The sequence below is a fragment of the Pyrus communis genome, chromosome 3 (genome assembly GCF_041283825.1).
Source record: "Pyrus communis isolate YQ-2024b chromosome 3, ASM4128382v1, whole genome shotgun sequence".
NCBI lineage: Eukaryota > Viridiplantae > Streptophyta > Magnoliopsida > Rosales > Rosaceae > Pyrus > Pyrus communis.
Genome location: NC_142567.1, coordinates 19,985,997 through 20,108,929, shown reverse-complemented (window position 1 = coordinate 20,108,929; position 122,933 = coordinate 19,985,997). Strand labels below are relative to the sequence as shown.

Here is a 122,933-nt window from a genome sequence, read left to right as displayed (position 1 = left end):
AAATTAGTATATTGCATTATGTGTTTCTTGCAAGAACCTCTCATTATGAACTAATTGTTCAAAAAATTAAATTGAACCTGTAGTTTCAAATTTAGTGCCTTTGAAACTCGAAGTTTTCATTCAAAACATATCATATGAAACCTATAGTTTTCATGCATAAATTAAACTAATACATGTCTATATAACCTGTATGTTCTACGATATATGTCTATGGCTTACCATATGACTAATCATGTTTTTTTTCCCTCCGTTTTAGGGACATGTCGAACTTGAACAAGCTCGATTTATCCGCTCTAGAAGTCTCTGGAAGAAACTATCTAAAGTGGGTTAAAGACGTGAAGCTCCATCTAACTACAAAAGGCATATGAGCCATCATCAAGGCACCTATCGCCGACAAACTTGTTGACGAAGCTCAGAAGGCTACTGTAATGATCTTCATTTGAAGATACATCCATGATGCACTGCAGACTTAGTACCTCGATGAGGAGGACCCATGCACCCTCTAGCTTGCTTTGGCCGACCGTTTTGATCACCAGAAAGACATATACTTGCTTGAAGCAAGACATGACTGGCAACATCTTCGCTTCTAGGACTTTAAGTCCATGAATGAATACAACTCTGAAGTTTGTAGAATGTTCACTGTTGAAATTCTGTAAAGTGGAACTAATTGAATTAGATCTCCTGGAGAAGACCTATTTGACCTTCCATGCCATCAATATTGTCCTGCAGCAACAATATAGGGCTCATAAATTCACCAAGTTTTTGTATTTGATCTCTGTTTTACCTCTCACTGAAAAGCAGAACTAGCTTTTGATGAAAAATCATCAAGCTCAACCCATTGGCTCGAACGCTGCGCCTGAAGCGTATGCGACCCATTCTAGCAGCCATAAACGACGAAAGCATCATCGTGGCTGTGGTAATGGGCGACAAGCCCAACCACGGACCTAAGGTCAACATAGTGCCACACTTAAGGGAGGAAATGCGACCCAACAACGTCCACCACTCGCCCTTAAGGCCCCAAACTTTAAGAATAAAGGCAAAGCTTCTGTTCAACCTGCTTCTATTGAATTGGACATGTGCTATCGCTATGGATCAAGGGACACGTGTATGCCGAGCTTCCCATGAGGCTATTGCCAAGTATTATTCCTGTTGTGAGTCTAACTTTGCACATGTGGATCATCTGGAAGATGCAATTACATCAATGGAGATATTAGATTTTTAGGAGGCGTCAGCGCCTATGGATGAATAAATTAGCCATGTTTTTAGGGTGTTTAACCCTAGTGGCCGAACCCACTAGGAGTGGCCAGCCTCTACCCCCTATTTTCTGGGTTTATGGTTTAATTTTGAACAATTTTTCTAAGTATTTAGAATAATTTGTTTGGTTTTGTTTTGTTTTGAATTATGGATTATTATTTGAATGGATATTATTTTCTTGTTTGAATTATGGATTATTATTTGAATGGATATTATTTTCTTGAATTGCTTAATTGAATGAATGAATTGATATTTATGCATGTGACCAATTCAATCAATTTATTTCTAGGTATGTCTAGTGGGGAAGTTAGTTGGTCTGGCAGATAGTGGTTGCATGAACGACACTATTTTACTAACTTAATACCCAAAAAAGCTCATTTGACAACTCTCTCAGGCCCGTCCAACTTGATTGAAGGATACGGAAAAACACGTATCATGTTGTCTAATGGTACAATTTTGATCATTAAGGAGGCACTCTATTCTCCACGTTCCGGAAGAACGTTGCTGAGTTTTAGAGATATTCGAGATAATCAATATCATCTTGAAACCAATGAAGATAATGGTTCTAAATTTCTTTGTATCACTTTGTACGAATATGACCAGAAACATATTCACGAGAAGTTGGAACGTCTGCTGAGTGGGTTGTACATCTCAACAATTCGCGGCATAGAAGCCCATAGCGTGCCCGACCCTATGCCTGAGTTCTAGAACACTTTGTTACTTTGGCATGACCGTTTGGGACATCCTGGACGTGACATGATGCGCCGTATCCTCAAATCTTCACACGAGCATAAGTTACATCCCTATGTCAGAGTTCCACCATCCAAAGCGTGTTCTTTAGGGAAGTTGAATACTTAACCCTCACATACAAAGATCATTCATGACTTCCCTAAGTTTCTTCAGAGGATTCAAGGGGACATTTGTGGACCTATCCAACCAATCTGCATACTATTTAAATACTTTATAGTGTTGGTTGATGCATTAACACGATGGTCACATGTTTGCTTGTTATCCACATGCAACGTCACGTTTGCTAAACTCTTAGCTCAAATCATTAGGCTAAGGGCTCACAACCCTGATTATCTGATTGAGTCGATTCAACTGAATAACGCTGGAGAGTTTACGTCACAGACTTTTGACGATTATTGCATGTCAGTAGGGATTGATGTGGAACATCCTGTACCCTATGTTCATACCTAAAACGGCCTGGCAGAAGTTTTCATAAAGTGCATTTAATTGATAACTCAGAGTTTGGTTATGAGAACCAAACTGCTGGTATCTGCCTGGGCTATGCAATATTGCACGCAGCTATGTTGGTCCACCTGAGGCCTACCGCAACTTAACCACATTCACCGTTACAGTTGGTCACTGGATATGAGCCTGACTTCTCTTATTTACGGGTGTTCGGGTGCGCCATTTATGTGTCAATAACACCGCCGCTATGTACCAAAATGGGTCCTCAGAGAAAAATGAGAATCTATGTCGGTTATGATTCGCCATCAATTGTTCGCTACGCCATCAATTGTTCGCTACTTAGAACCCTTGACATGAGATCTCTTTACCGCATGTTTTGCAGATTGTCACTTTGATGAGATAGTTTTCCCGTCGTTAGGGGGAGATAAAGCATGCTAACGTTCTCCTAGAACACTGCGAATTGTCGTGGTATGCTCCCACTATGTCTCATTTAGATCCCCGCACTGCCCAGTTTGAAACTAAGGTGCAAAGAATTATAGATCTTCAGAGCATTGCTCAAAGCATGCCAGATGCTTTTAATGATCTAGCAAAGGTGACAAGATCACATATACCCGCTGCAAACACACTTGCAAGGATAGATGTACCCCACGTACATTAACAACCTACTTGGGAAGGTTGGACAATCCTCGAAGGTGGGGAGGCTGCACATTCCACGCGGTAAGGTACATTAACGGCTAGCCAATCATTTGCTCCAACCCTGAAGCGTGGTAGACCCATTGGTTCAAAGGATTCACAACCCCGAAAGAGGAAAATGACACCAACTAGTGACCCTAGTTTGAATCCGACCATCGCTCACTCATCCGTTCCAACACATAAGGTTATTCTAGATTACGGTGATGCTTCAGACGAAACATGCCGGCATCTCGAGAATCATGAAATTTCGATCCACTACACAGTATTGGATGAGGTTTGGAATAGGAATGAGATGATTGTTGATGATGCATTTGCATACTTAGTAGTTACTGACATTATGCTTAGCGATGACATTGAACCACGTTCCGTCAATGAATGTCGACGTAGAACCGATTGGTCAAACTAGAAACAAGCAATTCAGGTTGAACTCGATTCGCTCACGAAGCATAAGGTATTTGGACCTATCATTCCTACACCACTACGCGTGAAGCCTATTGGCTACAAGTGGGTTTTCATAGGGAAGCGTAATGAAAAGAATGAAATAATGCGATACAAAGCACGCCTCGTAGCACAAGGCTTCTCTTAGCGCCCTGGGATTGATTACAAAGAGACATATTCCCCGTAATGGACATTATAACTTTTCGCTACCTAATCAGTTTGGTAGTTTCCGAAAAACTGAATATGCAGCTTATGGAGGTGGTAACCGCGTATCTCTATTGGGATCTAGATACAGAAATATACATGAAAGTTCCAAAAGGACTTCCATTGACTAGTTCAAATAGTTCTAGACCACGGAACACTCTCTCAATTAGGTTGAGGAGGTCATTATAGGGATTGAAACAATCCGGGCGGATGTGGTATAACCATTTGAGTGAATATTTGACAAGTCAGGGTTATGTGAACAATGAATTATGCTTATGTGTGTTCATAAAGAAGTCACATTCCGGATTTGCAATCGTTGCAGTTTATGTTGATGACATGAACCTCATTGGGACTCCTGCAGAGCTTGAGGAAATTGCTGCACACTTGAAATCGGAATTTGAGATGAAGGATCTTAGGAAAACTCGATACTGTCTCGGCCTGAAGATCGAGCATTGTTTGGATGAAATCCTAGTACATTAATCGAACTACACCCAAAAGGTGTTGAGACGTTTTAATGAGGATAAAGCGAAACCTTCGAGTACACCCATAATGTACTCTTTTTCCTACGATTAGGAGCATTTTTCCCACTGGGTTTTTGCTACCTAACGAGGTTTTAATGAGGCACCCATCCTGGGATGATCATACTCCATTGAGTTCACAACCTTTGTCCTGTTTGACGTTTGTTTTAAGACATTATGCATACTTCTCACTTTTCTCCTTAGTCTATAGGTTTTCCCTATGCCTTGAGTTTTACCATAGCGAGGTTTTGTGAGTTTTACTACAAATGCATACTTCAATTAAATTTGAGACTCGCAATCACCCATTGTGCCGATGACTTCATCAACTATTCTACCTTATCTGATGCGATGGTTTGTTGAGTATTTACACACTCAAGGGGGAGTGTTGCAGTCATATTTAGAATAGGAATGTGATCGTGTAAATCCTAGTAGATATGTGAATGTATCTTATATTCATATTAGGAGTTGATTACCTATTAAATGTTGTAATCCTAAAGGGAATGTTTTTACCAATCCTACTACTATAAATAAAGGTACAATGGGGGTGAATCCAACACACCTTACAATTAAATCAATCTCTCTTCTCTCTAAATGTAGCCGGCCCCCGCTCTCTCTCTAAATCCTAGATTGTTCAATCAAATAGGCCTACAACAAATATCAAATTTTGTCGTTAATTATTTTTCTTTTTTGTTTGTTAATCATTGACATTTATGATTTATTACAACTATTCTTCTAATTTTCCTTTCAAGAGAGGAATAGATTAGCCATTCATTTTCATCATTTTTAAGAAAACAAAATAAATTAATGCTTAAGGAATGTGATTGTAGATAGATGAATTTGACAAGTTTATATGTATATATATCTCTCAATAATGCATGCAATTGAATCTTTGCAAACTAGAAAATGGTATGCGATTTTTCTTCAATACCTACAAGTATTAAGTGTCGTTGCATGATTGATCTAATAGTAATTGGTCATCAATTTTAAGTCATTAGATCACATTCAATGGTTAATTGTGCAATGACACTAAATGCTTGTTTGTAGGGAAGAAAAATCGGTTGCAAAGTGGTAATAAGTTAATTGGTTATGATAGAGGGGTGACTGTATAAGGTTTGAATAAGTTAACAAAAGGGCAAAAGGAAAGACAGCAAGAGATACGACTGAAGATTTGCTGAAAGGCAAGTGGGAATTTTGAGAATCATGTATAATTGCTTTTAGGCTTGTAGGAATCAAATAAAGTTGAGAATCCTCCCACGTAATAATTAGTCTCATTTGATAAATACATCTTTCAAACAAGGGAAATAGATGATTGATTAGTATGTAGCTTATAATAGGATTGTGCAAGATTAATGCTTACTGTTATTGTTTATTTGGTAGCAAAAGTAATGGAAATTTCACTTCTTTTTCCAGTTTTTTATGAAAACAAAGAAATTAACACTACTTGCTTCCTTTGTGTAGTATTTAAATTTTAATTTATTACATCATATTTTTCCACCTTGTTAGTGCCTTGGCCTTGACTTGTCAGGAAAAATTGGACAGATCCAATTTAGTCCAAGAAGCCAACTCTATCAGGCTTGTCTTGAACGATATAGGTTGTGATTCTGAAGAAGTGAGTTCGGCAAACAAAACAGTTCAAGGAAAAATTGTTTTGTATTTGCTTTTTCAGCAATTAGCAACAACAATTCAACTAAATTACTTATTATAGAGATAGCAAAGTCTTGGGGGCAAGTTGTTCATAGTTTTACCAAGAACAAACGCGAAAGACAATTGTCCATGACCATTTGATGTAGTGACAATCAATCTTCTTGATTGAATGATGTTGTGAATTTCAAATATTTCAGACAATAATTGTTAGGGTAAAAATATCAAAATAGAACAATCTCAGCTTTTGCCAAGAACAAATGCTCAACAAGTATACCAAGTCAATTTTGAAATGGCTACCAAACTGAGGATAGGGCCAAAACCAAATTATGGAAAGTATTTGGGTGGTGTCCCTTCATCTCAGATCCAATGTGAATACAAATGCATGGTCCCCTTTTGTCTTTAAACCAATTGTTAGGGTCACAGTTTAATCTCTTAACCATCCCAATGATTGTTTGCCTTCCCAAAGCAACAAAAAAGAGCCCTTTCGTGGGGCAGATGACCTATTTGGATTCTCTAGATTGAACTTAAATTATGTAGAGTATACAGTTAATATTAGACTCTCCTTCTTCTTGACCAGTTTACAAAGAAATCATAGTCATCCAAATTATTTTGTGAAAATTATGGAAAATCAATACGCACAATATTTATGTGCCGATTTATCCATTTCCAAAATTTCTTTCAAGATCAAGCCTTTATGGCCCTTGAAGAAAATTTTCATTTCTTTCAAGATCAAGCCTCTATGGCCTTTGAAGAAAATTTCCATTTCATTCAAGATCAAGCCTCTACGGCGCTTGAAGAAAATTTTCATTTATTTAAGAAATACACCTCAACAGCCCTTGAATAAATGTTTCGTCCAAGAAATACGCCTCAACGGCCCTTGACAAAATTCATCATCTCAATTCAAGAAATATGCCTCTACAGCCCTTGAAGAAGCAAACTAATTCAAGATCAAGTCTCGGCGACCCTTGAGTTAGAACATTCACATTGCAGAACTTCAAAACACGTTTCGTACATGTGACAAGCACATGCCTACAACAAACCTTGAAGTGGGGGCATTTGTAGACATGTAAATTTTGTTGCATACAAATGATGCATCACAAAGCTCCACATGACATATGACCCTCACAAATAAACAAGTCATCACAGACATGTGGCACAAATCAAGCAAAGGCAGTAAGTACAAAACCTTCCCAAAAGTCGGGAAAAGGGAGAAAATCCCTCTTAAAATCGGCAAGGGGTCCAAGTTGCTCCCAAAACCAGAAAGAAAGCTAAAGCATCTTTATAAAACAAGCAAAAATTAAAGATTGCTCACAAAATAGGTAACAAGCCCTAGATTTTGGCCAAGCAAGGGAAAGTGGTTGAAATTAAGACACAAAAGATGCCAAAATTCTCCCATGGACGAATCAAGACACAAATCAAAGCCAAATCCATCCAAAGGCAAGCTTTAAGAAGTCTATAAATACAAGGTCCTTAGACAAGCATAAAGGTCAACAATTTCCACATTGAAGGGCCGAAATTCTCACAAAGGGAGAACATTTGCCAAAGCTTTCTTAGAAGAACGTACAACCAAAAGCCGAAGCTTTCTTTCAACCAAAGCTAAAACATTCCCTTGAAGAATCAAAAAGTACTTGTGCCGATTCCTTCAAGACTTTGTTGCAAGCTTAAAGCTTGTAACGACGTTCGATTCAAGACTAAGTCGCCAAAACCCTTGAATCAAAAAAATCCCTCATCAACATCACATTTGCCACAGGTTATACACAAACCTAGAGGTGAAGACTATCCACGCATTGTTTCAAGCTCAAAACTTGAAGCAATCGTTCAATCATTCATCAGAGATCAAGTCATCACGACCTTTGGATCAACAACCGACGCATCTACATTAAATTTGAAGACTGAATTAAGGGAAAATTGTAAACATTGTAACCTACAAATTCATCAATACAAATCTACTTTGTACACTTGTTCTCGTTTCATTCGTTACAGAATTTTCGTGTTTACACCCATTCCAGATCGAATTCACAAAAATTTGCATGTTCATAACAAATTAATAAATATTGAGCATTTTCTATCAAACCCACAAAACCAAATCCACCAACACAACTCCATGAATCTTCAATACCCTAAACAAAAATTAAAATGCAAAACGAAGATTGAAACCCATAATCTAAAATAACAAAACCCATAAACAAATAAAGATTTCCAAAACACATTTTGAGCCCTCTCTTCCCCATCCTTCTCTTGTTCGACTTCCCATCTCTGCAAATCTAAAAAACCTAATTGAACAAACAAGTAATTAGTTGCAAAAATGGAGACAATGATAAAGTTAGAGAGAGAATGAGATGAGAGAGAGAGAGAAAGACAAACTGGATGGCATGGAAATATGGCTGCTGAAGCTTCATTGGCTGAAAAGAATGGAACTTTCTAGTCAAAACGCAAAATTTGGTACAAAAATCATATCTTTAAGGATGGAACACTGATGCAAAGGAGAAACCCTCACTTCAAATCTTCGATCTCGACTTCCCTCTTTTCAAAATCGGAGCTCAGAGATCTAAGCTCAACCTAGAAACTTATAGCTCACAATGCTCTCTCGGCATGTCTCTCTTCCAAATGATGAAATAAGCTGAGGATTTTTAGTATTTATATGTGGACATTTTAGTAATTTCGATTTTGTGCATGGCCGGTTTGTCCAATTTATGTCCCAAGATTAAGAAATTGTCCCATTTTGGGGTATTTCCCTGAAAAATTTGCCAAGACAATAAAACTAAAAAAGGTTCATAAGCGATACTGCCTTCTCGGCCTTGATTTCAAAAAATACGACGGCTCTATGACCAGGGGTGAAGCCAGAAGCTAATACCAAAAGGGCACCCATATGTTTTAAGGGTGTGATATCCACACCCATATGTTTAACAAGAGGTGCGTGAAAAGTAAAAAAATGTGTGTGGATAGCACACCCCATGTTTTCTTGTTTTTGTCTTAGTCATTTTGTTCAATTTAGGTAACACTCAAGTACTAAATTTTAGAGTATAGACTCTCTAGTTTTTCTTTTTTGCTAGTAAATTCTATTATACAAAAATAATATTCCTTAGTTGTTAACATAAAAGCATAAAATGTAAAATAAGAGTTATCCACTATTACAATTTTTGAATTGGGTAAAACTAAAGTTATTATGAACAAAACTTAATGGCACGAGAGAATTTATCAATAAACAAGAAAAATATCGTGAGAATGTAATAAACCATACCATCACATACATCAAAAGACATATTACTATTATTTTATTAGAATTTCAAGAATATTATGTTTGTAAACAAATTAAAACTACAAGATTAATAATCGTATTTTGAAAGCTTGTGCAGATTCTCAATGGGTCAAACTGATAATATTTTGAGTAATGTTAGAGAGACTAAATTTATTAACAAAATTTTCTAAACTAAATGATATGGAAGTTGATCATTAAATTATAAATTAAGCATTGATAAATGCGCTCATTCTTATTAGTAACACATCATTTAGTTTGCGAATTTTGTATACAAATTTAGTCCATTTTCACTATTAGTGAAAGTGGGCTGCCGTGTGTAATGTTATTTTGTTGGTAGCCACATCACACATGGCCCACATATTTTAATTTCTCATATCAAAACACCACAAGGCACAAGCTACCCACATCGTTTCATCAAAAGAAGATGGGTAACATAACAAGTTAACGAACTCGTTTGGTTCTTCTTCTTCCTCACTAGGGTTTCAACCCTTTTTCAAGTCAGTCGAGCCAGAAAACTAGAAAATCATTTAGATGAAATCCGTGAGTAGGAGAAGCTTTCCATGAAAGTATAATATAGACAATATTGAGCATTATCGAAACCAGTAAAACTACTAAATCATGCTCGACTAGTTTAGAACATCCAATAAAAAATAACCCATATTAATATCAATTTGTACCTACAGAAAATTCATGACAGTTGAGTTTGATCTTTGATCTTCTATTTTCTGAGTTCCTTACAGTTTTGCTCTCAATAGGACATGCGTATGAATGAACCAATTAGCTCAAGAAGAAAGGCAAAAGGCATTTGTATTTGTGCTAGTAACTACCATTCATATTATAAGTCAATTACAACTCTTCACTTTCCTAAGAGGTTTTAATCACCTCTTAATACAAAATTGAGTTCAAGACGTCTCCATAAAATAAATATATTAAGTCCAATAATATATGTCCAGTTACTTATTTATCAAATACATATACTCCAAACATAGTTTGGTGTCACTCACATTAAGAGTAAAACTCTTGCATTCACTCACACGAGTGTGATCAAACTATTCATATATGTTATACAAGTAAAGGTGATCACTGACTGATATTATAACAACACGACTCCTGCAACTAACTATAATGATTCACTAGTTCGAACTCTAGAGCTGGTTTCAAGCTATATGCATTTGTATTCTAGAATCAAAAATCAATCTTGTCACATCCTGACCCGGGCACATCTCAATTCGGAGTCCTAGTGGACAATCCAGGTCGGAATGTGTCAAATCTTATCATTATAAAGTTGTAAACTAGAGAACCTAAGTTGGAGGCTAGTTAGTACAATTATACCTCCCACATGTTTTTTGGTCCCATGAAGTTATACAAAATATTTTGTATCATAGCTTTGAAAAAATTAACATGATTAGTGAAACAACTCATCAGAAGTTACCTGTTTTGTTTACAAGATAATAATATGGGACTGAATCAAAATAGCAACTGAATATTCAGAACATAAACTTGATTCACATAAAACCACGATATCTTTCTCTCGTACTCAAGGCAGATCAACAGAAGGTTGTAGTCCCATTCCCGGAACATACCTTTTAAAATCAAACAAAATCATTTTAAATACTCCCATTGATAAAACAAAGGTCATGCAATCTACAATAAAAGAATTTGTGAGCCCAACAAAAATTTACCAACTTTCTGGCTTCATCTCCATGTGAGACAACTATAGAGAAATTATTCATGCAACTGAAATTCATACATAATAGACTTAACTAATTATATTAGGTTTGCATACCCAAAACGTAAAACACAATGGTACATATATAAAGCTTTACACTTTTAAGCAGATAAAATATATACAAACTTGTAATCCCTTCATTATACTCATTCATCAATAACATATAAAGCACAGTAAAATACAAACAAAATACTATAAATTTTATCTCTACTACTACAACTTAATGAGTATGCAGCCCACAACTTATTTATTGATGAGTCAAGTTACTTCGTTAGAACACATTTTCTCAATCATCAAGTCAACCAAGTGTACCAACTGGTCAAGCTACTAGTCAGAATGATTTACAAGCTCCCCAACAACAAGAAATTTGAACTAACAAGAAGTAATTTCATACCAAATTCGTGATGGTCAACCTGTTGTTCAACCTATGCTCACAGGGAAACCAGAAAGCCCACAAGGCCTAAAAAAATTAATGAGTGTGAAGTCCACAACATATATTAGATCTAATACTTGGGCAGACAATCACTATTTATGATAACATAGACTTATGTAATCACATATGTTACTAACAAAACTCAATGCAAACACAAAATTCGAGATTCATGGTATTTGGAGATCAAGATAGATGAATTATCAACAAACATTAGTCATAACATATAGTTTAGCAGAAAATTCTATCTTCGTGTGTCTAATGTATGAAACCACAAAAGGAATACATTTGTGACCAAATAGTATATGCCACGGTTTGATATTGTCTTGAAAATCAATAATTACCATAATCAAAATTGATGGCCAAACAAAATTATTGGTTTAAGCAAGATTAAACCAATACTTCTTTTCAACCAAAGTTTAATCAATGTCACCTAAACTTCATTAGACTATGTTGGAGAATTGGTACCATTAGATGTGCACAAATTAGTGAAAATAATATTTCAAAACATAACCACTAATTTGAAGTCACTGAAAAAAAAATAGTAGTACCACCTTAGTTGTAAATTCACTTAAGATTCAATTCTTATATGTCATGAAAATTTTCAAATATGAAGTAGACATATAAATATGCTATTTCACTCAACTTCATAATTTTTTAGATTTTACAAGTGGTTCAAAATAAATTCCAAATGGGATGTGCAGAATTCTACAAAATTTTTGCAGTAGAGACATGTGATTAAAAGATGGACATCAACCCTGTGGCTTCAAACTATACCAGTTAGATCTCAGCCCTAGTCGAGTGTACCCATCAAGCCCTCCAACTTCGGAAAAATAAAAAGATAAGAATTTTAATTTTTCTTACCTTGGTGCACCACGAAGAAGAAGATAACGACGATGAATGACTATTCTCAAAGGAAGCAAAGAAGAAAACTAGGGGAGTGGTACAATTTCCTCTGGTTTTTCTCTCTTTCTTGTTAGGATAAGATTGCTCGCCAAATTTATTAGTCCTCTACTTAAGGTAGACTAAAGTAGATTTTGGTGGAAATTGGTTTTCCTTTTCTAGAAGATTTTAACTCCAAGTCAAAGTGGAGAATCTACAATAAATCAGGAAACAACTATTTGCTTGCCTACTCAGTTTGGGAGTTTCTACACATCCTACCCTTTTCTACGTGTAGCCCAACATGTGTGGGAGAATTCGATACATGGACTATTCCCATGCATAGTCCAAAATTTATGGAGGCTTGAGCAGTAGACTATGATACCACTAAGCTCCCTTGTTCGTGATAAGGAAGAAAAGTCAAATGCATTAAAGATATGATTAATTTGGCGATAGTGTCACTTTGTAGAAATGATGACACTGTTTCTAGAAATAGTTTTCACTATCTAAAAATGTTAACCATAATTTCTATAAATAATTTAACTGTTTCTAGAAGTATTGATCACTATTCTAGAAATAGACTATGATACCACTAAGCTCCCTTGTTCGTGATAAGGAAGAAAAGTCAAATGCATTAAAGATATGATTAATTTGGCGATAGTGTCACTTTGTAGAAATGATGACACTGTTTCTAGAAATAGTTTTCACTATCTAAAAATGTTAACCATAATTTCTATAAATAATTTAACTGTTTCTAGAAGTATTGATCACTATTCTAGAAATAGTGATACTGTTTCAAAAAATAGTGATCACTATTTCTAGAAACGGTGTACCTCTTTTTGAAATAGTGATACCGTTTCAAAAAATAGTGACACCGTTTCTAGAAGTAGTGGCACCAATTCTAAAAATAGTGGCACCGATTCTAGAAATATTGTCATTGTTTCTAGATATAATGGCACCGATTCTAGAAATAGTGTTGTCATTTCTAGAATCAGTGTCACCCATTTTCCACAAAAAAAAAAAAAGAAAAAAAAAAGACTAATATAATAAGAAAAAGGCTTAAGTTTTCATTAGTTTTTCTAAAAATTTATTAATTTTAAGAAACAATATTTCCTATTAATAAAATTTTATTAAGTGTTTTTATTAAAATTTTATTGATAATTGTTGGAGAATTTAGTATTATTATTGCACTAAATTTATTAATTGAATGGAAATTAGAAGTGTGCCTTTTGGTAGAAAGATGTGTCTATCCAAATTCAAATGAAAAGTTGCAACTGTTAACTCTTCATGAATAGTTACTTGCTTTCTAAAGAGGTATCTTCAATATCTAAATAGGGTAGTCCTCTTTAGTAATACATAACTTTTACATTCATATTTTAATACACATAGTGCACTAATGTTAGAGAGTTTTGTAATGTTCCATTGAGTCCATAGAAGAGAGTATCCAACACAATTGTGGTTTGTTGAAGCCTTGTGTTTCAGAGTGCTACTATTACAAGGATGTGGTCGTTGTATCCTGGGATACAAGCGCCAAGCAACCATGAGCACTACTATAGTGGGGCGTAAACTTGTCTTAAGAACAGAATGTCTAGCATTTGGCTCAACCATATTTCCAAGTTTTTCTAATCCATTACGTCATGTTCATTTAACATTGGTTACTCATGTGCATGCATTATTTTGATATATAATTGCATGAATTATTTCGTAATTTTGTATGTGATTTAATATAGCAATTATACCCTATTTTTCCAACAATCTTAAGACAAGTTTACATGGTTTGTTGCTATATTTTATGATTGAATAAAAACATGAAAATCGATATGTTTAAATTGATTAAAAGGGGACGTTTGCGTCCTCCAAATTTTGCTTAAATTGATTCATTTTTCAAGTTATTAAGATTTGCTTAAACTGCTTAAATCTATATGCTTAAATTGATTCTCGTCAAAGACAAATTTGAACCATATTATTACTAGCTCATTGTGAGACTAAGCATACCCCTCCCCTAATATAGATAATATCGTTTGTTTTTTCAATTATTTTTTTCTTTTTATTATTATATTAAATTTTTGTCTTTTTCATTAATATTCAATCTATTTTTATTAAATTATTTTATTAGGTGATTTTTAGTTAAAAAAAAGTTTGGGAAACCTTTTCTTTAAGGGTGTGCTATCCATACATCCCTTGTTAATTTTTGTCCCTTAATCTTCTTCAATCCATCTGATCCGATGACCGAAAATTAGATAGGTGTGTGAGAAGTAAAAAAAGGATGTGTGGATATCACACCCCTTTCTTTAAATCTTTTTTTTTATTTGTTAAGAATATGAAGGGATAAGGCAACAAGTTATAATCCCAAAATTGCCCTATTCCATTGTATTTTCAAATAAAATAGAAATTCACAAAAAAACCCCACTCCCGTGACTAACTTTTTTTCAAATATATTATTATTTTTTCAAATAAAAAATCAAAAGAGCTAATTGTGTGGCAGGAGGCTAGTTTGTTAAGAAAGAGTCAAAGATTGTGAAAAACAAAGAAAACAAAAAAAACGTCAAAGAAACTGCCTAAAGCGTTGCCCTCTCTATCGGCGTTGAGTACACACCGTATGTGGCGACAATGTCCACCACTTCATGCTGCACTAACACTTGCACAAGCAGTTAAATCTTGAAATAAAACGAACCTTAAAATTACTCTCTTTACGTTCTTCGTTTTCTGCTTCTCTTTCGTCTTTGTTGAATTTTAATTTTGATAGGCTATTGATTATGTGCATGGGATTTAGCAGTTGTTTGGTTTGAGGTTTGCTTCGATCGGCTTCGGGATATTTTGGATCTAAATTGATAAGATATTTGTAGTAAATTGCAAATAATTGATAACAAACTAAGAACAATCATGTACAATCATGTAGTTAAATTATGATTTTTCTTCTGCTACTTCATAGAAGAGAGTAGAATTGTGAGGACAAGAGAATTTTAGGGCTTCAGCGGAATAGAAAGAACTGCTGAAAGAGCTGTCTCTCACAAGGACATTCCTTAATGTCGTTTTTGTTTCAAAAGATTCTAGTTCCGCTTCAAATATCTGTTTATTAAAATTTAGAACTGTGTTTTGGGGGACACCTTTTGGTTCTGATCAATCCTTTGATCACATTATGCAGTCCCCTCGATGATCTTGATAATGATGGATGATACATTTTGTCTGGACATATTGCTGTTGAAATGCATCTTATAAAAATCATACAAATTCTTTTAGCGATAGTTGAGATGTAAACTATACTGTGACACGCCACAACTCATTCCTACTAGGCGTAATCGACATTTCTTCGCACTGTCCCGGGTTTGGACCCCTTACAGACGTACTTGTGCTCCTGCCCTGGCTATCTTAGGTTCGTGCCACTTTCGTACGAGTCCATATGGTTTGGCCCATTTCTCAATTTTCCGAGATATTTTTGGTCATTGTTCCAGGTTTGGACCCTTTACAGACGTACTTGTGCTCCTACCCTGGTTATCTTAGGTTTGTGCCACTTTCGTACGGGTCCATATGGTTTGCCCTTTCTCAATTTTCCAAGATATTTTTCGGCACTGTCCCAGGTTTGGACCCTTTACAGATGTACTTGTGCTCCTGCCCTGGCTATCTTAGGTTCATGCCACTTTCGTACTGGTCCATATGGTTTGGCCCATTTCTCAATTTTCCGAGATATTTTTGGGATCAATGTAACTCTAGTTACAAGGAAAGCATACTGTGTAGCCTGATTTGTTCTGATTTGTTCTATACTTTTATTTTAATATTTGATGTTGTTGCAGCTTCCAGTCCCAATCCCCAAAATAATTCATATAGGGAGACCAAAAATAACAGCAATGCTGCCTACTTTGGTCCTCCTGGGAAGGGAATCCTTGCTGCAGACGAATCAACGGGCACAATTGGCAAGCGTCTGTTAAGTATAAATGTCGAGAATAATGACAACAACAGGCGAGCCCTCCGTGAGCTCCTCTTTTGCGCCCCGGTGCACTCCAGTATCTCAGCGGTGTGATCCTTTTTTAGGAAACCCTTTGCCAGAAAACAGCCGGCGGTAAATCCTTTGTTGATATCCTCAAAGACGGTGGGGTCCTTCCTGGAATTAAAGTTGACAAGGGCACTGTTGAGCTTGCTGGAACTAATGGTGAGACCACAACTCAGGGTCTTGACGGTCTTGCCCAGCGCTGCCAGCAGTACTATGAAGCTGGTGCCCGATTTGCAAGGTGGCGTGCTGTACTCAAGATTGGCCCGAACGAGCCAACCCAGCTTGCTATAAATGAGAATGCCAATGGCTTGGCACGCTATGCTGTCATTTGCCAGGAGAATGGCTTGGTACCAATTGTTGAGCCAGAGATATTGGTTGACGGATCTCATGACATTGAGCGATGCACAGATGTGACTGAGCGTGCCGTTGCAGCGTGCTATAAAGCACTGAACGATCACCATGTCCTTCTCGAGGGGACTTTTTTGAAGCCAAACATGGTTACCCCTGGTTCAGATGCCAAGAAGGTTTCACCTGAGGTCGTGGCTTATCATACAGTAAGGGCATTGCAGCGAACAATGCCTCCAGCTGTTCCTCCTGTGGTGTTTCTTTCGGGTGGGCAGAGTGAGGAGGAAGCTACCCTCCATTTGAATGCTATGAACAAGCTCAATACCAAGAAACCCTGGTCACTTTCATTCTCTTTTGGGCGGGCTCTGTAGCAGAGTACCCTAAAGGCGTGGGCTTGCTAGGTGCAAAGCGAATTCAGAAGCAACTTTAGGTACCTACAAAGGGGATGCTGCATTGGGAGACGGTGCTTCAGAGAGCCTTCACGTGAAGGATTACAAGTATCGAGATTTTGCAGGTCAATTTCTATTTCCTCATGTATTGCTGTTAGGAAGTTATTCGAGAGATGAGTGTTTCATTTTTTGTTCTTTTGGAATTTTACTGATTAAAATTCAGTGGCATGTTTCGTCACGACTTGATCATTGCCCTTTAGCTTTTTTAACTAAGGTCATATTTTTCACTTCCTAGATTTTGAGTATAATTATTCTTTTATGTCATTGCCTGTCATGTTCCCTTTTACAACAAAGGGTTGGCCAGAAAACATATTCAGGTATCAGGAATTATGCTGGTTTGAGTACTGCTGCAAATACCGTGGATTAATTAGGTTCATGTTAAAGCAGATTGTACCTTACAGTAAATCATGAAGGTTGTAATACTTGTACCTCAACTTATAGTTCCTTTACAAAAGAAGTAGCTAGTGGAAGTGGGAATTGAATAGCCTTCCTTGTACAAATATATCATGTATTTCCTTAACAGTTTGCCTACTGAAGATTCACTCCTACATCTGGTTGTTTCAAATACAATTGATTTAATGATTTCTAATTTATGTGGCAAACTTTTCACATCCAAATCCTTTCATTCAAATTTCTCCTTCCAAATGGAGCCTACGAATCTTTACGGGACAGACAGATGAAGAGAAATGGGAACAACAACCAAAATTTGCTTTTGGTTTCTTTTTTACAGCTACAAAGTAAAGGAAAAAAAAAAGACCAATACATAGGGACTTAACTTTCTTACTTCAGTGATCCAAAACGATCACTACTACTAGAGTAAGCAAAGAGAAGAGGATATTACCAGAACTGGTGATGGATCCACCCTTTGAAATCACTTTGTTTTCTGCAAATTAAAATCATTAGAAACACCACATTAATTATACTAGTTTTTAAATGGTTGATGAATCTAATTAATATATATCTCCAATTCACACTTTATGAAGCTAGGCACTTACTGCACTCTTTTGGGTGGCATACGCACCTCAACCCAGCACCACAATTTCCATTAGGCTTTTGACACTCGTCGCAGATATTAGGAACGTGGTCAGGGATGTCGAAAAACATCCTTGTCTTCAACCCGTATCCTTCATTGTTTCCATGTGAAGGTGTTTCATACACCCTGCTGTAACATGAGCAATTCAGATCTCTTGGATGAAAACCCATGTCTAGCTTCGTGAGATCATGAACTAGTAAGCAAGAGGACAATGTAAGCCCATCAAGTTTGGGTTCTTGAATCTTTGAAGAAGCTCCACATGCATGCAGGCAGGTGACATTTTGAAAATGTGCTGATGGAGCAAGGTTTTTGTTTGAGCAGTTGTAGAGTAAAAGTGAGTTGGACTGTCTGGGAGAACGAAAACTTGGGGATCGAAGTTTAGGATGGGCATATTGTAGTGGAGATGAACAAGAAGGGTCGGAGATGATCAGACTTTTACATCTGTAGTTAGTGTAGGAAATTGGGAACAGGTTAATAGAGGTTCTATCACTATGGTATAGTTTTTGAGATTTGCAAACAAAAATGCGGTTTAGCGGAGAAAAGGCAGTTGAATTTGGTTTCGAAAAGGGTGTTTGAGCGTTGAGTTTGTCACAAATGATTGTTGAAGTTGTTAACCAGAAATGGAGAACTAGAAGGGCAGGATGCAGGAGGCAGATTTTCTTGAATGTCTGCATATCCAAATGCACTGCACTGTTAGGTTGTTTTCAACTTTTCAATAGAGTTATAAGGAAGCAAAGAAGATGAAGATAACAGAGAATCTACTTTGCAATCTTTTGAGGAATATTACTTTGTGATTTCAAATTTTCTTGTGGACTTTTGGGAGGAATGTGTATTTAGTTTTGCAATTGCAATCCCACTTTTCCGTGGCCCAATGGAATGTGACACTTCTCCATCCCTTAGATTCTGCTGCCTGATTTCCTCCTTTTCCACCCACTACTGTTGCCGACGTTATGCTTTTTGATGGATCATCAGATCTCTCTATGTTTGGTCGCTGTTTTGTTTAACGTTAAAACATGACTTTTTACTGAATACTGTAATTAATCACACACGTTTGATCATGGGAAATTATAAGTTACGATTTGTAGATGGTTATACGTATTTGAAGTTTACCTTAAGATTTTGTAATAAAATGGCACTCTGATGAGTTCTGAGTAGGGTTTTTCTTTTGGCCATTATTTTCCTCAATATCTTTCCAATTTTTGAATCTTTAATTCTCTGTTTCTCGCAGACAAGTTGTTTACATGGGACCCTGAAGCATTGCTAGTAATACCCTTTCTTGAGCCACGACAACTAAAGCCAGCAAAGTCAAAAGTACATATACCATCTTTTGCTTTTTGATAGACTAAATTTTAAGTTCAACAAGTACATATATGTTTGTGCTTATCTCTTTTCTTAAGATGCTTTTATCTTTTTTTTACATGAAATGTCATGTGAGAAGAAAGATAAACATATACATTCGATTTTAGATCAGTTTATCTTTTTTTTAGAACGACATCAAGTGTAAAAATTAACAAAATCCCTTCGGTTAAGCTACATGTCCTTTCATGAATCCTCAAGAGAGGCAAAATGACCGTAACGTAGTTTCACACAAGTTGAAATTACATTAAAAATCATTGACATTGCCATAATTAAACAGAACCCATAATTTTAATAGAAAAAAAAAAAAAACTAAAAACTACACACACACACAAGCAGAAGCAGCATACTTCATCATATTCAGTTCTATTGGGTACATAGTTTTGCAATTTTTAAGTTACTTCTGATCATTCAGGGTAGCTGGTGGTTCCTCCGCCGGTGCCTTGGGTGGTGGCTTGACAAGAGTAGCCGGGAAATCAAGCAGCACAATCTTTTCTAGAACTGTTGAAAATGTTGCTGAAAATTCTTGATGTTTAGGGTGGCCAACAAACACAGTATAATCTTCCTTCTTATCGAATGTCGTCAAGAAGGCATGGGTAAACCCTTGCCTAAGCATCTCTGGGCTTTCCAAGTCCTGTCCCCTAAGAGAAAGAATAAAGCACACCGGCGAGGATCGAACATATGTTCGCGATCAGTAACATTGTTTTGTTAAGTGACTTTTAATGATCTTATTTTACAGTTATAGAGCATCATATAATTTATTGTTTTGATTTTAAATGGGGTGCCCATGGGTAAAAAACTGTTTTGCTTTTAGTTTATGTGTAGGAATGTCCACTTAAATGACAGTCTGACAACATAAACGTTTCAAATATTAAATATTTAACAAGAAAAGTAGAGAATTAATTACCAGTCAAATGACTTAACAGCATCAATCTCAGCAACCATTTTCTCCAGATCTTTCAAAATGTCCTCCACCACCACATCTTCCTTGAACTTAACAATCACCAAATGCTTGAACTCCCCCATAATGTTTTTTGCTAGTTCTACTGCGCATGAAGCTGAAAAATGAGTCCCCAAAGTCCACAATTTATAATACCCTACATAACGATTGTTTGTGTGTCAACCTCAACAGTCCTACTCCTGCCTGTCCACTGTCACACCCAATGACCCTGTTTGGAGGATATCAATCAGTCTTCAATCTTGGGACAACAATATCTCTTGCTCAATATTTCTATGGGGCTATAGTCCCACTAGTCAGCAACCTAGTCGCTTAACCGCACACTCAGATTTTGTCCAGTTCTATTGTCATAACTTTGCTTTTGCGCATGAACACGATGATTGTGTTCCTTTATGCCCATATTGTTTGAAATTACAGTACTCTTGTGGGACTGGATATGTTGAGGGAGGATGATTCTCTACCCTCCTAATCTCTTTACCTTTCCATTCTCATTTGAACGGTCACGGTTAAGTCACGTCAACATCTTATATTGATTTTTTTTATAGAGATAATAAGAAAAGAAAAAATAATGTGTGAGAGGAGAAGATTGAAGGGGATAGAAATAGGAGGGTAGAGAATCCTCAATGAGGACTATTATTGCTTTGCAGAACTGCTGTGACTATTCTAAAACGTCTATTAAATATCATTTTTTCGTCCTTGTAAGGTATATTTTTATATAACATATATATATATATATATATGTGTGTGTGTGTGTATTTCCTAGTTCTATAATTCATTTGGTCTTACTGCTGGACTTTTCTCCATGTCCTAGCCATATGCTCCAGGGTGTATTATTGGAACCTAATATGCATGGATGATATGTCACATGCTCATCTTTAAGGAATCTTACAAAGGTGATATAAAGTGTATTTGTCAATCCAATGTATGATTAATTCTTATATCGGGATACAATTTTCGGGAAATTGAAAGGGAGTTTTCTCTGCATTCAAATCATGTGCAATTGTGTGGGTTAGATCAAAAAATGCAAGCTAATAAAGTCGTTCGGCTCATTGCAAGTGGCGGACAAACACGTCAGCGCTAAGTCCCAGCAACTGACATTTTGTTGCGTGGCATGTGGCGCGCGCATCGGTGAGACTCGCCTTCATCCCAAGCTCAATTTATGGAGAGAATCTTGGCCAACACGAATTTTTCTCCTCAAGTATCATTTTAGCCCGAGTTTTAAAAATGAAAACTAACGAAAAATTAAAAAAAAATTAGTTTTAATGAAAAATGACAAATAAATATGTAGTGAATAGTATCAGAAAAAAGTAAAAATATGATTTTTCCTTAAAAATGAACAGTAACGAAAATGTTTCATTCAAACTCTCTAAGGCTCTAGTGTAGTACATATAATTTACCCGTTTAAGAGCATTTGACGAATAATAAATTCTATAATGTTACTTTGACGTTGTTAAAACATTTATCTTGAAACTTGTCTTAAGAACATAATATCGAACATTTGTCTTCACCCATTTCAATTTTTTCTAACCCTTTTTTTTTTTCGGTCGACAGATTTTTCTGCCCCTTAATCATTTGCATTGGCATTGTCTATGATCGTTCATATGCATTATATCTGTGTAATTAATTGGATGACTATTTATGAACTTTTGTTGTGATTAATGCAGCAGTTGGGCCTACCTTATTTTTCCAACACACATTTCATTTACATTCCGGCAAAATAATGCTGTTTTCTTTAATGGATGGATGCATAGGGCCACTGGGGACGGTTACACATTTTTTTTTTTGACATAAATCTACATGTAGATTAGCATGTAGATTACATGCTAACTGAAGCCATCAGCTGGTCTTCCATAAAAAAAATAAAAAATAAAAAATAAAAAACATCCCACGTTCCCTACTCAGCATCCACTCTTTTAACATGTGGTGGCGTACAAATCAAATATTAAGACTTGATCTCGTAATTATTGAGTCCACACTACACTCCCCAAGCATAAGGTATTGCATAATTACTTCATTAATTTGTGTTACCCCATGTAACGCTTTCAAATTCATTACTTCAGTGGCACAACTAAGAATTGTCAGGACGGCCAGCAGGCAATTATTCGGGCGGCTGTCAGGGTGAGGGTGGGGGTTGTTAGGATGGAAGGGGGAGTTTATAAAAATAAATGCAGACAACCAAATCTTTTTAGATAATAAACAATATTAATGTCGTTCATAATTTATCAATACAAACGAAGTTACAATTGTTGTCGGCGAGATTTCTCGTCATAAAAATGTAGCATGATAGCTTCATTATCAATAAAAGAAAAAACATTTGTTTCAATGTGTTGACCCTAAAAATTACAAAGCCTACGTGGCGTGCAGGCCGAGTAACTAATAAGCTAACTACGTCCTTCGGTTGAATGCGGGGTGTGCCAACTCGTCGGCCGAGGAGTAAAATTTGTTGATGTTGCATTGAGTGCGCTGCTGACTTCTTGATCTTGCGATTGCGGCCGAGGAAGGAACAAATCTCGGCCCTTGGATTCTCGAGCTTGAAGACAAGACTGCTAGTTTTGCAAAGTTCAATATCAAATTCGGCTCTTAGGGTGCCGAATGTAGTAACCTGGTAACACCTCACTTTGCCGAGAAGGCTAATGAGATGACCTCTGCCAATAAGGATTCAAAAATCCTTCTCGACCGAGACTTAGATAGATAACCAGTCGACCTCGATGCAGTGCTGTTTATCCAAACTGAAGGTGCTTCGGGAACGGCTGATTCTACGGCAACAGTGCTGTTTATCCAAACTGAAGATGTTCGCCAGTTGCCTTCACAGTGCTGTTTATCCAAACTGAAGATGTTCGCCAGTTGCCTTCACAGTGCTGTTTATCCAAACTGAAGATGTGTCGGCGGAAAAAAGAAAATAAAAAATCTCAAGATGTTTGAGAGGTTTTGCGCAGGGCAGTTGTGTGTTGAATTGGAGGTCTCTCCTCAGTCGTTCATGCTTCTGCATTTATAGAACATATTTACCTTGGCCTGGCCTGATGATTACGTAGAGTTCCTTTGCAACTCAAACTAGTGAAGCTGATCCGTGCCATAGGCTAAGGCCTATCCTTATATTCGAAACTTATCACGTCACCACAAGTTTATCTCCATGCAATCACCTCACCAATCAAATCCATCATGTATACTTCCCCTGACAAAGACCACATGCATGCATGATCATTCCTTCACCAACTTAAACTCTAAAATGTAATTATAACTGATGAAATATCATCACCAAATCCCAAGATGAAGCCACGTGCCACAACCTGTTTGCATGTAATTCCATCATTTCACTCCTTATTCTCATCTTTATTTTCCTTATTCCCTTATCTAACAACTATTCCACGTCTGCATGCAAATTGTTGTTTTGGTTAGATGAGAAAATAAAAAGAATATTCTTTCATTCCTTATCTCTTCAACAACCGTCTAATCACACCCTCATTCAACACCTGAATGCACGGCATAATCTTCAAATGATCAGGATAATTCCAACTATTTAATTACCATGGTTTATTGTAACCATAATAATGTAAAGCAATTGAAAATCACATTAATATTCACATCCAACAGCTTAGGACCCTGTTCATTTAATGACCTCGATTACTCAGACCGATGGTGCAAAATTGGGTCCAAACATTGCCCTCCAGTTTCCTTGGGCTTCAGCTTGTAAGCCGAACGGTTAAGGAAATTGATTGTCCTTCCTTGATATCCTCAAATTTCTCGGTCTGAGTATGAAAGGCCGAAAAATATCGCCGAACCAAGCACCACATTATTCTTTCTGGGAACTCCATCTGACGAAATCACATCACATCACATGCGCAGAGACACTTTTCTTTTCAAATGAAAACAAATTCCAGCATGTGAATAGGGAGAATGCCATGCATTCCAATAAAGCACATGGTATCTCATGTTTTGGATGATGGCAAGCTCCACCGTCTGAACTGGAGTAATGCTAATGCACATGCATATGTCGATCACATTTTCATTCTTTTCTGACTTATTTTCACTTGTGATTGGGCAAACAAGTCAGCATGCTCCCACATTTCTCTTCCTTCAGTGCAAACCTCACCGAATGTAATACGGTTTGGCCTATTTAAAGGTTTCATGGCAGCACTTATAAACGTGAGAGACGAAACAAAACTCCAGATTTAACCGAGCTCGGTCAAACAATTCTGCAATTCCATTTTCATGGCTATCAACCAACACTGTCAAGAAGCCTCGAACGATTACCATTTTTATAGCAGATCAATAACTGACGCCATCTCTGCCTCACAGCAAAACCATTTTTGCCGGGAACCCAAAAACTCAATCTTAACCAGTGTCAAACTGAACATGGTGTCGGTCGAATACTTCGTAAGATAGCAAAATCGCCGAATTACTTCCTGAAATCACCAAGCACATCTCTTTTCTTTTCTGCCATCTTTCACCGAGCAACAGGGGAAATACTTCTTTTTCTTCAGTATTGCACCGAATAAGGTAAATCCCGACTTCTTATTTGGGGCCATTCGGTGAGAGTGAGACCAAACCTCCACCAAACTAACAAATTGATTCGGCGAGAAGCAAAGTGTATGCAACACCATGGGCCGAATCCAAGCTCCGCATTAGTTTTAACATTGCCGACCTCCATGAGAACAAACTCCACCGAACACAAAATAATTCAGCAAACAACACCCACGACTTCCAATTACTTGAATGTCAACTTTGTTGGGCGAACCGAAACTTGGCAATAAACTCTGCAGACCAACGGCTGTAAACAAATATGTGCTAGCCGAAGTGGAATCCAATTATCTCGCCCCTTCTATAAAAGTAAGTCGTCGAATCGTCGACCCAACTTGACCAACCACCGTGCTTGACCACCTTAACTCGCCTAGTCTCCGAGTCACACCCCAGTCCAAGTGCATCGATTACACCGCGACAAAACTTGTCCTTGGCGCACCCAAGCTCATGTAAGTGGAGATGTAAACCAAATAATTTCTCATGGAAAAACTGAACTCCCATGGTCGAGCGATGGGAAGGAAGAATGACCGAAGATGGGCAAGTGTAGAGCATACTGTAAATATTCTTTTTAACCGCCGAGGATACCCACCTTATACAAATTGATTTGGCGTGGGTTTTGACCGAAAGTAGTCTACCGAAGACCACCAATAATAATTAAATGAACACAATTCAGAAAATGTGAGAATCGGCCGAGCCATGTGGCCGAAAAAATGTATTCAGCATTAAAATTCCATTCCTTCGACCACAATTGTCGAGCACACCATCAGTTGGATTGCCACACCACTTATTGCCCCCCTTATTTTCTTATGCATCGGCCTAAAAGGCTGAATGGTTAAGAAAATAATTTATTCTTTTTTTTTTTTTTTTTTTTTTTTTTTTTTTTTTTTTAAGCAAAAGAAAATGAAAACAACCTAATCATAATCAAAAGGAGGCCAACGATACTTTATTCCAAGCCAAGATCTTTTTATATCAAAACTTTCATTTTGCTCTAGGCCAAATAAAGAATGATCTCCAAATATTTTTGACTCGGTGAAATATTTGTTATCATCGGCCGCCGAATGTGTTTGACCATTATTATGCCCCCCCCAGGCATAATTACTTGGTTAATTTCGGCTTTTAATTCAAATAACTTGGCCGAATAGGATTTCTCCATATCGGCTTTATCGCCAATAATCATATCAATTGGCGTAGTTTCGGCTTCTAAGATCATGTCTTCAATTACCATATCAATTGATGTGGTTCTTCCGTTTGAAGCCGTGTATCGAACTTGTTCATCATTAGAACACTCCTGTGACAAATCATTTTCTGAGTCAATTTTTGGCTCAGAAACTTGAACATTTTCTTCTAGGCCTACCACACTTTCAGTCTCGACCAGAAAAATAGGTGGCCTTTGTTCTTCGGCCAAATTAACAATTTTCTTAGGCCGATGTCTGATTACGGCTGGAGCGGAAAATTGCCCCCGGGTCTTTTCAACCAACCATTCCTCAAATGGAATCGATTTGTAGTCGAAAACGTAAGGAAAATATTTTCCATCTAGCCAGGTATTAAATCGAGCCCTATCTTCATTTACCCATTGCTCTTGCAAGGTAACAGGAGCTTTTATTCTCAACATGTAAGCGAATGACTTTTGCATCTCTGTATGGCCACGAAGAATTTTTTCCACTTCCAAAGATCTTTTTCGTTCCTCATTGTGTTTTTTCAATTCCTCTAGGAGCTCGTACAATCGGCTACGTGGAGCCGGATTGGAATCTTGATATATCATATGAACTTCGTAATTTTAACGCTGGGTCCCACTGGGCGTGCCAAAATGTTGACCCTAAAAATTACAAAGCCTAGGTGGCGTGCAGGCCGAGTAACTAATAAACTAACTACGTCCTTCGGTTGAATGCGGGGCGTGCTAACTCGTCGGCTGAGCTCGACCAAGGAGTAAAATTTGTTGATGTTGCGTTGAGTGCGCTGCTGACTTCTTGATCTTGTGATTGCGGCCGAGGAAGGAACAAATCTCGGCCTTTGGATTCTCGAGCCTGAAGACAAGGCTACTAGTTCTGCAAAGTTCAATATCAAATTCGACTCTCAGGGTGCCGAATGTAGTAACCTGGTAACACCTCACTTCGCCGAGAAGGCTAATGAGATAACCTTTGCCAATAAGGATTCGAAAATCCTTCTCGACCGAGACTTGGATAGATAACCAGTGGACCTTGACGTAGTGCTGTTTATCCAAACTGAAGGTGCTTTGGGAACAACTGATTCTACGGCAACAGTGCTGTTTATCCAAACTGAAGATGTTTGCCGGTTGCCTTCACAATGTTGTTTATCCAAACTGAAGATGTGTCGGCGGAAAAAAGAAAATAAAAAATCTCAAGATGTTTGAGAGGTTTTGCGCAGGGCAGTTGTGTGTTAAATTGGAGGTCTCTCCTCAGTCGTTCATGCTTCTGCATTTATAGAACATATTTACCTTGGCCTGGCCTGATGATTACGTAGAGTTCCTTTGCAACTCAAACTAGTGAAGTTGATCCGTGCCATAGGCTAAGGCCTATCCTTATATTCGAAACTTATCACGTCACCACAAGTTTATCTCCATGCAATCACCTCACCAATCAAATCCATCATGTATACTTCCCCTAACAAAGACCACATGCATGCATGATCATTCCTTCACCAACTTAAACTCTAAAATGTAATTATAACTGATGAAATATCATCACCAAATCCCAAGACGAAGTTACGTGCCACAACCTATCTACATGTAATTCCATCCTTTGACTCCTTATTCTCATCTTTATTTTCCTTATTCCCTTATCTAACAACTATTCCACGTCTGCATGCAAATTGTTGTTTTGGTTAAATGAGAAAACAAAAAGAATATTCTTTCATTCTTTATCTCTTCAACAACTGTCTGATCACACGCTCATTCAACACCTGAATGCACGGCATAATCTTCAAATGATCAGGATAATTCCAACTATTTAATTACCATGGTTTATCGTAACCATAATAATGTAAAGCAATTGAAAATCACATTAATATTCACATCCAACGGCTTAGGACCCTGTTCATTTAACGGCCTCGATTACTCAGACTGATGGTGCAAAATTGGGTCCAAACACAATGTAAACAATCAAGCTATCACTCAACCATTGATCTCCCGTTCTGTTACACAATGGTATTTTAACAATATTCATAATGAAAAACGCTTTCTCCACCGAACCAGTTGCAACCAGTAACATCAAAGTTAATGTAAGAAGCTTATACACTAACTTATAAATGCGTAAAAATCCATCATGTTAAGCGTAAACCGAACTATTTCATGAGCCACAAATTGCAGGGTTTGGATTTCCAATGACAACTTAATATTTATGTCATGAGTTACAACTTAATATCGAATTAATTACTAAACGCTTTTTGACACTTTATGAGTCAAATTTGACACTTAAGTCATGCGCATATATAATAGGGTGAAGTACCGATGTAGTTCCTAAACTATCAACCCAGTGCAAATTAAGTCCCTGAATTATTTTTTCGGTAAAATAAATCCCTAAATTCATTAAGCCCTTAACATTTCATATAGGTTGCGAATCTAACATGTAATTTACCCTCCAAAGTTAACTTACACTATTTATTATGAAAAACTACCAATTTACGCTACAAAGTTAACCAATTTACCCTCCAAAGTTAACCCTATACGCTATTTCTTTATGAAAAACTATCAATCTACCCTCCAAGATGTATCATATGCAATTAACGTAACTTAAATTGACGGAAAATTGAATATAGTAGCTTTGAATATAATATTAAGGATGTAATTGACAGATTTTTATAATTCATGACTGATTTTTCTTAAAAATAATAATTTAAAAGTCTAATTTTTCACTGATGTGATAATTCATGAGCTAAATTGATAGTTCACCCTATATAATATGATGATTCTTAAAATAGATCATAATTTCCAAATCTTCGTATCATCAGACCAAAAAGATAGCGTCCATTTTGATTGAACAAAAGTAGAAATAGAGGCAGCCCGTCTTGCATAGCTAGTCTTTTAAAGGAAATCAGCTGCCTTGCTTGCTTAGTTGAACAACTGGTCCTTTCGAACAGAAAAGGAGGGCATATGCATTCCAGACTGTCTGCTCCACCGACAATGTAATGACCATTACCTACTATAACTATAAAGTAATAGGTTTCTTAGCTTCAATTATTTTCGGCCCTGCTATGATCACTAGTCAACAGGACATGGTTTTTTTCTATGTTTTTATTTATGTTGTTTCTTACGTTCTATAATTTAGATTCCTGCACCGCAAATTCTAGATCTCTGCATCGTACATTTTGAAATTGAAGTGTGACGTATTTTAGATCTATAGAGTGTTGCTCAAAGTATGTCGGAGTTTTTACTGATCTAGCAAAAGTGACTAGATCACATATACCAGCTGTAACCTTGCCTACAAGGATAGATGTGCCTCACGTACGTTGAAACACACCATGGAAGAACAAGCCGCCCTCGAGCCCTCGAGCGACGGTTGGCCGCACATGTTGCACGGCTTGGTACATCAGTGGCTAGCCAATCATCTGTTCCTACCTTAAAGCATAGCAGATCCATTGGTTTAAGGGATTCACAACTTCGAAAAAAGAAAACCACGACAGACATTAATGAACCTAGTTCAAATCCTACCATCGCTAAATCGTCCATTCTAATGCATGATATTATTTTAGATTATGGAAGTGTCCTAGAAGAGATGAATCCTCCTACCTTAGGTTTTACCATAGCTAGGTTTTGTGAAATTTACTTCTATATGCGTTATTCTACTAGTTTTGAGACTCTCATTCGCTAATTGTGCCGACTAAACGAGACGACTTCATCAACTAGTTCTGCATCATCAATGAAGATCTAATAGGACAGCTACTCGAGTATTTACACACTCAAGGAGTATTGTGATATTAATTATAGCATATTTGTGATTGTGTAAATTATAAGTAGATTGTCTTTAGGATTCCTATGTAATCTACAAGATCTTATTCCTCTATAATTTTATTACTTGCAAGGCAAGTAAGCTTACTAAGTTTATTACAAATGAAGGCATGAGTGATGAGAAACATCATCACAAAAATTACCTCACTCTCTTTGTTCTCCCTGCCGACGCGCTCTCTCTCTCTCCTTTCAATAAAATAGGTCACAACAATATGCACTATTTTTATGTGTAAGAACATTTTATACATATATCTATATATAGTGACCCACTAAGAGATCGTATTCTGCAACATTTTTAGTCATGAGCAAATCTACCAACTAAAATACTCATAATGCTATTCTTTGACAACCAAACACTCAACATAGACTGCGATCAAAACTTTTAATAATTAAGGGTGATAAAAAATTTTGATTTACCCACTTCCTCTCCCCTCTTTTCTCTCTACATCTCTCACTACTCTCCCACAGTAACTCACATCACTAACTTTTATCTCTGCATCTCTCTCTACCCTCCTCAGTAACTCGCATGCATAACTGCAAGAGTCCTCATGGAGACCACCTTATTTCCACCTCATAAACTCCTAATCCATCTAATTTCCCTTGAAACCCTAGCAAGGTTGAGTTGTAATTTCACCATCTGGACTCCGTCTTTCTTCCTCGAGCGTTCGATTCTTCTGAACTCAATTGCATCGAGATAGTTCAGTGTTTGCGCTGGCATAGTGACACAAATGAGAAACCATAATATAGGCCTTCATTTTCTTTTCCTCTTCTTTATGTCGAAAAATAGGTGAACAACTCTTTAACTACAATCTACATGTTGAGGCAGCTGATGCTGCTCCGGTGAGAGAAACCCTTGAGACTTTTTAAGCTGAGAAACTCGTTTGCGATGGACACGACCCTGCCTGTGTTGTTCCCACTCGTGTGCTCCCCTCAGGATCTTGTCACCACAGGCCTAGCAATGGAAAGTCATTTGCACACCAACTTAGCCCAAGTCAACTAAACGACACGTCTATATAAGCACCACAAATAAACTACAATGCGGGATGGAGAAATTGAGCAAACAAAAACAGTGCCCCTGCGCAGTCAACCAGTCCTAACCTTGCATGTATACTGAGTCCACAAGTCCCGCTGCATCGTATTCACTCCAATGGTATCTGGGGTATCCGAATCAGGAACCAAACTTGAATCCTGATCGAGGAAAGATCTAATCATTTCCACAGAAGGTCCAACCACTTCTGTAGCCCATGTATTATCCGCTTTGCCTATATGTATCAGAAACAAGAAAGAAAAAAAACGAGTAGAAGAACATTACGCCAAGTCCCACTGAAAAACAAGAGAAACAAACGAAAAAAAGAAACTAGGAAAAAGATAAGACACAGAAGCATACAGGATATGGATTCTGTTGCATCCAGGAAATGTATGTTCCATCCAAACAGTGTCTCCAGTCGATTTATCCTTCGTTTCTGTGAAACAATATAATTACGTTACAAATGTTCTCACTTATGTTTTCGAAACTGTTTAAGATTGTAGATATATAATCATTCAGAGTATAGATTAGCTAAATGAAATATGGAGTGGGGTCCTCCCTTCACCAACCCCATGGGGATGGTCTACAGGGTTCGTTGCCAATACGCTCCATAAAATGTTCAAGGGGGGAAAGAAATTCAATCAAGAGGAAAGACCTTTGAAGTGCAAGAGATAACGTATACCTCAAACGATCTAGAATTGGTTGTTAAAACACTCACAATATCAAGGGCATCATATTCATTAAAGGATTTCCAACGATGAATAACAGCAGAAAAAGTGGTCAGATAAATAAGTTCTGTTCATAACTCGGGAGTACTTTTATTGAAAATGTACACTGGCCAGAAGTTATGAGAGTTAAGTCAGACCACCAGAGGCATGCTTCTATGGTGCAAACAAACATTAAAAAAGTGAGATAAAGAATTCAGGTAAATGTGACAAAATCTATTTACCTGACGACGAACTAGTCTTCGGGTGTTCATTTTCATTTTATCAATAGCTTCTTTTAACACAATTTTGGGTTGGCTGTCACTGAAGGACTTCAAGATTTCCCTCATGTTCTCCATCAATTTCTTATCAGCCAGGTCTACTGATTTCAAGGACATGGACTCATCTATCAAATGATTTCCTTCATCACTGGCTTCAACAATGTAAGCTCTCAAAAAGTTTTCAAACTCCCGAACCCCAATGGCCTGCCGCAAACCACGAGTATAATCTGCATTTGGGTTGAAAATTTCATGGACTTCATTAAGCAACCCAGCGTCTATCATGCAATCTACTCTTTGGTCCACATATTGGTCCAGCACAGGGAGGGAAGCATCCACACATATACAACAGCAATTGTATCTGAAATTATCAACTCGCCCCCAGTTCTGCCCAGCCACATGCAAAAATTAAACATCATGTTGTTTTCATCTTATTAATTTTATTATATTTAAAATATGTAAGGCACATAGGGAGGTCCAATCTCATCAAAGCAATTACACTTCCAACTTCAAGTGTGGAAAGGGAGTGAATTTTTATAAATATACATAAAAAAATAAAATAAAAAATAAAAAATAAATAAAACTAATATATGAGCAACCAAGAACTTGGAAGTTGTACACAAAATAAAGGGCAACAGAAATGGTCCATTATGCTCATGCTAGAATAATATCTTATTATCTTTTAAAAAATGTCGAAAGAAAATCATAACGCTTTGATTAATGAAGATGTCCTATCTGAGTTAAAAAAATAGATCCTCCTTGAAGGAAACAGATATACATATAACATTGCATATAACTAGAATACCACAGAATATATGAAAAAATAGGAAAACAAAGCTTACGCACTTTGGCAGCATGTCCCTGAAGAAGTTGGCTAGGAAGAACACCATGGTGAGCATACAGACTAAGGTACTGACTAATCTGCAAAAGATTCAACATAAGATGTCGAACTGAAATACATCTGTTCTGCCACAGGGTATCAGATACACGATACTTAAGAATAAACAGCACATAAAAGCAATTGAAACTGTATGTTTGCATGACTCATTGCATCGAATATGGGACTCTTAAATAAGACTTTAGGACAAATAAAAGAATTTCTACTGGAGTGTAAAATCATTTATAACATTTATCCGAAAGTATAAATTTGAGAATATAAAAAGAAAAAATAAAACTAAACAATCCTTAAATTCTGGACATGTAACAAAGTAATTGTTTCAAAAACAATCTAATTTGAAGGCACCTGTACTTCCCTTTTTGATCATCTATTGAATAAAATCTTCGCATGACAAGAAGGTTGACAATTGGAGTCACCCTAAAGACATGAAAATAATCTAAATTTGACTATCATAACAATGGTTCTAGGAAAAACAGTAAATTGAGTCTCAAATCTGCAAAACGAGGCATATCCTTAGAGCTCGAATGGTTACCATGAGTATTTCTTATTTTTTTTGGAAGGAAAAAATAGTGCCTGCAGTAGAAGGACTAATCCATTATTTCTTTCACTGTAAGGATACTAGATTACCTAGTAAAAGATTGTAAAATCATCACACACTATATATTCAGGAAGACGACAGTACATATTATGCCACAAACTTACTTTTCTATGGTTATTTGGATGGACTCTGTTTGCTGCAACTGGATCAATGGCTTTAAGATAGTCATAGCCACAGCTGGAATTGTCTACTTCAATAACCAGCTCAGCCTGTGGTTGTCCATCTCCTGGAAGCAAAACAAGAGATTAATAAAATAGGTCAATATAAGTGTATATTTTCCTGTACGACCCATTTCCTTAGAAAAGTAAATATATAACAAATAAATAAATATGAGATTTTCTTAATGGTGAAAATACAATTTTGAAGTACAAAAGTTGCTATTTACCTGGATAATCACCTAAACAGCATTCATCAATATCTTCTACTGTTTCGTCTAAAAGGAATGGACTTACAAGAGCCTGGAATTGTAATATGAAAACAGAAAACAAGACAAAAAGCAGAACAAGTGAGCTGGGAAACACATAAGTTAAATGTTAAAATTTCATTTCTTTATTTTAAAAGAACTTCCATGTCACCATTGAGATTAGTCCACCATAGAATTACACACTCATAAGGTCACACAACCCTTCTCTTCATGTGGAAAAGCAAGTGGTCAGTGCTTAAGCCCTGTTTGGTTCCAGGAAAGTAATCAGTTTTCAGCTTTCAGCTTTCATTTTCACTATTTACTAAACAAGGATCTATTGGGAAACATTTTGGAACTCTTATCAAGAGAGATTCTGGCTCATTTTATGAAGCCAGCTACCAACAAACACCTGTGCAGCACCAGCTCATAGTCGAAGACATGGCCCACCCTAAATATTTTGTGCATGGCCTTGATTGTTGCATCATCATCAAAATCATTGAGAACCATGTTCAGGAAATCTGGAAAGATTCAGATGTGCAAGGCCATCACTAATTATAATTTTGGGTGGAAGAAGTGAAGGTCTTGTGCTTTGTGTGATACTAGAAGATTGGTTTTTAACTGTTTATCAAACCGATTAAGTTGTGGGACTTTGTTTTGGTGTTGGCAAACAGTTTTCAGAAATCAAAAATCAAAAATTCAAAAAACTAATTGTGCATTCCACTTAAGTGTATTTTTCTTTCTAAATATAGAAAGTTTGGAGTGCACAACAAGTTTTTTGGAGTGCCAATAATAGCACCCATTAAAAGAAATTTGAAAACCAAAATTTGTAAAAATCCATAATAAAGTCATATATATTGTGAACATATAAGATATATAGTATTACAAGTTCTAGCACTTACTCTACTTAGCATGGTATAGTTATTGGAACCCTTTCACTTATATTTGACTAATAATTAGCACAGAGTTCTTATATTACAACAACAACAACAAAGCCTTTTCCCACTGAGTGGGGTCGGCTATATGAATCCTAGAACGCCATAGCGCTCAGTTCTGTGTCATGTCTTCCGTTAGATCTAAGTACTCTAAGTTTTTTTCTTAAGAGTCTCTTCCAAAGTCTTCCTAAGTCTTCCTCTACCCCTTCGGCCCTGGACCTTTGTCCCATAGTCGCATCATCTAACCAGAGTGTTAGTAGGCCTTCGTTGCACATGTTCAAACCACCGTAACCAATTTTCTCTTATCTTTGCTTCAATTTCGGCTACTCCTACATTACCTCAGATATCCTCATTCCTAATCTTATCCTTTCTCGTGTGCCCACACATCCAACGAAGCATCCTCATCTCCGCTACACCCATTTTATGTACGTGTTGATGCTTCATTGCCCAACATTCCGTGCCATACAGCATCGTCGGCCTTATTCCCGTCCTATAAAATTTTCCCTTGAGCTTCAGTGGCATACGACGGTCACACAACACGCCGGATGCACTCCTCCACTTCATCCATCCAACTTGTATTCTATGGTTGAGGTCTCCATCTAATTCTCCGTTCTTTTGCAAGATAGATCCTAGGTAGCGAAAGCGGTCGCTTTTTGGTACTTCCTGGTCTCCGATCCTCACCCCTAACTCATTTGGGCCTCCATTTGCATTGAACTTGCACTCTATATATTCTGTCTTTGACTGACTTAGGCGAAGACTTTTAGATTCCAACACTTCTCTCCAAGGGTTAAGCTTCGCATTTACCCCTTCCTGAGTTTCATCTATCAACACTATATCGTCTACGAAAAGCATACACCAAGGAATATCATCTTGAATTGGTCCCGTTAACTCATCCATTACCAATGCAAAAAGGTAAGGACTTAAAGATGAGCCTTGATGTAACCCTACAGTTATGGGAAAGCTTTCGGTTTGTCCTTCATGAGTTCTGACCGTCTTTGCTCCATCATGCATATCCTTTATAGCTTGGATATATGCTACTCGTACTCCTTTCTTCTCTAAAATCTCTACAATAAGTATATGATTCTATTGGTCTAGTAATCATTGAATTTACTTAAAAACCGAATTTGGGTTCGGTAATGGATAGCCGTTTACAAAAACTATGTTTTGGTTTGAATGCCAAAAGCCAAGCCAAACCAAACCAATTAATTGACCCAGTCCTTGGAGAAAACAAGAAGAATATGATAAGAATGATGATGATGAGCGAACATGTTATTCTACCAATCAGCAGCTCTTTTAAGAATTTCAGAAACAACAAATGAAGGCGGTTTTGGTTCACTCTTCTGGATAATGAAAACTGATTTCACCCTATGAACCAAACAAGGCCTTAGCTTTCTCTGTGTTGTATCAATTTTTAATTCTTGAATTCCTGAGAATACTTCTAGGGTCTACAATTGGCATTTTTCAAAAATAGGATAGTAAACTTCAGATCAGGCCAACATATCAGTATACTCTAGAATAAATAATATGCACCAAAGAGATGGCTGCAACCATATTTTGTGCAAATCCACTAAAAATCTTGAACCTAACAAAAATTGAACATTATCGTGCTCACGATCTATTTACAATAAAAATAGCAATAAGGTACTAGTCACTGACAAAATGAAACAGTTCTCTACCTGGATATAGTAATTGGTACCACCAACTATGACCGGCAAGCAGTTACGAGATAATATGTCATTTATGAGCTGTAAACCCATATGCGGAGTCAGTTTAAACAAATACAGACAGAAATATAGATGAATATTTCAAACGTGAAAATAGAACAGAGAGAGAGCAATGAAACAGAAAACACAGGATGGTACAAGAAATCCAAAAAGAAATTCAACATGCTATCCAACAATCAAAGAAATTCAACATGTAATCAAACAATCAGAACCCGCTTTTGCAGTTCTTTCAAAGAGGAAAAAACTGACCACAGTCAGATATAATCCATATCCTTGGACAGTAGGTTCCTAGCGAAAATAAAGTCTTGGATATTGAAAATTTAGACCGTTTGCTAAGTCAAAGAAAATGGACATGATGAACTTAACCAACCCAGAATCCCTATATTCAAAGAAAACAGCTCAAAATGACCTAAGTTGGTCTGCGCATAAGTTTGGAAAGATTAGATTCTACGAGATTGGGTTCTAATAACTATTCGCTCAGTGTTTTTTATTTAACTTTCATAGCGATTCATGATTGAGACATAATATCATAATATCAAAAAGATAAACCAACTTGAACTTAACAACACAGTGTAGACAAAACCATACCAACATTGTAGACTTCCTAGAAAGTACACCTAGCTCGCAACCCAGTTGGTACCTCGCACCTAACAAAAATTTCAACTCTTACCTCTCCTTCATAGATCTTAGGGACCACGGAATTGTTCTAAAGAAATCTCCAACACTACACTAATAGCAAGAACCAATGTCAATCCTTCAGCAACATAAATTTGGCAAGTGCCTTGATTTCGAATGAAAATCAATCTTCTGGCAAAGACACACCTTTTTCATCAAGATTGGACTCTAAAGTGTAACAATTTATTACATGCAACGGGTATCTAAATACACATACATGAAACAACAGCAAAAACCACCATAAATACAAAAAACAGAATTGGATTTGCTTACAGGAATGGCAGAGTCCCGAAACTCTTTCGCTGTGAACTCAACATTCGGGCTTACAGTTCCCAGCAGATGATGAGCCACTCCTACATTTTGTATGCACCAACCCATTTCCACGATCAAAATTCCCAATTCAAATTTAGTTTCTTTTTCAAAAACAAAATAAAAAGTGAGTGGGTGGAAGAAGGTGAGGACCTTTTTGTTCGTGCAGAGGGACCTTGTTGGAAAGAACATCCAAGCCACCGTAGACCTGCATAGAATCAGCGTTGATGACCTCCACGGGGAAGTGGGATGCCAAATCAATGGCCAGCTTTGACTTCCCTGAGCCTGTAGGTCCCATTATCACCACCACCTTCGGCTTCTCTTCAATGGGTTCATGGTTTTGGGGTCTCTGGGTTTCAATGGCAGCGTCACTGCTCTCCATCTCTCTCCCTCTTCTCTCTGTCTTCTCAGACTTCTCCCTCCGCAGTCAGGTGCAAACAAATTTAGACCATTTTGAGTCTGGACTCTGCAATTGTGGAATTGCTTTTGGGCCCAACTCTAATTTCATATATTCCAAAATTAACCCCTATTTTTGTTACCATCCCGGAAAGATTTCGAACCAGTGATTTTCAAAGCGGAAGGACACTTGAAAAACAAAATTTCTCTCTACTTATATAATATGACGCACCGTTCTATCTTTTAGATACATTGAAAAGTCTTTCGTACGAAATACGAGACGGTACGCTACATATTATTATTCAATTTGAAGAACATTTGAGAAAAAAATTTCTCTAACTGAATAATGACATGTAGTGTATTATTACGTGTTTTGACCTTACTAAAAAAATCTCTCACCATTCAATCTTATTTATAATACAATTCACCACATACATAAAACAACATTAATATAACAAGAGTAAAGTTGCATTTAACACATAACCGATCAAATCAAACAAAACAGTTTAAAAGCCGATTTGAACCCATTTATTGTGGTTTGATTTGGTTTTGATACTTCTGAACTTGACCAAACTAAACCTTACTGGCCATATATTTTTAATTATTTATTTTATTTATTTTTACTTGTCAACATATTATGAGTTATTTGAAGTCTTACAATACAAATATTATAAGTGTCACCATAATTTAAGTTTAATGACGGTTAACAGTTTAGAAATTTTGTTTGCTACATGAGATTTTATTTAATTGAAACTTAGTCCTTGTTAACTTGACAAATTTAAATCTTTTGATCAATGTGTGAGATGTGTGGTTGCTCATAAAATTAAAACTGTTGAAATTGGACTTTTTTTTATTAATGTGTTGGAAAACAAAACCAATTAACAATGATTTGGTTCGATTTCAACAGCGGTGTTGGTCAAAACCAAACCAAACTGAATTGTTGAAAGCTAGTTGGTTCACTTATATTTTTGGTATAGAACACAATTAAACCAAACCGTGTCTACTGTCCACCCTTGCATATATACGTTGATCTCAAGTTGTGTGACATGTCAAGAATTGCCGCCCCAACCAGAAAAAGGTTGGCTTTACTTTTGTACAGTAGGGGATAATCGAAATCGAGAGCACGAGTGCTGAGATGAATACTCTTTGTTAAGAAGGTACTGAAGGAGGCAGGAAGGCAACTGCAAGACATGACAGAGTCACAGAGAAGATATAACACCTTAAAATATTGCATTGCATCTAATAACAAGTTTAAACTAGCCTTCTGACATTCTTTTCTTGTATAAAAAATCTCTATAGTTTTATATGGGGAATATAATACCATCATCTTCCCAAACAATTTCTCCCTTCGTCACTAGGGTTTCGAAACTCGCTTAAATGACATTTCAGTTTCTTGACGTCTGCTTGCCGGAGTGGCTTCAGCAAGAACTCCTCAGCCCCTTCCTCAAGGCACCTGTGATTTCACATGGAAAATTTTGAAGGATCAATAAATTTGATATTCCTTGAAATATTTTGTTCTATAAAAAAACAAGAAAGAACAAGAGAGATAAAAATTTGAGATTTCTAGTGCAAGTGGCTTACTTCTCAATTCGGCTAGGAATGTTCTCAGATGATACAACAACTACTGGTATCTCCTTCCCTTTTGGCGATTCCTGTTTGATTACAAGGACATATTGGCAGGGTTAGATTAGTTTTATTATTATTAAGACGATGAGTAAATGGTCGAAATTATTACAATAATTTAAGAAATAAGTAGTTTCAAACTCTGAGACACATGGGTGGAAACATAACACCATATCCATTAAGATATTAGACCACATGCAAAAAATTAACCAGTTTACTGTTTATGCAATATCTGGTTCTAATTATATGGAAGAAATTCATTAAATTTAGATTTAATCCTAAATTTAAGAATTAACATTACCTTAACTCTTTTTAGTAGCTCATACCCTGTCATTCCCGGCATACAGTAATCAGTGATTATCATGTTTACGTTTGAAACCTGCAACATATAATATCAACTCCCAATATCTAAAAATTGAAAAATAAAATAAAATAAAAAGTAAAGGTATCTGAGACTGATAAAAATTGGGACAAGAATTGTCTGTCCTTCCACTTCCGGTGCCCTTCCGTGCCCTCCTATTGGTGTGGTCATGGTTAAACCACGTCAACATTTTATATTACTATTCATTTTTGTCTTATTATCTTTATAAAAAAACAATATAAAATGTTAACATGATTTAATCGTGACCACATAAAATAAGAGGATACGGAAGGGTACGGAAAATAGGAGCGTAGACAACCCTTGTCCTAAAAATTGTACATGAATTTAATTGACTTACGGTGTTGGCGAAGTTCTGTTGCCCATCTGCCAAACCCAATAGCTCCAGTGCTCCATGTCCATCCGCTGCAGTAGTCACTGCCATCAGGGGAACCCAAATATTGCTAAAATTGCTAATACTCGTATAAAATAAAAAAATAAATCTTCTAGAAAATAATATGGCAAAGTTCAGATCGTATCTCAAACAATCTCGTTAGTTTGATCTAAAGTATTTATCCGTGCGCCCAAGAATCTAAATTAAACCCGCTAAGAGTATTTATCAAATATAGTCAAATATTAGCTTTTAATTTCAAAAATGTCAATTTTTATAAAAAATTTCAAATATATCCAAAATATCACTTAAATAGATATAAATACTATTAATTCATACAAATAACTAGTTGTTGTTTAAAATATTCTTGTGCGATAATCAAGTGGTGCTTTCACTAATTTTTCTAATATGCATCCGAAGAATTTCTATTCCATAAACCTTAAAATATGCTTTTTGCACTTTCTAAGAACACAACAGATCTCTCGATTCACTACCACAATCAATGATAACCTTCAAAATAGAATCCGGACACGGACAACACCCTTAATAATGCAAGGGTGGAAAATTAAATACAAAACACATATAATCCAAAGGAAAATTGAGATAAATAATGTTACAAAAATTGACAGTTCATTCTTCCATGAATATTCAATCGAAGAAAGAAACTACAAAAGCAAGGAGAAAACGTAGACAAGGAAAAGTGCAAAAAATTAACTATCTACACTCATCTTCGTTTAGGGGTGCACAGTTCTTCACAAACAGTCGATACATTCACTAAGTCTCCTCCAATTTTAAGGTTTAGCTGTGAGAACTCTTCATCTAATAGGGTTTTGGTTTTTTAATTTATTAGGTTTAAAGCTTAAGGGTATTTGTGTCTATTTAAGTGATACTTTGGATATATTTGAAAGTTTTAAAAAAAACTGACATTTTTTAAATTAGAGGCTAATATTTGGCTATATTTGATAAATACTCACCCGCTAACCTACTAAATTGTTCCCAAATTTGTCACCTTGATCAACCATTAACATAGACACATATTAACTTAAAGAAGATATCCTTTTTGTGAGTTTAAAATGTTGTGGTATAATTCTCTATGAATGCAAAGAGTCATATACATATATATATATATATATATGTATGTATGTATATACACACACACAAAAAATTATATATAAACTGTAAAATAGTTTGATGTAAAAAAGGTTATGAAAGGGCAGATGAAAGAAGTTTACCTTTGCATGCAGACTTGATGAGTAACTTCTCAATGATTTTACGGTCCACAAAACTATCATCAACAGCCAAAACATGTGGTACTTTTTCATGTTCAAAATCCAACCCCATTGATGCCGCAGCAGATGAAGAAGAAGATGCAGCGGCCATCTCGAAGATCTCTCAAATGAATCGCAAAACCCGCCCGTGAAATTAACCCCTACTCGAAAAACAAACGATGCAATAGTACTACAGCAGAATAACATTGTTTGGGTGCATTTATATGGCAAAAGGAGGCATACAAAATCAGGGAAATATCAAATTGTCACAGATATCTAGTCATCTTTTTAGGTGTTTGTGATATGATATGATATCAACAACGAAGGAAGGAGGAGTTTAGGTATAATCCTTTGAGATTGACTGCTTATTCGAGTTTATGCTGATAATCCACTCCAGCTCATCCAGATTTCCCACACATAAAATAAAAATTATTTAGTTTAAAGTTTGGGATTTTATATCCTAAATTACACATCAATATGTATATTGAGCAGAGAAAACGAGGATTCATTACCCTTATGTTAATCGTGGTACGCAGAGGAAAAATCCACAAGGATACTGAGAGATCTAGCATCATTAATTAATTATTAATCCTAGTCTTTTCCTTGCGAAGTTAGGACCAAAATTAGGGGCCAAGCAAGAGAAAAATAAAATCAAGCAAAATTTTAAATTAGAAAACAAAGACATTATTCTTTTAGACTTTAATTACCACAATGGGATGGATTTTAGGCAAAAAAAATTATATAAAACGAGATGTTCATAAGCCTAAAAGACGGAAATGAATCATCCGAAAAAACATATATATGGCTGTTCGGTCAATTTGTTTTTTGAACTTGTACTCTATTACCAATATTTTACCTCCGGAACTTCATATTTTATCTAACTTTACCTTTGAACTATTATACATGACCAAAAAAAACAATTGTAATGGTCAATTTAGGCACAATGCATTCAAATTTTTGTTAAAATTGTTACATTTTAAGGAAGTACATCTAACAAATAAAATTAATAAAGAAAAATAATAATTAGGGTTCTGACTCGGACATAAAATTGAATGAAATGTGGGCAAACATAATAGTAGGGGAAAATTGATTAGTTACAAGTTTTTAGGAGCAAATCGGCAATTAGGTACAAGTTTAGGAGCAAATTAGGAAAATAGTAAAAAAAAAAATTAGTTAACAATTTTTCCTAGAACAATTATCAAACCCAATTGTTCGGTTTCACTTGGGGTTTTGGTCGACCAAATCGTTCTTTTAAAAGGTTCTAACTGCAATTTGGATGTATAATTGAAGCACACCGGACCGTGCCAATTCTTACAAATTACAATAAAAAATTTGACAAGAAAATAATTGTCTGCTTGCTGTACATAAAAATTTATGTCACCTAATACTCGAACAAATACAAGGCATAGATTGATTTAATTTCAAAACTACACAGCGGTGATAAAATTTGAACACTGTGATCCATTTTGAAAACCACCTCAAATCTGATGAATGCAAGATATTATTAATTGTTAGCCCTAAAAATTATGTTCCTTGAGCATGGCTGTCATGACGGCATTATGTTCCTTAATCACTTTTGTGATTAAGATCAATGGCTGAAAAATTAGCATAAGCAGACAAGGAAAACCTCCTTTTTCAATCCACAATTTGATTTAGCAGACAGACGTTTCTCACAATTCTATACACAATTTAGGCTACACATTCATTGGCAAGCAACATTGTTGGGGGTACTTCTGTCCATAACAGAGAACCATTCTTGATAATAACCGGTGAAACGAAGAGACAGAAATCATAATTTGTATCAGAATGTAAGCACAAAGATCCTAATTACAGCACACATGCACAGTCCATCTTAATGCTTAATCAGCATATCTTAACGCAGATTTTCAACATGTTTGTTCAGCTCCTCCAGCTTCTTTATCCTCATTCTCTCACTTTCACCCACAAGCTGATATAAAGCACGCAGATAAGCAATTAATTGATGTATGGTAACAGTAACAGTCATTAGAAATTAATTTATGAAGAATGAAATGCTCACCTCCATCAATTTGGAAACTAGTTGAGATTTCTCTCTGCTCTTCTCGTTTAAAGCCTCGAGAGCTTCCTTGTATTCTTTCTCCTGTGACCATTGATCATTATATAGAAAAATGAAAGGACTTAGTCTTGCATAAGTAATCTCATTCGGACGTGATCAACGTAATACCCAACAAAGTTGTGTCATACGATGAGGAAAAAGTAAAATGCAACCACAGAATCTCTATTTTCTTCTTTAACATTAGTTTCTTTTTTTTTCCATACAACAGCATAAGCAGCTGGAAGAACAAGTAAAATGGGCACAAAGTTTTTACCTTCCTCTGGCAGCTCTGACCTAGCGGCTTTAACTCTTTGTTAATGATGTCTATCCTCTTGCGAATAATTGCAACTTCCTTTCTCATTGGATCTATCAGCGTTTCAAGCTCCTATAAGATATAATAGTTTTGAAGCAACCTCTATATGTCATGATCAACTAGTTTGAGATGAACAAAGTAATAAATTGCGAAAGATCATAACATTACATTCTCGAACAATCTATGTTCGTTGCTTGGAAGTGGAGAAGATAGAACATATAATTCACAAGATAAACCATTTTATCGGATGTCCCCGGAGGGACGCAAGGTAAACCATTTGAATTCTAGTTAGCTATACAGTTTCAAAAGTTTTCATTTCAGTCATTAAATGGATCATTCTGAGAGAAAAAAAAATTCTTTTAATTTAAAGCCATAAATTTAGCTTATTCTTGTGTTAGAACATTATGTTTTACCAACAAATTGAACAAGGTATAAATGTCCAATTTTAATAAGTAAAAATATAGCATAAGATTCAGTGGCAATTGTAATTCATCACTTACTTCCTGAATCTCAGACAAGCGCTTAGTTGCTTCCTCAACGCGTCCCAGCTGAGCCTGAACCTTGTCTTTCACCTCCAACTTCTTCCTCTCAATCTCTTCCTCCTTTGCTTTGAACAAAGCCAATGCAGATCTTGACATCTCTTCTTCCTTGTCATCAGCTACCGGACTCCCATTGTAACTGACGATACCGGAGTTCTTCACTAGCTGCACCTGCAATTGCTGCTGCTCCCACATCTGTTTCGGCGTCGCCATTGGTTCCTCTGCAGCTGCAACACCCTTACTTCTCTCCCTCTTTTCTTTTCTTTTTTTTTTTTTTTTTCCTCTCTTTTTCTCTTCAAATGATTGCTATCTTTCTCTCCTGTTGTAGCTGGTTCGAGCAAAGCTGGCTTTAAAGGTATCCAAACCCCCCAACTTACTTTGCAACATGAATTATTACAATGGCCTCAAATGACCATAATGCCTACCTTATAATCATAAAAGTTAAAGAGTGGATTTTACCTTTGTTGAACGAAGACTTACTGCTTAATAACCTCCAATCTTCTTTCCACCTTTACTCAAAACCCTACTTGATAACACCATCTAAATCCTTGCAGTGAATAAAATTGTACTGTAGGAAAATTATGCCTAAGGCATCATATTGTTCTTACCCACGAGCTACAGTTTTTACTTTTAAAGGACATATAATTAACGTCAAAAATATTTATATGCTGCTCTAGCTAGCCCGTCTACACTCAGGTCTGCAACACTAATTCTCTTTCAATAGGAAAACTATTGGTAGTGTACCATATTGTTCTTAACTACACGCTGTACTCTTCACTTTTATAGAGCGTTGTTATTAGCAGTCCAATATATTTAGGAGTAAGATTCTCTCCCTTCCTATTTTCATCCACTTCCCTCCCCTTCTCTCACAGATTGCTTTTATCATCTGCTATAGCTAACTTGGTTTTACTCAGGTCACAATCACAAAATCACTTTCAATAAATAAACTATAATATTCATGTTTTGGTAAGGCATCTATTTTCTTAAGTTGGTATACTGGCAGCTTCAGCTAACCAACTTCAGTTCTCATTCCTTTATGTATAAAATTACAAATTGTATATATTTCTGCTAATATTATATTGGCCAACTGCCCACTTCTTTACATACGAAGAAATGCAGTATAGTGTATATAAGAAGAGACTTACTAAATTATTACAGCTATTTATAGTAATTCTAAAAATGATTTCCTTGTACTAGATATGATTTGAATAAGTGAAAATTGGTTGAAGGGTCTAAAGTATTATTTGTAATTATTATTTGTCTCTCAAGAGTGGTGGTTGGGGTGGAAGTATTGTTTTGAGGAGTAGACTGTAAGGTCTCACCTACGCCCACACAGCAAAAACTGATGAGAAGCCTTAGGGGACAAGACAGATTAGGAGAGATTCCGAGCAGCTAAGCTGTAGTTAATTATCCTACCAGCTTGGGCATACAAGAAAGAATAAAGTCATTTGCAACTGCTAATTATATTAAAATTTAGTTTAGGAAAACTACGCTTAATACTTTTGGTGTACATCGTCAGACTAATAAGAAATATGCGAAAACCATTATTATATGGTTAATTCTCACACGATTGTTAACAGAGCCTAATACAGTATGTTATAAATGTAGAAGTTTGTTAAGAAAAATTGATTGTGAATTTGTAATTGTCCTTCTTGGTTTTCAACTTGATTCTGAAGAGGCATTTTCCAGGCACATATATCTGATCTTGCTTTAAATTTCAAAAAAGATAAATTTAAATTTAAAGCATTTCCACTGTTTTTTTATCCCATGGTTAATACTTAGTAGGTAGGATTTGGGACCATTATGATGAACACTTGGATATGAATACACGTCATGCTGAAGACTTTCCAGTGTGACATTTCCATGGTGATGACTACTGATTGTTGATTAAATCAAATATTATCAAACCTTTTCTTCTTTTATATTCTACACATGTGGACTATATGATTAGTAGTAGAAGATCAACTTTTATGGTTTTTAAAATGTTTTGAGTCAAGCAATATTGTGTAGTACTGAAAACACTATCAAGTAACATAATCAATTAACTTAAAATAATATTATATATACATATATTGTTATAAAATATAAATTTACTGTCAATTCATGTTATAACATATGAATTAGTTAACGTAAACCGATGAGTATTTGGTGGTAGCGGGACTGGTGATTTTCTTGCTGCTTCCCATTTAGAATACAAAATAAGCTATATTTTGCTGGGACAGGGTGATAGTGAGCAGTTGAACCCAGCAAGGTCCAAATGGACTGCAGGTGTACCCAACACAAGAGCAAGTGGAACCTGCTCCATGGCCACCTTTTATATTATTTTTCATTAATGAAAAATTCAAATACGGAAAATTTTCCAATATTGCCAACATGATAATAGATTAATCAAAATCTAGTCATTGGTAAACCAGATGTTTTATGCCATTAATACAATTTAATTAAAAAAAAAATTGACGATCACCGTTCTAAAATTCAACTTGAAACAGAGTTCAACAGCAAAACTTAAAAGTTAATTTGAATTTCTTAAAATACATTCAATTTGCTATGTATTGTCTATGAAGAAAAAATGGTGTTATATGTATTTTGTTTGAAACATTCATTTCAATTTAGGGTTAAAGAGGTTAAACTACCTTAAATGTCTACTATAAACCATATTATATGGTTAATACTTGGCTACTCAACAATGAGAAGGAATCCCTCCTCAAAATGATTCATAGCGAATTCACGAAATTTTGTATTTATGATCGATATCGTAACTTAATCAATCATTTTGTCAAAATCTATCTCTGTAAAAAAATCAATAAAATGTGAGATTGTTTGATCATCAAACTGTCTAAAAACAGATGGACAAATTCAGTTAAAGCATTACGGAAACAGCCATAGTTTTGATTGATTTTTTGAAAAGATGATTTTTACATAGTGATTTATAATATTAAAGATACAGCCATAGTTTTGATTGATTTTTTGAAGAGATGATTTTTACATAGTGATTTATAATATTAAAGATACCCCTTATAACCATTAACTTTCGTACATTGGTCACAGAGATTTTAAGTCCCAACAACCTCTTGTCCCTTGAGTAGCCAAATTAATTCTATATTGCATATTCTATAGTTATTACTACAACTGGTCCCTAAAGTTGACTCAAGTCATGAAAATGGTCACTCACGTTCAAAATCAATCAATTTTAACCGGCAAGTAGCTCCCATATGCCCGAACCCTAGCTAACTACAACATCCAGAAAGAGTGTGATAAGGATCAGCAGAGAAGTTACTGAACCTTGTTTGATTTCTTTGGCTCGCAAGTACAATCAGGACAAAGAAATATAGCAATGGTCCCTCAATTTTAACCAAATTGGAGCAATGACCCCTCAACTAAAAATCTATGACAATTGATCCCTTAACTCATCAAAACATGTAGCTTTGGTCCTTTTCGTCAACTCCGTTAAAACTTCCGTCAAAATTAGTCACGTGCCACACATGTGAGGTCAGAATCAAGGGCCAAATATGGGAAACTAAATGAAAAAAATTATAGAAATGGTCCATCAACTTTAACCCAATTGGAGAAATGATTTGTCCCACCCTAATCCCGACATACATCCAAGATAGACACGTGACGTCACCAATATCTATATATCCAACAGACCCCGCCTCCGGGATATGTACAAAGCATAATTCAAGATTCGAATTGTGTGGTAATTTTCGTATAGTTTATGGCTGCATCTAACCTCCTCATTAGACTGCCTATGTACCCTAAAAAGGGATCAAGCCATTTGTAGTTCACCTATCACTACAATTTGACATATATCACAGTCCGTTCAAGCCAAAAGGCATAACATCCCTCAATCAATCATTAGAACTTGACAAGCATGAAATTACTAGACTCAGGGCTACATAACAAACCCACATGACAATCAAGATTTTCAATTCATCCATCACATAAATCACTATGTTTCACATAATACCGCAATGCATGGTATGCAACATCTCAAAGAACAGTCAACGAACCACAATGTTATTCTCTAGCCACATTGGTCAACAAGTCTAATCATAATAATAACAATCATATCCAACATCATTAATCACTCCAATTAATTAGCCCTAAGAATCAGAGATTCACTATATTAACATTTAACTATGTTAATCAATCAGTAAGATCGCATTTCAATAGACGAAATTTAATAAAGAATTCTACATAATTCCCTACCTGGATTCCAAGTAATAACATGAAAATTCTAATTTACAAACTTAACTTCTACTGTGAGCAATTCCTACTCACTCAAATATAAGGTCGGACTAACTTCATGGAAATGAGCAAGAGTAGGGATTCCGGACCACTCGACAAAATCCAACCAAAATGTGATCGCCTATCGAAATGTACCAAGTACAACTAATCCTCATCACCCCTAGAATATGTATGGTCACCCATCGCGGATATACCAAGCATGATCACCCCTGAATATGTATGGTCCCCTATCGCGGATATACCAAGCAGAACCATATGCATAGTTTAATAACATAGCCAATGATCACCTATCACTGATATACCAAGCATGATCACCCCTAACAATCTCCCATCGTGAATATACCAAGCAGGACTATATCCTATAGCTCTAGGTAGTGATCACCCATCACAGATATACCAAGCATGATCACTCCTAGAATGTGTATGGTCCCCCATCGCGGATATACCAAGCAGAACCATAAGCATAGTATAATCATGCAGGCAGTAATCACCCATCGTGGATATACCAAGCATGATCACCCCTGAAATAAATATGGTCCCCTATCGTGGATATACCAAGCAGGACCATCCATGTACCACTGCTACATGGTGCAATAAATTCAACACACAACCTACCCATACCTCAACCCCTATAAGTTACAATGTAGTCACCTACACCATCAACTTCTCATGGCCACCAACTAATATGTCACACAAGCATATAAGCTCTACATAATACTTCTAATAGGATTCTAGGACCACATTGTCATAACATTTATCATACTTATCATTCACATTATTAAGAAGATAAATAAACACATATATATCACAATATGACGTCTCATACACATAAACCGATGTAGATATTATCTGGGATAACTCACTAACCAATATATGGCCACTAAACCCTACATAGTCTCTAGTAATACTGATTTTAATATTTAAAGATCAATTCGTAACATATTGACCAAAAGTCAAGTCTTTGTCAACTGTGGGGTCCACAACCCTATACAAGTCAATCTGGAACATCCGCGCATGGATTTCTGATCCTTAACTTCCCAAGGGTCTCATTTTTCTTCTAGAACAATATTCTAAAATTTCTGAACGATCCAACGATCGGATCTCCACCAATTGCTAAAATTAATTGAAGGTCCACGATTGATTTAACAATTTTAGAAATTCAATTTGGGAGGATCCGTACGTTGGATTTCTAATTCGTCAGTTCCTAAGGTTCTCAAATACTACGTATAATAATATATTAAAGTTTGGTAACGATTTAATAGTCGAATCGTCGAATCATAAAATGATCAAATGACGTAATATTCAATACTAGGTTCAAATTATCGAACCCCATCAAAAGGATATCAAATCTGAAATAAGGACATCAAATTTAACTTAAAAAGACAATGTCAGCCCACTGGCCACATGCCGTCACGGGAGGCGGTTTCTGGCAAACGGAAACCACAAATTCCGACCAACTCTAAAATTCACCAAATTTTGCAAGAATGTACAACTCATTGAGAGAAACATTTTTCATACCTGGGCCGAAGTCCAGTTCGGCCAAGAAGTAGCCTGAAATCACCTCAATCCGCCAAAAACCTCAAAAAGGGTGAACTTCGTCGAATTCGAAGCTCCACCACCCCTAACCTTGGTCGGGCTTTGTTCCTAGTCTCAAGAGGGTTTGAATGAGGGTGGTGGTCGACGATGGTACTTGCAAAATTAGCATATTGCCACCGTACACCTAACAAACCCACCAGTGCAATTCTCACGAAAGGAACCCCTAAAAATATTAAATCCCTATTTTATTTAAGAAACTTCTAATATCCGTAACTTCTCTTTTCTCGTCTCGATTCACGAATGGCCTTCGCCTACGTGCTCATGGGGTTGAGCTCAATTCGAAAACATTAAGAGTGACCCCCGAAGGTCTACGGATTTAAATAATTATTTTCAAAAATTCAAACTTTGTAATTAAGTAATTAATATAAATTCCCAAAAATAATATAAAATCTCCTTAATATGTAGTTTGCAATAGTGAAATCCAGGAATGAGATTTCACATGATCCCTCAACTTTAACCCAATTGGAGAAATGGTCCCTCAATTTTAACCCAATTGTAGCAATTATTCTTTCAACATGACTCGTTTTGATGGAAGTTCGAACAGAGTTGACGAAAATGACCATAAATGCACATTTTGAGGAGTTAAGGGACCATTGGTCATGGATTTTTAGTTGAGTGATTATTACTCAAATTGACCATTGCTACAATTTCCTCTTACATTTAAGGGCAGTAAACAGTAGGAAGAACAAGGACAAGTAGGGGTGGGCACTTAAAACCAAAAATCAAAATTGAAACATAAAACCAAATCGGACTGCATCAAACAGTTTGGCTTTACTATCTTAAAACAGTTTCGGTTTTGAAATTGAACCATAAAGTAGGAAACGGTTTGGTTTTGGTTTTGGCTTTCGAAAACCATACCAAAATTGAAATCGAACCGCACCATAAATATTAATAAGCAATTAATTAAATGTCCATATTAGATGTCATGTTTTAATAGGTTGTTTGTTATAGTCCATACATTTATTATGAATCCAACCACACTAGAATATTATCAGTCCTCACTTTCTTTCTTTTAGACATAATATCACCACTCATGAGTAGGGGTGGGCACTTGAATGCATTGTCCTACATTGGATATGTGATCAACAGGTAAATGTTCCACACAAAGACGTTGAGAAATCGAAATTGCAAGGGAAATAATGCATAGCTTCCTCATAGATTTGAGGGTGCAACCATGCAAGTCTATTTGCTGGGCAATTATAATGTACATCTAAAGATGGCAATTCAAACCGTTAAACCCAATAACCGTGGATAACCGCCCGACTGGATTGGATTTGGATATGAAAATTCGGGTACATTTTGGGTATGGGGAAAAACCGTGAATATTATTCGGTTATGGTTTTGGATATGGTTATAGGGGTCCCCAATCCGTGTCCATCCCTGAATCCGAACAGAATAATATATAATATAATTATTCATAATATTAAAGTATTAAAAAAAATATATATATATATATATACACACACTGTAAAATCCCGTCCCAAATTTCATTTTAACGTACGTGTGAATTTACGACTTTACCCCCTAATTCGTTTTTATCACATTAGTGTTGTGTGGTGTGGTGTTGTAGGACCACACACACTCATAACTCTCTTTTCTCCCGGGATTCCCTCCCTCTTTCCCTCACTTTCTGTCACTCTGTCTCTCTCTCTCTCTCTCTCCCCGAGTCCATCTTCTTCTTCTTCCTTCTGCAAACACACGGACACACTTACAAACATACCCAAACTTTCACCAATCAAGAAACCAATTACAACATTGAACTCGTGAGGTTGTGAGGAGCACAACCATACCAAATTCAGGTAAGAATTCTAACGTTTTCACGTCGTTTCGACGAGGTCCGATTTGAACATTGTTCATGCAAACCTAAACTAGTGTGTTTTTGGAATTTCTAAGCTTGTAGATGTGTTTGTGAGGTCCCAAGGAGCCTCGGAGTGGTTCGTTGGACGAGTTTGGACGTCGGGATCGTCCTGTTCAAAGTTGGCCGAACTTGGATCGTTGTTGCAGGTATGATCGTGTGATTTTTAGGCCTTAAAAGTAGTCTAACGTGATTCTACTAGTCCTAAGCTTCATTTTGGTATAAAGATCGTGAAAAATGGTTGAAAAACGAAGGAGAAAACTAAGTTTGAATTTTTCCCAATTTTCCGGCGCCGTCGCCGGCGCCGGAGGCTCGCCGGAGAAGAAAGGGGAATATTCCGTTAAGTTTAACGGAATATTCCTAACGGCAGTGGACGGCATCAGTTAAGTTTAACGGAATATTCCGTTAGTTGACGGAATATTCCTGACGGCGTCTGTTGACACCGTCAGTGTGCATGGCACGTGGCCGCGCGTGGGGGGCGCGTAGGTCCATGCCTTGGACGGGGCGTGGGGGCGCGTGCAGGGTCCAAAATTTTTTCTAAAAATATGGGTGTGATCCTGAGGTTGTGTAGAGCACGTTGGTATATTCAATTGTCCAATTTGAGCAATGTATGAGAAGTTATTACGAGAAGTTGGTTATGTGCTTTTAAATTAACGTTTTCGTAGCTTTTTCGCGTATAGGTGATTCGTATTCCGAGGACGAGCGTTCACACTCGAGGCAGGGGGGCTACGACCCTTCCAATTATCAGTGAGTGGGCTTTTGTTTTCCGTATATACCTATATACATATTAATTCCCAGAAATTAAATAGAAAAGGTTATTTGTTTTATGTCATGCATCATATGAATGTTGTTTACGCATCATCGCATGTATTAGTAGTGGCATACATATATATATATATGTATTTGGTGCTGTGGACGCACAGGTAAGTGCCAGGTAAGCGGTATTCATGTTGTTATGTAATAGTAGTTTGAAATGCTTAGAGAGCTCATAATCTGCACCCCCGGTGTTAGTGCTCCCGCCCAGAGAGGGGCAGAGTCCTTCACGTGATGTTCACCCGCACCACACGCTCGCCTTGGATCCAAGTTAGGTGCAAGCCTTGTCGTACAGACCACATTAGGTGGTTCCGACTCGTAGGTGACCCGCGATTATTCGCACAGTCTTCACGTGATCGTAGCACTAAAGCGTATATATTACACCCAGTCCTGTCGTACAGACCACGTTAGGTGGTTCCGACTCGTGTGCAGATTCAGATATTGAGTTGAGATTGGAGCTCTATATGCAGCCGTACAGGTCACGTTAGGTGACTCCCGGCTGCCAGATTATATGTTATTGATGTGAATTACGCTTGAGCATTTATATTTGATTATGAGATTCTGTTGTGGCATATTTTCGAGCATGAATGGCATATTTTGGAGCATGATTGGCATACCTATACATATGTATATATGTTCATTTTCTGGGAAGTATACAGGTTTTACGGCGAGGGGTTAAAATGTATTTTGCTAAAGAGTTTTAAAAAAAATTGTAAAAAATTCGAAAAAAATTGTTTTTACTTTTCTATAAATACCTTCTCATTATCATCTACCTTACACTACAATTTCATATTTTCTCAACTACTTTCAATCACATGCCTTTCTTTCTCTCAAAGTTTCAATCCATTTTTTTTTCAACAAAATGCCTACTGATGCAGGTACGAATTGGTCGCTTCTTGAAGATGTTGCGTTGTGTACTAGCTGGGTTGAAGTTACTCATAGTTCGCTTACGGGTAATGAGATGCAATTGAGAGAAATGTGGAGTCTTATTCATACCAATTATCTTGAGAAAATTGGTGGGAAAAGAACCAAAGAATCGATGTCCAGTCGTTGGAAATTACTTAGCCAATCGTTTAGTACGTGGAGAGACGCCTTGGCACAAGCTAGTACTAATATTCGAAGTGGGGAAAATTACTCGGATCAGGTAACAATATATTATTTATTTGTTTGTACTATACCCAAATTTACATTATAATTATTTGTTTGTATTATTTATTTGTTACCTACTTACATTATAATTATTTGTTTGTATTATTTATTTGTTACCTACTTACATTATAATTATTTGTTTGTATTATTTATTTGTTACCTATTTTCATTATAATTATTTCTTCTCCCTCATTGTGTAGGAACTTTAAGCACAAGCTTGGTACGCTGCCAAAACCAAAAGCAAAAATAAATCATTCAACCGGTGGGAATGTTGGAATATTGTCAAAGATTGTCCTAAATTTAGAGTTGTGTCTGTTGATGCAGAAGTTTTCATGAACAGCACCCATCTACACTCTACACCCGATCATGTCTTGCATGTTCATGAAGATGATGCAGAAGAAGTGCCTCAAACGCCCCTCCCTGAACAAGCGTCGGGTTCGACCTGTTATCCAATTAGGCCTCAAGGTAAGAAGGCTTCAAAGAGAAAAGGGAGTGCTTCCAAGAATGATTATGCAAAGTTCATGGAAGAACTTACTCGCCAAGGTGAATTGACTTTGGCGAGGGAAATGGCGAAATATGAGGCTGATAAGGCTAGAAATGATGCAAAAGCTGCAGCTATTGAAAGAGAATTTCAGGCTAATGAGAGAGAAAGAGAGCTACTTAGGCAAGAAAGGGAACATGTTAGAGAAGAAAGACGGGCTCAACGAGATCGTGAGATTATGAACACGCCTTTAGAAGGGAAGTCTCCAAATTCTAAATTTTTTTGGAAGTCAGAGAAAGCGGACGTGGTGCGAATGAGGCGTGCAAGAGAAGCGAGAGCAAGCCAAGATGGTCCTAGCACCACAAGAGAAGATCATCCTAGCACCACAAATTGGTTAAGTGATGATGAATAGAGTAGTTTTTGTAATCGGAGCCCATAGTTTTCCAATCACTTTGGGTTGTAATTTATTATTTATTGAATATAGTACTTTATGTTGTTTCCAATTTATTGAATATTTATTCAAATGAATTTGGTAAGTTATTTATACTAAGAAAATATTTATTGAAATGACAAAAACACACCAAATAAAATTACATAAGCATACCGAATAATAAAAAACTCACTAAAAAAATTATATAAACATACCAAATAATAAGGCACACCAAATAAAATTACATAAACATACCAAATAATAAAACACACAAAATAAAATAACATAAACATACCAAATTCAAAAAAAACACACTAAATGAACTTAATTATCTTCAGCTCGTTTCAATTCTCACTGGTGCTCTATCAAGTCAATTTGTCGGGCATTGTGCATGTCTAGCATTTGAAATGCAGTATATTGTTGAATGAGTCTTTCATTGTAACGTCCATCCATTTGTAACGGCTCATGTTGCACAGGCTCATCGATGGCATCATGAGCATAATATATATGTGTTCTTGAATTGTTCATCGTGTCTGGCTCATATTCATCAACGGCTTCATAATTGTACTCATCTTCCACAATCATGTTGTGAAGAATGATGCACGTCATCATGATGAATCGAAGCGACTCTACATCAAACAATCTGGCAGCACCCCTGACGATCGCCCAGCGAGCTTGGAGGATACCGAAACAATGCTCCACATCCTTCCTGTACCCCTCTTGACAGCTTGCAAAGTGTTTTTCCTTTGCACTTCGCGGATGTGGCACTGTTTTGACAAATGTTGACCATCGCGGGTAAATGTCGTCAGCTAGGTAGTATGACCCGTCGTACATACGTGACTTTTAGTGCCTTTCCTTGCAGGACATCGTTGAACACTAGGGATTGGACAAGTATGATTAAAAATCTTATCGGAAATTCATCCCTAATAATTGTCTTTTCGGATTTTATGACAAGTAACGATTAAAATTCTTATCCGAAATTACAAATAAAATTATTTTGTATTATTTAATAATACTTCGGATAATGACACGTGGCGCAACAAGAACGATTAAAAATCTTATCCGAAATTACAATTAAAATTATTTTATATTATTTTATAAATTAAAAAAATACTAATATTTTATTACCTATTGCCAAGGCTATTGAAGTGTAACGGTGGAGATGCAAAAGGCGATTACTGTTCATTAAGGATAGTTATTGTTCATCAGGTGGATTGAATAGTGAATAGCCTAGGAGAGGGGCTCCAACGCTAGCGTTGCTCTTATGTTTAATTTGTACTCCTTAGGAGCACTCTCTATGATGTCTAGATTGGGAAATGCTTAATAATATGTTCTAATGTATGATGTCTTTCATTTCAAGTTATGATTTATGATCTTACTAGAAACTACTTATCTTCTAGATAAGTTTTTTTTTTTTTTTTTTTTTTTTTTAAAGTTCTTTGTTGATTGCATTCATGTAAAACTTGAGATAACGAGCGTTTCGTATTTTAACTTGTATATTTTTTTCTTAAAAAGCAAACCGAAACCGTTTGAAACCCCACCAAACCGAACCAAATGGTTTGATTTCATTTCGGTTTTGGCTTCAAAACTGCACCGAACCGAACCGCAAAAAGTTTTAATTTCATTCAAAACCGCACCGAAGTGTACCCACCCCCAAGGACAAGCATATGAACCAATATCCTCTTGCATTTAAGGGCAGTGAACGGCAGGAAGAACAAGGACAAGCATATGAACCAATATTTGATGAAGCATATGAACCAACATCCTGACTCCTTCGAACTCCAGACGCCGTTGTTCCCAATCGCCAATTCCAACGAGCAGAAAATATAGCAGATTTTGACGGCAAGGACTTCATTGATGTCCGGGACTTAATATGAGAGACGCATTAATCGATTTTGAAAGTGAGGGACCATTATATTATTGGAAATGTTATAACTGATCAACTTGATTAGATACAAGCACCATCAGCATCAGGACAACACAAAATCTTTGTTTGGAATTTAAGTTGACCCATGAACAGATTATGTGACAGAGAACTACAAGTTGATTTCATACACAATTCCCCTCGGTCGAGGACCTCGGCCGGAGGCGTGTAGATGTTCCGGGGACAGGGCTCACTGACAAATACATCTACCCTTTATACAGCTAAAAACCAGAAAGAGTAATACACTTTTATATACAACCCTTCTCCATCGAACGATTTGAAGGCCAGTGAACCCTGAACAAATTATGAATAGGTTGTACAAACATCATACAGCTCTAACTTTGTTTCCTGCAACTCTGCTCCCGTCGTTTCCAGGCACAATGGGGCCAGCGACAAAACGACCTGAAAATGATGCTCTTGCTCATCACGCAATTACAATCAGCTACTATACATGATATTACCAAGAAAAGGGACTGCATTCTGATTGAGATCTTTCGCCAGGATCTGCTTTGAAACTATGAGATCCAAACTAATTCCTTGGTGGATACTGTGTCTGTTCTGGAACCGCAGAGAGTGTGGCAGTAAATGCCGGCTCAAGATTTTCGCTCACACTCTTGTTTGACCTCTTTGGCCTCTTGGGTTTTGTAGCTTGTGGATCGGTATTTGGTAAGGTATCATCCAACTCATATCTATCAAGTTCATCCATGATTTGTGAATTCTTCGGCCTTATACTTTGCCTGCCAGTTGCAGCTTTCCTCTGTCACAGATACGATAATAAGCATTACATTTTGCCAGGTGCTAATCCTAGGTGTAAATACAACAGGTTCCAGATAAAGTTCATTACCTTTTTATTATTAGATTTTGCTTTTTCGGCATCTGAAGAGTCCTCATATCCGGTGCCCTGAGGTGCGGATGCAGGGTTTGTTAAATCTTCTAAAGAGGCATCCCCTTCTGCATCCACCCGGATACCCTTTGTTTGTTTCTTCTTTTGTCTATCCTTAACCTGGAAAAACCATATCATACTAATTACGATTTACCAAATTGTAGAATGCAGCATAAATTGAGTCACAAAAAAGTTTGAAGGAATTGAAAGACAGACAACTTAAACTGCACCTGTAACGGAATTTCTCTTAATTTCTGCTCCAACTGAGCGTCATCCAGAAGTAAAGATACAACATCCTCAGGAGCCAAAAGATCACCCTGAACATGACCACCCATCATTACAAGCTGCTGGACAGTATTTTTCTGACTTGCTCGTTGCAGAATCTTCTCTTCAACTGTTTCTTTACAAATCAGTCGGTACACGGTAACCTGTACCATGAGTACACGAGAACTTATAATTATATTTAAAAAACAAAAAATCATTTAATACTGATAAATGCAACTAGCTTCCAAATGGCTTGACCATTCTATCTGCAGAGCCATTTGTTTGCAATGTGCTTCGAAGATGTTTTGTGAGCTTTCTTTAAGAGTGTGCTCTATTTTCTTCTTCTTGGGATCATTAGAGTTATATTGGATACTCTTCTTATTCAACAATTGGTATCAGAGCCAAGTCGATCAGGGATCGTTCTTGGTAGAGCATTGGTTGTAAAGTCTCTTGAAATTCCGAGTATGCTCTGTGGTTGCAGTTTTGACTGATCTTCCACATCAGAAAAGATTTCTTGAGATTATCACAAACCTTGAGAGGGAACTTCTTTGTGTCGAGAGTAGTGTATTACTCTGCACGGTAGTCACTCAATCTTGTTCGGTGTAGTCAAAGTCTTGCCGATACGATGGGTGATCTTCAAGTTGTTGGAGGAATCAAGAAGCTCAACAACCAAAACTATAACACGTGGGCAACGTGTATAGAGTCTTACCTTCAAGGTCAAGACTTGTGGGAGGTTGTCGGTGGTACTGAAGTTACACAACCGGCAGCGGAAGATGCTAACGGCGTCTTGCGGAAGTGGAAAATTAAAGCAGGCAAATCAATGTTTGCCTTAAAGACCACAATAGAAGAAGAAATGTTGGAGCACATTCGGGATGCTAAAACGCCAAAGGAAGCATGGGACACTTTTGTTACACTCTTTTCGAAGAGGAACGATACAAAATTGCAACTTCTCGAGAATGAGCTGCTATCGATGGTACAACGCGACATGACGATTGCCCAGTACTTTCACAAGGTGAAGTCGATATGCCGCGAAATTTCAGAATTAGATCCAACAGCTCCTATTGGGGAAACCAGGATGAAGAGAATAATTATCCATGGTTTGAGACCCGAATATCGAGGGTTCATTGCCGCTATATAAGGATAGCCGACACAACCATCGCTTGTTGAGTTTGAAAATTTGCTTGCAGGTCAAGAACCTATGGCCAAGCAAATGGGAGGAGTCTCACTGAAGAGTGAAGAGGAAGCGCTCTACACCAACAAAAGCAAAGGCACCTTCAAGCGGTTCACTGGTAGTGGATCTAAAAAGGATGGAGAAAAGGTGCAAAGTCACCAAGGAAATGGAGGCTCTCGTTCTGGGGGAGCTTGGAAGAATCGCGGTAATAGTAAAAAGTGTTACAACTGCGGGAAGATGGGCCACATAGCGAAAGATTGTTGGACCAAGAAAGAGCCTGTTGAAAGTAATACTGCTACTTCCAGTTCGAAGGAGAATAGTGAAGATGGCTGGGATGCTGAATCATTATTTGCTACGGAGGAAGAAGAAGAATTAGCCCTCACGGTAACAACACCAGAACGCATTGACTACAAAAATGATTGGATCGTAGATTCGGGCTGCTCAAATCATATGACGGGTGATAAACAGAAGCTGCAAAATCTATCTGAATACAAGGGAGGTCGTGTGGTGGTGACAGCCGCCAACTCAAGCTTACCGATAGCTCACATCGGTAAGACAATAGTTAAGCCTCGATATAATTCTAACCAGGTGCCACTTCAAGATGTTTATCATGTCCCAGGAATGAAGAAAAATTTGCTATCTGTGGCTCAATTGACATCATCGGGCCTCCATGTCTTGTTCGGTTCACAAGATGTGAAGGTGTATCGTGACCTCAAAATCTCAGAAACACCAACAATGAAGGGGCGACGATTGGAGTCAGTCTACGTAATGTCAGCAGAATCTGCATATGTAGACAGGACAAGGAAAAATGAGACATCAGATCTATGGCACATGCGGTTAGGTCACGTTAGCTATCACAAGCTAAATGTGATGATGAAGAAGTCGATGCTTAAGGGGCTTCCTCAACTTGACGTGTGAACAGACACGGTTTGTGCAGGATGCCAGTATGGTAAAGCACATCAACTACGATACGAAGAGTCGAAGTTTAAAGCGAAAGAACCGTTGGAGTTAGTTCATTCTGATGTGTTCGAGCCCGTCAAGCAACCATCGACTTCTTCATCATCACATTTAGCTTGTGATAGCTAACGTGACCTAACCGCATGTGCCATAGATCTGATGTCTCCTTTTTCCTTGTCCTGTCTACATATGCAGATTATGCTGCCATTACGTAGACTGACTCCAATCGTCGCCCCTCCATTATTGGTGTTTCTGAGATTTTGAGGTCATGATACACCTTCACATCTCGTGGACCGAATAAGACATGGTGGCCCAATGATGTCAATTGAGCCACAGATAGCAAATTTTTCTTCATTCCTGGGACATGATAAACATCTTGAAGTGGCACCTGGTTAGAATTATATCGAGGCTTAACTATTGTCTTACCGATGTGAGCTATCGGTAACCTTGAGTTGTCGGCTGTCACCACCACACGACCTCCCTTGTATTCAGATAGATTTTGCAGCTTTTGTTTATCACCCGTCATATGATTTGAGCAGCCCGAATCTACGATCCAATCATTTTTGTAGTCAATGCGTTCTGGTGTTGTTACCGTGAGGGCTAATTCTTCTTCTTCCTCCGTAGCGAATAATGCTTCAGCATCCCAGCCATCTTCACTATTCTCCTTCGAACTAGAAGTAGCAGTATTACTTTCAACAGGCTCTTTCTTGGTCCAACAATCTTTCGCCATGTGGCCCATCTTCCCGCAGTTGTAACACTTGCCACTAAACTTTTTACTATTACCGCGATTCTTCCAAGCTCCCCCAGAACGAGAGCCTCCATTTCCTTGGTGACTTTGCACCTTTTCTCCATCCTTTTTAGATCCACTACCAGTGTACCGCTTGAAGGTGCCTTTGCTTTTGTTGGTGTAGAGCGCTTCCTCTTCACTCTTCAGTGAGACTCATCTCATTTGCTTGGCCATAGCTTCTTGACCTGCAAGCAAATTTTCAAACTCAACAAGCGATGGTTGTGTCGACCATCCTTGTATAGCGGCAATGAACCCTCGATATTCGGGTCTCAAACCATGGATAATTATTCTCTTCATCCTGTTTTCCCCAATAGGAGCTGTTGGATCTAATTCTGAAATTTCGCGGCATATCGACTTCACCTTGTGAAAGTAATGGGCAATCGTCATATCGCGTTGTACCATCGATAGCAGCTCATTCTCGAGAAGTTGCAATTTTGTATCGTTCCTCTTCGAAAAGAGTGTAACAAAAGTGTCCCATGCTTCCTTTGGCGTTTTAGCATCCCGAATGTGCTCCAACATTTCTTCTATTGTGGTCTTTAAGGCAAACATTGATTTGCCTGCTTTAATTTTCCACTTCCGCAAGACGCCGTTAGCATCTTCCGCTGCCGGTTGTGTAACTTCACTACCACCGACAACCTCCCACAAGTCTTGACCTTGAAGGTAGGACTCTGTACACGTTGCCCACGTGTTATAGTTTTGGTTGTTGAGCTTCTTGATTCCTCCAACAACTTGAAGATCACCCATCGTATCGGCAAGACTTTGACTACACCTAACAAGCTTGAGTGACTACCGTGCAGAGTAATACACTACTCTCGTCACAAAGAAGCTCCCTCTCAAGGTTTGTGATAACCCCAGCAATAATCTCAAGAAATCTTTTCTGATGTGGAAGATCAGTCAAAACTGCATCCACAGAGCATACTCGGAATTTCAAGAGACTTTACAACCAATGCTCTACCAAGAACGATCCCTGACCGACTTGGCTCTGATACCAATTGTTGAATAAGAAGAGTATCCAAGATAACTCTAATGATCCCAAGAAGAAGAAAATAGAACACTCTTAAAGAAAGCTCACAAAACAAACTAATTAGCAAAGCTTTTCTTATTTAGCTCTAGGCTTTGTTTTTCCTTGGATGATATACAATGCTTGGGGATTTGGGTATTTATAGCAAACCAAATGAAAGCTACACCACACACTTAATTAAACTAAGATTATTTACTACCACTCAAAACCCATTAATTGCACCTAATTTTTTCCACTCAACCATACCTAACATTGCCTAACTTTGCAATTGTAAGCAATTACATCATCAAACTAGATATGGACTTGGACTTTAGATTGGGTTGTGGATTACTTATGGTTTTGGGCTAACATTGATTCTCAACACTTCGGAGATGCCTTGCTTGATTATATGGTGTCTCCCTTGTCTTGTTCCCTATTACATAATCTTCACTAAAGTTTTTAATTTGGCTTCTGTATCGGTATGCCCCCATGAAAATCCCAGAGGCCAACCCTGAAATGAAAACTTTACGGTGGTAATGCCCCCACGAAAATCCCACAACAAAGTTTTTCATAATGTGCCCATTTTACCCTCTCCGTTATAACTGTTGGTTTGCTAACGTGGCATCAGATTTTAGACACAAATTATAATTTTTGTTTAAAAATATTGAAAAAGAAAAGGCATACCCCACCCTAGGCATCCCTATCTCAGGTCGGTGTTGGCAAACCCACCCCTCCCCACTCCTCCCTTGTCCAACACCCTTTCCCCATTCCCTCACCACACCCCCTCCCGCCCAATACCCCTTCCCCACTCCTCTAATGCCTACACCAAATTACCCAGTTGTCTAAAATTCAAACCCAAAGGAAAGATATCAGGAAGAGTAATATGTCATAATCACAAACAAAAAAGCCATGGTTTTTGGACAGTAGGACCACTGAAATGCATTGTCAGGGTGGGTTAGGATGCAATGGCTTGTGCGATGAGCATAACTCAGAGGTGAGGGTGGACCCTGGCTGCAATAGGGATGGGGGTAGGTGGTGGAATTGATAGCGGAAGGGGGTTGGATGCTGGCTGCTATAGGGAAGGAGGTTTGGTGGTGGCGGCTGGGGAAAGGGTCTAGAGGCTTATTTTATTAAATTTTATTAAATTTTTTACCCTTGATTGGATTTGATATTTTTTTTGCTTTTAATCTACTTCTTCCTTTTTTTTCAGTCATTTATTAAAATTTAAAATAAATAAATAGATATAATATTATATGATCCATGTGAAGCTATACCGTTGAATCTGTGGGCCCTACATGCATGCCGCATAAGCAGAGTAACGGTTTTTAGATGAGAACGGACTCAATGGAGTTGTGTGGGACGCAAGATGAAAGCACAGGGTAAAGTGACCCATTTGCAAGTTCAGGGGGGAAAGTGAGGTTTTTGTCAAAGCACAGGGAGGAATATTAATTAAGCCTCTATCAGTCGCTCAAAGAAAACCAAATTTGGAAAACAGAAAGTCTATGCCTGGATTCAGCAAACAAAAACTCACATCTTTTGTCTGACCCAACCGATGAGCTCTATCCATTGCCTGTAGATCCAAGGTTGGATTCCAATCACTTTCATAAAATATGACAGTATCGGCAGCTGTCAAGTTAATGCCAAGTCCACCAGCTCTTGTACTCAGCAAGAACACAAAAATATCACTCCTGCAAGAAGACAATCATCTATTATAATAATGAATAAGTGTGCATTCATAGGAGTTGATAACAGACGCAGCTCATCAAAGCCTTCATACGATAATGAAATCCCTACCGTTCCTGGAAGTCCCTAACCATGTCACGCCGATCCATAATGGTGGAGGATCCATCAAGTCGTAAGTATTTATATTTCCTGTAGTTCATGTAGTCCTGCACATCAAGAGTTATCAGCAAGAGAAATACAATTTGTACTATGGTACAGTAAAAGTTTTCAAAAGGACAGGCTGACTAGCAAATAACTCAATTAACTTAAAAGCCTGATGGGAACATCTAATTCAAGTTTGTCAAAACATCTTACTTATCAACAAGTACAAAACTAAAGGGCAACTACCCTATATAAACATTTCCTTAGGCACATAAAGACGCATCATGTATACTGACTAACATGATCACACCTATCTTAAAACTCGGATGGTGATTGGGGAAGAGGAAGAATAACTTTGACTTTCTTTTTTACAGTGATCCTCACTGTATATAATTAGGTATGGTTGAAATGGGAACAGAATTAGAAAATCCAATGTGAACCCACAAACCTAGAGCAACTAAGGTCCAATAAGAAATGAATTACCTCAAGAATATTAAGCATCTTCGTCATTTGAGCAAACAAGAGAACACGATGGTTGTCTGCCCTCAAGCGTTTCAACAATATATCAAGCGTCTGAAGTTTCCCAGAATCCTATATATAAAGTAGAAAAGCTCATCTTTTTGACACTTCAGTATAATCCAAAAACACAGAAAAAAAACGTGTTCACTAGAGAATATGAAAAGAAACCCAAAAAAGGACAAACAGTCTTACGGTGAGCAATTTTGCTGGGTCAAAGCTTTGCATGGGAGGACAAGACCCAAAAATCTTGTATGTTAACTGAAGAGCAGGATGTGAAACAGGCAGTTCAGAATCAATCTCTTGTATTAAATGATGTGGAGTCGCAGGTTTTCTGGGTCCACTAAAGTCGGATGTGCGTGCAAACCCAGTAAACAACCTCTTCACCCAAGGGTATTGCTGTTCTTCAATCATTTTGTAAGCAAAGTTTCTATCTGAGCAACGGACAGTGACCTATCAAAATTATACAATCTTGATCAAGTAATATCAATCTAGTGTTAACAAAGATAACGACAATTTTTTTGCTGTTCCTTTAGGGTCATCCTGAATAACCAAAATAATTATAAAGGAAAAAATAAGGTAAAATGAATAAATATAAACATACTGGGGGAGCTCTAGTTCGTGGGATGAATGAGTATACTGAATGAAGAAGCCTAGTGTTCGAGAGTAGCCTATCCCTATGAGAGACAACCAAAGCCTCGAATGGATCATCACCAGGTCCTGTAGCCAATTTCTTTTGAAGAAAGTTGGTTACAGATCTAGAAGGCATCAGCAACATTCGTGTAACAGCTCTCACTTGTCCATTCTCAAGATGACTGCATTCAGAAACATCATTCATGGTTTCCATTAGTGAGTCCACAATTCCATCCAAAAACTGTCGGTCCCATCTCACAATGGAAAACATCAGTCCCTCCATAAAAGAACCAGTTCCTAGAAATGCCACCTCAGCAGGGGACAGATCCATCATACGAGTAAAGCCAAAGGTTCCACTTCCAACAGATGAGCCATTCTCTTGCAAGAGTGTTGATTGATAAACATTTCCCGGTGAAAATATGTTAAAATATTTCTCGAATGATTCTTTGTAGACACCATGTCGAACTGCTGAGCAAAAAGTTTCAGAGCTCCGAAGAATTTCTTGATAGAAAAGTTTAGGGATCTGGATGAAACAAAGAAATTCCATTTTAAAATTTTAGTCAGTAAGTTACCGGAAACTAAAAGCAGAAATACCAGTTCATGGACGCAGCTGGTTTAATTTATTTCTGCAGGTGAATAAGTATATTGCAAATATTCCATTGAGATACACAAGTGATTATTGTGCTAGCAGTTTTGTAAAAAATAACATCATATTAAGCAGGTATTGAATTTCCTCTTCAGACATCATTAAAAGATATCCACCTTCGAAATACAGGTCCAATCTGCATAGGTCATAAGAACATGAAAGGACATGATTTCTAAGGGGTTATACATAAGAACATGAAGGAACATTTTTACATAGCTTTGAGCTACTTGAAAGTACAAGTTTCATGGTCCATCATATTGTTAGGATTAGCCCAGTACCTAACGGCTTAAACTTTTGAAAATAATGGTGAACCAATAAGCATATCATTCTGCAAAGCATAAAATCCTGAGCTTGAATCCTGCAATTGCAACTAATATAGGTTGCATTTCACGTGTATGGCTTTAGTGGTGGAGAGAGAACCCACATGTGAAAGGGAGTGTTCGAATCAATGTATATATAAATTCTTGGCTCACATAAAACAGTTTTAAGAATTCGATAAAGTACACATGTCATGATTGACAAGAATAAGTTCGGTCATGCAATATTAGTTTGCGTGGTAAAACATTAGTTTAGGGATGTTGTCTTTGACTTTTTCATTTTACTCTAATAAATCATCACTTAAGATTACAAGAAATGGGGAACCTGTAACTTGGAGGTGTAACCATGAGACTTCTGACTCAGTGTCTCAGTACATAACACATACAAATCATTGAAATCAAACGGCCATTTCATTTCCCCTTGCACTTTCTGACCAGCTCTAATGTCTCCTTTAAACATTAAAATCTGATAAAGCCCCCCTGGATTTCTAAATCAAGTTACATAGCTTACACAACCAACAACACACAGAAAGTACAGATGCAGATCACATTAGAATTATATGTTGTGCCAGAAAAATGACATCAAATGGTGTGATGCCTGCAAATTACTCATCAAATAATGGAATTACCCTCGAGCCTCCCTCTATTTCAATTTTCCCTCCTTCACCACTCACCACAAGACCTACAAACCACCCTCTCTTTCTTTCTCTCTCCCCTTTTGTTCAGTGACCAGTATGTCATGTGTAGTGTGCAAGCAAAGTGATTATTTCACCTATGCACTAAAGAAAAACTTATTTCATTTAAAGAACACAAAAGAAAACTACATAGTTGGGTAACAGGAAAAAGGATCTAAGAAAGTACCGAGTATGTTATAGGATTTTGACCGCCTGAGTAGTGCACATCCTCCAACTCCCCAAATGGAGGAGCTAGAAGAGAATTTGGTATCTCACTAAAGTATAGATATGTAATTCCTTCGTTCCTCTCAAATAATTCGGGATGGTTGCAGACCTATCATTGCACAAATAGAACACTTGATGTGGACAATATTATGGAAAATAAAACAACATAATTAAAACACATTTAATAATTGTATCGCACACGGTTCGCACCCTATACACTACATAAAATTATGACAAAAGAAAACCGCAATGGATACCAAGTTAGATTAGCATACCTTTCTCAGCTGAATGACAATATTCATCAAATTCAAAATTTTCTTCTCACTAAGATGACCGCGATTGCTGTCAAACAACTCAGCAAGAGATATTTTGTTCTTGATCGCTTGATAAAAAGCTTGTTGCCGAGGGCTCAACTTGCAGTGCACAGTAACCTCAGTTTTCCTGGTCAGCTCAGAAACCACATCTGCTTTAACTCGGCGTAGCATGAATGGCTTTAATATGGAGTGCTGTGAGGAGAATAACAACAGAAGCAGTCAGCAGTGTTCCACCAAAAAAAAAAAACAAATTTCACATTTCATAGCACAGGTCAGACATTGGGACGGCAGAGAGGTGTGAGGCAACAACGCTGGGATTACTACAAAAGATTAAACAAGTATATACACTGATTACGTAGAGTCAACGGATACAGGAAGATGGAATGATGGAATAGGAAATGATATCATATAAGCCTCGGGATTTCTTCAATACAGAAAGTTATAGTTGGGCCAATATTGTAATACAAAAAACAAATCAACCCTTTTCTAGTCAGAATGTTCCATAAAAGTTTCTTTGACACACACTAGTTTTAGTCAGAATTTTAAAGTGGATTATATACATTTTTTCTATTCACAATTTACAGGTCTTGCAAGCAGTAGATATTTGACAGACCAGCATTTTCCAAAAATATTAAATTAGGAACACTAGATCAGACCGATCAAATTAGGAACATTAGATCAGACCGAAGGGCCAGGAAGAACTACAATCAATCCAAAAATGTACTAATGAATACAAGTATCAGCGTCAGGGTACTAACCAATCTGTTAAGCTGGTGCTCGTTCAGAGTACCCCCATGTTCAGCATGGTTTTCAATTCTGGTAATATTTGAGAAAATAATTAATTATCAAGAATACTTTATGATTTTGCGGGTACAAATTTCAGGTCCAAGATGCCTACCCTTTTGAAAACCACTCATTGAATTGTTCATGGCTGTCAAATAAGGTTGGCATAATGAAATGTAGTAGAGCCCACAACTCTGCCATATTATTTTGTATAGGTGTACCGGTAAGCAGCAAGCGATTTCGACAATTAAAGCCTAGAAGTGTCTTCCATCTTATGCTGTAAGATCAAAATATCAAATGAGATATGGATGAGCACGCACAATTTTAAGAGATACGAATGAAATAAATGAAATCAAACTGAATGGGATTTTTCGAGTGTCAGCAGGTGTAGTTGAGTATTACTTAATATAATGGCTAGTCCTAGGATCAAGGGGAACCAAACCAAAATATTATAATGGCTGCAAATCTAACTAGAATGTAAAATCAATGAGTTGTAGGAAACTACTTCCATAAGAGATTTCCATGCTGGGACAACTAAAAACACGTCATGTACACCCTTGGACGCTTCTTTGGATGCTCAAATAACAAACCTTCATTTACTCAGAATATTTGGCACTCTAAGATTAACACGGTTTCTTAAATAATACAACAAAAACACCCGGTAGACATGAAAATCTTAGGATATTTGGCACTCCAAGATAAAAATGGTTTCTTAAATTTGTTTCATCTTTATGGCACCTGGTCTCACTTTATCATACATTCAATATGCCACAATAATGGAAGACCACGGACTATGATTATGTTCAAAATCCTTAATAAACATCAAAGAAGATTTCAGTCCAAACCTATTAGAACTTTTTATTGCTTGGGCTTCATCTAATACCATATACTGCCATTTCACACGTTTAAAATACTTTCCATCAGCCACTAGCAGCTGGTAGCTGGTAATGAGAATATGAAATCCAGCATCCCTGAAAAGAAATTAAAAAATAATTGATCATTTAACACGATAACAGGAAATAAAGCATGGGATTGCTCGGGTGGCTGATTAGCATGCTTTACCATATATAAATCATAAACAAAGAAAGTGCCTTTCAAGGGGTGCAGTATTCTTTAGTAGAGTTGAGTTCAACTGCTTGAGTGGTCCGCAAGGAAATTAGCAAATTCTGTTTTTTCTTTGTTTCAATTTGCAGTTTCTTTTTATTTTCAATATGCATGCACAAAAAAATCAAATCAATATACATGTATTTACTTGTGTGCTGTTATTGGCACTCCAAAATAGTCAATCTGCACTCCCCCCATGAGAAACTTAGGGGAGAATAACAGTAGAGAGATAGCTACCTTTCACTTTTCTATGATGTATCTAGTTTTGTGCTCCAACAAATTTTGCTACTTTGGTTGCCCAAATCCCAAAGAATAAGTCAATCCCCTATTGTGTCCTTATTTTTTTCCGCACAAGGGATAATAACACAACAATTTCAAAAACCAACACGTATTGCTGTAAACTTCCTTATAAGGTTAGCCATAGTAAATTGTACAGATACTTCAATGGCTAAAATATCTAACACAAACAAAATTACCAAGATACAGAATTAATGAAATAGAACACCATCCAGAGCCAGCCCATGGGCAAAGCCACTTAAGCAGTCACCTAAGGCCCCCCCTTCAATTAAGGCGTACTTTTGAGAAATAAAAGTTTAGCGACACTCTAATTACCGTTCTCTCTACCCCTCTCCAAATCTCATTTGTCACTAATTGACAGTAACTATATGAGGGTTTTTTTAATTATTGACATTTCATGCATCAATGAAATAAAATGTCCTAGCAAAACAACCCTATTCATTTCTTATTCAATGGTTTTAAAAGTGTAATTTCCCATATAAGCATAAGCATCAATGAAACACAATGAACTAAATCTTCGTTCCCATACCAATATGATAGTTGAGATTAACTAAAACAATGTTCTCTTTTAATAAGCTAAAAGAAGAAATTATATAAAACTGGCTGTAGTTACAACCAATTTACAAGTTCTACTGTTTTTTTAATTACATAGTGTTCTCTAAAACCTATATAGTTCTTTGTTTTCTCAGTATTGTTTTCTTTGTTCACAATTGCTTTTTCTTAAAGTAAAGAAAATAGGATTTACTGATTTCGGTAAGAAACTTTTGGTATACAAAACTTTGTCAATATATTCCATGTTAACACAAAATTTTCCGTCTAAGGGCTCAAAGTGTTGCAAGCTGGCTTAGACACCGTCTCAAACATTAATGTACTTCCAAGACTGGCCCGTCACCACCATTATCTTCTCTTAAAAGGGTAAATAATAGCAAGGGCAAAGAAAATTACCTGCAGTAAAGTTTTTTAGCAGTGATCTTTTTCCTAAGTACCTGACGCTCGTTAACTCCTCCCCAGTATGGAAGAGTTTTTAGGTCAGGGCAGAAACGACTAATTTCATCTGCCCAGTTGTTCAAGACAGAGGCAGGAGCAACAACCAGAAAAGGCCCCCAAATATTTTTCTCCTGAATAGGTCAAGAAATCCAAGTTACATCAAAGACAATCATTATGCATAAAACAGCAAGTTGAACTATTACCTCAGATAAATGAGCCAAAAATGCCAAGGCCTGAATGGTCTTTCCAAGGCCCATTTCATCAGCAAGGATGCCATTTAAACCCTGATAAACAGAAGAAAATAAAAGAAAGAAATAAACCCTCTAAACAATAGATCAAGAGAAAATGAATCCAGGAAATTAAACTGTACGTGTATATATTATGTGTATCCATTTAGGTACAGACTAACCTGCTCATAACAATCAACCAGCCACTGGAGACCTTTAAGCTGATATTCTTTAAGGGATCCTTTGAACAACTCCGGCGTCTGAACAGTTGATGTTACAGGCATTGTGGAACTGCACATATATAAATAGAAACATTATCAGTTTGGCTGAAAAAACCTTGCCTCCAATTTCCTGACACAGTCCAGAAAAAAGGCAAGACTAAAACAATAAAGGAAAGAGTAACTGACGGGTTATGTAGATCTATACTACTAGCTCCAGCAACATCCTGTGCTGCCTCAGGTTCAGCATCTTCACATAGCTTCAAATACTCATTATCAAATTCACTGGTTATCTTTTTCTGCTCTGAAACTGCCACTTGAGCTGCTTTAAAAGCTGCCTCCTTCAGTTCAGCCTCCTCAGGGTCTTCTTCCTCATTAGTTTCATCATCTGAGGAGCTCAAAAATGCTTTTTTGTCCTTTTTTTTCCCCTCACCTACAGGTAGATCTTCAGATGGCTGTGAACTTGACTTGTTCTGCATAAAGTGACTGTAAAGTTCCGTTTGCTGTATAAGAAAATTGAGCCTTTGCTGCTGTCTCTTTGCTTCTCGAAGCTCCTGTTCGCGCCTCAAAGCTTCAGCTGCTTCTTTCTCCTCTTTCTTCCTCACTTCCGCCTGCAAGTGTCCATATTTAAAATTAAAATAAAACATTACCAAGTTTGTGTCAAAGAAAAAAAATCAAATATACTATTTCTCTTTAGGATTGACTCTCAAGAACCCATTACAACCAAATAACGCAAGATAGCCTTCCATACGAATAATAATCAAAATTATAGACAGTTAAATCTCTAAAGGAATGATTAGACAGAAGATCTACAGAACTTTAGCCATGAGCTTTGAAGCATATGAATTTCAGGCCAACTGCACATTATTAGAGATGATTAAATTTAAGACCAATAGGATTAAAGGACATGCATTTTTATATTTTCATGCATATACTTCTTGTACTCGATGCACTTCACAGAGGAGAAGGGAAGGATACCATCTCTTTATCTATTCTCTTCCAAAATAGTAGCATGTCTCTGGCTAGTTTCCTTGTACGAATTGCAGCACCCCTCATCAATTTAAGAGATCTACTGACCTTCAATTTCACCTACAAAGAATAAAAGAGTAGACAGCTTCAGTATAAGTACTACGAATGCCATCTGATGAAAATCAAACCCCAAGTTTGGGTATCGGAATCCACATCTCACATTCTGTGAAGGGGAAACAAGTAGAAGACTACATAGAGCGTACACATTATAAGTACCTCTCTTTGACAGTTCTCTGATACCCTCTTAGCATAACCTAGTTGCCTCTGGTGAAAACTTGAAAAAATCCTATGATGCCTTGGCATGTCTCTTCTTACTATGTTTGCCCAAACTTTCCCAATCTTGTCCATTTCCTCCTTCTCAATCACAGAAGGGTCTTTAATAACCTGTTGCTTCTTTGGTAGACTTCGTTCAATGATCTGCAGGACAAGACATTAATGAGAAACCAGCCAATGATCTGCAGGACAAGATGTAACATGAAAAGGAAGACACACCCATAACCCGGCCAATGCCCACCAGATAATCATAAGTGAAGGAACACAAACCTCATATGTGTCTCCTTTCTCCAAAACTTTCACATAGTAGACCTGTAAAACACCACCTTCAGACAAAATAGATCTCTTTATATTTCCAGCTGCACCCTCTGGGATGGAAGAGTTTAACCCAATATCAGAGACCTTGAGGCTGAACTTTTGAGCTGAATCCGAAGTGGGCAATGCCTTAAGTCTAGCTTGAAGGGATTCATACTGGGGATGGGGATCGCCCATCTCTGCCTGGCCTTTAGGGCCCAACCTTTTGTCACTGGTCATCATTTCTGCCAAGGATCCCAAGTCCAAAGTGCCTCTTAAGTAAACTTCCTCCACCCGAAAATCTGAAAAACTCGGTAAGTGCAAAGATGACAACAGCTTATCATAAATTGGTGGAATCCTGTAAGTGATATCATCTCCTATATCCAGATAAGGAGGTTCATACATTATTCTGCATGAAATACAGAGATGAAAATAAAATAACCAAATAATTTAATATAATCATCATATATGCTTAGCAATTGGAAAAACCCATGCTGAAATGGAAACTAGAGGAGAAAGCAAACCTATAGGTGCCACATTCTGGTGCCAAATCTGCATCATGGTGGTTCACTGGTTTTTGAGGATTAGAATCATTGAGCCACTCTGACGAGGTTTCCATTTCATATAACCTCCCCTGCTGCTCATTGCCCAGTTTCCTAGATTTTAAGCCCTTATTACCCTTTGGAACTGAAATCCCTATCTGAATTGGTGCAGGACTTGATGAGGAATCCTTGAACCTCCTTTTGTACTTCTGAATGTGTTCTCCAAGCATTGATCGATACCTTTCTTCTGTAATGCGTGTCCCGTAATAACTGTCATCGTCCTCGTAGTCACTATTTTGGGATCGCCTTCTTTTTTTCACTGAACTCAGTTCTCTGTCAGACATCATCCCGTTACCAACACTTCCATCTACACATGCAACCGGCAAAAAATCACAAACATGCACATCTATAAGTCCGCTAATCACCATTCCAACCGACAACAACCATATACAAAATGTATATCACACATGCAAATCTTCAAGAAAAAAATCAAATAAAATTGGTCATAAAAAGCTTAACTCCAAAAACTAAGACAAACTGCCTACTTTGGCTACCTCTGCTCTCATCCTGACTAGTATTCCCATAATAATCGAAATCGTCATCCGGTCGTGGAACTTGAAAGTTCATCAAAGACTACAATATGCAACAAAAATCAACAAACTTTAGTTCAAAAATATAAAATTCAACATTCCGAATTCAAAAACAAGTGAATTAAAAACACTGCAGCGCAAAATTTACCAAAAATTACCAAATCAAAGCAAAGCAAAGAGGGCAAGAGTGCGGTCATTCGAGCAAACAAAGAAAACCCATGCGAGAAAAATTGAAGTGACAAACCTCAAGATTGAAAAGGTTGGAGTATGAGAGAGAATCCTTGGGTTGCCTCCGGTGTTCCATGTGCTGTGGGGCGAACAGACGACCTAGGTCTTTCCAGAAGGCGCGAACCGGCCGCTGTCGGCAACTAGGTCTTCAATTGGACACAAACCCCTGCTTTCACAGCCCTAATCTGCACGGCGGCTCTCCGGTCTCAGCCCCTCCGCAATGGTTCAAATAGCCAGATTGTTGGAGAAAATATATGCTTCCTCGGTATAGTATATAATTAGAGTAGATTTTTTATTGGCTGCTTCTGGCCATTACAGCCACCGTTTTCCCTGTCACCGCCTACGGGGAAGGGGAAAGGAGAAACGATAAATTGGGACGATGATCCCTCGACTATACCTGAATTGCATTTTGATACTTGAACTTTCATAATAATTGCTTCCATTCCCGAATTAGCTCTTGAAATTTTTTTCATTATAACTAGAACACAAGTGGTACATTACGTATTTTTATATCAATGATGAAATTTTTTAATATTTAAACTATTAACTTAAATATTTTACTATTTGTTGAATAACACGAAATATATCATTCTGCATTTTAGTGATATTGAAAAATCTCTAACTCTCGCTGCTCAGGTGATCATTTTGGTTCAACTCTATCAAATTTTTCATAAAATTTTAGACATTTTAGTGTGGGCCGTAAATTCATACCAAATTTTTATTAAAAACCTACTAAAAGAAAAAGGAAAATGACTTGAGCATCCAAACACCACCAAGTAGCATCCCACTTTCTATGCACCACCACATTGAAACCCGAAAAGTCCCCGATGCCTCCACCTCTTTCCCACGCTGCCCTGGTTAATGACAAGAGGGAGACGGTTCGGATTGGATCCATTGTATCTTTAATTCACGATCAAATTAATTATAATATAACGGTTTTTCTTAAGTTCGGTTTAACAAAATCTCTAAGAAATCTGAATCAAGTGAATATGATGTTCAACCGTTTGGTTTGGGCGATTTTGGCCCAAAAATAATCATTTTATTTTCTTTTATACCTTTTCTGTTGCAGTCTTATTGGAATAGGAATGTGATTGTGTAAATCCCAGTAGATATGGGAATATCTCTTATATTCCTATTAATAGTAGATTACCTATTAAATGTTGTAATCCTAAAGGGAGATGTTTTACCTATCCTACTACTATAAATAAAGGCACAATGGGGTGGAATAGAACACACCTCAATTACACATCTCTCTTTTTCTCTCTATCTATGCCGCAGCCCTCTCTTTCTCTGACCTCCATAATTGTTCAGTAAATTATGTCTACAACACATTATCAACACGCTTTTGACGCTGCGCTAAAGAAAGTTTATTCTTCAATTAAGGGAGTATTACGTTTTAATCATTCTTTTTATGATTAATTTATTATTTTATTCAATTGATCTACATGCTATTGATTCAATTTAATTTTTCTGTGTTGAACGTGATACAATGCATTGAAGATGCAATTCCGACTTACAGAGAAGGATCTTCTACAAATTCAAAGGCTTTTATTGTTTTCTGCCAATAAGGTACGCTTAAAATAAAGTAAGATATTTGAAACGACTGTGAAGCATGAAAACATTCCCCATGATGCATGAACCCCCTTATGTTTATATTTTCCTTCTGATATACATACATATATATATATATATATATATATATTTGTTTCATGCATTACGCAATTCTTGCTATGTAGAATTTGTGACTCAAACAAACAAAATAAAATAGAAGCATAATTATTTTTGGGTTCTGAAAACCCTAATACTAAAATCCGAAGAAAAAAATAAAGGAACTAGCTACGCCGACTTAACGCCACCGTGAGACAGCAGCAGCTTTGCTACGTGTGTGAACTAGGCCTTAGACCTTTGATTTGCTGGGTTTTTGCCTTCAGCCCACATGTGACTTGGTAGCCTACAGCTACATCCCCATGTGACTTGACACAATCTGCTTTCTTCGCTATTGGGCTTGCAACTCCAGTAGCCTGCAACAAACCAGCGCAAGCCTACAAGTCTTTTTGCAGGTTGTTAGGCTGCCTGCACCAGCCACTCATGGCCCCAGTTTTTTAGGGTCTCCTCGTGTGCTAACCCACAAGCCAGTGTATGTTGGGCTTGTCCCCGTGCCACCCCACATAGGCCCATGGCTTACAGCCACCATGGATTGCTTTCATGTAGCCAACTCGAGCTTTTTGTTCACGGCACTAAGCCCAAATTATTTTGGGGCTATATTTTTCGACCAATAATATTATTTTAATATTATTTTGCTTCTACAATCAACCTGGTATGGCCCGATTTATTGAATTAATTAAAAGTGACCTGCAGTCCATTAATCTGATAATGAATCCAAAATTATTGACCAGAAGATCACTTTTGGACATTAATGATTCAATAATTTATTTTTATACTTTGAACCATCACATACTTTCGTAGTAACGAAACTATCACACTGGAGTTCCCGAAGAAACTCAAATCCACTATACTTAAATCAGCATATTGCATTCTGTGTTTCGTACAGGAACCTCTCATTATGAACTAGTTGTTCATAAAACTAAATTGAACCTGTAGTTTCAAATTTAGTGCCTTTGAAACCCGAAGTTTTCATAAAACAATACACCCATGAAAACCCAACTTTTTTCATGAAAACCATGTCTTAGCACTCGAATGTTCTAACTTTGATGCTTATGGTTGATTCATTCCCATAGCACTAATCACAATCTTGTTCCCTCCAATTTAGTGGATTGTCGAACTGTAACAAGTTTGATTTTCCTGCGAACGTTTCTAATAGAAACCACTTTATGTGGGGTACAAGACGTGAATCTCCACTTGACTATCAAGAAGCTGAGAAACCATTAAAGCCAACAATGGCAAGGAAGAGCTAAATAAGCATCCGTCATGATCTTCATTCAAAGACTTATGCCCGAAGCATTATCAATGGAAATACCTCCCGAACGAGGATTCTATGGCTCTTTGGCTCGCTCCTACGGACCATGTGATCATGCGATATATTGCCCAAAGCACACCATGATTGCATCCATGAATGAGTACAATTCTGAAGTTTATAAATCCGATCGAATTTTGACTGGAGAATATTTTTCTCGTCCTTCCATGTTTCTAACTCGCCCCTGAAGTAGCAGTGTAGAAAGCAGAAGTTTACCACATTCTCGAATCTGATTACTACCATAAACATATGGTAGAATCAGGGCCTGCCAAGGTGTGGCATCATGCCCGAAGTGTGATCCTTGGCACCTAAGACCTAAAACTTCAAGAATAAGGGATAATGTTCCCGAACCTTAACCCTGCAAAATCTTATTCCGTCTTAATGGAATAGATCATTGGTTATGCACATGTTCGTGCCCCTACCAATGTTGTTAAAAAGTATCATTCTAGTAGTCAATATGTGAGACTAATTTTTGCTCCACCAAACACCGTTGGAAGAGCCGAATTTTGACATGGATGGCTTTGTTGGCCGAATCCCCTTAGTAAACCATTTACTTTGTGAACATTTTTCCATGTTCTTGGATTCAAGTTTGGTGTATGTTTTACTTATGGATAATCTTATTGATATTGTCCTCCAATATGAGTTAATTGAATCATGTTTCTTAATACATGTGACCGATTCAATTAAACACGTGATTAGGTTGGAATGTGGGAAAGTTAGTTGTCTGGATGAATGTGTACTACACACACTAACTTTACACCTAAATCACATTTCTAACAACGACTTCATGTCTATCCAACCTGATTAAGAACATTGGCACGCTCCTGGTTGTATGAATGGTACTGCATCACCATTTAAGGGACCTTACATTCTCCCTGTTGTTGAGTTTTTAAGGATATTCGAGATGACAATGATCATAAATGAAACCATTGAAGAAAATAGAGTGAAATATCTTTGCACCACCTCCAAAAATGAGCCTAAAGCTTTTATTTGGGGCCAATGGGTTGTCTTCCAACTAGGAATACACCACATGTGCCAGCTTGGAGCTTGGTGATTAAGCAATTTACTTGCTTTGGCACGACCTTTTGGGACACTTAGGTCAAATAATGATGCTACAATGCATCTTCTTATCTGAAGTAAGGATATTCTGCCTACAAGCACACTTTACCAAGCATGCTCATTAAGGAAATTGATTTTCTATATTATTCCTTACAAAGATATGACACGACTCTCTTTTCACAATGGATTCAAGGGAATATATGTGGACTAATCCAACCAAAATGCGGACCATATAAATACTTATGGTTTTGGTTGATGAATCGATAAACTAGTCACATGTTTGTCCACACACATTGCTGCTAAACCTTATGGCCGATTAAGGGTTCACTACCCTACTTATCCCTTAAGGTTCGGGAGACTGGATAATGCCAGAGAGTTTATATTGACAGTTTTCGATAAAGTATTACATGTATTTTGGGTTTATAATTGAACATTGAATTCCTATGTTCGCCTTAAAGAGCCTCGCCTAGTGATCATAAAGCACAATTTAAATGATCACCCGAATTTTGGTAAACGTACCAAGTTTTCTGTTTCTGCCTAGGGCTATGCAATCCTTGTACGCAGTTATGTTGATCCACCTTAAGACCCATTGCCACCCAACCTATATAACGTTACAGTTGGTTATTGGGTACTAACCTGACGATTTTCGTATTTATGCATTTGGGTGAGCATTCCATGTGCCAAGTTGCACCGTCGCAACGTACCACCATGGGTCCTCAAAGAAGGATGTGTATCTTTTGTCGATCATGATTCTCCTTCATACTAACTCTCTCATAGCCCTTGCACGCGATCTCTTTACCGCTCATTTGTGGGTTGTCACTTTAATGAGACAGTCTTCCCACCGTTAAGAGGAGATAAAAACGCCAACGTTCCTGTAGAAAGGCGTGAATTTGTGTGGACGTTGCCCACTATGTCTCATCTTGATCCCCATACCGCACAAGTGTGATAAGCAAGTACAATGAATTCTAGTTTTCAGAATGTTGCCCCAGACGCATTCCTCTGATCTAGCTAAAGTGACAAGATCATATACCAGCTGCAAACATGCCTGCAAGGATAGACATACTTAACGGACGTCGAGTCAACATCCCTGAAGGATGTGCCGCTCCTGTTGGACAGTTTGGACGCCCCTGTTGGATGGTGCGGTACACCAGCAGATAACCAATCAATCTGTCTGGGCCTGGAGCACGACAGAGCATTCGGTTTGTAGGATTCACTTCACTGGAAGAGGAAGACATGGCACAACAATGAATCTAAACTCGATCGTTGTCTCAAATCATTTCCATTTCATGAGATTAATCCGGATTTCTCCTGAGACTTAAAGTTCTTGGTCCAGTATACTAGTTTGGATGAGCTAAATGGAATTGAAATGAGATTATCATCGATGATATTTTCACTTATATGGTAGCTACCGACATAAATGAAAAGCAACGATATCGAATCGTGTTTCGTTGATTAAGTGGCAACGTAGAACTGATTGAACAACTGAAATTACAATCCAGGTCAAATTTCTTACCAAAGTGTGAATTGGGCCTGCTGTTCCTACACTGCCCAAGGTAACCCTGTTGTGTTACAAGTGGGAAAGGAAACGTTGTGAGATGAATGAAATAGTGCGATATGATGCATACCTTATAATGCAAGGTTTATCTCAAAACATCATGTGATTGATAACAGCATGATGAAATGTGGTTAGTGTTTTCTCTATGGGGATATAGATATAGAGATTTACATGTAAGTTCTCGAAGAATTACATGGACTGGTTCAAATAGTTCCAAAACCACAGAACACCCTTTTAACTTGTTTGAGGCGTTCACCTAAATCTGATGGATGTAGTATACCCGTCTAAGTGATTATTTGATCAGTCAGAGATATGAATTATGCCATTGCGTGTTAAACTATGAAGTCTTATTCCAAATTGTTAGAGTTACAGTTTATGTCGTTAACACGAATCTTACTAATACTCCAAAAGAGCTTGAGAAAACTGCCTCACACCTGAAGATGGAATTTGAGATGAAGGATCTTGGGAAACTCGTTTATGCCTTAACTTGAAGTTGAAGCATTGTTCTAACCGTATTTGGTCTACCAGTCGAACTACACTCCGAATATGTCACCTCTGAGTATACTTTTGATCATCCATACGTTATATGTAAATGAGATTATTGAAGAAGTTATGGAATCCAAAATTCCATATCTAAGTTCAACTTTGCGCTTCGTTGTACTTAGCTCATTGTATTTAGACAGGACATCTCATTCGTTATTGATATTGGTAAAGATGTAGCACCACGTTCTACACACAACCACTAAATTGGTATTAAAGACGTACCCTAAAGGTATCACGAGGGCAAATCCCAATGCATCTCGAGCAGATCTAACCCCCCTGATCCTCGAAATGATGCTTGCCTTGTTTGTTATGCTGACGCATATGACTTATCAAACCCGCACAAGGCAAAATCCCCGAATGGTTATGTCTTTACCGTTAGGGATATCGCAATATCTTGGAGGTCCACGATATAACCTTAGTTGCGAAATCTTCGAATCGTTCCAAGACTCACCTCACTTCACTACACCACAAGTACAACATGGTTAGGAGTTCTTGTTAAGCATATTTGAAGTACTTCTTGTGTTTTCATCCATCATTGAGTCCCAATAATGATCTATGAAGATTATGCCGCATGTATCGACCGACCAAGTCATGATACATCAACGAAGTCAACGCCAAGATATATTGCGTCTACATCTGCATCAGCAAAGCATCAGGAGATTGAAGTCATGCAAGCCGATCCCAGACAACCTTGCCGATCTTTATACGACGTCACTGCAGAAGTTAACCTTCCAAAAGCTTGTCCGAGGAATTGGTATGCTTAACTATCATATGCAATGCTTGTAGTTCTCATTTGGAAGTTATGTCAAACTCAGGAGGAGTATCCAGAAGTATACTCACTTAATCTTAATTTACTCTTTTTCCCTACAATTAGGAGTATTTTTCCCACTGGTTTTTTTTCTACCTAACTAGGTTTTAATGAGGCATCCATCCTAGGTTGATCATACCCTTGTGAGCTATTCTACTTGCGTCCAAAAAACGTATAGTTTTGACTTAATGCAACTTCTCATTTTTCTCCTTAGTCTATGGGTTTTCTCCCACCTTGGGTTTTACCATAGCGAGGTTTTGTAAGTTTTACTTTTTATGTATTCTTCCGTTGATTTGAGACTCGCATTCGCTTATTGTGTCGACGACTTCATCAACTGTACTTGCTTCATCACTAAAGACCTGATGTGCCATTTACTTGAGTATCTACACACGTAAGGGGGAGTGTTGCAGTCCTATTAGAATAGGAATGTGATTGTGTAAATCCTAGTAGATATGAGAATATCTCTTATATTCCTATTAGGAGTAGATTAGGTTTTACCTATTCTACTACTATAAATAAAGGCACAATGGGGTGGAATAGAACACACCTCAATTACACATCTCTCTCTTTCTCTCTATCTATGCCGTACCCCTCTCTCTGGCTTCCATAATTGTTCAATAAATTATGCCTACAACATTTTCAACTTTGTTAGCCAATTACAACAACAAATTTTTGTAAATAGGTACATATTTTTTATTTTCTCATACATCATTATTCTAAAATCCAACATGTCATCAAGCTCTCAAGTTTAGTAACTAATACAACTCAGGGGTCCATAACTTTGATGATCCATTAAGCTTCAAGTTCCACATTTATCTAATTATGATCCTGTTTGGGCCCAAAATAATATTATTGGGCCGAGCATATGTTTATGTTCGGCCCAAAGCTTTTCCTAATGTACTATGGGCTGTCTAGCGGTCATAAGCCGCTCAGTTAGTGTGGTTGAGTCCTATTGCAAGAATGGGTGATTTGGATAAGAGCGAATGGGTCGAAGTCCTATTACAATAAGGAGTCTCAATGGAGTGAGGATGCTAAGATTTGAGAAGTGAAGGTGACCGGATAGAGAGTTTGGTTCAAAGTCCTAATAGGAGTGGGATTGGCCGAGCCATGGTTGGACTAGGATGAAGAATCCTAATCCGAGTATAGTTCTGATATTATTCTTAATTTTGTTTGCTCTTTGAAATTTGATTGTATGTGTAGAGAATGTAGTGCAGAGAAGAAGGAAGGATTGTGGAAGACTTGCTTTCTTCATTGATACTCACGGCATATGTAGATTACAAACTGAATTATATACAATTACATTTAAATGCAAAGCTGTTAAGTAATTGAATAGAACTTTCATGTTGACTTAGTTTCTTGTTTAACAGTATGATCTACTTGGATTATTCTTCGGTGTATATTTTTTTTTCCCTTGAAAAATGGAGATAACTGGTGGCAAGCCACGGTAATCCACACCAGCAGCGGATTTTGAACCGGAGAAGAAAGTTCAAGATATAATAAAGGTCATGGTTAAATTGGTTTGCCTGAAATAGCTCGCAAACCTTGAGCGGCAGTATTGAGTTTCTGCTTTATTTGGCTACCAAATTAGATCATGGTTTCGATATAAAAAATTCATGGTTGAATTAGTATTTGGGTGTTTTATGAATTTGGTTATTATGATTAGCTTTTTTTTCATGAATACAAACTGATGCGTTTTTAGCTGTTAAAAATTGATAATTAGTTTAATTGTGGTGTGTGTTTTTAGCTGGTAAGAATAATGGGAAAGAGGAATTAGACTAGGGCTTACTGTATTTATGGTCGGCTGGAGGAATTGAGGTTTCTTACTATTTTTAATTTTTATTTGGTGTCTTTGACATTATCTATATTTCTTTATATCTCCTAAAATTGGTATTATAAATATGGTGTTCTGTTTGCTAACTTGTTTATGGTTTTGTTTATTTGATTGGGTAGTTTATGTAATGTCTCAAATAAGAATGAAAGTGGAAGAAGACGGGAAAGAAATGGAAGTGAACCAAGAGGAGGAAGAAATGAAAGTGGAGCAAATTTTGCAAGAACAAATTGAAGATGAAGAAGAAGAAGAAGAAACTGATGATGAAGAAATTGAGGAAGAACAACTTTATGAAACCATTAAGTATTTATTGATGGCAATTCAAGCCGTACTCCACGTGCTAAAAGAGTTTATAATCACAAGTGGATAATCTTTTTTTTTTTTTTTTTTTTTTGAGTACATCGATATTTTTACACTAAGGGAAGGGGGAGTTCATCTAAGCCACACAATGGGCAACCTAATTTGGTATCGAATTTACCATGCACGAGATTCGAACATAAGACCTCTCATTTCCAAGTACAAAATAATATCACAAAACCGTAGTAATGAATAACACAAGTGGACAACCTATTGAACGCCCTCTAAATCGCAACCAAGTACAATAAAATGATCCAATTATATATATACTTCTATTAGCTTTAATATATGGGTAAATTACATTTTACCCTCTCAGGTCTGAGATTTATTTCAATTCTTTACAACATTTTTAAAACATTTCATACATTTACTTATCAGTTTATTTCAATTTCATACATCTGTTAAAAAAATATGTTAAATAAACCGTTAAGTGATGATGTGGCAAATATGAGATCCACATTTGTGCTGACGTGACTGCCAAATTTGTGTCATGTGGCAAATTTTTATTTTTTATTTTTATGCCTTTAGAATATAATAATATTTACCCTACTAAAAAGAAAAAAAAAAAAAAACATAAAAACCCATAACCCCTCCCCCCCCTCCCCGGACCCACCTCCCTACTCTCTTCACCTCCCTTCCCATCCAACCCCACCTCCTTGCAACCCCCTCACCCCACCCCACCTCCACTGCCAGATGGAGCATGGCGTCTCTAAAAACGACGCTTTCATCCCTGTTGGAGAGGTGCACCATTCTTACCGCTTCTTCTTCTTCGGCACTATGCAAGCATCGGAACCTCCTCCTCAGTGTCGGTCTCCGCAAACCCAAGTTCCAATTCAGGTCTTTCTTGGGTCTCTCTCCCCATAACCCGCTCCTCTCCCTTGGCCTCTCCGGTACCACTCTCTTCTCAGTCACTACCGTTTTCAATTTTTTTGTGTACTATTTCAGCTCAATTTGGTATCTTTTGTGCATTGGTTCTATTCAATTTGGTGTATTTGTGGATTATTGTAGTTAAATTTCGTATCTTTGTGCATTATTTGAGTGGTGTGGGGATGGGTTTTTGGATGAGATGGGTGGTGAAGTGGAGGAAAGGGAGGTGGTTTTGGGGGGGGGGGGGGGGGGGGGGTTTGTATGGTTTTTTTTTTTTTAAAGGATAAATATTATTATATTTTAAAGGCATAAAAAATTATTTTTTTTTGCCACGTGGTACAAATTTGGCAAGCCACATCAGCACAAATGTGGATCCCGTATTTACCACATCATCACTTAAAGGTTTACTTAATACATTTTCTAACGGATATATGAAATTAAAATAAAATAATAAGTAAATGTATGAAATTAAATTGTTTTAAAAATGTTGTAAATAATTAAAATCAACCGCAAGCCTGAGAGGGTAAAATGTAATTTACCCTTAATATATATAGACACTTATGCTCATTTCCTTGTTTTATGTTATAGGAGTCAACTAATAAATCTTAAATTTGAAACCTGTCATTTAAAAAAAATTCTTTGAAATCTGTCACTTAAATTTTTTTTATTAAAACCATTTGAAATCTATCCCTTTAAAAAAATCCATTAAAATTTTCTGAAATCTAAATTGACTACACAAAAAAAAATCAAATTCTAATGGGCCCAGCTAAAAAATAAGAGCATCTTCAAAGGAGATGTCAAAATCGTATGTGGAATGTCATTGTACATTTTTGATATCAAAAGTCTCCCCAACTGAAATGTTATTTGTTGACTGAATTTGAAGGCTTAATGATTTGCTGTCAAATTTATTTTTAATTCATTTTAATAGTGGGTCTCTTATTCTATTAACATTTCAACCAATAAAAATTGTGTTTCAACATTTTTTTTAATAATTACAATAATTGAAAGCTGTATTTAAATAATAAAATATTAAAGAAACATAAAATTTAACATAAGACTTCAAATTATCATATTAACCATTAATTATAATTTAACTCTTATAATTTGATATTTTCTTTGAAAATGGTCTAAATGGCAAAAGGACGCAATCCCACTAACCCAAAAAGCACGGCTGCAATCTTCTCGCCACAGGCTCACCCAAACCTCCCGGTCCCCAACATTCACTAGACAGCACTCAAACCCCCCTTCACGCAGCCAATAACCATGTGCCACGTCACCAAATCCACCAAACCATCTCCCACCAGATCACCACCTGCTCTACGCAGCCCACAAACATTTAAATCGCGGTGGCAGTCCTTTTGGTTGCCAAACAACAAGAAAAACAGCCGCTGCAGCACGCCATAATCTCTCTCTCTCTCTCGTTTCTTCTCCGACGCCACTTTCTAGGGTTTCGGTCCCCCTTTTTCGGCCATCAACTGAGAAACTCAGTCGTCTCTCGCTCCGACGTCTCTCCGTACGCTAAACCTTTGTCGTCTTAATGTTTTAGGGTTTTGTTTTCATGAGTGGGCGGAGGCTCGGGGACTACCCGAGTCGGTCTTTGGCGAACCACGGCGCGAAAGCCGAGGAGAGTCGACGTTCGTACTCGGGTCGGGTTTCGGGTTCGGCAAGAGCAAGACCTGAACCGAATTCCCGGAGAGACTACGATAACCGTCGTTATTATGATGGTGAAAGAGAGAGAGACAGGCGGCCGCTGGAACCGGCAGGTCTCAGCGCCGGTTTGCCCCTCTCGGAATCGACGTCGATGAAGTTCGAGTGGAACAATCTGCTAGCCCGGAGACCCGCCGTTTCGACCGCGAATCCGGGTTTGAACCGACCCGACTTCGGTTTCAGCTCTGGAAGTGGGAAAGTTGGGGTTCTGGACCCTGGTGTGGACCCCACAAGGAAGCTTGCGTATTTTCATGGCGGTTTCCCGGCTGCGTTGCCAAAACCCCATGTGGGTATTCAAAATGTTGAAGACTTTAGGCTCGGTGACCACAATGCATACATGAGTCCTGAAGATAAGGCCGTGTTTGGCAACGGAACTGCGCGCTCGAGCATTTTGGATCCGGGTTTTCGCGGGGTTTCTGATGAATTCAACACAAGTCAAATAACGGGACTACATCAGTCGGTTGATGCCGGTTGGGGATGGCGGAATCCGAAATGGGACAACAATGTCCCTGCATATGGTGTTAGAGAAGTTCCGAGGCCTTCGGTTTACAATGCTTCTCTCAAAGCAGGTACTCAGGAGATTAGCCAGTGGAACCAATATCCTAATTTTATGGACCAAACACAACCCACTGTTCTGAATTATCAATCTTTGAGCGAACAATCGATCTCTGGTTATGATGAAGTTTTGGGTTCTAGTCCGCGAACCCGGAGCTTCGGATTTGGAAGAGATGATGGTCTCGAAAGAGGGCGAGAAGCGTTGTCGTATGAAGGTACGTTGAAGAAATTGGCTCCGCTTGAGGGTGATCGAAGTTTGGACGAGCTGACCACCCTGCAAATGTGTGCAATGAGGAAACGTGCTCTAGCTAGGAAACTACGTCGGAATGAATCAAATTCTGAATTGTCCAATGATTCGAGTGACGCTTGCGATGTACCTGACTTGAGTTTTGGGTACGATCAGTGGAGTAATGAAGATTTCAAACATTATGGAATCGTTGGTCAGGATCACTTGAACATTGACCACGCTGTGACCTGTGGTGAGGGTCAATGGAACATTGACCAAGATGTGAATTTCGGAGTTAATCACGTGAACATTAACCAAAATGTGAATTTTGGAGAGGATCAATGGTACACTGGCCGGAATGCTATCTATGGAGAGGATCGCCGTGGTCCAAACCATGTTGTGGACCACTGGAAAGCTGAAGATGTCAACAAACTAAATTCCGACAATTTGTTACCATCTTCCAAACTGCCAGTACCTGTCCAACAGCGTCATGGAGAACAATTCCAATCTACCAGGTTGGATGTAAAGAAGCGTTTGGGACCTTTGAAGTCACCTGGCAGTATAAAAAAGCGCTTGGGACCGTTAAAGTCCTCTGTTAGTGTAAAAAGGCGTTTGGGACCGTTGCAATCACCTGGCAGTGTAAAGAAGCATCTCAGGCCTGCTCAAGATGTTCCTAATCTCGAATTCCCAGATTACAAACCTCAAGATCAGTACAAATCTCAAATAAGAGAAACCGATGATTTTAGTGGAAGCATTCATCCTCAAGGGGATGACATTCCAAAAGTTCAGGCGAAACCGGCGGGGATGGAACTTCCTGAAGATTCTGAGGAGTTCAAGAAACTGGTGGATAGTGCCTTTTTTAAGCACATTAAGCTTTTGCATGAAAACCCAGCTCTAAGAAGACAATTCACGGGAGGAGGAAGTTTTACTACAAAGTGTTGTGTATGTGCCAGGTCTGTCTTCTACGTTGTAGTATGTTTCTGAGTTTATGTTTAAATTTACTCTCTGCTGCAACAGGGGGATTAGAATGATTGTAACGTATGGAAATTATCTGACATTAGTGTAGTTAGGTAAGGTTTAACTTTTAGGTCTCTTCAGATCAAGATAAATTGATGTACTTGAATTTTCCTCGTCTTGGCTGTCTTGGAGGGGCTTTACCAAATGTTGGCTGTCTAGACGCTGACTATGTGGCCCTTAATTGTTTGGGCTTTGGTGACTGAGAATCGTGTTAAGTTTAAATGTTCTTGAACTCTTCCACGGGAAGATGAGGTTATTGGCCTAGAAGAGCTTTCGGGATGTCCAAATTTGGTTGAAAGATTCCTTATGATTAGTGAGTGCTATTGGGGGAGCAAACCCATTTTAGTTTAGTGTTTGAATATAGGTTTATGGTACTCATGTAACATGACCAAGTGAGATTTCTCCAATCTACAACCTCCTATAATTTGAAAAGGATGAAAATTGTAGATGGAAGGAAAGACGATGGGAACTCTTCTACCCTTCTTGTTTGTTTTGAAAGAAGTAGTGCAAATGAAGTTTATGGTCATGGTGGCAGCGTGACCAGTATCAGGACGATAATTATAGTCTTGGGTAGTGGTGTGCAGTGATGTGAGGACTTGTTCTTAGGTGGCCATGATGGATGGGAGATTGCCTTTTTTTGTTTGTTCTTTTGGTATTCTTTAGTTACATGTGATCTACTTACCACCATGCTGCTTGAAACCCACGGTGGTGAGTGCCTTGTTTATTAATAAGGAATTTAGGGCTTTTCAAAGGAAGAATTTTTCAAGGAAGTAAAGCTTTGAAGTTAGTATTTGATAAATTCTTTTGCAGACACTGCCTATGCATGTTTGTCGGATGGACTACTTTCATTTGATCATTAGCGGGAGAAGAGAAACAATGATCGTAAAAACTGAGTTAGAAAGATGATTGCTGTAGTTTCCCATGCTTTTAGTAATCTGAAGTTCCTGCATGCTACTCTATGGAAGAGATCCTTCCGTGGAAATCCATATATTTTACCTTGAAGATGGCTACTTTTTTTTGTGTCATCTGTGGCGTGTGATACCTAGTATCCTGAGTCTTTGGCTCTTGCGCTTTGAGATCTTGTAACCTTGAAAGTCTTCTAAGTCTTCACTTTCCCGTTGCGGGATTAGAAGGTACTTATTTGGTAAAGTAGTTTTTTATTGTAGAGGAACTTTATCCATGCACTACTACATGATTCTCACGATGTATATGTTTCTGAACCAAGATAATGCCTCTGTTTGTCCCTTTTCACCTCATGTCCTACCAAAATTTTAAAGTGATGCTGTAGTTTGTCCCACGTCGCTTCCAAGGAATTGGTTAATGACAATTGAATCTGCCTGCCTGTTGTATCAGCAACTCGAAAGAGTTTGCAGGTGTGGTGCCCTTGGCAATACATGCCTTCATGTCACGTATGGCTGGTTCCAGAGCAGAGCACTTGGGTTTTCATAAAGCACTTTGTGTGTTAATGGGATGGGACAGTGCATCCGTCTCGAATGGTTCATGGGTTCAGCGGTTCTTGCCTGATGCTGAAGCCTTGGCTCTGAAGGAGGACATGGTTATCTTTCCTCCGGTTGTTGTCATCCACAACACTTCCATAGCAAATAAAAATCCGAATGAAAGGGTAATTGTAACTATTGAAGGGCTGGAGGATATTCTTAAAGGTGAGTAAGTATACTTTGATGATTTATGTGACAACTTTCCAATGATTTTGTTCTTTGACTGTAGTAGCAGATATTTTAATATGATTTCCATCTTCTCCATTATTCATTTAAGATTATGTTTCTTGTCATATTTCTGTTTTATTTTGTGATTTCATTTTCTTTTTTCATTTATCATTTCTTCCAAACTTCGGATTTGACTTGCATAACTCTCTTTGATCAGTTGCAACATTCATGGGAGGTGGAATGCATTTCCAAATGGGTAGTGCTATCCACATACCCCTTTTTACCTTCCACACACCCATTTCAATTTTCGGCCGTTGGATCAAATATATGAAGAACATAAATTAACAAAGGGGTGTGTGAAAGGTAAAAAGAAGTGTGGATAACAGCACCCTTCCAAATTTAAAAATTATAATTACGGTTCTAATTTAGTAACCAACTTGCCGCATTTCTGCCCTTTTAACATGCTTTCTGTAGTCGACTTTATAGTTGATGGTGTAATGCTTGTCGGTTTTTCTTTTTATGATACTTTTTTGGTTGGTCTTTTTGTTCTTTTCTAGTATTTCGTATTTTTCATCTCAACTTAATCGTAGGTATAGGCTTTGGTCGGGGGAAGGCTAAGGTGTGCCGTGGGAAGCCTGCAAGTTACAGCATCTTGGTGGTGACATTTAATGCCACATTTTCTGGTTTTCGGGAAGCAGAAAGGCTTCACAAGCTTTTTGCTGAGAACAAACACGGGAGGGCTGAGTTCCAGCAGATCACCTCAGCTTCCCTCGGCAACAGCAGCAGCGAAGGGAAGCAAAACTCGCCGGAAGACCAAGAAAATTGTTTATATGGCTATGTGGGACTTGCAGAGGATTTTGATAAACTTGAAAGCGAGACCAAGAAGCGGTGTCGGGTGAAGAGCAAGAAGGAAATCCAGGCTACTGCAAACACTTATTTGTGAAATGAATAACAGTTAACTGTGTACATCTACATCTAGGAATTTCTGTGACCTCTCAACTTAAGCCTTTTGATTTTTTGGTGCTGTACAAAATCACAAGTTCAGTTGATTGATATTTTGTTTCTGAGAATGTAGCTCTAAAGAATTTATTGAGTCCCGCTTGGGATTGCTTCTGGAGGAAGTACTTTTGTTTATAAGTGTTTTTATTAGAAACACGTTAAAAGGGGCATAAAACTTTTATTCTATTGTTGACAAAGTCAGTCCTACTAACAACATGCCAGGCACGTATATTGGTTAAAAGAGTAAACTGTAGCAATGGTCCTTTAACTTTAACTCAAGTGGAGCAATAACCTCTTAACTAAAAAGCTATTAGCAGTGATCCTTTAACTTATCAAAATGTGCAGCTATAGTCCTTCAACTAAAAATACATTATCAATGGTCCCTCAATTTTAATCTAACCAGAGAAATGGTCTCTCAACTTTAACCCAATTAGAGAAATGATCCATCAACTTTAATCCAATTGTAGCAATGGTCCTTCCAACATAACTCATTTTGTCAAAATTTTGACGAAATTGATGAAAATGACTATAGCTACACGTTTTGATAAGTTGAGGGACCAATGGTAATGAATTTTTAATCGAGAGATCATTGCTCCAATTTAGTTAAAGTTGAAGAACCATTACTACAATTTACTCTTGTTAAAAATGAAAAGGGACTCAACAATGACTCATTGCAATTGTTTATTTATTTATTTTATTGAATAAGATAGCGACAAAACATTGAGATATAGAAAACCTACCAGAAGTAAACTACATGTGACAACTTCGAGATAGGGAAAAAATGCATCACACATGCTTTACGACAAAGAAGAAGCAAAATTAATAGGCAACTGGTTATTTACCATAGTGGTGAATGTAGAGGAGGATCTAAATCTAAAAGCTAGATGAGCTAAGAATACAACAAAATAAGGTTCTGTTTGGGCCCAAAATATTATTGCTGGGCCGAGCAGCAGGATGTGCTCGGCCCAAGGTAATGGTAAATACTATGGGCCGAATAATAAATCTTGGGCCAGCTGGCAGGATCGGCCAGATCCTATCCTAAGTAGTCCGAATGAATAGGAAAGGTCGAGAAAGTCCTAGTGCGATCAGGATTCTCGACCAGCGAGGAAGGGAGTCCCGAAAAGAAGGAAAATTCAGAATCCCAGTAGGAATAGGTTTGTTCGAGTTAGAGGCGAAATTGGACAAGGACTCCCAATCCAAATCAGAATTGGTTTTCAAGGAATGGGGCACTATAAATACAAGAAATCATGCAACATAAATGGACCTTCAAATCAGCACACAATTGCCCTGCGCAAAACCTCTTAAACACCTTGAGATTTTTCCTTTTCTTTTTCCTGCCGACACACCTTCAGTTTGGATAAACAGCACTGTGGAAGCACCCGGCGAGCACCTTCACTTTGGATAAACAGCACTGCTGCTGCAGAATCAGCCGACCAAGAAGCACCTTCAGTTTGGATAAACAGCACTGCGTCGAGGTCGACGGGTTATCTATCTAAGTCTCGGTCGAGAAAGGTTTTCGAACCTTTGTTGGCAGAGGTCACCTTGCTAGCCTTCTCGGCATAGTTAGGTGTTACGAATTACATTGCTCGGCGTACTGGTCGCCGAGTGATTTTATGATTGGATACTCACAAGTGAGTTTCAGGGTTCGGCATTCCGACAGCCGAACTACGTTTACCATCAAGACATACATCACGTTCGAGTACCTGTGCCCATACAGTTTGGTCTCGATTCGACGTGCTTATACTCTCATGAATATAATCACAGTGACCGAATCGGGCTCGGACGATTTGTGAACTCCGCAGAATTAGCAGCCTTGTCTTCAGGCTGTAGAACCCAGAGACCGAGAGTGTTCCTTCCTCGGTCGCAATCGCAAGATAGAGAAGTCAGCGACGCGCTCAAAGCTACATCAACAAATTTTACTCCTCGGCCAAGCTCGGCCGACGAGTTGGCACGCCCCGCATTCGACCGAAGGACGTAGTTAGCTTATTAGTTACTCGGCCTGCGCGCCACGTAGGTTTTGTAATTTTTAGGGTTAACATTTTGGCACGCCCAGTGGGACCTTTGTGCTAAACCTTCGGAGTTCATGACCATTGAGACACGGTCTACGAAGCAGAAAACAACCATGGGAAAGTCAACGACTGACTTGCCAGTGCAAGGCCTTGGGCAGGATTTGCACTCTACAAAAAATCCGATCACAGTTGTGCCGCCCGAGGCCACAAGTGTAATACACCGAGAGAATGAAATCTGTCTCGGCGGGCAACCTCACAACCTAGCAGTCCCGAATCAAACGGCTGGAATGTTCATGGAAGGGATTGTTGAAGATTGTGACGACGATGGTGGGGAAGGTTCCGATCCACCAACTAGGACATTCCTTCGGAGACGACTGGATGAACAATATCGTCAGGTCGAGCAGTCGATTGGTCAGAAGGTGAATGATTTGCTAGAAGCAATACGTAGTAACAGCGATACACAGACCAGAATGCTTGAACTATTGGTTAGTAAAGCTTTCGAAGATGGCCAGGTCGGCCCACCTCGGCAGCTTTCGACGAATGTGCCAATACCAGCCGAGAGAGGGCCCGCCCGGCCGCAACCAATCACCTTAGAAAGAAGAGGTGGACCAGGGAATAGATCCGAGGGACCTAGTCAGGGAGAAGAAGCCGCTTCCATAAACGTGACCGAAGTCCAGAGAATGGTTGATTCGGCCCTAAAGAAAGGGCCGAAGTTTCCAAAATTCATTCATCCATACCCGGCTTATGTAGAAAGGTTTGAATACCCACGAGGATTTAAGATCCCTGATTTCAGCCTCTTCGCCGGGGAATCATCTTTATCCTCACTAGAACATGTGGCTCGGTTCACAGCGCAGTGTGGGGACGTCAATAACGATTTCTACAAACTACGGCTGTTTAATTTTTCACTGACAGGCTCAGCTTTCGCCTGGTACATTAACCTTCCACCCAACTCCGTGCAGAGTTGGGAAGAGTTAGTCGAAAAGTTCCATGAACAGTTCTATCGGCCAGGGATGGAGATGTCCGTATCATCGTTGGCCAGGATGGCTCAAGCATCTGACGAATCTCCAATGGAATACCTAACAAGGTTTAAATCGGCCAGGAATTGGTGCCGAGTGCCACTCCCCGAAGTGGAATTCGTCAGGATCGCCCTCAACGGATTAGACGTGGAGTACAAAAAGAAGTTCTTGGGGGCAAATATTCGAGATATGTACGAACTTGCTCAACACGTCGAACAATATGATTATCTGCTCCAAGAAGAAAAGATATCAAAATCACCATCCCGGGGGACGTTGTATAAGAATCCCACGGTTAGCTATGCATCGGCCGAAAGTGAAGACCCTCAGTATGCTAGTGTAGATGCGGCTGAGATAGTAATAGACAAACCCTATGTTTGCAAGGCCTTGGCGCAGGTGAATTCCAAAGACACCAAAGCCCGTTTGGCCGCCGAGGAAATGAGTAAGTCATCGAAAGTATACACTTTCGATATCACCAAAGCTGATGCAATCTTCGATCAATTATTGGCAGTAAAAATCATCAAGCTTCGGCCGGGACATAATATCCCTAAGGCCGATGAATTAAAGGGAAAGATATACTGCAAATATCATAATTCTAATAAGCATGCAACCAATAATTGTGTTATGTTCCGAGACACAATTCAAAGTTGGATCGAGAAAGGAAAGTTGAAATTTCCGGAAAAGATGGCGGTCGACGTTAATCCTTTCCCTTCAACAACGATTGGTATGGTGGATGCTCACCTTCCTAAAAACAAAGGGAAGGCCGAATACGTCCCGGTGCAACATGTCAGTCAACGGAATGGTCGCACAAGACTACAGCTTGATATTTTTTCTAATGCACCACCAACGGAACAGTCGAGGTCGAGTTCCAACGAAACTCATGGACCAAAGGTTTTATGTGACCATTGTAAAACACCAGTTGAACCTGGGAAGAAGACATCTTCAACACCACCCAAGGCCCCTACAACATCATCAAAGGGATTAGGTCCACGACGTCAAGTGTTTGATCGACTCGGCCCACAAGTACAGCCGACAGACCAGCCCTCGGTCAGGCGGCGTCTTAACTTTGACGCACCTTTCTATAATGAGGATTATTACTCGCGCAATACCAACAGTACGGGCTCACCAGCCGATCGTAAAACTTTCAAACCACCCAGGACATCGGATCAACGCTGGTACAGTTACAATTCTCCGACCGGCCTATACACGGCACTGTCCAAATCCCAAAAACGTCGTCGTCAATGGATAGATTGCATGGTTCGGCGACGAGAAGCGCAGTCCAGCCCGGCCAACCAATGGCAACCAAAGAAGGTTGTGGAAGAAATTAGCGAACGGCCAACCCCGACTATCATGACCGAGTTAGCCGAAGGGAAGAAAGTAGCAGCTACCGGTTTCGAAACTACCATTGAGGAGTCTGAGAAGCGTATTAAGATCCTTCTCCGGCCTGGGAAAACGAGAGCTCGTCTCGAATACTTTAGACAAGAGGCCGAAAGGAAACTTTCTCCGTTGCCACCGCGTGAGCCGTTTATTAAAATACGGCGCAATTTACATCCCCTATTCCTCGGTGAATCCCTGGAATACATGCGAGAGTTTCATAAGAAATACTCCGCAAATGACTTGTACGGACTCCCCAAGGCATGTCAGGAAGCCCTCGACTTAGCTTTAACTTGCCCTGATGCCGAGCAAATTATCCAGAAAACTTTCGACCCAGCAATTAAAGCCAGGTTCCAGTATATACGGGAGGCTCGAGTCCTTGGTTTTGAGGTCTATCCCTATACAGACATCGACGCCGCCGAATTACCCTTTTTACCTTGAAGACCTCCAGCATTTGCGTTATCATTTCGAAGTTTTCTCGGCTGTATCGCTCTTCGGCCTCACGGCCGACGAGGAAAAACAGATAGCACAGTTGGATACATATCTAGACACGAGGAACGCCCGTATTGCTTATGAAGAACGAGTCCGTGTAACAAAGGATCAACATAAATCTTTGGCAGTCAACATCGTCGAGGGAAATAGCCCACCCGCACTCGATTTGGTTTCCACGTCTCAGATACCGGTTCTTACCGAGGAACTCAAAAGTTTGATCGAAGATGTTCCGCCGACTGCTACGGGGGTTAGTTCTGCAGAAGACGACGACCACGATCCAATGGGCCCCTCGGTCCTCGAACATATGGAAATCAGTATGGTCCACGTCTTACCAGCCGAATTCCAACCAAGTACCCACCAGTCGAATTTCTTGGACGGAGACGTAGTTGCCGAGGAAGCAACACAAGTAGACTTCGTCACAAACGACGACGATAGAGAAAACCGAAGCGGGGACAACCTTAAGGCAGCTTTGGCCGAGCTATTTCCCCGTTCCCCCTCGGTTAATCTCCAACACCTGAAGCCGTTGTATGTCACGGCTCACATCGAAGGATTTCCCATTTCTAAAGTGTTTGTCGACTGTGGAGCCACAGTCAACATTATGCCAATATCCGCCATGAAGGCTTTACGCCGTTCTGATAATGAACTCATTCCGTCAGGGATCACTATGAGCAGCTTCGTTGGTGATAAGTCTCAGACCAAAGGGGTGCTCCCGTTGGAAGTTAGCATTACCGGTCGTCAACACATGACGGCATTCTTTATCATTGATTCCAAGACCGATTATAACGCTTTACTTGGCCGCGACTGGATCCACCAAACCAGTTGCATTCCTTCATCACTCTATCAAGTCCTCATCTTTTGGGATGGCAAATCGGTCGTAGTCCACCCAGCTGATAACCAACCATTTGAGACCAACATGATTCAGGCTCGCTATTATGATGATCACGTCGGCTATATCACCCTCCAAGGCCTTAACGAGGATGAACGGCCGACGAGAATTTCAGTACAGAAAGTGATTGAGGTCGGCGCCGAGACTGTCCAACAGGATTCGGCGAGACTTGGTTTGGCAGATTTAGTCACCAATGCCGATGATTGAGCACACCACGCAAGAACGGCGTCAGGCCGCGGTTTCATCCACAATGGAACGTCTGCTGGCCCATTGGTACGCCATTACCAAGCAACCACATTCCGACATCCATTTAATCGAATTCTTGGCCGAAGCAGATAACGGCCCCGCTCTATCTTTTGATAAAGTTCAGGCTGCACCAGCCGAACTCGAAGACCATCGGCCTCAAGTCAAGGACCCGTTAGAAGAAGTTAACGTAGGCACGGCCGATGATCCTCGAACATTGTTTATTAGCGCGTTACTCCCACCGCCCATGAAGGTCGAACTCCGTAAGTTACTCTAGGAATTTAAAGATTGCTTCACATGGAGCTATCATGAAATGCCAGGCCTCGACCGAAACCTTGTAAAGCATAAGCTACGCATCAAGGAGGGGTGTAAGCCTTTTCGACAGCTTCCTCGCCGATTTTCGAACGAAGTACAACTCGGCATTAAGGAAGAATTAGTTCGGCTTCTAAAAGTCGGGTTTATTAGGACCGCTCGGTATGTCGAATGGTTGGCCAATATCGTCCCCGTGTTAAAGAAAAACGGTGCCCTTCGCATTTGCATCAATTTTCGTAATCTAAATCTGGCTACTCCCAAGGACGAATATACGATGCCGATCTCAGATTTATTAATTGATGCTGCAGCTAATCATGAACTGCTATCTTTTATGGACGGTTATGCGGGTTACAACCAGATTTTCATCGCCGAAGCTGACGTCCACAAGACGGCTTTCCGTTGCCCGGGGGCACTTGGTACTTACGAATGGGTAGTCATGCCTTTCGGCCTCAAGAATGCCGGCGCCACATACCAACGAGCCATGAATATGATCTTCCATGACTTAATCGGTACAATCGTCGAAGTTTATATCGACGATGTGGTCGTAAAATCCAAACGCCGTCAAACACACCTGGACGACCTGCGGCAAGCGTTCCTTCGCATGAGCAAGAACAACCTTAAGATGAACCCGGCCAAGTGTGCTTTCGGTGTTTCGGCCGGTAATTTCCTAGGATTTTTGGTGCACCATCGCGACATCGAGGTCGACGAAAATAAAGCTCGCGCCATCATTAGTGCCCTACCTCCGACGACAAAGAAACAACTCCAGTCGTTACTCGGGCAGATAAATTTCCTCCGTCGTTTCATCGCCAATTCGGCCGGTAAGATGAAAGCATTCTCTACACTCCTTAAACTGAAGGAGACCGACCGATTTGAATGGCGCGAAGAGCATCAAGCTGCATTTGCGCAAATCAAGGTGGCCTTTTCCACCCCACATGTGCTCGTTCCACCTTGTCGCAACAAACCCCTTAAATTGTACATTTCGGCAGCTGCTGAATCCATTGGGTGCCTCCTCGCACAAGATAACAACGTCGGACGCGAACAAGCTATCTTTTACCTTAGCCGAAATCTAAATTCACCAGAGCTTAATTATTCCCCTGTCGAAAAACTTTGCTTAGCGTTGTTTTTTGCCGCATCCAAGCTTCGGCATTACATGCTCCCCACACTTACGCAGGTCATCGCCCAAACCGACGTAATTCGTTACATGCTGACTCGGCCTATTGTCAAAGGCCGAATCGGGAAATGGACACTCGCCTTATCCGAGTTCAGCCTTCAGTATGTACCCCAAAAGGCCGTCAAGGGGCAAGCCCTCGCTGACTTCCTGGCACAACACCCATCCCCTTATGGTTTTGAGGGAGGCGACGTCGACATCGGTTTCGTCACCACACGAGATAACCATTGGACTATGCATTTTGATGGTTCCAGTACTTCGACCTCGGCAGGTGTCGGTATCGCGATTCAGTCGCCTGACCACTGCCGATGGTATTTTTCTCTCAAGTTAGATTTCAGCTGCACCAATAATCAGGCCGAGTATGAAGCCCTCATTATCGGCATCCATGTTTTACACTATCGGCATCCATGTTTTACACTTTCAGCTGCACCAACTGAACGGCGTGTTTCATTGCATGAGTTGTACTTTAGCTCCCTATCACATGGTCACTACCTACCTGGCTGAGTCGTTCGAACGAATCACATTTGAACACATTTCACGTATCCACAATACTGACGCCGACGAACTCGCCCAGATCGCCTCAGGAGCACAACTCATGGGGGGCAAACTAGGTCGAATTGTGGGAATTGCGAACACGGGTCAACGCTCGTACCCCGTTTTGATTGATCAGCAAACTCTCCAACGCGCGCACGTAATACGTACAAGGGTAATGTCGCTCCCATCCCTATTAGAACGAGGAGATCCCATAGAAGTATATGCCGTCGAAGTAGAACCAGATGATTGGAGAAAGATGATGTTACGGTACCTCGATAACCCCAATGGGAAACACGACCGAAGAACGAAGGTGCTCGCGACAAATTACGTGTCGTATCAAAATGAATTATATCGCAAAGGCGAGGATGGTTTACTACTGTTGTGCCTCGGCCCACACGAGGCTGCCCAAGCAATGGCCGAGGTACATGAAGGAATTTGCGGGGCACACCAATCTGGACGAAAGATGCGTGGTTGCTCCGACGACACGGTTATTTTTGGCCCAATATATTAAAGGATTGCATCGAATATGCACGGAGATGCCTATCATGCCAAATTCATGGACCCGTGCAGAGAGCCCCGGCCGAATTACTACACTCGGTTACTAAACCATAGCCGTTCAGAGGTTGGGCAATGGATGTAATTGGCAAAATCATGCCATCATCGGGGGCAGCGAAACACGCGTGGATAATTGTAGCAACTGACTATTTCACTAAGTGGGTCGAGGCCAGGTCATACGCCGAATTAACTGCTAAAGAGGTATGCAACTTCGTAGAGGAGAATATTGTGACCAGATTCGGCGTGCCAGAAACAATCATAACTGATAATGGCACTATATTCACGGCCGATAGGTTTAGGGAATACGCGGCAAGTTTGAATATCCGACTCGAGCAATCTACGCCGTACTACCCACAGGCAAACGGACAGGCCGAGGCAAGCAACAAAGTGTTGATCGGCATCCTTGAAAAAATGGTAAAAGAGAAACCTGGTTTGTGGCATTTGAAGTTAAATGAAGCATTATGGGCATACCGAACTTCACCCCGGTCGGCCACTGGAACCACTCCTTACGCGTTAACTTATGGACACGATGCTATGTTACCGGTCGAGTTGAGTATAAGCTCGTTGCGAGTAATCGAGCAGAGTGATTTGTGCAGTATTGAATACAGTCAAGCGATGCGACAAGAGTTAGAAGACTTAGAAGAAAGTCGAATCGACGCGGGTAACTTATTGGTTGCACAAAAGAAAATTGCCGAGCGAGCATATAACCAGCGTGTGAGACAAAAAACGTTCAGCGAAGGAGAATTGGTTTGGCAAACTGTGTTGCCTGTTGGGATTAAAGACCCCAGATTTGGTAAGTGGTCGCCGAATTGGGAAGGGCCTTTCATCGTTCACAAAGTACTCGGCAAGGGGGCATATCATCTAAGAGATCGGACGGGTTCAGTTCATAAGTTGCCGATTAATGGAAAGTTTTTAAAGAAGTACTATCCAATTACATGGGAAATGCAAGAGTAAGACCATTGTATTAATAGCAAGACAACCATTGTATTAATAGAAAAACGACCATTGTATTGATAACAAAAATCATTACAAGAAGAACAAATACAAATACAATGGTGAAATCCTAAGGGGTCGAGGGGAGGAAAGTCTCAAGGGCAGCCTTCAGTTCCAGCCACTTCGCTTCACCCAGGATTATCTCAGCCTGCCTGGTCTTCTTGTTGAACTGGAGCTGCTGGACATGCCGTGCACCGGCAGCGAAGGCCGTCAGCCGAGCCTTGTTGGCCTCGAAGTCCTTCTCAAGCTCGGCAGCAGCAGCAGACCTTTGCCGTTGAAGGTCAGAAATTTGACGCTGAAGGTCAGAAATCTGGCGATCAAACTCGGTCAACTTCGCCTTCTTAGCTCTGATTGCCCCCATCTCAACTCGGCCTGCCTCTTGCGCGACCTTGGCAGCCTTCAAGTCATCCTCGGCTTGAAGGGCTCGCTCGAAGATGTAGAAGTGTTGCCGAGTCCACTCCAGGAGGTCGGTGAGAAAAGAGATATTCTCCGTACTCAGGTGACCACCGCTGGCAAGGTCATTGAGTCACTCTCAAACGGAGTCAAGGCCCTTGCATCGGAGGGCTTGGGAGGCATTAAGAGACAGGACTTCGTGCAGCTTCACGAAGACTTCGGCCTCGGACACGGCGCCGGCTGGTTCGGCGGGAGCAGCAGAAGAACCGGCCTCACCGGTCGTGCTTTGAAGAAGAGCGTCGAGCTCCACTTCCCACGATGGCTGCACATGAAAGGGAAATTGTGTGAAGGAAAGTAAGACGTCGTGATGTAGTGCATAATGAAAAAGGGGATTGTTTTAGACCTGCCGAGAGGAGACTTCGGCCATGCCCTCTGGGTCATTGCTCGAACCCAAGGAACTTAATGGCCGAGCCCAGTGCCTTAGACCGCTACTCAATTCACGCGGGCGATGGAGGTCATCTACATTTGATGGCCACGACGGCGGCCAGAAAATATAGACAACGCTCCTCGGCGCATAAAATTGCCGGTGAAATGAATGTTCGGGCACCTGACATTTAATAGTTTTAAAAACATGTGTCACGAAAAAATCAATACAAAAGAAACGAGACTTACAAAGGCCGAGGAGACTTCCTGTGGAGGAATGGGAGGATCTTCATCCTGCGGATGGATCGGCATTTCGGCCGTGGCCTCAGGATCGGCCGTGGCCTCAGGATCGGCCATAGGCCTCAGGATCGGCATTTCGGCCGTGGCCTCAGGATCGGCACTTCGTCACTCTCGCTCTCGACATCCTGAACAAAAAGAGAAAACAGTTAGCATTACGACCAGAAACCTAAAGAAACAAGTAGAAGCAGGATTATACCTCCAAAACGACCTTTGGAGTCGAGGGTGCTTCGGCAGGCGCAGCCGACTTCCCCATTTCAGGCGCCACGACCGGCTCTGAAGCTAGAGCGGGTACGACGATGGGCTCGGCCGTGGCCCCAGGAGGGGAGACGGCTGGAGGAGTCGGGTTTGGAGAAGCCGGGGCAGCCGGCACAGGAGGAGAGCCGGCAGGAGCAGGCGTCCCAGTAGTGTCGCTAGGGACGACATGAATCTCCCAGTCGCCCTTCTTCGCCAATTTCTTGATGCGTTTAGAAGGGCGAGGGGCACCAGCTTCTTCGCCCTCGCCACCGCAGCGACCACTTCAACCTTCTTCAACACTCGACCCCCTGAAGAGCAAAGTAATTAATAACAAGGACAAGTAGAAGAAAAAGAAAAAAAAACGGAGCGACGATATACCTTGGGCCGACTCCTTAGGTTGGGTCGAGGGCCCTGGTCTCGGCCGGTCGCCAAAGACTTTGTTCACCACGTCTTCGGCCGAGGCGCCAAAGAAGTCGCAGGTGTACTCGTCCCACCAATCTCCAAAAGTGTCGGTGCCCAAGGATTCCGGAACGGTTGGCCGAAGACGGAACTTCTTGCACCGTGCCTGAAACTCTTGCTCCATCGTTCGGCACTCCCTCTCGGAAGAACCAGAAAGACGTCCCCGGCTCAGGAGGGAACGAGAGACGAGCAGGGGTACAAGGCAACCTTGGAGGTAGCCAAGCTGCCGGGCGACGAAGTGGGGATGGTAGACCTCCCAACTGGCTCGGCGGGCATCGCAACCAAGGGGAAGGTCGCGAGTCAGGACAAACGACCCCCAGGACTGACGGAGTCCCGCATCCTCGGCCTCGGCCCAAGCTGCCGTCGGGAGCCTGATGGAAGCAGGGTACTCCTGGCGCCGGCAAACCAGGAACTCATCGTCCGAAAGGACGTCGAGACCGAAGAAATGCTTAAGAACCTCATCCGCCCGGTGCGGAGGAGCTGGTCGAGAGGCCAGTTGGGGGCCGAGGGCGGCCGAGCGTTGGAAAGCAAGGACCTCGGGCCGAAGAGTGGAGAAATAGACCTGCAGCCAGAGTTGAAACACCCAGAGGGGTCCATTCTGGTGCGGGTCGATTTTGTTGAGGGTCGCCTCGGCCAGGCAACGGAAGAGGTTGGCAAGAATAGCCGGGCTGAGCGCCAGGGAGTGACCACTAGCCAAGGCCTGGGCCACTGGCATATTCTCGACCAAGCACTTGTTCAACCTAGTACAACAAATAAATTTGTTGTACCAGTAGAAAAGGAAGGCTTCATGTTCTCCCTTCCTGAGACTTTCCTCGCCCCGGCCGGCGAAATGGAGCATGAGAGTGTTGTAGTTGAAAAAGTTCTTATGGAGCTTCTGAACTTGTTCTTTTGAAGGCTCCCGATCGCCTCGGTCGAGTGTTTCGACGGCCCGCTCGTCGAAAAGCGCCTTCAAGTCCAGAAGGGAGAGGCATCCAGAGAGAGCAGCGTCGATCGGGAGGCCGGATGGAGAAGTCCCAAGGATAGCCGTGATGTCAAGGACCGTGGGGCCAAGGGGGCCGAATGGAAGGACCATAGTGTTGGTGGCCGAACACCATAGAGTCAAGGCCGCCATAAGCAGCTCCTTGTCCATGGTAATCTCCATGGTTGAGAGCAGGATGGCATCGTAGATACCAAGGGCTTTCCACTCCTCGGCGAAGAAGGATCTCATTCGATCCACCCAGGCGGCCCAGGCTGTGGTGGTCGAGGGCCAAGCTCCTTGAGGCCGAGCCAAGCCCCATTTCGACCAGTCAAACCCTTAAAGCAGGGGTGTTAGGCACTGTTCCTTGAGAAGGGTGGTGATGCACGGCGGCACTGCATCTCTAAAGAGGGGGCCCAGGATCTAATGAGTAGTGGCCATGTCGTTCTCGAAGCGTAGTGTTTTGATTGCGCTCCGATCGATGAAGTCTTTACACTTGTTGACTTCATCAGAGAGTTTCGAGATAAAGGAGGCCATTGGAAGAGATGATAAGAGATAGTTTGGAAGAAGAAGAGATTGCAGAGGGGAAAATGGAGAAATAATTGCAAAAGGAAGAACTGGAAGGTTTAATTTGAACGAACAAGGATGAGGAACTTGAGATTTTAGAATTTCTGAAAGCGTAAGAGGCGAATGGCAGAAATGTGGGTATTTATAGGCCTTTCAGGATGAATATCAAACGTCTGGGATTCGAAAAGCACTGGTTCAAATTGGGGGGAAATTTAACCGGGAAAGGCTCAATCATTTCGGATATTTTGGGAACCTGCGAAGAGGGGATCGAGGAGTCGAAAATCCAGGACGCACGATTGCGTGCGACGCCAGTTTTAAGGCATTAATGAGGATAAGACGTTCCAGTTAGTGCACGGTTTCGAGGCCCACGATTGAAAGTTTTAAGAGTGGCGGAGAATCGACACATGGCCACGCGTTGGGGGCAACGAGGAAAGTGCAATCATGTCTCATAAATGCGCAGGAATAACGGTCATTAAGGAAGTAAAGTCCAAAAAAACAATAAACGTTTTCGCTTCTTCAAGGTCGAGGCCCGACCAAGAGTTAACGGTCGGCGACCTCAGAAGCGAGAGGGCAATGTTTGGGCCCAAAATATTATTGCTGGGCCGAGCAGCAGGATGTGCTCGGCCCAAGGTAATGGTAAATACTATGGGCTGAATAATAAATCCTGGGCCAGCTGGCAGGATCGGCCAAATCCTATCCTAAGTAGTCCGGATGAATAGGAAAGGTCGAGGAAGTCCTAGTGCTATCAGGATTCTCGACCAGCGAGGAAGGGAGTCCCGAAAAGAAGGAAAATTCAGAATCCCAGTAGGAATAGGTTTGTTCGAGTTAGAGGCGAAATGGGACAAGGACTCCCAATCCAAATCAGAATTGGTTTTCAAGGAATTGGGCACTATAAATACAAGAAATCATGCAACAGAAATGGACCTTCAAATCAGCATACAATTGCCCTGCGCAAAACCTCTCAAACACCTTGAGATTTTTCCTTTTCTTTTTCCTGCCGACACACCTTCAGTTTGGATAAACAGCACTGTGGAAGCACCCGGCGAGCACCTTCAGTTTGGATAAACAGCACTGCTGCCGCAGAATCAGCCGACCAAGAAGCACCTTCAGTTTGGATAAACAGCACTGCGTCGAGGTCGACAGGTTATCTATCTAAGTCTCGGTCGAGAAAGGTTTTCGAACCTTTGTTGGCAGAGGTCACCTTGCTAGCCTTCTCGGCATAGTTAGGTGTTACGAATTACATTGCTCGGCGTACTGGTCGCCGAGTGGTTTTATGATTGGATACTCACAAGTGAGTTTCAGGGTTCGACATTCCGACGGCCGAACTACGTTTACCATCAAGACATACATCACGTTCGAGTACCTGTGCCCATACAGTTTGGTCTCGATTCGACGTGCTTATACTCTCACGAATATAATCACAGTGACCGAATCGGGCTCGGACGATTTGTGAACTCAGCAGAATTAGCAGCCTTGTCTTCAGGCTGTAGAACCCAGAGACCGAGAGTGTTCCTTCCTCGGTCGCAATCGCAAGATAGAGAAGTCAGCGACGCGCTCAAAGCTACATCAACAAATTTTACTCCTCGGCCAAGCTCGGCCCCGCATTCGACCGAAGGACGTAGTTAGCTTATTAGTTACTCGGCATGCGCGCCACGTAGGTTTTGTAATTTTTAGGGTTAACAGGTTCATAATTGAATAGAAGAGAAAGATGCTAGAGCAACTCGTCGAGGGGATGAATCAAGATTCATCTTGAATTGGTCAAAATATGCGGAATTTCTTATTTTTGTGAAGGATTAGATCCACTAACTGGAGGTTAATGACTGACCGATATTCTTGACACCCCGAGGAGGATGGGGCCCCCATTCGCTAACCCCTTGATCCTTGCTTTTCTTATTTCTTTTTTTATTATCTCATTTTATTCATGTTGATCCCTAGCATGATAGCATGGGTTCAAAACCCGTCGGTGGTTAATCTAATATTTGAATATCTAATCTAACAAAATGTCGTTTGACAAAAAAAAAAAGTTACAATAATAATAGGCAAAATAACATTGATATAAAACAACACTAAGAAAATTGTAGTTCTTTTTTTTTTTTTTTGAGTGCAAATTGTAGTTCTTAAATTGTTTAATAAATATAAATGTATTTTGAAAGTTTAGTGGACTTTCCAGCTGTCTTCTTTCCAGTTTCCTCACTTGTGAAAGTTTCAAAGTTAAAATTGTCAAACCAACAATTTGCTTGCAACTGTCTTCTCTTCTTCTACCTACGGCTACGAGATTGACTCTGTGTCTGTACGTCTTCGTCGATCTTCAAATTCGTTCTTCTTGTTTTCTTGAGTGATCACAATTGATCACCGTTAGCGTTCTTCTGTTTTTCCTTTTGCAGTTTTGGGACGAAACAAGGATGGCGGAAGAATATCTGCTTCCTTTTGCTGTTGAGGGAATACTGGCGAAACTGACTTCACTTGCTGCGCAAGAAATCAGTCTCGAGTCTGGATTCAAAGCTGAACCAAGCAGGCTTCGTGGATCATTGTCCACCATTTGGGGTTTCTTATGTGATGTTGCCTGCCAACCACCAGGTCGGGGCCAAGGCATTGGAGAATTGGGTAAAGAAACTGAAAAACATAGCTGGAGATGCAGACGATGTGTTGGATGACCTCCACTATGAAGTTGTTCGGCGTAAAGTAGAAAAGGAGAACCATACCAAGAACAAGGTACTCAAGTCCTTTTCTGTTTCCAATCCAATTGTGTTTCGTCTTAAAATGGAACGTAAAATTCGGAAGATCAATGCATCATTGGTGATTCTGAAGACTAAGGCATCTATCATTGGACTAGTTTCCGATAAAATAGATGCAACCCCTTGCGGAATTGGATGGGAAAGACAAACCAACTCGCTGATTGCTACAGATGAAAGAATGTTTGAAAGGAAGGAGGATCTGTCTAATATAACTACAACCTTGACCAACTCCACCATCACTCAAGGAAATATTGGAGTTCTGGCCGTTGTTGGAATACTGGGCATGGGAAAGACAACTTTGGCCAAATCCGTATACCTTGCGGATCCTATAGACAGGTATTTTGATAGAAAGATATGGGCGTCCGTATCTCACCCTTTTGATGGTTCTTAGAATTACTAAGCCGAGGGGATACCAAGACAGAATGCATTGCTTAAAAAACTTCGAGAAGAGCTGAAGGAGATAAGATATTTACTTGTACTCGATGACATTTGGGACAAAGACTCTGAAAAATGGAGCAATTTCATGAATTATTTGTCCAAAGTTACTTCCTCTTGTGGAAGCGCTATTATTCTCACTACCTGCAGTGCCAAAGTCGCATCTGTCATGGAAGCACTTCCGAGGTGTAATTTGGGGATTGTCTCTGCAGATGACTGTTGGTCCATATTGAAACATAGAGCTGTTTCAGATAACAATGCTCCTCTAAGTCAAGAATTTGAGCGAATCGGAAGGCAGATTGCTGAACAATGTGCAGGTGTACCGTTGATGGCAGAGGTATTGTACTACTATACCATGATCTTGAACTCCATTTATACTTGTTTCTATTTATTCATATTTCTTGTCGATAAAGATTCAATCTGTAAGTTACTTGGTGTCTGCATACTATAAGCAATCTAAACTAATCCAATTCAATCGAATTAGAATTCTAATTTTTCGCTTAATTAGAATGGATTGGGGGTAAAATTTTGAAACTGTTACTGAAATGTGTAGATAAGACTTCAATACGTATGCTATACACCACTGGTAAAACAGGACCCTGTTACAGGGTTAAGCCCCTAATTCCCTCTATCTAAGGCGATTGACCCGAAATGGCACAGAAGGTCTGTGCCTAACAAGCAATAGCCACGCATTTGCATCAGGCTGCTTAACAGAACTTGTTCGGTATAGTCTTATGTTATATTACTGAACTTCGTTGAGATCCTTGTTTTTTTTCTTTTTCTGTTGCTGTTTACCATATTCGTTATTTGATAGAAATTGTGATTCATGTACCAGGTTTTGGGAAGCATGTTATCGTGTAAATGTAGAGTTGATGAATGGTTGTCAATCAAAGAAAGTAGAATTTGGGACTTACCGGAAGGAGAAGATCGAATGATTTCACTTTTGAAGTTGAGTTTTGATAATTTGAAATCCTCATCTTTGAAACAGTGTTTTGCATATTGCTCAGTGTTCATGAAAGATTTCAAAATTGAAAGAGAGAGCTTGGTTCAACAATGGATGGCCCAAGGATTACTACACTTTTTACCCGAAGTAAGTAATATAGAGATGGAGGATATAGGTAATGAATATTTTGATATTCTACTGAAAAGTTCCTTATTTCAAAATGCTACACTGGATGGCTGACACTATTACCAAATGCAAGATGTCCAATCTTGTGCATGATCTTACTGGTCTTGTATCCAAATCTGAAGGCTTGACGAGAGACTTACATGAGACGAACGATACACTTGAGGTTAGACATGTTGCTTGGGTTTCTACTTAGACACTAGGAAAAATTGCAAAACAAAGACTGGGGAGAGTGTGCTCATTTATTACGTATGGCGAAGTCCCTAGTAACATCTTGCCACAATTTAGAGGTTTACGTGTCTTAAATTTATACAAGGCTAGTATTGAGGAGTTTCCAATATCAATTGGAAATATGAAACGGTTGAGGTATCTTGACATTTCTGAAACAAGATTCAAAACACTTCCTGAATCCTTTGGATAACTCTATAACCTGCAGACCTTAAGGGCAATGAACTGTGCTCTTGAAGAGTTTCCGAAAGAAGTAAAAAATTTGATCAACTTCAGACATTTTTATTTCAATAAAAGTACGGTGTTTCCTTCTGGCCTGGGACGACTGATGTGCCTTTGAACATTACCTTACTTTTCTGTGGGTAAAGAGATGGGTCATGGAATTGAGGAGTTGGCTGGCTTAAATCATTTGAATGGTGAATTGATCATTTATAATCTTGAAGACGTAAGGGATGGAGATGAAGCAAAGAAGGTCAAATTAGAAGATAAGAGACACTTATGCCATTTGAGATTTGTATGGACTCATTTCAGAATGGGATGGCTGGATCGCAGAGCCCACAATGATGAGGAGGATGTACTGGAAGGCCTCCAACCGCATCCGAAGTTGGAAAAACTAGAGATAAAAAAGTACATGGGTGGTAAATTTCCATCATGGATAATGAGTAAGTTGCTACCTCTCATCAACTTGAAGCAGGTTCAGTTATGCAGCTGTAACAGATGTGAAGCATTCCCAACACTCGGCCATCTACCTAATCTTAGGCAGCTTGAGATTGATGGAATGGATAGCCTGAAATGTATCGGAGCTGAGTTTTACGGCTATGACCTTATTTATGATGCAGCTGCAGAAAGTACGGAGACAATGACTTTATTTCCATCATTGAAAACATTACGAATTAGTGGGTGCCATGAGCTAATTGAATGGATGGAAGCAACTGCGATGCCAACAGGAAAAATAGTAGTGTTTCCTTGCCTTGAGGAGCTGTATTTTAAAAGCGAAGCTGATTCTACTAATTTCACTTAACTGCATCCAGACTTATCTTAAATCGCTACTTTGTATACCAGTTGCAGTAATATACGTAGTTCGTATGCCTTTCTTGTCGTTGAAGCTTTCACACGTTTTGGTTTCAGGTTGTAATCAGCACTGGCTGCCTGCTTGAGTCTCACCACTGGATGCTTTTTCAATATATTGTTAGATGAACTAGAATCTTGCAACTCCGTTCGCTCACTGTAACACCTGCTGGAAAGATTTGTGCTATACACTGTCGCATGTCTTGCGAAGTTGATGATCATACTCCTTTCCCCACTGTCAGGGAAATTAGGCGGCAACATCCATTCCACTGTCATTTCCCTTCCATCTGGATGGAAGAATTTACCAGAGTGATTATGGAACCCTTCATCGCTTGAAAATTTGTTTATCTTTATGTATGAGAGTGGTATCTAACTGCAGTCGCATGTTTTCGTGGCTGGGAATGTGTTAATGCAACAAATTTGAGGACCAAAAACATTATGTTTAATTATAAATGAGCATTTTTTTTCTTTAGTTTCTCTAGTGGTAACCGATCATGGAATAGAGAAGAGCATAGATGAATGTTTGTATTGCAATGAGCATGCTTGGACGCTTGAAGATAGGTATTGGAAATGAATTCAGTAGTATGTTGCTAATTTAGCCTTCTCAAACAATCTACATCGAAATGACAATATTAAAACATGTTATATATGTAGACAGTATCATCTTAAATGGGTTCTTTAAATAAAATGTGAGCTTTGTGAGCCATTGGACGAGGGAAATATCTTGCCAAGCACTATTTAAGATAAATAACAAGTATCTAATCCAATTTTCTTCTAGCAATCGTTGTTTTTTGACTTTCATCAGAGAAAGTAATTCTTAACCCAACTTGAGGGATCAAACACGCGCCCACACGCACACACGCGCGCGACGTTTGCGCCGCGATTTCTAATGAATGGAGACTAAATCCCATACTACTTGCCTAAGACCTTGTCAAAACACAGCACCAACGTTGTTTTCATACGAACACATTTTTGAAAAAATGCAGAACTTTTATTGAGTACTCGAAGAATAAGTAACTATACACATTAATTCAAGGTGAAAATGAATGGAAGCAAAACAAAATTACATGATAAAAATATCCAAACGAGAAGGCAAAAAACAAAACGAGTTTACATGTTTTTATGATCGCTAACTGACGAGAGTATCTCACGCGAATCTATGTAGATGATCTATTTCACATTTCTGCAGATTGAAGTTGCTTATCTCCTTTGGAAGTTAAGGTACTTGATGCCGTACGCAAACATGAAGAAGAAGAGAAGGACCCAACCAACATGACCAAACACCACCGGGATTACAAAATCTTCTTCATAACCCAAATAGTCCTTAAGGAACTGATTCACTGGCTTGGATTCCTCACCAGGAATTATGATGACCTTCGTAATATCGCCCATTTGAGATGCAAAGATGCCATAGATTGTCCAGGCAACTGGAGAACCCCAGTAGTACCACCTCCACCAGATGGGAATTAGCTGCAATATTGAGATTTAATTGTTAGGATTACAGTAGTAACAGATATGACCCCTAACAAGGTAAATAAGATGCAAGAAAACTCCGATGAGTAATCTGCATTTTATGACCACTTGCTCAATCATGCAAATACTAATGACTTCTAATAACAATTTGTTGCATGTTGTCCTTATAATTCATTTGTTCAACATTCTGAGGCATGAAAGTAAGAAGAGTAACTCAGACATACCGTTCGTGGGACGAGGAAACCAGAGAACAAGTTCCAAAAGCTCATGAAGAAGCCCATAACAATTGCAGCAATTTGGGGACCAGGAGTTAGGGCAACTGCCATCATCCCGTACATGGAGAAATATGTGAAGCACATGAATATGAAATAGTAGAAGTACAAAAATTTGTCCACCTTCCAATCGAACCCAATCATGCCATACAAAATAACTGAATACGCAAAGGTTTGGATTAAAACGTAAAGTGTCTCAATAGCCACCTGCAACACCAAAGTCATGAATCAATATACATTTGATTTGAATGCCCTGCAAAAGCAACCAAACACATAACCATGTGCATAGTTTCCAAATATTACCTGAGAAAATGCATAAGGCAACTCGGAATACATCCCAGCAGCTCTTTCACGGTAGAAAACTGTTCGTTCAACAGCAACAACCGATTGCACAGCAGAAGCATTGCCCGCTCCAAGGAAAAGAACAGCAGCATATCCTGCCCCCAACAGATTCATGATGTCTTGTTGTGTATCCCTGTTCACAAGTCAATATGCGGTTGAATATTATTTAACTGACAATTCTCAGAAACACAAATTTCTTAATTGGTGAAAACATGCAACTGGGCCACAAAATCAAATTACATTAAAGGAATGTAGGTGATCATAAAGTTCTTAAACTTACATTTTCTTTCCTTTGTTCCAGAAGATAATACCAAATATAACTCCAACGGAAATTGTCATGAAAAACCTAATGGCATTATACTGCGAGTTCCTCCAGTATGACCAGTGCTGTTTCCAGAAGCACGCTTGGCACTGAGTTAAAAAGCTTTGGGAGAATTGGGTGGGGAAGTGAAGATCCTTGGAGCCTGGTTGTGGTGTGCTTAGTTCCTTGATAAGTTCCTGGTTTCTCCTGAACATGTGAAGCAAAGATGTAAATTTTTTAACATAAACGGACAAGTGGATGGCAATGACAGAAATGAAGAGACGATATGTTTACATGCAACTAACCTATAGAGATCAGAGTTTGCAAATATTTCTGCGAAGTCTACATCATTTTGAGCCTCAACGGCAGCTGAGCTGACGTCTAACATCCAGGTAGCAGGATTGTAACCCTCTTTGATCTTCAGAACCCCTGGAATAGCCTGCAAGATGTTTTGGATTAGTCAAACTTTTAACTATTAATTACTTTGCTATATAACAAGTTTTGCTGATGTTTGAAAAATTTTCTTCCTGAACTTCGCGTTAACCCCAAGTCGGGATTAAATCCAATGGAGCAGTTTGATCATTGGAAGGAAATTAAAATGAAAGGTAGTGTATACACCTACCTCGAAATATTCAACGAGCTTGTGAGACTGGGCACCTAGAGGTCCAGCATAAATAACTTGTCCTCCTCTCTTCATAAGGAACAGCTGCAACGGAAAACAAAATCGAGGTGAAATATGGCACAAAAAATACTGAACAATGTTACAGATTTGATAGATTCGGGATCATATTATACCTCATCAAAAGCCTCAAAAATGTCAATGCTAGGTTGGTGAATGGTGCAAACAACAGTTCGTCCGGTATCCACAGTGTTTCTAACAGTACGCATAACAATAGCAGCTGCTCTAGCATCAAGACCCGATGTCGGTTCATCCATAAAGATGATGGAAGGATTTGCAACCAATTCTACAGCAATAGTCAACCTTTTTCTCTGCTCAGTTGAAAGCCCATTAACTCCTGGAAGTCCAACTAAAGCATTCCTCAAGGGATTAAGCTCAACCAAATCTATGACCTCATCAACAAACATCTACAGAAACAGAAAGAAAAATAAAATCTTAGTTAGCTACATCAGCTACATCATGTATGTCATCATGTTCTTTATAAGTAGAAAAGACAATTGTAGAAAGATTGAATTCCAAGTGACTGGAAATTGAATGGTACAACCACTCAGAATCAAAATGATTAAAGTAAATTACATACCTTTCGTTTATCCTTCGTGACATCCTTGGCAAGACGTAACCAGGCAGAGTATACGAGAGATTCATAAACAGTAACATATGGTGAATGAATGTCATTTTGTTCACAGTAGCCGCTGACCCGAGCAAATGTGGCTTGGTTCTTTGGGTATCCAGAGATGGTAATACTTCCTTCAATATACCCACCAGTCTTTCTTCCGGCTAAAACATCCATCAAGGTTGTCTTTCCAGCACCACTGACACCAACTAATGCAGTCAGAACACCCGGCCTAAATGCACCACTAACATCTCGTAGAAGTTGGAGTCGAGTCTCTTCAATCCCTTGGCTCTTCATTTCCTGGTAAGGAACACAAATATTGTCACCAAGGAAAGTCATATTAATAAATGTAAGGCAAAGAAGAATCATATTAGGCCAATGACATGTGTTGGCCATCGGATGATAGATTGCAAGACTAAAAACAGTCACTTCTTGACTAAAGAGCAGAAACTCATTCTTCATTTCGGTTAATGCCTTGTTGATGTATAAGTACTCATATTGACTTCTTGAAATTATATATCAAAGAAAATAGACACAAAGTTACTTACAGGAGGCATATCCACATAGTAGTTCACATGGTTGAAAGCAAGTGAAAGGGGCTCAAAGGGCAAAACCATTCCTTTTTTGGCTTGATTTCTCACTTGCATATCAGTACCTGTCATTAGTTATTATGTATTAGACAATGAGTATAATTTGATAGCAAAAATGCTGCTCGAGATGTAAGTTTTATGCAGTAGGTTTTGTAGTGCAGCCATGGTTGACATAATGCTTATCTCGCAAATACATTGTTTTTACAGCCAGGTGTGGTAAATAGATGGATGAGAGTTTGAGTAATCCAATATTTATAATGCATATGCAAATTAAGATCTTCAGGAAATATAACACTTACCTTCTGGATTGGGTCGTCCCTTCCTCTTATTTTCAGAGTCATCGGTAGCGATTAAGGTTTTATTATCAACAATTGCTGCAATTTAGTTAAAAGAGAAAGCAAATAATCAGAACTTAAACCAATGATGTGGTTTACTAGTACCAATGAGTAACAAAGATTGAACATAATTCACTTACGGTCTAAGAAGGTCAATGCTGCAACGAAGAGAAGATTAAAAAGAATAGAAAACCCGAAAAGCGCCCCAACACAAATCCAAAACCAAGTCTCCGTGGAAAACAGGCCTCTTCCCGCCAGAAGGACCTTTCCAACTGTGTTTTCAGTGGCGTTGAGGACAGGCTGTGCAAAGGAATCACACACATTTGTTATTTGTTAAGCTCAATGTTAATATTACCGTACAAGAAGAACTCAACTGAGATTTGATAGAACTTACAGTGCTCCATCTTTTGTCAAGAAACTCATTGATGGCAATTGCATTTTGTCCATACATCATAGGTGAAATATAGTAGGTCCATAGCATCCACGGCTCGAGGTCATCTGCACACCAAAATGAGAATATTGTGAACATTTCAAATCATCAGAAATAAACTAAAACGTTAACACTTTGTTGATTCAAACATGATAATGATAAAAGTATCAAGCTGATATATGCAATAACTTAGGTTGGCAATTATAGAGAGATTTCATACTTTTAGAAACAACAAAGCCTCCTAGGACAAACACTATTAGCAATGCAAAGGAACCAATAGTGCTCGCTCGAATCTCTGATCTTCCAAGGCCGGCAATGAAACGGAAGAGTCCAAGTGCCATTTGATGTATACCGAAGTAAGCCAAGAGCTGTTTGAAAAACCTGAACATATTGTACATACGTTAAACAAAAGAATAGCTAGGATGTATATCTTTCAATGTTCATGTAGCAAAAGGAAGAAAAAGTTTCCGATAATAATAATAGTGAAAAAATAAAGCTTACCTACTGGCCTCAGGTGCAAAACCAACGGTATAGTATGTCAAACAGATCCATATTAAAGATTCCATAAACGAAATGGGAATTCTGGTTAGCCAAATGGGCAAGGCAAAAGCCCATCCAGGGTAGAATAAGGCATCCCTCTGTTTAAAGAACACCGGAAGCCTGAAAACTGTCATTGAAAGCTCTGCCACTCCATTAAACATGACGTTAATGAGACTGAAAAACAATGCTCCCATGTATTTTGCCGAATCCCCTAACTGCCCAGGTTTCATTTCTGTTCTGAAGAATACAGTGAAAGTAATTGTAGCCATGATTGCTATCTGTACAGTCTTGAATATGTACACAAATGAGTTACGCTTCATCAGCAACCATTCCCTTGCAAAGCATGCCTTGAAAAGCTCCATACTGCTTATTCCATACTTTTCCTTCACCAAGGCAGCAGGATGGGCTGTTCTTTTGTCATACGGAACTCTTAGGTCTTCAGCAAGACGTTGGCCAACATGAAAAGTGGCGAAAGCCTGTGCAAAATCAGCTACAGAGACATATCTGAATGGTTCATTCTTCTTAAACCAGTATTGTTCTTGATCCTTCTTTGAGGTCACTTCTTGCAAGAAATCTGCGACACCTTTTCTGTCCGGGCATCTGAACCCCATATATTCGAAGAATTCAAGTACATTCTCTCGTGGGCCTTGGTACACAATCTGACCCTCAGAAATAAGGATAATGTCATCAAAAAGATCATATGTTTCTGGTGCAGGCTGCAAAAGAGAGATGACCATTGTCACATCCAGAATGTGAACCATCTGCCTCATGAACTTGACAATCTGAAAGGTAGTCGAACTGTCCAGCCCCGTTGAAATTTCGTCCATGAAGAACGCTTTCGCTGGTCCAACCAACATTTCTCCTGCATTATGGGAAACGACTTCCAGTTATAGTTACAGGCAAATGTTTGCAGATGAAATATCATTCCTATTATTCCAATATGGATTAAAGAAGAATTTTGAGAAAAAAAAGAAAAGCCACCTTTTGAAAATAATGGCATTGGTTCCTAGATTTCTAGTAAATCAAAGTGAAATATATTTATACACGCATTCAGCCTGAACTATCATGGTCAACATACTATACACATTCATGCTTAGAAACACAGTTGAGAGCAAAATCATTGCCTTTTCTTTTAGTTTATTGTTTTCAGAGTAATATGACATAGAATCTCATACCAGTTGTAACCCGTTTCTTTTGTCCACCAGATATGCCCCTTCTCATGTCATCACCAACAACGGTATCAGCACAAATATCTAATCCGAGTATCTGACAGAAGAACAAAAAATATTTAGGCTTGTACAATAAGAGCTCAACAACACATTCTTATGATTGAATTTACAAACCTTGAGAACGTAATCTGTGATCAAACTCGTCTCCTGGCCAGCCAAAGATGTTGCTTTCATGAATGCATCGATTTCAGGGTCTGGTTTGATACCAGAATCTTTCTCCCGTCTAGACAGCTCTACCAGCATATCGTACCTGGTTCCAACTCCCAGGCAACGTCCGGAAAAGTCCAACGTTTCACGAACTGTCATCTCACCATAATGAAGATCATGCTGGCTAATGTAAGCAGAGGTTCTCTGAGGCACAAACTCCTCAAATTCATGGCCACAGTAGGTCACTTTTCCACTTACCTGTTTATAACCCCAAATTGTCAATACATATATATAAAAACAAAAATGGGAACATGTAAGTACTTGTCTGCAATAGAATAACCCAATAAAATGTAAGGAGATAGAGAGGATTACAAACCCTTAGATCCTTATCAAGTTTGCCCGCAAGCGCTTTTAGAAGTGTTGTTTTTCCTGATGAAGGAGGTCCCAGAAGCAGTGTCATCCTGGAAACAAAGAAACCAAGCTCTTAAATGTTGTTGAGCAAAGGCTAGTATGTTCCTTTACATCTTTCTTCTGTATGAGCAACTAATTTCTTTTGAAGAAACTACTTTGTGTTATATTTTCACAGGAACTTTTGTTTGAGATCTTATTGATGCGGAAAAAAACATCACACTAGTCCAGTACAAGACATTACATATACAAAGATCTTGAGCATACCTCGATGGCCTCACGATGCCGCTCACATCTTTGAGAATCTGAACATTTCTTTTCTTTGATGGTAGGAGTTTAAGCTTTCCAATTATTCCCTGTTCACATTCATAGAAATTTACAAATCCGTGAGTTCACCACAGAAATTTAGAAATAAACAACGAAACTTTACCATCAATAGATATTATGTAAAATACCTCTATCATGTTCAAGGAAGAATTTAGCAGTGTTGGAAGAGCTCTGCTGCCAACATATGCATCTCCCTCTATTGATAATTTCTCAAATCTAACCTCAACTTTAGGCACATCAATCCCAACCCTGTTTCCAATCAACCAAAAGCATTCAAAATCCAACCCGATTTTCGCCAACCAAACAAGCAAAGTATACATATATCAAAACCCCAATTCAACAAAACCAGAAAACAAATCACAAACCTTTCATTTCTGGCTCTCATTCTCTGCAAGAACTTTTCATTGTCATCCTCCACAACCTTAAGTATGCTCTCCATCAACTGCTTCTTATCTTGCTCCCCAAGATTCGCCGTGTCGACTTCTTCAGTCAAAACCCTCCCATTGCTCATGGCCTGCCTCAGCATCCCTTTCCTCATCCTATCATATGTGGGCAGCCTCTCTATGGCCGCCCACTTGAGCTCCTCCTCCTCATCCAACACCTGCTGCCGACCGCTGCGCTGAAAAACGTCCGGCGCGTTCCACATCTCCCTCACACTCGCAGACCGCCAGCTCCCCCGGCTGCTGGTCTGCCGGGATAAGTCCTCCCCGGCAAGCGCTGTCGCTATAGACATGGTTGCTAGCTCCAAGAACCAATCAAATCCCCCTCAGCTCAAGATTTCAGAATATGGGTTGATTCAAACAGCCAAATCTGGCTTACCCAATTCCAGAAACCGATTGAACTTACTTTTCTTCCCTCCTAAGAAAACAAAAATTGAATCAATCCAGAAAAAATGTACACACTTAAATTTCCAACTCTTTATTTTATTCACCAAGTAAGTATTTTTCCACTCCTGTGAGATTCAAAGAATAGTCCTTTTGGAGAAGAAAGAGGGGGAAGTGATATTTTCTGGGTTGAGATTTGGTCTTGGTTTTATAGAAAAAGCGAGCCATCGACGAAGAAAAAGCAGAGGAAGTTCATGCGAACCTGCAAACAGCAACCTTTTGCAAATATTTTTTTTAATTATTTTATGATTTGAAAATTCTTGTCTTCGTTTCACTTTACAGGAGAAATGTCGTTGGTCAAATTGTGACTACTTTCCAGAATTTAATCAATAAATTAACGTAAAAAGCAAAATATCACACGCTGTCGCTTTATTGCTGTTGAAACAATCAGACACTTCATATTTGATACCCTTCAGTTTAAGGTCATTTGCAAAATAAACCCTCATATTTTAATTATGTTCATTTTGTACCATAGTGCATTGAAATATGTTATCGGTCTAACCAACTGTTTGATCGTTCATATAAATTGATAACATAGTGAGCATTTTATATGGACTAATGTGTTAGTGTTTTTCGCACGATATTTATTAAAAGAACTCTTCAACTTTGTTAAGCATTATACATCCAAAGAGACAAAAAATGAATAAGTCGATACAATTTTAAAATCCCAAACGTAATATGAGAAAATTAAAACTTTATAACTTATTTTGAAAAATATCAAATTTAATGTGTATACTAATTGAAAAAAAATGAGTGTTTACCTTAGTAAGGAATAGATTCTTACTGATCTTCCTTCCTAAAATTTAAAATTTAATAATACTATCATTTGTTAAAAAAAAAAAAAAATTATCAAAACTGTGCAATGTTGGGATAGAAAGGGGATACGTGTCGATGTTGGGATAGAAAAGTGTGCAATGTTGTCAAATGCTGACCAGCGAAATGGATGCTTCGATGGACACGGTTTCCACGTTTTTAAAGTACTTTTTTTGTGGAATTTCTTACCAAAAGAAACGAATCATTTTAAATATATTGGAAAAGAATCATTTTTGGGGAATAAATAAAGTGCATTAAAGGAACGTGTAGACATGAAATTCATATTAAAAAGAGAAAACTGGGTTAAGTGAAGCGTGACTGCGTGGGGGCCACTACATGGTTAAACTTCCACTTATATTGGATTCATAAAATATCGAGTAATGCTACACACACTAAATTTGTATACCAAATTTTATAAACTAAATAGAGTAATGCTATGAAAACTAAATAACATGGAAGTTGATGTTTGGATTATTACTTCAATGTTGATAAAAATGCTTATTTTTTATTGGTGACACATCATTTAGTTTGCAAATTTAGTCTACAAATTTAATCTACCTAGCATTACTCAACTAAATGATACGACAATTGATTATTGAATTATTACTTAAATATTGATAAACATGCTTATTTTCTTATAGTGACACATCATTTGATTTCTAAATTTTGTTTACAAATTTAGTCTTTTTAGCATTACCTTAAAGTAAATTAGCAAAATTCAAACATAATGTTAACCTTGGTTTATATTTGTCTCAAATCTTAATCATCTTGTTTGGGCGCTACTCAGACTGTAGACTTGTTGAGAAAATCTACCATTTTGAACAAGATGGGCTTTAAAGATCTATGCGAATGTGAAGGGTTGAGTTTTAAGGTTGTTTTTCGACTAGTATTTTGAATAAATCAGTTTGTTGGGTTTGTATTTTTAACCTTTTGAAGAAATTTACTGGTGTCAAAGTCATAGGTCTTGTTTTTGCCCACAATCTCATATCAGACCGAAAATCACGATATCCACCATAGAAACCTCGAACTCACATTGCTTTTTTTTTTTCTTTTTTCTTTTTTTTTTAATTTTATTTGTGCTTTGATTTTTGGGTGTTTAATTAATAGTTTGGATATGTTCCTCTATATGAGATGAACTTGCCCTCAAAATTTCATGCAAAAAGGTGCCACAATTTAAGAGAAATCACAAAATCAAATTCTATGTATTTCCTAAATCTTAGTTTTTTCAGCAATTTTATGAGATGATTGATTTTTGACGCATCGAGGGTCTCTTTTCCTTTTATTTTTGGCATGGGTTTTAATTTGTAATCTGGACAAGTATCAAAGAACTAGAGTGTAGTCAATTGGATTACGGGATTTTTAAAGACTTTTTTAGGTAATAGATTTCAAAATATTGTAGAATCCTTACAACTTTCAAATGGATTTTCAAAGATTCTTCTGAACTTTGATTAAAGATTTGAATTGAATTTTGAGATATTTCTTGTTATTTAAAAAATTATTTTTTAAATAGAAAATAAGATTAAAAAAAATGAAAAAAAAAAATTGAAGACTTTGCCTAGTTCTCTCTAGTAACCCTAAACTTCCATGGCCCTCCATGAGTAGAAAAATTTAAATACAAATTAATAAGCTGCCCAAAGTTTAACTTCCACCGGAATCATTCATGAAAGCAAGATTGTGATACTAGAGCGTAGATAATTTATTACACACAGCCTGTCTCATGTCAAAATATCTCTATGTGTGAGGGTATGTCGATGAGTATTTGATATTTTATGTTTTCATTTCATAGATATTGTGATTTACCGTGTTAGTGAAATATTGCTTTTACAGTACTTGTTTCCATTCTATACATAGTTTGATATGTTGAAACTAATACTTGTTTTATAGTTGTTGGATAAATATCAACAATCAATGATAAATTTATATATGCTAATAAATAATTAATGCGAATTGAATAATTCAACAGAATATGAACAAAATGAAATAATATTCAAACAGACAAACTGAAGATTGAGGCTTCCGTACCACAATGTCCTTGAAACAGAAATTTCGTACCTACTCAGTGCTTGTAGTTCTATGAACGTTTGCTTCACCAAAATTCAACGATCTAAGTCAGGATTCCAACATTGGAAAACTAGACTTCTGGGGAATTTCTTTGTGGTTCTTTCAGTAAGAAGGTTTGGAATTGTAGAAGAAGAATTTGATTTTTCTATGTTCTAAATGCCATGTAGATGGATATATATATATATATATATGTTTATGCATGTTCGTAATAGGTATGAGAATGAGATGCGTCTGTTGAGAGACATCTTCTCAAAGAGGTGCTTTGCTCTTTGGCATTCTTTCATCACTTCAAACTTCATCTGAAAAGATAAGTCTGTTGATATAAAAAATAATTATTTAATTAAATCTGAAATTAATTAAAAATAATTAATTAAAGAATTTAATTATTAGAGTCCAAGCCCCAAGACCTAAGGCCCATCTTTTGATAATTAATTATATATTAATTATCAATTAATTAGCGTACCCCCAAACTCAAGGTTTGAGCTTAATGTTACTTTCCAAGGTCCAACAGTTCAATCACTTTCTAATAGAGAGAAAGTCTTATAGAGTGAAGGAACCTTTCGATGGTGACAAATTTGGGACAAAATAGAATGAAGCTTTCTACTCAAATTTTCCAACAATAGTGAAGGGTTACAACTTTAATGAAAACAACGATTTTACAAAACTTTGCTTTTTCGGCTTGCTCACCTTTGTATTTTGCCCCTCCATGATTTTAGTGGCAGAGCACTTGCAACGACAATGATTTCTGACAAACATTGATGTGTAGGAGGTTACTCTTGATGGTATAATGCTTATTTTACTTTTACTTCTATCTTTCTTATGCTCTGACATTCACGTGAGAGATGAGTTTAATCTCACTCACATGCGCACTCTTATTCTAGTAATTTTTAGGTTTTAATTTATTCATATTTTTTCACATCGCTATATTTTATGGCTTCATCACCTTCTAGATATCGACATGCACAACTCTATTCGGTGTCCAATTGGACATTCCGAATCAGAGTGTGTCAAACAGGTCATTTTGCTTCAACTTCAAGAGGAAAATGATGGACTTGGCAAGTGAAGTCTAGTTTTTCATTTTGCAATTAGATTTTTAACATGATGTAATTTTGTGAATGATCTTTATTGGATCATCATTATATTTGGGATTTTTGGATTTTTATTTAAGAATATTGCGTTGTTGAACTTGAATGGCATGTATTTTGGCTGTTTATCATGCATGAGTGTGGAATTATTGTTAAATTATATGTTTTGGTGCAAGTACTAATATATATTTTTATTAATCATTGTTTTATGCAATGCAAGTCACGAACATAGCGCGACATTACATACCTGTACCTCCAACGTGATGCCTTACGCGACGAGATTTCTAACTCCGCTTGATGTTAACCTTGGTATTAGAAATGGGTGTGCGATTTGTTAGCTTCTAATCGACGAGTTAATGAGATAATTAGACTCTTCTAATCGCTGAATGAATTTAGAACTCACTTTTTAATTCAGCCTTTTAATGAGATGTGTGACGTTTAGCTGCACATCGTAGCTCCCAAGTCGATGTAGAATTCAGGAAGAACATATTTTTTTTGAAATTCTAATGCAACACGATGCTTATCTTAGACAATGCTCTCGATCACATTAATTTGGACTTTTTCATGTCAACTACCCAAGTAATCACTGATGATTCCACTATTGTAATTTGGAATTCATTTCCTTAAATTACCTTTACATGCTCTAGCAAGATACTACTGAGTCATTTAAAAGAACATTATTTCTCAATTTTAAGGGTTCAAAGATTTATTGTTGTACATTCACGTGTCTCCATGAATAAAACCAATGACATGGATAATGCACTAAGAGAAATACTAAGAAGACTCTACCAAAATAGAACTCTACGCCATGTCATTGTTTTGAAATAATATTTTATGATGTTGATACGAAAATTGTGCAGAAAGTCCCAGTTTTAAGAAAATCTCATTAACATTTCTCCTACACTAAACAAGCCCTTGGCGATGATGTGTATCACAAATTCAATGACCTATCCACAAGAAAATTGTGATGACCTATTTTAGTGTCACCGCACCACCACTGCCATCATACATGGCTGGGCTGAAGGGTAATTATAAAAAATTAGGAGGGCAATTTGGGCTGCAGCGTTTGGGGTTCGGGGTGACGTCGGTGTCAGAGACAGGCTTGCAGGGCTTGTGGGTGGGTGTAGGATTTGAGGGAGAAAAATGGGGAGAAGGGCAGCTGGGAAGCTGATCTTTGTCTTGTGATATAGTAAGGAAGTATGTGATCTTATTTGGGTCAACAGACTCTCATCTTTCTTTATTCATGTTTTACGTAATGATAGCCTCTCGTGTCCCCACTAATTGTATTGGTAGTGTGAGGAGAGACGTTTTAGCACTAGGTGCGACGTCTAGGTCTCCTGTCACCTCCTTGCACTACCTTTTCCTACTAGTTTTTTTGGCTGTTTGCCTTGTTGTAGGCCTTCGGGTACTTTTAGCATCTTTACCCGAGTAATGCTATATCCTGTTTTCCAAAAAAAAAAAGAAAAAAAAAGGGGATTGAGCGGTTGATTTGGAGAGAGAGAGATAAGAGAGCGTGACAGGTACCTGTACACAGTTGAACCTTTTTTCTCATAACTTTTTCAAGCGGTTCTTTTCCATGATTTCAGAAATTGAGGATTCATTTGAAAGACAATAGTAACGATAGAAATTAGGGTTTAGGTACTTTTAATCATAATCCATGCCTTATGTTCTCAGAATTCATCATTCCAGCGTTGTTTTCTATCTTAATTCTTGCACCAGTTGTTACTCTTGACAAAATCACGTAGAATTCATATGCTTTGGTATGGTTCAAAATGATATCATGTGAAGAAGTTTCATCACTGCTTTGATATTGTGACTTGCAATGTGCTTAAGAGCTTATGTGCAGTTGCATTTTTCTCTGCGCATTGCAGTTGATATCATGACTTTCAATCTACAAATTTGATGGTTTTAAAATTTTAATTGTGGAAATGGGGTTGAATTGGTTATGTTATCAATTTAGCCCAAAAAGATTGAAGACTTTGTGTTTATGCCTGCAAGCTTGGTTTTTGAGAGGTTTTTGGTCAGGGAATTTATTTTGTGTTTATGGTTCATGTAGTATTAAAGTTTTTGTTTAGTTTTATATTGGGTTGTGGATGCTTTCG

The 122,933-nt window shown here is 38.7% G+C and overlaps 10 protein-coding genes and 2 pseudogenes across 17 annotated transcripts; 4 read left to right on the top strand and 8 right to left on the bottom strand.

Moving 5' to 3' along the window:
- The first annotated feature begins 15,611 nt into the window (after positions 1–15,611).
- LOC137714867 (fructose-bisphosphate aldolase 6, cytosolic pseudogene) lies at positions 15,612–18,774 on the top strand (annotated as a pseudogene). Its single transcript, XR_015960844.1, has one exon. The product of XR_015960844.1 is annotated as a fructose-bisphosphate aldolase 6, cytosolic pseudogene (transcript).
- On the bottom strand, positions 17,628–18,731 carry LOC148698111 (uncharacterized). Its single transcript, XM_088691235.1, has 2 exons — positions 18,020–18,731; positions 17,628–17,907 (listed from the first exon to the last, which is right to left on the bottom strand). The coding sequence occupies exons 1-2, from the start codon at positions 18,729–18,731 to the stop codon at positions 17,810–17,812; spliced, it is 810 nt and encodes a 269-aa protein (XP_088547361.1). The 3' UTR covers positions 17,628–17,809.
- An 803-nt stretch (positions 18,775–19,577) lies between the features above and the next one.
- LOC137714868 (stress-response A/B barrel domain-containing protein At5g22580) lies at positions 19,578–20,735 on the bottom strand. Its single transcript, XM_068454023.2, has 2 exons — positions 20,321–20,735; positions 19,578–20,054 (listed from the first exon to the last, which is right to left on the bottom strand). The coding sequence occupies exons 1-2, from the start codon at positions 20,437–20,439 to the stop codon at positions 19,811–19,813; spliced, it is 363 nt and encodes a 120-aa protein (XP_068310124.2). The 5' UTR covers positions 20,440–20,735; the 3' UTR covers positions 19,578–19,810.
- Positions 20,736–30,144: 9,409 nt separating this feature from the next.
- IPT2 (tRNAisopentenyltransferase 2) lies at positions 30,145–37,953 on the bottom strand. 2 transcript variants are annotated; one of them, XM_068454830.2, is made up of 10 exons: positions 37,554–37,953; positions 37,365–37,444; positions 36,369–36,437; positions 33,743–33,815; positions 33,462–33,583; positions 32,708–32,782; positions 31,829–32,248; positions 31,240–31,315; positions 30,951–31,114; positions 30,145–30,804 (listed from the first exon to the last, which is right to left on the bottom strand). In XM_068454830.2, the coding sequence occupies exons 1-10, from the start codon at positions 37,780–37,782 to the stop codon at positions 30,652–30,654; spliced, it is 1,461 nt and encodes a 486-aa protein (XP_068310931.2). In that variant the 5' UTR covers positions 37,783–37,953; the 3' UTR covers positions 30,145–30,651. The 2 variants fall into 2 exon arrangements, with proteins under 2 accessions (XP_068310931.2, XP_088547360.1); XM_088691234.1 differs by lacking the exon at positions 36,369–36,437.
- Positions 37,954–39,100: 1,147 nt separating this feature from the next.
- Positions 39,101–41,548, bottom strand: LOC137714353 (two-component response regulator ARR17-like). Its single transcript, XM_068453591.2, has 5 exons — positions 41,401–41,548; positions 40,139–40,215; positions 39,721–39,798; positions 39,378–39,448; positions 39,101–39,249 (listed from the first exon to the last, which is right to left on the bottom strand). Exons 1-5 carry the CDS (start codon positions 41,546–41,548, stop codon positions 39,120–39,122), a joined length of 504 nt encoding a protein of 167 aa, XP_068309692.2. The 3' UTR covers positions 39,101–39,119.
- Positions 41,549–43,067: 1,519 nt separating this feature from the next.
- LOC137716273 (RAB6-interacting golgin (DUF662)) lies at positions 43,068–44,763 on the bottom strand. Its single transcript, XM_068455699.2, has 4 exons — positions 44,324–44,763; positions 43,785–43,895; positions 43,475–43,555; positions 43,068–43,384 (listed from the first exon to the last, which is right to left on the bottom strand). The coding sequence occupies exons 1-4, from the start codon at positions 44,573–44,575 to the stop codon at positions 43,310–43,312; spliced, it is 519 nt and encodes a 172-aa protein (XP_068311800.1). The 5' UTR covers positions 44,576–44,763; the 3' UTR covers positions 43,068–43,309.
- Positions 44,764–48,333: 3,570 nt separating this feature from the next.
- Positions 48,334–55,007, top strand: LOC148698110 (uncharacterized). The gene is made up of 2 exons (XM_088690378.1): positions 48,334–48,340; positions 54,240–55,007. The coding sequence occupies exons 1-2, from the start codon at positions 48,334–48,336 to the stop codon at positions 54,914–54,916; spliced, it is 684 nt and encodes a 227-aa protein (XP_088546504.1). The 3' UTR covers positions 54,917–55,007.
- A 1,915-nt stretch (positions 55,008–56,922) lies between these two features.
- LOC137715125 (chromatin-remodeling ATPase INO80-like) lies at positions 56,923–74,084 on the bottom strand. 5 transcript variants are annotated; one of them, XM_088691229.1, is made up of 23 exons: positions 73,658–74,084; positions 73,378–73,456; positions 72,806–73,190; positions 72,258–72,690; positions 71,931–72,131; positions 71,664–71,774; positions 70,875–71,296; positions 70,650–70,758; positions 70,444–70,524; positions 70,199–70,371; positions 68,698–68,823; positions 67,968–68,129; positions 67,828–67,885; positions 67,031–67,261; positions 66,718–66,864; positions 64,865–65,416; positions 64,456–64,713; positions 64,228–64,335; positions 63,715–63,809; positions 63,452–63,608; positions 57,972–58,169; positions 57,703–57,861; positions 56,923–57,615 (listed from the first exon to the last, which is right to left on the bottom strand). In XM_088691229.1, the coding sequence occupies exons 1-23, from the start codon at positions 73,715–73,717 to the stop codon at positions 57,388–57,390; spliced, it is 4,533 nt and encodes a 1,510-aa protein (XP_088547355.1). In that variant the 5' UTR covers positions 73,718–74,084; the 3' UTR covers positions 56,923–57,387. The 5 variants fall into 5 exon arrangements, with proteins under 5 accessions (XP_088547355.1, XP_068310453.2, XP_088547357.1 ...); XM_068454352.2 differs by having other exon boundaries at positions 73,369–73,456; positions 73,658–73,983; XM_088691231.1 differs by having other exon boundaries at positions 73,343–73,456; positions 73,658–73,718.
- A 10,715-nt stretch (positions 74,085–84,799) lies between these two features.
- On the top strand, positions 84,800–89,975 carry LOC137715751 (uncharacterized). Of its 2 annotated transcripts, none has more exons than XM_068455091.2 (3): positions 84,800–87,073; positions 88,491–88,798; positions 89,392–89,975. In XM_068455091.2, the coding sequence occupies exons 1-3, from the start codon at positions 85,191–85,193 to the stop codon at positions 89,742–89,744; spliced, it is 2,544 nt and encodes an 847-aa protein (XP_068311192.2). In that variant the 5' UTR covers positions 84,800–85,190; the 3' UTR covers positions 89,745–89,975. The 2 variants fall into 2 exon arrangements, with proteins under 2 accessions (XP_068311192.2, XP_068311193.2); XM_068455092.2 differs by having other exon boundaries at positions 84,956–87,073; positions 89,398–89,975.
- Positions 89,976–100,685: 10,710 nt separating this feature from the next.
- On the bottom strand, positions 100,686–102,395 carry LOC148698109 (uncharacterized). The gene is made up of 4 exons (XM_088690377.1): positions 101,996–102,395; positions 101,108–101,896; positions 100,979–101,037; positions 100,686–100,934 (listed from the first exon to the last, which is right to left on the bottom strand). The coding sequence occupies exons 1-4, from the start codon at positions 102,393–102,395 to the stop codon at positions 100,686–100,688; spliced, it is 1,497 nt and encodes a 498-aa protein (XP_088546503.1).
- A 2,589-nt stretch (positions 102,396–104,984) lies between these two features.
- Positions 104,985–108,257, top strand: LOC137714355 (putative disease resistance protein RGA4; annotated as a pseudogene).
- Positions 108,258–109,271: 1,014 nt separating this feature from the next.
- LOC137714801 (pleiotropic drug resistance protein 2) lies at positions 109,272–117,167 on the bottom strand. Its single transcript, XM_068453936.2, has 20 exons — positions 116,354–117,167; positions 116,117–116,237; positions 115,929–116,017; positions 115,630–115,714; positions 115,221–115,511; positions 115,053–115,143; positions 113,839–114,739; positions 113,558–113,718; positions 113,302–113,405; positions 113,048–113,207; positions 112,872–112,946; positions 112,531–112,637; positions 111,950–112,282; positions 111,486–111,776; positions 111,313–111,396; positions 110,996–111,129; positions 110,670–110,897; positions 110,351–110,522; positions 110,000–110,254; positions 109,272–109,772 (listed from the first exon to the last, which is right to left on the bottom strand). Exons 1-20 carry the CDS (start codon positions 116,719–116,721, stop codon positions 109,503–109,505), a joined length of 4,320 nt encoding a protein of 1,439 aa, XP_068310037.2. The 5' UTR covers positions 116,722–117,167; the 3' UTR covers positions 109,272–109,502.
- Positions 117,168–122,933: the final 5,766 nt, after the last annotated feature.

Coding starts and splice junctions, on each gene's coding strand:
- LOC137714801 (XM_068453936.2), bottom strand. CDS start 116,721: ATGTCTATAGCGACAGCGCTTGCCGGGGAGGACTTATCCCGGCAGACC. Junction 111,130..111,312: donor AGCTCGTTGAATATTTCGAG/GTAGGTGTATAC, acceptor AACATCTTGCAG/GCTATTCCAGGGGTTCTGAA. Junction 109,773..109,999: donor GTTTCCTCGTCCCACGAACG/GTATGTCTGAGT, acceptor TCAATATTGCAG/CTAATTCCCATCTGGTGGAG.
- LOC137715751 (XM_068455091.2), top strand. CDS start 85,191: ATGAGTGGGCGGAGGCTCGGGGACTACCCGAGTCGGTCTTTGGCGAAC. Junction 87,074..88,490: donor AAGTGTTGTGTATGTGCCAG/GTCTGTCTTCTA, acceptor CTGTTGTATCAG/CAACTCGAAAGAGTTTGCAG. Junction 88,799..89,391: donor GCTGGAGGATATTCTTAAAG/GTGAGTAAGTAT, acceptor ACTTAATCGTAG/GTATAGGCTTTGGTCGGGGG.
- LOC137714868 (XM_068454023.2), bottom strand. CDS start 20,439: ATGGGGGAGTTCAAGCATTTGGTGATTGTTAAGTTCAAGGAAGATGTG. Junction 20,055..20,320: donor GCTGTTAAGTCATTTGACTG/GTAATTAATTCT, acceptor TCTTTCTCTTAG/GGGACAGGACTTGGAAAGCC.
- LOC137715125 (XM_068454352.2), bottom strand. CDS start 73,717: ATGGAACACCGGAGGCAACCCAAGGATTCTCTCTCATACTCCAACCTT. Junction 71,775..71,930: donor CAGAGAACTGTCAAAGAGAG/GTACTTATAATG, acceptor TATTCTTTGTAG/GTGAAATTGAAGGTCAGTAG. Junction 70,759..70,874: donor AGTATAGATCTACATAACCC/GTCAGTTACTCT, acceptor ATATATGTGCAG/TTCCACAATGCCTGTAACAT.
- LOC148698109 (XM_088690377.1), bottom strand. CDS start 102,395: ATGAGATCCTTCTTCGCCGAGGAGTGGAAAGCCCTTGGTATCTACGAT. Junction 101,038..101,107: donor ACCTAAGGAGTCGGCCCAAG/GTATATCGTCGC, acceptor TTTGCTCTTCAG/GGGGTCGAGTGTTGAAGAAG. Junction 100,935..100,978: donor TGGCGAGGGCGAAGAAGCTG/GTGCCCCTCGCC, acceptor TTGGCGAAGAAG/GGCGACTGGGAGATTCATGT.
- IPT2 (XM_068454830.2), bottom strand. CDS start 37,782: ATGGAGAGCAGTGACGCTGCCATTGAAACCCAGAGACCCCAAAACCAT. Junction 32,249..32,707: donor TTCAGGGACATGCTGCCAAA/GTGCGTAAGCTT, acceptor GTGGCTGGGCAG/AACTGGGGGCGAGTTGATAA. Junction 31,115..31,239: donor TGCAACAGAATCCATATCCT/GTATGCTTCTGT, acceptor TGATACATATAG/GCAAAGCGGATAATACATGG.
- LOC137714353 (XM_068453591.2), bottom strand. CDS start 41,548: ATGGCCGCTGCATCTTCTTCTTCATCTGCTGCGGCATCAATGGGGTTG. Junction 40,216..41,400: donor CATCAAGTCTGCATGCAAAG/GTAAACTTCTTT, acceptor CCCTGATGGCAG/TGACTACTGCAGCGGATGGA. Junction 39,250..39,377: donor ATTCCTAGCCGAATTGAGAA/GTAAGCCACTTG, acceptor GTGAAATCACAG/GTGCCTTGAGGAAGGGGCTG.
- LOC148698111 (XM_088691235.1), bottom strand. CDS start 18,731: ATGCAGACATTCAAGAAAATCTGCCTCCTGCATCCTGCCCTTCTAGTT. Junction 17,908..18,019: donor ATGCCACCCAAAAGAGTGCA/GTAAGTGCCTAG, acceptor TTTAATTTGCAG/AAAACAAAGTGATTTCAAAG.
- LOC137716273 (XM_068455699.2), bottom strand. CDS start 44,575: ATGGCGACGCCGAAACAGATGTGGGAGCAGCAGCAATTGCAGGTGCAG. Junction 43,896..44,323: donor GCTTGTCTGAGATTCAGGAA/GTAAGTGATGAA, acceptor TATATCTTATAG/GAGCTTGAAACGCTGATAGA. Junction 43,385..43,474: donor TAGTTTCCAAATTGATGGAG/GTGAGCATTTCA, acceptor GCTTTATATCAG/CTTGTGGGTGAAAGTGAGAG.